Source organism: Dioscorea cayenensis, chromosome 9, assembly GCF_009730915.1.
Source record: "Dioscorea cayenensis subsp. rotundata cultivar TDr96_F1 chromosome 9, TDr96_F1_v2_PseudoChromosome.rev07_lg8_w22 25.fasta, whole genome shotgun sequence".
NCBI classification, from domain to species: domain Eukaryota; kingdom Viridiplantae; phylum Streptophyta; class Magnoliopsida; order Dioscoreales; family Dioscoreaceae; genus Dioscorea; species Dioscorea cayenensis.
In genome coordinates, this window is record NC_052479.1 from 30745304 (window position 1) to 30882565 (window position 137262).

The 137262-nt window shown below is 38.6% G+C and overlaps 20 protein-coding genes and 3 long non-coding RNA genes across 39 annotated transcripts in view; 4 read left to right on the plus strand and 19 right to left on the minus strand.

Moving 5' to 3' along the window:
* The first annotated feature begins 4117 nt into the window (after positions 1-4117).
* Positions 4118-11240, plus strand: LOC120268957 (pumilio homolog 5). 3 transcript variants are annotated; one of them, XM_039276234.1, is made up of 11 exons: positions 4118-4286; positions 5360-6069; positions 6289-6361; positions 6518-7730; positions 7819-7960; positions 8106-8213; positions 8471-8683; positions 8764-8874; positions 9958-10152; positions 10367-10538; positions 10797-11240. In XM_039276234.1, exons 2-11 carry the CDS (start codon positions 5422-5424, stop codon positions 10814-10816), a joined length of 2895 nt encoding a protein of 964 aa, XP_039132168.1. In that variant the 5' UTR covers positions 4118-4286; positions 5360-5421; the 3' UTR covers positions 10817-11240. The 3 variants fall into 3 exon arrangements, with proteins under 3 accessions (XP_039132168.1, XP_039132169.1, XP_039132167.1); XM_039276235.1 differs by having other exon boundaries at positions 6530-7730; XM_039276233.1 differs by having other exon boundaries at positions 6289-7730.
* A 908-nt stretch (positions 11241-12148) lies between these two features.
* On the minus strand, positions 12149-14630 carry LOC120268960 (transcription factor GTE7-like). The gene is made up of 3 exons (XM_039276236.1): positions 12989-14630; positions 12740-12908; positions 12149-12655 (listed from the first exon to the last, which is right to left on the minus strand). The coding sequence occupies exons 1-3, from the start codon at positions 14414-14416 to the stop codon at positions 12552-12554; spliced, it is 1701 nt and encodes a 566-aa protein (XP_039132170.1). The 5' UTR covers positions 14417-14630; the 3' UTR covers positions 12149-12551.
* A 1551-nt stretch (positions 14631-16181) lies between these two features.
* LOC120268737 (U3 small nucleolar RNA-associated protein 25) lies at positions 16182-24094 on the minus strand. Of its 3 annotated transcripts, none has more exons than XM_039276025.1 (24): positions 23863-24094; positions 23628-23745; positions 23275-23375; positions 22866-23010; positions 21795-21939; positions 21360-21483; positions 21168-21268; positions 20962-21093; positions 20709-20789; positions 20415-20593; positions 19459-19531; positions 19273-19332; positions 19115-19153; positions 18939-19027; positions 18723-18787; positions 18466-18512; positions 18320-18379; positions 18136-18207; positions 17457-17486; positions 17161-17255; positions 16838-16943; positions 16571-16633; positions 16418-16489; positions 16182-16288 (listed from the first exon to the last, which is right to left on the minus strand). In XM_039276025.1, the coding sequence occupies exons 1-24, from the start codon at positions 23993-23995 to the stop codon at positions 16214-16216; spliced, it is 2205 nt and encodes a 734-aa protein (XP_039131959.1). In that variant the 5' UTR covers positions 23996-24094; the 3' UTR covers positions 16182-16213. The 3 variants fall into 3 exon arrangements, with proteins under 3 accessions (XP_039131959.1, XP_039131958.1, XP_039131957.1); XM_039276024.1 differs by having other exon boundaries at positions 21360-21450; positions 22866-23046; XM_039276023.1 differs by having other exon boundaries at positions 22866-23046.
* A 74-nt stretch (positions 24095-24168) lies between these two features.
* On the plus strand, positions 24169-27582 carry LOC120268740 (reticulon-like protein B23). Of its 3 annotated transcripts, none has more exons than XM_039276029.1 (5): positions 24169-24497; positions 25400-25541; positions 25769-25838; positions 25918-26049; positions 27376-27582. In XM_039276029.1, exons 1-4 carry the CDS (start codon positions 24301-24303, stop codon positions 26025-26027), a joined length of 519 nt encoding a protein of 172 aa, XP_039131963.1. In that variant the 5' UTR covers positions 24169-24300; the 3' UTR covers positions 26028-26049; positions 27376-27582. The 3 variants fall into 3 exon arrangements, with proteins under 3 accessions (XP_039131963.1, XP_039131962.1, XP_039131961.1); XM_039276028.1 differs by having other exon boundaries at positions 27455-27582; XM_039276027.1 differs by lacking the exon at positions 27376-27582 and having other exon boundaries at positions 25918-26256.
* LOC120268739 (bZIP transcription factor RISBZ4-like) lies at positions 26094-28919 on the minus strand. Its single transcript, XM_039276026.1, has 5 exons — positions 28594-28919; positions 27834-27921; positions 27080-27239; positions 26917-26992; positions 26094-26827 (listed from the first exon to the last, which is right to left on the minus strand). The coding sequence occupies exons 1-5, from the start codon at positions 28708-28710 to the stop codon at positions 26402-26404; spliced, it is 867 nt and encodes a 288-aa protein (XP_039131960.1). The 5' UTR covers positions 28711-28919; the 3' UTR covers positions 26094-26401.
* Positions 28920-35481: 6562 nt separating this feature from the next.
* Positions 35482-37700, minus strand: LOC120269305 (cation transporter HKT2-like). Its single transcript, XM_039276637.1, has 4 exons — positions 36363-37700; positions 36239-36263; positions 35988-36184; positions 35482-35687 (listed from the first exon to the last, which is right to left on the minus strand). The coding sequence occupies exons 1-4, from the start codon at positions 37574-37576 to the stop codon at positions 35489-35491; spliced, it is 1635 nt and encodes a 544-aa protein (XP_039132571.1). The 5' UTR covers positions 37577-37700; the 3' UTR covers positions 35482-35488.
* Positions 37701-39519: 1819 nt separating this feature from the next.
* LOC120268742 (cation transporter HKT8-like) lies at positions 39520-41452 on the minus strand. 2 transcript variants are annotated; one of them, XM_039276031.1, is made up of 4 exons: positions 40582-41452; positions 40353-40491; positions 40027-40248; positions 39520-39893 (listed from the first exon to the last, which is right to left on the minus strand). In XM_039276031.1, the coding sequence occupies exons 1-4, from the start codon at positions 41411-41413 to the stop codon at positions 39695-39697; spliced, it is 1392 nt and encodes a 463-aa protein (XP_039131965.1). In that variant the 5' UTR covers positions 41414-41452; the 3' UTR covers positions 39520-39694. The 2 variants fall into 2 exon arrangements, with proteins under 2 accessions (XP_039131965.1, XP_039131964.1); XM_039276030.1 differs by having other exon boundaries at positions 40353-41451.
* A 523-nt stretch (positions 41453-41975) lies between these two features.
* LOC120268972 (galacturonokinase) lies at positions 41976-47979 on the minus strand. Its single transcript, XM_039276248.1, has 13 exons — positions 47822-47979; positions 47437-47550; positions 46758-46873; positions 46342-46486; positions 45604-45669; positions 45110-45189; positions 44243-44342; positions 43611-43786; positions 43296-43336; positions 43184-43212; positions 42800-42869; positions 42623-42712; positions 41976-42483 (listed from the first exon to the last, which is right to left on the minus strand). Exons 1-13 carry the CDS (start codon positions 47852-47854, stop codon positions 42239-42241), a joined length of 1305 nt encoding a protein of 434 aa, XP_039132182.1. The 5' UTR covers positions 47855-47979; the 3' UTR covers positions 41976-42238.
* A 928-nt stretch (positions 47980-48907) lies between these two features.
* LOC120268688 lies at positions 48908-59008 on the minus strand. The gene is made up of 2 exons (XM_039275979.1): positions 58838-59008; positions 48908-49498 (listed from the first exon to the last, which is right to left on the minus strand). The coding sequence occupies exons 1-2, from the start codon at positions 59006-59008 to the stop codon at positions 48908-48910; spliced, it is 762 nt and encodes a 253-aa protein (XP_039131913.1).
* LOC120268393 lies at positions 49658-51431 on the minus strand. The gene is made up of 3 exons (XR_005538932.1): positions 51405-51431; positions 50452-50513; positions 49658-49890 (listed from the first exon to the last, which is right to left on the minus strand). It is a non-coding gene; the product is annotated as an uncharacterized LOC120268393 (long non-coding RNA).
* On the minus strand, positions 56871-58554 carry LOC120268392. The gene is made up of 3 exons (XR_005538930.1): positions 58430-58554; positions 57485-57546; positions 56871-56925 (listed from the first exon to the last, which is right to left on the minus strand). It is a non-coding gene; the product is annotated as an uncharacterized LOC120268392 (long non-coding RNA).
* A 16815-nt stretch (positions 59009-75823) lies between the features above and the next one.
* On the plus strand, positions 75824-76915 carry LOC120268390 (auxin-responsive protein SAUR50-like). The gene has a single exon (XM_039275822.1). The coding sequence runs from the start codon at positions 75876-75878 to the stop codon at positions 76341-76343; it is 468 nt and encodes a 155-aa protein (XP_039131756.1). The 5' UTR covers positions 75824-75875; the 3' UTR covers positions 76344-76915.
* A 2242-nt stretch (positions 76916-79157) lies between these two features.
* Positions 79158-81539, plus strand: LOC120268388. Its single transcript, XM_039275821.1, has 3 exons — positions 79158-79351; positions 80352-80577; positions 80949-81539. The coding sequence occupies exons 1-3, from the start codon at positions 79289-79291 to the stop codon at positions 81344-81346; spliced, it is 687 nt and encodes a 228-aa protein (XP_039131755.1). The 5' UTR covers positions 79158-79288; the 3' UTR covers positions 81347-81539.
* Positions 81540-81649: 110 nt separating this feature from the next.
* Positions 81650-85887, minus strand: LOC120268387 (ethanolamine-phosphate cytidylyltransferase-like). 6 transcript variants are annotated; one of them, XR_005538928.1, is made up of 11 exons: positions 85819-85877; positions 85643-85740; positions 84827-85244; positions 84284-84519; positions 83777-83955; positions 83538-83609; positions 82996-83063; positions 82585-82702; positions 82423-82493; positions 82222-82344; positions 81650-82093 (listed from the first exon to the last, which is right to left on the minus strand). XR_005538928.1 is itself a non-coding variant. In XM_039275819.1 (11 exons), the coding sequence occupies exons 3-11, from the start codon at positions 85186-85188 to the stop codon at positions 82022-82024; spliced, it is 1290 nt and encodes a 429-aa protein (XP_039131753.1). In that variant the 5' UTR covers positions 85189-85244; positions 85414-85417; positions 85816-85880; the 3' UTR covers positions 81650-82021. The 6 variants fall into 6 exon arrangements, 5 of the variants coding, with proteins under 5 accessions (XP_039131753.1, XP_039131752.1, XP_039131750.1 ...); XM_039275819.1 differs by lacking the exon at positions 85643-85740 and adding an exon at positions 85414-85417 and having other exon boundaries at positions 82423-82482; positions 85816-85880; XM_039275818.1 differs by having other exon boundaries at positions 82423-82482; positions 85715-85740; positions 85819-85878.
* Positions 85888-87824: 1937 nt separating this feature from the next.
* LOC120268689 (agamous-like MADS-box protein AGL80) lies at positions 87825-88739 on the minus strand. Its single transcript, XM_039275980.1, has 2 exons — positions 88370-88739; positions 87825-88126 (listed from the first exon to the last, which is right to left on the minus strand). Exons 1-2 carry the CDS (start codon positions 88737-88739, stop codon positions 87825-87827), a joined length of 672 nt encoding a protein of 223 aa, XP_039131914.1.
* A 745-nt stretch (positions 88740-89484) lies between these two features.
* LOC120268386 (26S proteasome non-ATPase regulatory subunit 1 homolog A-like) lies at positions 89485-96836 on the minus strand. Its single transcript, XM_039275815.1, has 14 exons — positions 96578-96836; positions 96038-96101; positions 95782-95887; positions 95576-95687; positions 95327-95495; positions 93788-93925; positions 93363-93721; positions 93117-93252; positions 92730-92978; positions 92412-92632; positions 92048-92306; positions 91352-91584; positions 90721-91276; positions 89485-90358 (listed from the first exon to the last, which is right to left on the minus strand). The coding sequence occupies exons 1-14, from the start codon at positions 96718-96720 to the stop codon at positions 90032-90034; spliced, it is 3072 nt and encodes a 1023-aa protein (XP_039131749.1). The 5' UTR covers positions 96721-96836; the 3' UTR covers positions 89485-90031.
* A 1862-nt stretch (positions 96837-98698) lies between these two features.
* On the minus strand, positions 98699-100564 carry LOC120268391. The gene is made up of 3 exons (XR_005538929.1): positions 100424-100564; positions 99469-99530; positions 98699-98915 (listed from the first exon to the last, which is right to left on the minus strand). It is a non-coding gene; the product is annotated as an uncharacterized LOC120268391 (long non-coding RNA).
* A 1193-nt stretch (positions 100565-101757) lies between these two features.
* On the minus strand, positions 101758-104035 carry LOC120269507 (cytochrome P450 CYP73A100-like). Its single transcript, XM_039276843.1, has 2 exons — positions 102923-104035; positions 101758-102713 (listed from the first exon to the last, which is right to left on the minus strand). The coding sequence occupies exons 1-2, from the start codon at positions 103798-103800 to the stop codon at positions 101972-101974; spliced, it is 1620 nt and encodes a 539-aa protein (XP_039132777.1). The 5' UTR covers positions 103801-104035; the 3' UTR covers positions 101758-101971.
* Positions 104036-104612: 577 nt separating this feature from the next.
* LOC120268690 lies at positions 104613-116110 on the minus strand. The gene is given in 5 exon segments (XM_039275981.1): positions 104613-104961; positions 115178-115376; positions 115508-115655; positions 115728-115958; positions 116048-116110. Coding segments are annotated over 5 exon segments (990 nt in total).
* On the minus strand, positions 105248-115004 carry LOC120269508. 3 transcript variants are annotated; one of them, XM_039276844.1, is made up of 6 exons: positions 114798-115004; positions 113427-113488; positions 112777-112855; positions 111097-112376; positions 105866-105927; positions 105274-105298 (listed from the first exon to the last, which is right to left on the minus strand). In XM_039276844.1, exons 4-5 carry the CDS (start codon positions 112370-112372, stop codon positions 105908-105910), a joined length of 1296 nt encoding a protein of 431 aa, XP_039132778.1. In that variant the 5' UTR covers positions 112373-112376; positions 112777-112855; positions 113427-113488; positions 114798-115004; the 3' UTR covers positions 105274-105298; positions 105866-105907. The 3 variants fall into 3 exon arrangements, with proteins under 3 accessions (XP_039132780.1, XP_039132778.1, XP_039132779.1); XM_039276845.1 differs by lacking the exon at positions 105274-105298 and adding an exon at positions 105650-105706; XM_039276846.1 differs by lacking the exon at positions 105866-105927 and having other exon boundaries at positions 105248-105298.
* An 885-nt stretch (positions 116111-116995) lies between the features above and the next one.
* LOC120269506 (U-box domain-containing protein 52-like) lies at positions 116996-124576 on the minus strand. 3 transcript variants are annotated; one of them, XR_005539173.1, is made up of 11 exons: positions 123172-123800; positions 122531-123040; positions 121834-122416; positions 121252-121620; positions 120154-120349; positions 119800-120008; positions 119643-119700; positions 119244-119502; positions 117810-119111; positions 117534-117669; positions 116996-117420 (listed from the first exon to the last, which is right to left on the minus strand). XR_005539173.1 is itself a non-coding variant. In XM_039276839.1 (11 exons), exons 2-11 carry the CDS (start codon positions 123268-123270, stop codon positions 117586-117588), a joined length of 3669 nt encoding a protein of 1222 aa, XP_039132773.1. In that variant the 5' UTR covers positions 123271-123330; positions 124281-124576; the 3' UTR covers positions 117463-117585. The 3 variants fall into 3 exon arrangements, 2 of the variants coding, with proteins under 2 accessions (XP_039132773.1, XP_039132776.1); XM_039276839.1 differs by lacking the exon at positions 116996-117420 and adding an exon at positions 124281-124576 and having other exon boundaries at positions 117463-117669; positions 123172-123330; XM_039276842.1 differs by lacking the exon at positions 116996-117420 and having other exon boundaries at positions 117463-117669; positions 119244-119484.
* Positions 124577-132042: 7466 nt separating this feature from the next.
* Positions 132043-135301, minus strand: LOC120269218 (pollen receptor-like kinase 4). Its single transcript, XM_039276562.1, has 3 exons — positions 134606-135301; positions 133572-134243; positions 132043-133393 (listed from the first exon to the last, which is right to left on the minus strand). The coding sequence occupies exons 1-3, from the start codon at positions 135288-135290 to the stop codon at positions 132687-132689; spliced, it is 2064 nt and encodes a 687-aa protein (XP_039132496.1). The 5' UTR covers positions 135291-135301; the 3' UTR covers positions 132043-132686.
* Positions 135302-136421: 1120 nt separating this feature from the next.
* The window catches only part of LOC120268285 (tRNA pseudouridine synthase A), a 3878-nt gene continuing 3037 nt past the window's right edge, over positions 136422-137262 (minus strand). The window contains exons 8-9 of the mRNA XM_039275730.1: positions 137190-137249; positions 136422-136863 (exon numbers count right to left, since the gene is read on the minus strand). Of these exons, the coding sequence (XP_039131664.1) occupies positions 136678-136863; positions 137190-137249 (246 nt within the window). The 3' untranslated portion in view covers positions 136422-136677. The remainder of the gene's footprint in view (positions 136864-137189; positions 137250-137262) is intronic.

Here is a 137262-nt window from a genome sequence, read left to right on the forward strand (position 1 = left end):
TGCACATTAAATTGGTCAATCATAGATGTATTAGCACAATGATTAAACCTTATACAGAACAAAAATATACAAACTCAACAATTTTACCTTCTGTCTATCACTCATAAATAACCAGTGAAAACTGTTTGTGATTTCCACATCCTTTGCTAGCAACTCCAAAAACCATTTCCAATTTTCTTTGTTTTCTTTATTGACATTTGCCCATGCAACTGGGTAGATGCTGTCGTTTGCATCTATTCCCACTGCAGTCAAAAGTTGACCTCCATATAACCCCTTCAAGAAGCAACCATCAACTGAAATGGCCTGCCTGCAACCTGCCAAAAACCCTTCTCTAAGGGGTGCCAGACAAACATACATTGCTTCAAACACCCCTGCAAGTACATTTTGAACTTGATGGTGGAGCTTGGATGAGTCCTCATCGACTCTAACTCTGTAGTCAAATAGGCTCTCCATTTGGGTCTTCTCATCACCATCTATAATTCTAAAACAAGGTAATGGCAAATCAATGTAAATTCAAACCAATTAGACACTAGCAATAAAAATAAAACCTGCTAATGTGCTAAAAAATAAACAGTAGACAAATTACCTAAGTGCAATGCACTTAGCTCTATATGCCTTCGACCCATCGATGTTAATCTCTTGATTTGTCTTCACCTGCCTGGATAATCCCTTGAATCTTCCATGAAGGATCTGCCCTAAATTGCTCCAAATAAGCTTTTGCTATCCATTCAGCATTGACATGTCTGTTAGTGTGGTCTCTAGTGCATTCATGAAGCAACCTACCAGACTTTATTTGTACTGTCCTACTATCCTTGACCATGGGTGAAGCCCAAAGATAAAAAGGGCACCCTTTTTTACAAATTGCTTTGCACCTTTTCTTTGAATTTGGCTTAAACTTCATCACGTATCTATTTTTAATTCCATAATTTTTTACTGCCTCCTTGAATTGGGCAAAGCTTCTAAACTTCATCCCAATTTTAAGTTGTGGGTTCTTCATGTCACATTCCTCATTAAATTCAAAGTATTTGGGCTTGCCAGAGTCTAGCTCATCCTCATCAGTTGAAGAACAGGAATGTAACTCATCAGAAAATTCATACTCTGAGTCCAACCCAATATCATCACCTAGTCCTGCAGGTTCTCCACTAACAGGTATAATAGCCACATGGGGTTCACTAGTGTCACTACCTTCTCCATCTGGCTCATGACTAAAGCTATAGTCAGAGTCATGGAAGTCACTATCTTCCTCTCCATTTTTATGTTTATGATCACCCCCAATCTGAAGTAGTACACATTCCAAGTCACTGTCTTCTCCATGATTTTCTTCTGCATCATGTTCCTCATCTTGGTCATTTTCACCACTACCAAATCCAAGTGTAACTCCAAGTCCTAGGTCAGAATTAGCAAGCTTGAACCAAACACACACCTCTCTGCTAGAGTCCACATTCTCTGCCATTGTCAAAGCATCCATGTCAGTCTTTATTTCCCTCAAGCCTTTGCTTTCACTGTATCTATCTGACCACCAAATGCTACAACTTTCAACATCTAGATTAAATTCCCTAGCCATATTTATCAACTCAATTCTTGACATCTGATCAGCACAACAGAAATCCACAAGACCAGCTAATCCTTCTACATCACCATTGATGTAATGAACTCTTATTGCGAACAAATCAAAGCATTAGGTAATCGAAACAAAAAGATAGTCCAATGTTATTCATATGCCTACTTAACATAAATACCAAGGATGAGTAAATACAGCTAATAACTAAATTCCTGCAGAAATTGAGAACAACATTGCGTACTGAATAAATGAAGGATCATGCACTTTTATTTTGCTGCTAACTTAACATAAATAGCAAGATGAGAAAATACACTCCCACAAATTGAGAACTATCAGGGCACAGACAAAATAAATGAAAATCATGTACTCAACTTTAGTTCAGACTTACATATACAAAGAAACATACTTAAGCACTCTTAAATAGTAACAAGGTCCAAGCATATCATTGACTGCAAAATCCTACCATTAACCAAAGACATGAAAAAAATTGCAGCCATGTCATTGGCAAGACCATATCATTGACTGCAAAATGCTACATAGACAAATCCTACAGCTTTTCCTAATGGTTTAATATATCTAGCCATATATAACACAATAATGGTTTCCACATGCCATGATTCTTTCAGTAAAAAAAGGTTTCTGCAGATGTGGTCCACACATGTCAAAATGTCAACAAGATTGGATTACTATAATTTATTTTTGACTCATTTTACTATCAATCATGCAAGATACTTCACAATTCAAACAAATATCAGATCTTTCACCAACAAGATCCTTCACAACTACCTTCCCTAATTATTTTTCACAATTACATCAATAATTTTAAATGTCACTACGTACCATCTTTTATGAGTTTTGTGGTCTTCTGGTCACCAAAGTATATCATTCAAACAATCACATTTTACAATTATGAAATTATGTCAGTTAGGGACCACATTCGAAGCGGACAATTTAAAGTTAGCACTTTTTCCAAATTAGACAACACAACAATCATCAAGTACCAAAAATCACATACAAAAATTATCTCTTCGCATAAAAAAACCCCCAAAACCCTGACAACATTATTCTTCAATCTCAAAATTACTTTACTTAAAATGAAAATATTCTCCACATACACATCATTATACAGTACAATGCACAAAAAAACAAGACACATCTACATCCTAGTGTTATGGTTTACAAAGTTAGCCTTACGAGTACTCGGTGCTTCATCCCCAATCTAGCGTCTCTCCCAATTGATCGCCATCGATGATTGATTTGATCTTTTTACTAATTGCAAACGCCGGTGATCGCAAAAAGCGAATTCCTTCTTCTTGCTTCCACTGCGTTATAGATCTCTTGAGATTTGGTAATAGGGAAAGAGATGAGCATTTCCTTCTAGGGCTTTGCTTGCTAGCCTCGATAATGACAATGTGTGTGTTGATGTGGAACTCCCTGCGATGGCATGGCACATCTTGCATTATGTGGGTGACTTATCTGATGTGGACCTGCCACCTAGGATGTATGATATGGCGTTGGCATCGCGATTGGGCTTCTCCGTGCCACCTCAGAGAAAGGGGGTGGGAAACAAACCAGATGACTCACCGGGTGATATCAAATTGAAAGTAAGTGACTTATTTGACTCAAATTAAAATTGGGTGACCAATTTGATAAAAATCCATAGTTGAGTGACTCCTCAAAAAATTTATCCTGTGATTAGTACACTATCTATGAAGAAGGACGCACGTGCGGGAACAGGGGCAGCACGAGGCGCCAACAGGTGAGCCGCCAGCCGTCCATCTACCGGGAAGGACACATTCCCAGGATGACACCTGTCATCTATCCTAGCGGTTCTTTACGTTATCTGGGCCCCACACATAAGCCAACCTTTAATCTTAATTTAATCTCCATCGTTGACGATGGTGATGAGTCATGGGAATCGAATCCCGTCCGCTCATCCAACGGCTGTTATCTCTTCCTCACCCTTTACGTTTTTTTATTAATGCACGCCAACTCGGGGGGTATTACCGTCATTTGAAGTGTCTTAGCAGTTATTTGGTCACAAAAGCAAGGGTAAATAAGTCTTTATAGTTACTTCCGTCTTTATTTATTAGCAATAAAGAATTCGCCCGCGCTGCAGTGTCCGGAATTAGGTATTGACACCTTGCTTGAATTACGCCCTATATTTTGCCGGAATTGCGGTTATGCCACCAGCCAAGTTTGGAAGTTATGAATGCCGGAGAATCTATGCCGTCGAAACAGTGTGTTATCGGGGCCCACCGAATGGGCGGTCAGGATCGAGCTCGAGGACTCCGTTATCTGTTTCTGTCACGGATATCATGGACGGTGAGATTGAAGGTTGTGTTTGTGGTGTCAATCTCAAAGAGTTTATTTGACGGTCAGGATGGATGGAAGATTGATAACGCCGTTTTCGTTGGAACGGAGGAGGGTTGTGTCTCGGGGACGGAGAAGTAGAGGGATGATATAGGGGTTAATATGGGAATTTCGTAGGGGCAAAAATTAAAGAAAAAGGGATAAAATATTCGGGAGAAATTTCCAAAAGCCCGTAATTGAGGGTTTTAGAAGCCAATTTGGGGGTTTCCCAGCAGAGAAAGACAAAGAGGGCGAAGGAGGGGAAAGCTTCGTGATTTCTCTCTCTTCTGTGCAATTGGGAAGCGAAGAGGTTTTTTGTGGACTTTTGGAGGTGGATTTGGGGGGAGCTAGGGTTTCTTTGGGAGTCGTAGAGGTGAGGTTTTCTACTGTTTGTTTGTTGTTTTATTTTTCTTGATGTTTTCTTTTAATGTCTGAAATTTGGATTAGGGTTTGAGGGTATGATTGAACTATTTGGATTTTGATTGTTGTCTTTGTTTTTTTTTTTTTTGGTTGAAATGGATGTGAATGCGGGGTTTAGGGTTTATTTCGGGGTTTTGATTTGTGAGGGGTGTTGGAATTTGTCTTTTCGTCATCATTTCTTGTTTTTGTGTGGGAAGGATTAGTCTTTTTTGGGGTTTTATGTTCCGCTGGCATGGAAATTTAGTTTTTGATAACTTTGTTTCTCTGGAATTTGTGCACTGTTGTTCTTGTGTTTTTGCTAGTGAAAGCTGTGATTTTTTGTTAGATTGTTTTTTGAGTTTGATGAGGATCTGTTTAACCATGAGTTGAGTATAGCTCTGATAATTTGAGCTATTCTTGATATTCTTGATGTTTATGAGTGCTGTGCTGCTTGACCATGAAGTTCTAAACGTTTCTCTTAGATATTGTTCCACTTCCTTTTGTTCACTGCTTGGGCACTAGTTCATCAAAGAGGGAACTTGTACACTCACTGTTGAAGTGTACTTTCAATGGTTTAGGATTATTTTTTCTTTTTATTTTTCAATGTTTCTCTGTGGTGCCCATGCTGGCAAATCTAATACTTTTTATGTGTATTCTTTTAATGCTGTTGGAATTGGAATATTTCTCATTTTCATCATTTGATCAGTGAAGCATGATATTCTCTCCCTCCCTGATTTTTGAACAGTTTTTATTATTTATTACAGTGGACTTCCTGAGAGTAGATAATGGCAATGCTTGGTTTGGTGATCTTTCAAGTAGATAATTGATGCATATTCTTTACGCACGTACCATGTCATTGACTATCTCTTACTGTTTTTCCTGTGCAAAATTTCATGTGCTTCTCTTATGTTTAATTAATTATATCTGCTTGCCTTCATCCATAAGACTCTGCAATTGCGTCCTCATTATATGTTAACAACTATTAGACTTTCATTTTTTATTTTTTTGGCTTATGGAGAATCAATAACATATTTGTTTTGGTTTCAGAAAATTGTATGAGTAGCTGATGTTGCCCGAGATCACTGACTGAATAATATTTTTGAGACTAAATGGCAACAGAGAGCCCCGTGAGGTTAATAGGAAGCAGTGGAAGTACTAACTGGCCCATGAACAAGGATTCTTCAAATTTTCCTACATCTACAAGTAATATGGCAGCCCAGGAGCTGGGGTTACTTTTAAACGGGGACAGGTTCCAAGGTGGCAAGAAATTTAGTGTTCCAAGTCGTAGTGGAAGTGCACCACCTAGTGTGGATGGGTCTTTAGCATCGCTGAGAAATCTAATCAGCCAACAGAGTGCTGGTTCTGATCAGAGCTTGGAAAACTTGAGCAATGTAGTTGAAAGCTTCGAGTCTGAAGAACAACTCATTGCTGATCCAGCTTACCTTGCATACTACAGTTCGAATGTGAATCTTAATCCAAGGCTTCCTCCTCCTCTTATTTCACCAGAAACTCGACGGTTGGTTCACCACATTGGTGGATATGGGGAAAATTGGAGAACACTCTCCTTTGACGACAACAACAAGGGGCCATTGTTTGTCTCACGCCCAGCTCTCTCTACCCATAAGGAGGAACCTGAGGATGATAGCTCACCTAAGCAAGAACCTAGTGATCGCACAGACAGGAATTCAGGATTTGCATCAGCACGGTTCGCATCTCCATCAAAAGGTCGTCACAAAAGTCTGGTGGATCTGATTCAGGTACTGGATGGTAGTAGTACTGTTTCTGGCTAGTTATTGTAACCAAATTAAGTTAACAGATATATTGATTTCTACATCTTTCTACAATGCACTGCATTGCAAAGTGCTTATGTGAATGATAATATAATCAGATAAAACCCTCTTCTCTCATGGTTTTTCTCGTAAAACCAATTGCAATATACGTTTCTTACAATGTCTTCTTCTTTTATAATTTTTTAGGAAGATTTTCCTCGAACTCCATCGCCTGTTTATCATAACCAGTCTCGACCTACAAACCATGGTCCTGCAGAAGGTGCTGATTCAGATACCACTTCCAACTCTTTACATGATTCTTCTATTAAAATGGCTAAGATAGCAGAACGGAAAATTGCCTTTGGTAGTCATGCAAGAACAGCTATTCCAGGTTCGCTCTCAGTTGATTCCATTTCTAATACTGATAATTCTGCAGCATCAATAGCAGGTGTATCATCTGGTCATAGTGGTGCAAGTCCGCCCTCTTCCTTAAAGGGTGAATTGAAGAGTGGAAATGTAAATCTTGACAATGGTGGTCTAGTAGTAAGTGTCCCTGAGCCTGATATTGGGAGCCTCGAGTCGGACATGAAAAATTTAAGGATGTCAAATGATGGGCATAGAGGTCATAACACCCGGCAACATCCTCAGCAAAATGTCTCACATCCTCGAGCCCCTCCATCTCAAGGGCAGGTTGGTCAATCTCAGATGGCAGGAACGCGCCGTTCCCAGAATCTTGTTGATCCCATCCTTCATGGCCAGACAAAGTTAGCTTCAGTTGAAGCACAACCTGTGATTCAGTCTACTGGCCTTACTCCTCCCTTGTATGCAACTGCTGCTGCTTATGGAGGACCATACTACTCTAACCTGCAGCCATCTAGCTTGTTCCCTCCTCAGTACAACGTCGGTGGATATGCTTTAACTGCCCCCATCATGCAACCATTCATAACTGGCTATACTCATAATGCTATTCCCTTACCTGTAGATAATCCTTCTAGCCCAAACTTCAGCCCTAGAATTTCTGGAGTTGCCACTGGTGGGAACCTTCCTCCTGGGGTTGATCTGCAGCAATTTTACAAGTTCTATGGGCAACTTGGGATGGCGATGCAGCCTTCTTTCCCTGATCCTGTGTATATGTCTTACTTTCAGCCTTCACCTGTGGAAGCATATTCTGGTGCAAATCAATATGATGCTATAGCCTCAAGGGGAACTCCTGTTGGAGGCATGCCTGATACTTACGATCCACAGAAAGGGCTGATGCCCGCTTCATATTCATCTGATCAGAGACCTCAACTCATTAGAACAGGTGCCAATAATCCAAATCCTAGAAAAGGGGGTCCTGGAAGTCCAACTATCTATGGAAGCCCTCCAAACATGGGTGTATTCATGCAATATCCAACATCTCCTCTTGCCAGTCCGGTCTATCAGGGATCACCAGTTCATGGGGCTGGCTTTTCAGGAAGAAGAAATGAGACCATGAGGTTGCCTTTCAGTCCAGGAAGAAATGCTGCTAATTCTGCTGGTTGGCCTGGACAAAGGGGACGTGAGCGGGTAGAGGATATAAAATCACCCACTTTCCTTGAAGAGTTGAAGTCTAGTAAAGGCCGTAGATTTGAGTTATCTGAAATTGCTGGACGGATTGTTGAGTTCAGGCAAGTCTGCTTAAGCTCATCTTTTTGGATTCCCACCCACTAGGTGATATGATTCAAAAAGTAATTTATCCTACCTTCTTGTTCTCAGTTCTGACCAACATGGGAGTAGATTTATTCAGCAGAAGTTAGAGACCTGCAGTGCTGAAGAGAAGGCGTCTGTATTTGAAGAAGTTCTTCCCCATGCCTCTACATTAATGACTGATGTATTTGGGAATTACGTTATACAGAAGGTGGGGAAATGTCTGATGATCTTTATTTTTTTTATCAGTTAAAATTTTGAAATCTAACATCTTACAATATCGATTTGTTTTTGGATTCCATGTATACGAGAACTGTTCTTATGTATTATTTTAAAAAATTTTCTTGTTTCACTAGTTTTTTGAGCATGGAAGCCCCGAGCAGAGGAAGCAACTCGCGAATCAACTTGCAGGCCATGTCTTGCCACTAAGTCTTCAGATGTATGGGTGCCGTGTGATTCAGAAGGTTCTATCACTTTCTAACTAGTAGCCTTGCTTTCAGTATTAAATAAGATCTGCTGATATACTTAGTATGTTCTCGATATACAATTTAGAGTGGGAATTTAAAAAGCGTGTGTTTAATTTTAATTGTTTAAATTTATTAAAGCCTTTATAAACATAAGCAAAATAATTTTTTATTGTGTTAGGAGAGACACATAAATTGATAGTCACCAATGTAATGCTTTTATACTGATGGTATTTTTTCCTATATTGATTATCCAGGCACTCGAGGTTATTGAGCTTGATCAAAAAACAAGTCTTGTCCTAGAACTTGATGGGCATGTTATGCAATGTGTGCGTGATCAGAATGGAAACCATGTAATCCAGAAGTGCATTGAGTGTGTACCAACAGAAAGAATTGGTTTCATCATCTCTGCTTTTCGTGGTCAGGTTGCAACCCTTTCAACACATCCATATGGATGTCGGGTTATTCAGGTAAACCAAAGTATGACTGATGGCTTGTCATGTTTTCCTGCCATGCCCTGAAGCTGATTGGGTTTTGGTGATTAATGTAGAGGGTGCTGGAGCATTGTACAGATGAGATGCAAAGCCAATGCATTATTGATGAGATATTGCAATCCGCATTTCTTCTTGCCCAAGATCAGTATGGCAATTATGTTACCCAGGTGACTCTCTTTCCTACTTGTCTCATTACTACACTGTTCCTATACTCTCCCCGTTTGTGATTAAGTTTGATTTACTCATTTGTCATTTTTTATTCTGCTGGCAATTATAATTGATGTTTTTTTTTATCACTTTATGATTTTGGCATCATGGTACTGTACTATATGCTGGTTATTAAAGTTTGACAATGTCTTTGATATGATTACCTCAACTAGACCTGTCTAGCAGTTATATTTTCTTTGTGCAGCTATATTAACTGTTTGATTTTTATAATTATTGTTTTTGCATCAACTATTCACTATTTTATTTATTTCTATGCATGCATTGGTTTAGGTGGATACAATCCATCCTGTACTTCAGAGGGATGTGCTTGTTGTTCTTTGGATGGATGTATCAAGGGCATTGCCCCTTTTGTGCTAAACCCTCATGAGTCACACATTAGTCAACTTTAACTAGAAAAACTAAAGATTTCTAACATATATGTAATGTACTATTTTAGATACAGAAGACCGCCTGTTCACCTCCAATTGTTATAAAGTTCCAATCTTCCAGAAATTAATGTTATAAAAATTATGATCTGCTCATGTCATGTGCATTCAATCATATGCTTTTTGATATATGCTCGATTTAACATGATGTATTTTTGTGGTGGACTATGGAGCTGGTACTTGAGTAGATGATAGAAGTAGGTTGTTGTGGAGATAGAAGTTCAAGGTCATACTTACATAGACTAACTCATGGAAGTAGATCGCTGTGGAAGTTCAAGGTGCTTATAGATTGAGTAGGCAATAGAAATAGGACATTATTGAGAATAGAGTTAAAAGTTATACTTGATTTAGGACAATCTTTGTGGGTTCAGTTCTACGAGCTCAGGTAGATTTGATGGATAATACACTTATTTTTTGAAGAGTTAAATAACTGCTGTAAATGCTCTTTGAAATAAATTAGGAAGTTGCAAGTTTTATTAATGTATTTATTTGGTTCACATTTGAACTTGTCACGTCTTATTGTTTATATCTAATTAAGCAAATAATTTTTTGTTCCTTATATGGGACCATGGAGTCTGACAATCAAAATCCTTGCAGCATGTTTTAGAGAAGGGAAAGCCCCATGAAAGGAGCCTAATCATTAACAAATTGGCTGGGCAAGTTGTTCAAATGAGTCAACATAAATTTGCATCTAATGTAATTGAAAAATGTTTGGAATATGGTAATGCTACAGAAAAAGAGCTTCTGATTGAGGAAATTGTGGGGCAAACAGAAGGAAATGATAATTTACTGGTAAGCTAAATTCTTTTTATTCCTTTCTTTTTCCTTCCATTTTATTTGTATTGGAGGGGTTTTTTTAATCTGTATATAATGTTAGACAATCCCCCACCCTTGTCTGATTGCATTACTTCATGCAATAGGTCTAGAGCTTGTTCTAATTTGATTTCATGCTTTTTCCGTATTATGTTTTTTAATCAAATTTACCATCTTTTGCCTTTTCTCTTAGACAATGATGAAGGACCAGTTTGCAAACTATGTGGTTCAGAAAATTCTTGAAACGTGCTCTGATAAACAGCGAGAAAGTATACTTGAGCGCATCAGAATTCATCTGCCAGCTTTGAAGAAGTACACCTATGGGAAACATATAGTTGTTCGCGTTGAACAGCTGTCCGATGAAGGTATCTGGAAATCTAGATTTAATTTGAAGCTAACCATATACTGAATTCTCTTTGTTATGCTTAAAAATCTATTTTCATTTAGATGGATGGCAATGCAATATATAGTACTATAAATGCTTTTATCATTTCTTCTATGCATACATCTAAATGTTTACACTCTTTAGATTGAACAATTATTACAATTTTGTCACATTATTAGTCAAATGATGTGATACTGTCACTCTCTTATGAAGATATATATTCCTTTCCTATGTGCAGAAGGTCATCAGGAGATGTGAAAACGACAAGCAATGGTTGCTGATGGCTGGTGTGTTAGTTAGTTAACATGGCACACATTGAATTGAAAACATGCTGGTGATGACAATGAAGAGTCAAAAATTCATGGAAGCCCTTGGCTATATATGATAGATGTTCTCAGTTGCACAGCAGGGCTTCTTTTGTTTAGGTCCTAGTTTATTATAACTGTATATCATCGTAGATAAAGATAAATGTGTTTGTTTCCATCATATGTGCTGCTGATATATATTATTAAATCATATTTTATATATATATATATATATATTGTGTTGAGCAGTGATCATAACAACATATATATATATATATATTATATACGTATAGCATATCTGAATTTGTTAGGTGCAAATTGGGAGTCGACGCTTATTTATTTTATGAATATTCATGGCGCTTGGTGTTGCAAGGAAATGTCAATAGCAGCAACAGTATCATCATCAGTAGCACAATGAGCTAGTCGTTTTAGTGTTGGATGTGATGTTGGTTGTGCTTGTGAATTAGAGCAGCAGTATCAATTTGAGTTCTTTGTTTGATGCTGATGCGGTTGTTTTTTTATTTTACATTTTATCGTTTTTACTTAAGGTATCTGCTGAAGATCTCTCAAGTTTGTTTCACTGTGGATTGTATAACTAACAAGTTCTATCATCATGTTTGTTACTTTTGACTTGATATCAAGTAGAGCAGAGTGTCACAGGGGATTCAGTAAAACCATCATCAATTTATTGGACAATATATGGATCTTAAGAAGACTCATCACAATTTGAAAAATAATATAATAAATTGTTCAGTCTAGTGTTTTGCTAAAGGATATTGACCGTTGATGAAAGAAGGGGAAGTGATAACAATAATAACAATAAAATACTTAATATAGGTGGGGGCACCAAATGACACAACCAATGATCTATGAAAACAAAAGGACAGACTTGGGGCCATGTGGACAAACAAGATTACAAGAGCATAAGCAAGAAAAAGGAAAGGCTAAAAGGAGGGGACAAGAACAAGATTAATTGCTTTTTGACAAATCAATCAGTCAGTCAAACCAAAAAAAAAAGGGGATGATAAAGAAGAGCCATTGAAGGAGTGTGTTATATATACAGAAGAGAAGAGCAACAAAATGAATGATATGAATAGAGAAACAACAATCAACAGAGGACCATTTGCCTCTTTTCCTACTATATACTCTACACACTTATATTACTGCTAAAACAAACAAACCACCCTCTTTTGAATTTTGATCCCTCCCACCTTTCACTACTATTCACTCGATTTAACTCAAGTCAACACACACACACACACACAGAATGATCAAAACATCATAATGAAGAAAGAGAACAAAAGCTCATAGATGTTTCGCTTCTTTAAAGAAAATTAAAAAAAAAAAAAACCTTTTTTTCTCTTCTCCTTTTCCCACTTTTTACATATATAATACAAAGCAAACTCCTCCTGTGTAGCATTAGTCACCCAATCCCTTCTCCTATCACTCTTCTACTCTCTATCTACCACTACTACTACTACTACTCTCACTCTCGCTTGATCTCTGCTTAGAAAGAAGCTACCGCTACCATTCTCTAAAAATCACATTTTCATTACCCCCAACCACCCCTCCTTACTAACAAAACAAAAAACCCAAAAAAGAAAAAAGAAAAAAAAAATCATAATTCTAAAATCCTAGAGCAGAGCCCCAACCGTGAATGGAAACAAACGCAACACAACCTGCACGCTTTACGGGAGAGATGGCCTGGAGTCTGGTGCTGCTCCTCCTGGAGACTGCGCCTCATCTTCTCCCCCTCCAGAATCACTATCGGACGAGCTCCCTGAATCCGAGTCTTATATATCATCAACAAAACAAAAAGCTCAGTATCAAAAGGCCGCATCTTGCTTTTAAAAAAACACCAAATTTGTATGCATACCACTAGAAGAAGAGGACGAATCACTGCCAGAACTACTCGAGCTACTGGCATTGCCTGTATCTTTCTCAATCTCCACTGATGGGTAATGCAGGGATGGCATCTCATCACCAATGTCCACATCCTCATCACCAGTCTCTCCTTTCTTGCTCCTCTTGGCTGCCGTTGGTGACTGTTCAATCCAAGCATTATTGGTTAGTGCTGTTAGTATTATTAACATTGATGAGACACAACAGCTGAATTGTCAATTACCTTATCACCATCATCCGCATGCGCGGAGGCCGGTGCAGTGGAAGCTCCACCAGCTGCCGTAGCATTTGCTCCCGCCAAGGCCTCGAGCCTTCTCATCTTGCTCATCATCTTCTTGCAATTGCCAACGAACCGATCCAATTCCCAAAGAGTCTCATTATCCATTGTTTCAAAATCAAGTAAAATCTCATCCCCATGCTGCATTGGGTCCCCGTTCCGCCTTCTCACAATCTGGATCACATGCTCCATCTTCTCATCTGGCAAGCTCTGTAGACCAAGGCTCAGCTTCTGCTTCTCGTCCAGCGTCATCGCCCTCTTATTGGGGTCCTTCGCCTTGGGTTTAGGTTGCTTCACCGTGCTAACCCTCCCCAGTCCGCCCATTTGTTGCTGTTGCTGCTGCTGCTGTTGCTGCTGCTGCTGTTGCTGCAGGGGCGGTGGCTGCTGCAATTGCTTGCCATAAGCAGGGGCTATGGGGGCTGGATTTGGCGGAGGGGGCGCTGCTGAAGTGATAGGCTCGGCTCTCCTTGTGTAATCTGTCACTGGAGACCAGGAATTCCCAATTCCTCTCTTCAGCTCCTCTTCCTCTTCTACCCTGCAAATAGCATTCCATTGCTTCTCATACTTTTCATAAGAAGGGTAATAAAGCCCCTCAAAGATCTTCAGAAGCTGAGAAGCAACACGATGCACTTCATGCCCTTCCGGGTTATAGAGAAGGGCGTTCTCAAAGGTCAGCTTTAAATCAGCCGCAAACTCTGGCGGGCCTTGGTACATGCCCTTGTTAAGCTTTGTCTTCACAGTGCCGAGATCCATGGGGTTCTTAATGATCTGATGATAGTCGTGGAGGCCCATCCCCACCACATCGACGGGGGTATTGAACCAGATGGCGCCCTTGTGCTTCATCAACTTGCTCAGGATCTGGCCGCACTTCTTCATCATGCCCGACAAGAGCTTCTCCGCCTCCGATCCAGGAGCTGGCTTCTTCGCCTTCTTGGAATCCGATCCCGATATGGGTTCCCGCGTATGGTATCCGCCAGACCTAGCCGAAGCGTCGATCCGGCTAGCGACGCTCCGGACCCGCTCGAGCTCCGAGACGAGCCTTCTTTTCAGCTCCCTTAACTCTCTTCTGGAGTAGCTTGCTAGGTTGAAGGAGATATGACCAACAGAAGAGTCTCGATTCCGGCCAGGGCCGGCAGGGCGCCGGCTCAGCGATGACGAGTCATCAGAGACAGAGGCTGCTCCAGCAGCGATCTCATCCGGCTCCATCTGCCGAGTCTGATGGTGGTTCTCATGCCCACCGTCGAGCAAAAAACCAGGGTTGTTGTAATGGTTATGGATGCTAGGGTTAGGGTTAGGGTTAGGGTTTTTCCTCATGTACACTTTCGTCTCCCCCCAGTACGGCTCATTCCGACTCGCCAGCAGCGCCGACGCCATCCCAGTCCTCAGATCCGCAGCAATCCGGCCATCTCATCCGATCTAGGGTTTCCAACAACGCTGGGTAACATAGAAACACCACAACAGCTCACCGGACTGATCCAAGCTGAGGACGCCGCCGGCTATCGGAGAAAGAGGGAGGAGACGGCCGCGATAGAGCACCAGCGATCGGAAACCTAGAAAGAGAAAGAGAGAGATGAGAGAAACCCTCGATTTGGGCGAGCTTGAATGGCAGGGGAAGGCCGGTTCTTAAAGGCAACCAGATCTGCCCGTGCTTTTAACGGGCAAGATCCTGACCGTTGATTCAATCTCAGATATTGATCTGACGGTGGTCAAGGTTTCTTCCTGCCCCAAAGGATCTGCCCATCCAATCTGTCACGGACGGCGATGCCGACCTCTGATGTACACGTGTCAAGCATCGGAGTGGGGACCGCATTCGGGGAGCTTTTCCTTTTCGTTTGGGTTTCGCGTGAATTTGGGCCGCTTGACCCGTGCGTTTCCCGCCCCCCATCCAATTATCCCAAAAAGCCCGTAAAACCGACATGAAACCCGACATTGTCTACGTGGCACTAGCAAGACGAGGTCCCACTAAAAACGGACCATTTCATTCAAGCTTTTATCTGGACCGAGAAAAGGGACCCAGAATGTGGGGCCCTGCCCTGTGGGTTGGGAACGTTCCACTGGACTGGACAATATTAAAACTAAAGAAAAACTAAAATAAATGCATAAATATTAATAAATTATTTGTTGCAATAAGTGGTATGTACATCTCTGTCAATCCAGTTACAGTGGCATGGGGATGCGGGCATTTATAAACTATCTATAAAAATGTGGACAATATACATATATATATATATTTATAAACTATCTATAGTTCTTATGACATGATAAGCAGGCGAGAAGATGGTCGTTTTCGGGGGTTCACTGTTTGGGTCCACATAGGAGCGGGGTACTGAATCTTATAATTTTTCCCGCCAAATTTTTTGTTTTTGGGATCTGGGGAAGTTCAAAAAGGGAACAAATGTGTTTGACGGTGAGGTTACCGAGATAGGTGAGTTTACCCGACGGCGTTGGATGCTAATGATGCGCCTCCATGAGATGTTTGTGTTGATGATCTCGAGGCATCCGAGAGTACGTTTTTTACTTTCACCTAAAAAAGAATTCACCGAACGTTAAATTTGTTTTTCAGTTTTTTTGGGATCCAACTAAAAGGGCTTTTTTTTAATAAATTATTATTATTTTAAATGAAAATAAACACATCAGTTGTTGAGAATGAGATTATAAATTCCAACAACCAGACCAATTAATTGATTTGACAATAACTCTTTTGAGTATAACTCTTAACATGTAATATGTTCCATCTAACAAGCCATTCCACCTATCACGTATAGATCTTATCAGAGAATCCAAAAACAATGACATGGAATTACATCTAATTGGAGAAGAAAATATATATATATATAAATGTTGTGCTTGTGCATGCATATATATATATATATATATATATATAATATGTGATGGCATGATGTTAATGTGACATAAGAGGAGGCATTCCATGTGAAAAGCTGAGCAGCAACACAGCCAACATCACCAAAGTGTGGGGCCAAGTAACAGCCCTGATTCACAGAATCACAAGTATCAACTCTATTTGGAATTTGCTTTTCAAATCAAACTAATTAATTCATCAAAATTGGAACATAAATATAGAGAAAAGTAAGCATACATTACAGTGTAATTGATTGATAAATGACAGGTGTTTGTCTAGTAAGTGTGTTTTTTTTTTCAAAATTTAATTTTTCAGCAGAAAACAAACATATCTTTGTCGGAGGAGAGCATCCTTTTTGTTGCATGAGTTCCTACAATTCTCTCCAGCTGAAATATTATGAAAAAAATAAAGTAGTTTTCATTTTCTATTATAAGAGTAGTAGTTAGGAGAAAACTGTAGCATAATAAAGAAAAATAAGATTCTTTTACTAATAAAGAAGAGAGGTATAGACTTACTCTAAGATGATCAAACCGTGAGAAAAGCACACTGCAAGCAATGTTTTTCGAGGCTTCAAGCATGTTAATAATCTGAATACAGACATCACAACGAAAATCATATACTTGGAAGGATAGACGAAGACTTTAGAGGTTAATGTTGACCGTTGTTACCTCAGGGTAGAATTCCTTTCTCTCTGGAAGAGAGTAAACAATTAGATTCTGTACTCCACGAATCTGCAACAAGGTGGAGTCGGCATTTGTTAGAAGACTGTAAAGCTAAACATCATAGAATACAAATCACAAATTTTAAGGACATGAATGAATAGAAGGATTTCTCTAAGTTCACATGAAACAAGACAGGCTACAGAGTTATGGTTTATTGCTTTGCAAGGTGGCAACAATATCCTTGCTAACAAGAAATCAGACATGAACACAAACCTTGTATCTGTGATAGAAATGAGCTCTCTCAGTATAGAGCATGATCTTTCTCTTGCCCTCGAAAAACCAAACCCTTGCACGAGATATATCACTGGGCTTTGTGTACCTACACAATGGATTAACACGAGACTGAAATATTGAGCAGTTCTGTTGACATGTGAAGTTTTATTGCAAAATTTACAACTGCGAAGAGTTGTGTCTGTATGTCAACAAAAATAACAAAGAAAAGAAGGTATTTCAATCACAAAATGCTGGCAAAGTTGTCTAGTTTAAAGTTGAGCAATTAACTTTCATGATAAAAAGGAGTCAGAGTGTTGTCTTACTCTCCAAGCAAACAGAAAGAAGCATTCTGAGACTTCAAGAAATTTCGTATCCTGACGAATTCAAAATAGGAACTTATAAACAGCATAGTTCCACCCTGTGTAAACATATTTAAGGCATTACATACCTATAGAGTATAGTGCACATAAATGGAAACATGTAAATAATATATACCTAGCCATCTAAACCAATTTGGGATTTAATTGAACAAAGAATAGATAAGGAGAAGGATGATACAAAAAATAAAATTCATAAATAGTGGCAATATTATACACATCCACACAAAAGAATGTCATACCTCAAGTGAATCTTTTATCTTAGGGAACACCTGCACAACACAATCAACTCTATCAGGCATCAGTTGACCAGGACAAAATAAGAACCGGTGTTTAACAAACCAGAAATATATATAAGTCACAATCCACAATAATAAAGTCAGGGAGCAATCAACATAAAATTCTTCATATTACCCACCTCTATAGTCTATATAGTAAGAGTATAGTATGAAATATTACATTAACGAAAGCATAAATCATGAGCAATCATACTAAGACTATATTATGTGAAAGTGCCAGCATGCAAGAACATAAATTCGCATAATTTATAATATGGGATTACACAAGTTGGGCAGTCATATCAAGGCTTGTAGAAATTTTTTTGTAAGGCAGTTGAGGCCCCCTGTGTTCTATTTATGGGTCCTTCTTTAATTACACTTCAATGTCAAAAGGAATAATTGCTCAGGTAAAAAAATGAAATATAAGACTCGCCATACTAAATATTATTCACTAACCTTCCCACAACTCTTCCTAATCATCCTGTGCATATAACTTTAAGATCTGCCCTACTGGAGTACTTTCAGACTCGCATTCATGTTTTTCAAATTTCAACCACAGTGCTACATAAAATGTATTCATACACATAACAATCGCGTTTCTCAGCACATTTTAATAGTATGGGTGAAAAGTTGTAAGACTAACCCTTTTAGTGAAGTAATCTAGACGGGCATCATCAACTTCAGCAATTGAAGGAGCATCAAATTGTTCATACACCTGAGTAATTGCAGAGTCAAAAGACAAACATCTACACAACAATTCATATCACAACAATACACAAGTTTGATCCGTGCTCTAGATGTGGATGAGCAAAAATAGTTTTCACTACCTGCCTTACTTGAAGCAAAACTTTAGGTAGAACACCTTTATGCTCGGTTAACAGCTTGACCTTAAAAACAAAGCAACAGCTCTTGTCAGCGTAAAATCATATGAAAAACAAAATTGGGTATGACAAAGTTTTACAGATAAACAAACCTTCCCTTCATAATTAACACAAAGTCGGTTGAATAATGCATTCATTTCTACAAAGTAGAAAGCAGAGAGGTCAGAGTGCTAGGAAATAAAAAAAAAATTATAGAAATTTGTCATACACCATATACAACAAATAAACTGCCAGCTTTAGAGGGTAAAACACATGTCCCTGTGCAGCCAAGTAGCTCTCTGAATATATAGATAGTTAACAGTTTACAAATACTTCCAACATCAATAGTAATTAAACGTTAGTTCCATACCTGGATTAAGAAATGAGCTTAAGAGTATCGTTTGCCGATAAAAGCGTGCCTGGCCATCCAGATACCTAATTAAGAAGCATAAACAGAAGAATAAAATGCATTGATTGAGCATCATTGAAGAACCATTACATCTTCAAGCCACACAGGTAGATAACAAGAAAAATGTTTGCTCAGTCAAAATGGTGGAAGGTATAATATACATAATTTGGAACCTACCATGGTCTAATGCGCATGATGTCGGTGCCATGCTGCTTAGATGGTGTGCAGTTCAATTGTTCAACAACAGTATTCACATGAGACCAGTTCTGCAAGTTCCACAGCAAGCATAAATAGATGGTATTCATCATTACAAAGCAGAAGGAAAATCTTGTGTTTGAAGTCAAAATCCTTACCTGCATTGCTATAACATCTGCGTGATCAACAATAAGGACCTGGTTCAAATTACCACTTAAATTAAGACTATTAATTATTTCAAAAGAGAAGAAGAACATGCAGGTCATGAAGAAGCTGAGGACACGTAAATTCTGAAATGATAGACATAGCTATATACCTCTATTGAGGATAGGTAATCAACATCCTTATCCTTGTCAATCTCTGCCTCCCCAATTTTCTGACAGGAAATAACAACAAGACATGCAGACAATCAAACAGGTGCAAGCAACTTTGAAGAAATGCATGTAAATAAGTAGAGAAGTACACAAATTTAGGAAGCAGATGGCACATGTGAAAAACTTACAGTTACTAATCCAAGAGGAGATGCTACGATTATGTCAGAAGAATAAAAATCACTGTACAGCTTAATACTTTTCCTACAAAAATAAAACAAACAAACAAAATGAATAAAATAATTTAACACTAATTCTAATACAACTATACAAGAGCATTTGCTATTAGGAAAAGAAAAGAAAATTAATGAAAAACCTCATACACTCGAAGGTTAATTTAGTAATAGTTAGACTCAGCCACAAAAGAAGATAGTCTGGGTTGCGATGATGCAATGCTAGATAGCTAGTAGGCTTTTACCCCAGTTTTACAGGCCAAAAATTCTGTGGTTGGCAACAGAATGATGGATTGATGCAAATAATCTCTGATCAGTAAGCTTAATTCTCTAGTAACATTTTAATAGTTAGTTTCTTTCCCACATGCCAGCAAGAGAAAAGATAGGAGAACATGCAAAATTTCATGATTATTTACCATTTTACCCAATGGGCCTAGTACACCATATCATAATGCAAAATACAATAAAATGATTTCTTGTATAGTATGGAAATAAATTGAAGGGATGTAAAGCACCATCACCAAGAAGCCTAATATTGTCATGAAACCTGTCAGTATAGTTTAATTTGCTGCCATAAGAAATCACTTAAATGATCTTTTATCTAACTTAGCTTTTAAATATCACATCAGGGAAATTATGTCCTATATAGCCACATCAAGAACTTGATTACATTATAGCAAACACCTCTAAAACAGCAAAAACAAAATGAGATTGCTCTAAAATAATTGCTTCGAATAATCAACAAAGCGGGGTGCATGTCATAATGAAGTGCATGGTCAGAATATACAAAGGCAGATCATGGAAAAACTGTTCAGTAGATCCATATATTTATCCCTAATGAATACCAAGTATCAAGAACAAAAAATATAAAATCTGAACTAGTTTTCAGTAGTGAGAATCCTATAAATAGTTACTTTGTGAATTTGATGCCAACCACAAAGTGATCATCATGGTTGCCACCAAAAAGAAGTTGGAAATCAGTAGGTTTTACAGATTTTTGAGATTTGGAGCTGGCATCATTATTTGATACATCATCCTCAGCATCTTCAGCTCCAAATTCTTCCGAAAATCGATCAAAGTACTCCACATTAGCCTGCAAAATAAATTTATAAAGACGCCAATAATTAGAGTATCAAAGTATCTATTTACTCTAAATATTGAGACATAAAGGTCTCCAAGGTGAAGCTAGTTGCATACGCTTAACATACTTTATCTGATGAGGGAGTCAGTTGGATTAGCCTTTTGACAACACGTAGTGCTATGCTCCTAAGGGGTAATAGGAACATCACCTGTCAAAATACATTTTTCCTCGAATGAGCTTGATATGTAAACGGAAGCACAAAATAAATGGAGATTGTTTAATTTCTTAATGCCAAGTTTGTTTTTCGTTATTCTTAGCCACAAAATGACCGAAAAACAGTATGAAATTCAAAATATAAATTATGAGTCTTTTATCACCACCTTCGCACGGGTAAAGCCATGGTCAAGAAAGCTGCCACCATAGATAATATCTTCCTTTTTACCATCTTCATTCTTCTTCTGCTTTGCATCATTTTTAGTAACGAGATCCCTAGTTCTATATATATGATTTAACTGCAAAATAGGTTCAGTATCTCAAAAAACAAAGGAAAATAGTTATTAACTGTGCAGATAGGATGAGCACATACAGCATGCATAATATATGCATCCATAATACTTGAATCCTCTTCCCGGCCTTTGAGATAAAAAGGCTTCTTGTTGCAGTGCATTATATCTTGATAGCTATTGCCTTTGGTAGGAAGATAAAACAAAGTAAAACATATGTTCGCAGATAAATAAAAGCATCATTTCTTTCATTGAAATGTCAAAGAAATACTCACAAAGGGAAAAGAATAATCTCTGCTTTGACGAATGAAAATCACCAGATCCTTGTGTTCCAAAAATGTTCAGCCAGTGCTTAAACAGCTTCTCCTTCAATCCATAGCACAAGTCACTGCTAACCTCCTAAAGGGTATAAGCATCATGAATTTGGGGCAGGAATTTAATCGATGACAGGCAATACAAGTATCATATCTTAATACAACTCAAAAAACCACACAAGATATTGATGAACTTAACTGAATTCCCTATGTCAAATATCTAACTTTCGTGATAATTTGGTTATTACCAGTTATACATTTACTAGAAGCATTCCTTAATAAAACTATGACTAGTTAACAAAGTTGAACAAGCTTCCCTCAAATTCAACAAAGGAGAGATAATCAAGTTCATAAAGTAAAAATAAAGTTGTACCAAATTGCTTGGTGAAGACATACCTTCATAAAATGTTCACTTGTTCCTACCCACTTTGACACTGGTATGTTAGTTGCAGGCATCTCCCATTTAAACTTCCATTTCTTTTTGGTCAAGTCATCAACTTCTTCACTTTTTAGTGTATGAGTCAAGTGAAGTTGGAATGAGCTGCACAAAGGGAATCAGCAAAATTTTCACAATTGACCAGACAACCTTCTCAAAGGTCATGCATAACACTAGGGAAGAGGGATGGAAAAAGAGGGCCATGTCCCCGCTTTTTACAAATTAATGACTATAGTATTAAAAAAATTATGTTTTTATGAAAACACCTATAAAAATTTATAGTTTAGCCCTTCTAGCTTTTTACAAATTAGTATATACATAGTATAATTGTATAAAAAGAAAAATATTTGTAAAAATCTATAGTTTGGCACATAGCATTTTACAAATTAGTATATATAGCATAAAAAATTATATTTAAAAAAATTATAAAAATCTATAGTTTGGCATCTTGGGTTTTTACAAATTAGTATATGGTATAAAGAAAATTATATTTTCAAGAAAATATAAGTAAAAATCTATATTTTGGCCCAAAAGCTTTTTATTAATTAGTATATATGGTAAAAAAATTATATCCTTTGAAGAATATTTGAAAAAAAATCTATAGCCACTTGGATTTTTACAAATTAGTATGTATAATATAAAAAAAATTATATTTTCCGGAAAGTATTTATAAAAATCTATAATTGGGCCCCCTAGTTTTTTATGAATTAATATATTTAGTTAAAAAATTATATTCTTAGGAAAACATTTGTGAAAAATCTATAGTTTGTCCCTTTGTTTTTTACAAATTAGTATATATAATATAAAAAAATTATTTTCTTAAGAAAATATTTTTCCAAAAATTCTATAGTTTGGTCCCCAGCTTTTACAAATTAGCAAGGTCAATGCAAGCAATAATTTGAGAAGGGCAGAATCAGGATGCTTAATAGGCATTGATCCATCTAACTCTCTACTTACAAGTGATCTACATTGGAGATATTTTTGGAGATAATCAAGACTAAAAAAAAAAAAAATACGTATAATCATAAAACCTTGTATCATTTGTCTTATTAGCAGAATCACAGTTATGTTCATCATCATCTGCATCATCTCCATCATAAGATTCCTCTTCATCCTCGGATGCAGCTTCTTCACCATGATCTACATTAGCAGGCTCGGTGCCTGTGATTTCATACCTTGCAGCCTTTCCGAAGTTAAATTTACCAGGAGATCCTTTAAAAAAAATAATAATAAAAGGGGAAAAAAGAGAAGGAGAAATAATCAATTATTGATCACCAGAGACTACAAATCCAAAAGTTAAAAGTGAATTGATCTGAAAAACCTAAAATGAGGCCACAAATTTATTAACAGTTCAACACATACAGGTCTTTCATCAAATAGAATGAAGGAAAAGTTCAGGACTACCTAGAATAAAATAAAACAAAAGAAAATAAACCACACCTTCACGGTCATCTTCTTTATCAGAAACACCAGCAGAGTCTGAGCCCCCATCTTCATCTTCTTCTTCTTCTTCATCACTTAAGCCTTCTTGCTCTCTTTGCCTAACCAAAGAAACAAAAAGATAACAGTTGCCAAACACTCAAATGTCCACACACACACAAATAAAGCAAGCATAAACTCAAGTTCATACAAAGACCAAAAAAATTCATGACCAACAAGCCAAATTCCAAAGACAAGCAATGTGCATTTAACTTGCTCAATACCAGTTATGTTACTAAAAACTAAAAATTATCTTTTTGATCACACAACAAACATGAAAAAGCAAATATTTGCAGCAATAATAATGGACAAACCTCCTCATGTACAATTTAGCAAGCTTGTCACTACCAGACCCCAACGCCTTCAGCAAATTGTCATACATCGACGGTTCTCTATAAACACCGCCAATTTCTTCTTCCGAAACATCACTTGCTAAAAAGTCAATTCAACAAACAACAAACCTTCACATCAATAAATCCCACACACGTTTCAACTAAATATGCAAAAGTTTTTCCTCTAATGATACTCAATACTGAAGCAAAATCAAACCTGAGCTAGTTGGCATGGGGACATCAATGATCTTATCATCAGGCCGACGTCTTTTGGCTGAGAATGAACCCTTCTTCGCATTCTCAGCAACCTTCGTTGCTTTTGGCCTCTTTCTGCTCTCCTTTCTCGCCATCAGGGTTTAGGGTTTCCCTCAATTGAGAACTTGGAGGGAGAGAGGGGAGACGGGGGAAAGAGAGATTGATTTCGGATCGGATTATAAATAGAATCCGTAACCCGAAACCCGAAATCTTAATGAAGATGGGTTCCGGATCATAAACGGGCTCACCCGTTAACAGAGCCTCATACTTAACGGATCAGTTGGGCTTAGCGGAGCTTCATTTTGATAGACGGGATCCGAAGAAGATCTAACGAAGTCTTATAGAGCGGAACGCGAAGGAGGATCGGAGGATCACCGGAGTTAGTATTAGGGTTTGGAGCATGGAGAGGGAGAAGGCGGAGGAGGGCGAGCGGGAGGGGAGGGGAGGGACGTTGGTGGCGTTGGTGTGTGGTACTCTCGTGTACTACCACTGCGGATGGCGGGAATCGAGCGCTGTGTCCCTCGCTGCCGACGTTCTCATTGTCCTTCTCTGCTCCCTCGCCATCCTTGGCATGCTGTTCCGCCAGATGAATATCTCGTCAGTAATCTTCACGCCTCCACTCTTTTTTTATCTTTTTTTTTTCTCGATTTATATCATGCGGAGAGTCGATCTCGCGGTAGATCTGGCGCCAGATCAAGTCTTTGTGGTTGCCGTAAATGACTTTTAGGGCATAGATCCGGTTGGTGGAGCGGTGGCGGATCATCCGGATGGGAAAGGGGCGGAGAGGGGAGGAAGGGGAACGGCGAGGGAGGGGTTGCGTTGTGGGAGAGGGAGGGCTAGGTCCGGCCGCCGGCGAGACCGAGATGGTGTGGAGGCACCACCGCCGGGAGCTATGGGTTTCATCGAAGAAGAAGAAGAAGAAGAAGAAGAAGAAGAAGATAAAGGTGGGCTTTTTATTGGTTCTCTATTGAGATAGATAAGAAGAAGAAGATGAAGAGGAGGAGGAGGAGGAAAAAGCTTGTTTTTTTTATTACTGGTTTTCTCAATAGAGAGATAGATAAGAAGAAGAAGATGAAGAAGAGGAGGAGAAAAAAGCTTTTTTTTTTTTATGAGAAATATACGCTTTTGGGATTATTCGGATTAAAAGGAATGCCGTCAGTTTTCAGCATGGTGGGATTCTATGTTTCTATATCAATGTTGCACTCGTTGGTCAGACCAAAATTTCCCTGAGCTAAAAGATGTGATACAGATCAAATATGTTATGGAAAAGGATTTTGTATTTCACATGACTTGTCTCTTGAAGGAATGCCAGTTTCATAGGAACTTGTGCAAATTAATTGTTATTTTCATCAATTACTATTCCTGGGTTGTGATAATTAGGAATGCTAAAGTCTAGAGTTGTTATCACCCTTTAGATTCATTATCCTTACATATTATTATTTGTGTTAGACTTGGTGTTAGATCTGTTCTGATATTGATTTTTGTTGGTTAATATGCAGGGTACCTGTGGATCCTCTTGAATGGCAGATTTCTCAGGATACAGCCAATAGCATTTTTGCCTGCCTAGCTAATACAATCGGGGCAGCTGAATCTGTCTTGAGGGTCGCTGCAACAGGACATGACAAAAGGCTATTCTTTAAGGTTCTTACTTTTTCAAATTTTCTGGCCTAATTTCCCAATTTAATTAAATAATGAAAGGTCTGGTGAAGTGCATTTAGTGAAGAAAACACCATAAGGCAATCTTAGGATTTTTGGCCACAGTCTCATCCAATGCATTTGGAATACTCAACTCTTCTTTTGCTGTATCCATGCATGCATTTATAGTAATATTTGCACTAACCCTATAAGTAAAACTTATTATTGATCAGGTGATTGCTATTCTGTATCTCCTGGCATCATTGGGAAGATTGGCATCAGGAGCCACTGTTGCATATGCTGGTAAGTGCACATGATAACCCATTATTATCCACTGTTTCTTGAAATATTTCTTAGTTCTTCACTGAGCATTCTTGCACAGGATTATGCATATTCTGCTTGTACCTTTTGGTCGAAAGCTCCCAATTATTCCGTCACATCACTGCTCGGTTTTTCAGAACAAGAGACACCCTAAGCCAAGCTCAAGATTGAATATAGCAGTGTCAATGTTCTGGTAACCACATTTCCTGTATCTTCCGGCTAATGATTTTTGTAGCATTTTTTATATGAAGGTGAAAATAACACTAGTTCATCTTCATCCTGTAGTTGTTTGGCTTCTGAGTTGAAATCATTTTCAGCTCTTCAGTTTGTCCGTGAATTTAATAGTCTGTATATACTTGGTTCACTGTACAACATGCATATGATACTTTTAGATTCATAAGAATGGGGCTCAACTTGCCACAGTTAGGACAACAAACAAACAAACCTTATTGCAGTCACGAACAAAAGCCACAAGCAAATAACGTTGTTGTTTCACAACACCAAACAAAAGCTAAAACATAAACAAATGTTGGTTTGATGCTTATTTATGGCTCTGTTCTATCAGATGCCAGCTTGTCCCATGCCCGCACATCAGTTGCAGGCATATTTTCCAAGTTGAAACAGGTGCCCATTCCTGTACCCTGAAGCTGCATGTCTGTTTGCATGCTGCTGTTAAAAGCTTCTGCTTCCTCCCTGGTTAGTGGCAGGACTTGCTGCCCTTGTTGGAAGGGAAGGTGTGTGTTCATCATTGGAATTGACCCGTTATTGATGCCGATGTGGTTTTGAATTAGACTGTCTAAGCCGAATGTAAATGAACTCCGAACAACCAGATCTAGCATCTTTACCTTAATTCTCAGAGCTTCGACACCTGATCTGAGTTCGTGATTATCCATCACAGCCTCACTGAACTGTTGGTTAGCATCTACGAGTTGTTTATTCAGTGAGGTCTTCTGTTCTTGTAGTTGATCAACCTGATAAAACATCACTATTATATATATATATATATATATACATTATCGATCTGATATACAATATGGAAGAGTATAATCAGTTTTGTTACCAGCAACTGAAGATTGGCCAGGTGAGCCTGCTTCTTCTCCCGGGATTTCCTCGCAGATTCACGGTTCGATTCCATCCTTAAAAAACACAAATCGATTAGGACTTAAAATTAGGAGAAGGTAAATTATTAGAAAGGAAGGCTGAAATGTACATATGTAGTTTACCGTCTAATGCGTTTAGAATCATGCGTGAGTGTGCTCTGTTCAGAGGAAAAACCAAAACCAGTCTCAATTTCTATTGTTTCATCGTCTGATTGCTCTGAACCACTTGATCCTCCTATGCTACCTTTGTTATTTGGCTTCAAAATTGAAGCTGGACTTTCAACTATATATATATAGACAAAACCATCAGTGCAAATAATATAATATTAATATGCATGAACTAATAACAGCAATTTGTTAATTAAATTGGTCATCCTATGCTACCTTTGTTATTTGGTGTCACAATTTTTCTAATGCAGCAGTATGGATTAAAGGAGAGTATTGAGGGTGATTAATGTAATGTATTTACTATTTAGAGAGCCTTTAATGTATTCACAGGAAGGCAGGAGGGTAGTCTTTATTATAAAGAATGACAAGGATTGGCTTTTTCTGGTGGTGTATATTAGATTTGGTGAGCTTGTAATTTTTTAATCTTTCAACAGATGAAATACAGCAAGTTGTTTTTATGAGTACAGTAATCATTTGAACTGCAATACTGGTAGGTTTTTATTGTGTAGATGGATCATGGATGTAAGTACTATAATCATTTTACATTGCTTGTAATACTGATGTAATACTGGAGAATGGTACTAATATGTTGTGTGTTTTCTTGCTGTGGGCTTGACTAAAATGTACACACACACACACACACAAATATACAGACGTATGCATGTATGTATGATTATTAAATTAATTAAAGAGATAAGTATAGTATTACCATTTATGTACTGAGTCGGAGACCATGTTTCAGTTTTTGTCACTGTTGATGTATCAACAGTATCTTCTAAAAATATGTCCACTATGTCCTGTTTCACAAACATCACAAATCATTTTTCATAATTATTATTATTTTTTATTACAAAACTATATAAAAAAGCAACAAAATTATAATATTTAGGTCATGTAAACTATAATTATATAACTAAACATACATAAGCGGAACACGAATCTTAATTAATTAGTATGATTAGCATGCCTCATCTATAAGAATAATAATTAAAAACTTAAAATTATTTCTAATTAGAATAATCAAATATAAAACTACTAATATTTTATAATTTTAAATTCCTAAACTATTTAAAACTTTTGATATATATATTGCTACATAAAGATAAAGGGATATAATCTAATATAATACATTGAGATATGTTTTATAAGATGAAATAAATAATTAGGAGCATATTGAAAGGTATATAACTACAAATGAAAAAGACCAATCAATATATACTGATTAATTAATATATATTTAAAAAAAAACCCCAATATTACGTGTGCAGCAACCAGCAATGAAGGCTATGAAGCACAAGCACGGAAGCACCAAATCTAAACATGTTGTGCATGCAGCATGCACGTGGCGCATGTTCAGGAGTTAATAAATAAAACCAGAGATATATATATATATATATATATATTATATTATATTATGTAAAGCTGGATGGAGATGGAGATGGAGATGAACTACTACTAATACTACTCACCGTGTCGAAGTCGGCGAGGTCGAAAAGATCAGCTCCGGCGAGGTTCATCGCCGCCGGGAAGGACCTGAGAAACTCTTCCAACTCTTCCATGTCCCTTACTGATGAGCTTCTCTCCATTGCCTTGTTTTTCTTCTTCTTCTACAGTTGATGATGATAATAATAATAATAAGAACATGTATTTGTTTCTATATAATGTAGGTATCTTTATATTTTGGTGGGGATGGAGCTCAAGAGATGGAAAAGATAAAAAAAAGCAGGTGGAGGTGGGGGAAAAGGAATTCAAGTCTTTTCATCACCCCTTGTTTTCATTTTAATTACTGTATGACACTAGCTAGCCGCCACAGGGAATGAAGGGTATTTTGGTAAATGTAGTTGTATGGCAATGGATGTCTCTCTTGCAAGTTTTGCTTCTTTTTCTTTTTTTTCTTTGCTTTTCTTAGCGACTAATCAAGATAAATAAATAAACCAATTTACATATATATATTAATTAAAAGAAAGAGGTCCAAGAATGGTGCAACCTTTTCAACAATTTAAAGCTTAAAAAGTTGTAACTTTATGTAGAAAAGAAGACGCCAATTTTGAGGGGAGAACTGCTACATGATTTATTTTTTATTTTTATTTTTATTTTTTTTAATGAAAAGTGGATAAACCACTAATTTATTGAGAAAGAAAAAAATAGTACATGGATAAAATTCTCTCACCAGAAGTGAAGGAGAAAGGTACAATAAAACAGAGAAAGGAAAATAAAAAGAGGTAAAAGTTTGTTCAGGCGGAAGACACCGTCTGGCATCTCAGGCCTGGTCAGAAGATCTGGTGGTGCGACAACTCCTATGGGGTGTCTTGATCGAGTTCGCCAGGAGGATTTGATGCTTTTGCGCTGAGAAAGTCAAGAGAGCGCTTGATTTTCTGTGATGCTTCATTGAGTGTTTGTTGATGTCTATCCGCTGCTGATGAGAACCATGAAAGAAGCATATTAGAAGTTTTAAAGATTATGTTTAAATGTGGTAAAGCAGTCTGTTGAGTTCCTTTCAAGCCAAATATTCCATAAAATTGCACAGGAAATGAGGTCCCAGAGTGGTCGGAGTTGAGGTGCAAGGGACAGAATCCAGGAGGTCCACAAGAGCGGGATGGTTTGTAGGAGAGAAGATGAATCTAAGGATTGAGTAAAGAATGCCCAGATGCGTTTGGAGAATTCGCAATCGATGAAAAGATGTTGAATGTTCTCGGAACCGTTGTGACAGAGAACAGAGGTGTCAGTGGAATTTTGAAAATTACAATCTTTCTTGAATAAGCTAGAGAGAGTAAGGATCTTGTCTTCTCCAGCTAGCCAGCAGAACAGAGTGATTTTGCTAGGTTATGACTCTTCCAAAAAAGGGGGTACAGTGGGCTGCGGGTTTCACCATCAATAAGATATTTATAGAAGGATTTAACTGTGAAAGTGCCACTTTCTTCAAGGTTCCAATTAAGAGAGTCATTCTGTGTGTGGGAACATTCAGGGATAATATCAAGAAGGGGAGATAGCGTGCCTTGCGTGGCGGTATGAAATATGTGGTATGTGTTATTAATAAATTGTGAGAATTGCCTGATTGTTATCCAAGGAGCTTTACAATCATTGAAAAGGTCAGGCCAGCGGTCTCTTAGTAGGATTTCTACGTGCCAACGGTCAAACCAAAGATAGGTATTGGAGCCACTATTGATCTTTTTTGAAATACAAGATCAGAAGGAGGGAAGAGTAGAAGTCACACCCGCCCAGAAAAAAGATTTATTTCTAGGTGGGTTATGGAAAAGGATTCCGTTTATATCTCTAAAAGAGTAATTGGCATGAATAATTTTGGCCCAACCACAATTTGGGTTGCAAGAAAGTTTCCACCACCATTTTCCAAGTAAAGCATTGTTGAAGGTCTGAAGGTTAACTATACCCCAACCACCCATATCTCGCGGTCTAGTAATCCTATTCCAGGCAATTAATCTGATTCTTTTGGGACCCAAGTCAGGGCCTCTCCAGAGAAAATCTCTCCGAATTTTGTCAATTTCCTTGATTACCCATGCGGGAAACTTGAAAACCGACATCCAGTACACAGACATAGAGGAGATGACAGAGTTTACAAGAGTTAAATGTCCACCAAGCGATAAATAGTTTGCTTTCCAGGAAGTAAGCCTCGAGCGTAATATGCCTGTGATAATAGCCCAGTCATTCCGTCTAGGTCGTCGACCAGAGAGAGGAATACCTAAGTAAGGATTGGAAGGCTGCTACGGGAACAATTAAGGATTCTAGCAGAGGAGTGATGGGGTTGGAAGCTGTAGTTAGAGGAAAAGAGGCAGCTTTTAGAATAATTAATTGTCAAGCCAGAAGACCCCTCGTAAAGATACAATATAAGTTTAATGATTTTTAGGTCTTCATATCCTCCAGTAGAAAAGATTAGGAGGTCTTCAGCATATTGGAAGTGACAAATGCTATCAGCATGATTCAGAGGAACCCCAATCAAGACTTTGGATTTGAGCGCATGGAAGAACATAAGGCTTAAAACATCAGTGACCAGGGCAAAGAGTAAATGAGAAAGGGGATCATCTTGCCTTAGACCTCTTTTACAACGAATGTAACCCTGGGTAGTTCCATTGATAATGAATTGAGCCTTTGCAGTGCTGAGAATAGAGTTGACCCAGGAGAGCCATTTAGGTCTAAAGCCTCTTGCAGCTAGGATTTCAAGTAGGAAGTTCCAGTCTACTGAGTCAAAAGCTTTTGCGAAATCAGCTTTAAAAATGTGACCAAGGCGTTTTCTTTTTTGAAGATTGAAAATGACTTCTTGAGCGCCAACAATATTGTCTGCAATACATCTGCCCTTAATGAAACCAGATTGTGCATCGTCAACCAGTAAACTGATTACTGTACTAAGACGATTAGCAAGTATTTTAGAGATGATTTTACAGGTGGAATTGATAAGGCTGATGGGACGAAAATTCGCAACATTGATAGGCGTATTATTTTTAGCAATAAGAGCGATATGAATCCAATTAATACGCTCAAGATTAATGGTACCCTCGTAGAAGTCTTCGCAAAGTTTGACAATTGAGGGTTGGAGTATGGTCCAGTGTTTTTGAAAAAAGAACATGGGGAAGCCATCCGGACCTGGTGATTTGTCGGGGTTGAGACCAAAAACTGCAAGTTTAATTTCTTCAAGAGTGAAAGGAATTTCAAGCTGTGAGAGATCAATTCTTTCCTTATGATTAAAAAGGAAGTTCCAGTCAATGAGGAATCTGTTTGGTAACGAGGTGCCAAAGGCTGAGCGGTAGTGGTTTGTGAAGATTCTACCAATATGCTCGTTGCCAGTTATCCAATGATCCTCCTGAAGAATACGAGGGATAAGGTTTCTATTTCTTCTTCCGTTAGCGACGTGGTGAAAGAATTTTGTGTTAGAGTCCCCTTCTCTAAGCCAAGTAATGCTACACGATTGGGTATATATAACTTTCTAGCTCGTCTATATATATATATATATATATATATATATATATACTTTTTATTAAGGTTTAATTCACATTCAGAAATTTAAAATTAGATAAAATTAAAACTCGTCCTACTTTCATATTCGATATTCCTAGTTAAGTTAATTATTCTATCTTAGTTTCTTGGGTTTGGCAATAGAAAAATGATTTTCACGTTTGATTATCTTCTGAGAGTTTTTTTTTATCAATTTTGTTTTATTTATTTATTTGTTCTTTTGGTGACCTTTCAAGACAAACCTATTTATTCAATGAATGGAATAGCTTTTGTTATTTTTTGTTATTTTTTGTTATTTTCATTAGTGCTAATGGAGCCATGGTTTATTTTCTTTTCTTAGCGACTAATCAAAAGGAAAACAACATCATTGAATTGAATGATAAAAAGATTTTTTTTTTTTATTGCATAGCACTATCACTTTTTTTTTTGTTTTACAAAATTTATCACATGCTTATTATCTGGACAAAAGCAACTTTAGATGTTAAAAAAGCCAAGTTGGAGGGCTATTCTGGTGATAAATAAAAAAAAATCTTAATTTTGTAAGAATTTTGTTGTCCATTCTAAAGGGTCTTAGCAACCTCCAAAACAACCCTAGTGATTCTGACGTCTAATAGGAATCTACTGTTTCAAATATCGTGTTTACCTTCTCAATTTTTCTTTTTATTTATTACATGTTATTTGTCTTTTAGTTGTTGTCTCGTTTGATATCTTTAATGTTTTATTTCTCCACTTCTCGTGGACTTGTAGTTGTTTTGTTTATTTCTTTTCATAGTTTGTCCTTTAGTTTAATTGTAAGTTTTGCTTTTAGTTTTATAGTCTATTATTATGTTTTCCGCTTAATAAATATAGTTTATGCACCTTCTTTAAGAATAAAATAAATAAATAAATAAAATAATTCAATTTATAATGCTTTAGAAAAAGCTCAAACCACAATGTTAACTTTTAAAATATTGAAGCTTAAAAGTTGTTACTTTGAGGAGACAAAAAGACAAATTTGTAAGGAAACACAATTAATTAACTTAACAAGCTCATCATCTTTGTGCTTAAATCCCTAGTTTGACAAATGGCTTGACCCAAATGTGCCTTTTCTTGCTCTTATCTTCTCAGTCCTAATGGACGTAATTAATTTCATACTTTATTTTAATTAATTCAGCAAACCTTTTCTTTTCTTTTTTTTTAATATAAAAAAATAGTTTATGAAGTTGTAACTAGATTTTAATATATATAACCATTCTGCCAAAATAAATTAAAGCCAATATGTATATATATATATATAATATTCATCTGATTCAAACTAGTAGCATCATGCATGTTTGTTGAAGTATAATAAAACAAAACAGAATAACAATAGCATATACTCTCAAATTCCTAAGCCAATAATGCATTCAAGATGCTATTCTTAATTATGTGAAAGACTTCATCTTTATTGGTTAAGGAATCAATATATATATATATGATTATAATTTTGAATCACTCACTGGAATATTACTGCATTGCTTTGGTAATTAAGTTTCTATATTTAGACCAAGTAGAATCATTAGTCTTAAAATTACTGCATTAATTTTTTTTAATTTAATTCATATTTAAATCTTAATCCAGAGACCTAAGATCTGGCCTCATTATAATTAAGAAGTCGATGTCGCCATACCGTGCTTGACCAGCTCGCCATTATTGCCACTTTTTAATCTTCAATAATGCTTTAGTTTAATCAACAAACTTAATTAATCTTCCTTATTTTAGTACAATTATACAATGCAATGAAGTTAGTAGGTCATTAGTAATAATTGAGTAAAATAATCAGATTAGCAACTAATAATGGAATTGAATAATCAAGTTAGCAGAAAAAAAAAATTATAGAAATGTCATAGGATCTCAAGGAATAGTTTAATGTACATGAGATTCCTCTTAAGATCAAATGATTTCAATATCATAAGGTCTTAATAAGCCATGCAAACAGTGGCTCTTCATGTGTGTGTATGTGTATATATATATATATATATATGCACACAAACACATCCTATTAGTTCATTAAGGTACACTGAAATGCTGCTCTGTTCTTGTGTACATTTTGCCTTAATTCTTGGAATTCATGTGCATCATCATCATGATCAACTCACTTGAGCTTCTTCTCCATTTATATCAAAGAGTGAGTGATTTTTATTAGTTTGTTTCATTATTTGTTTGTTTGTTTCATCTTGATTTATGAATTTGTATATTTAGTTTAGAACTCCAGAATGGACAATTACAGAAAAAATTGAAGCTTGTTAAGTAGTTATGTTTTTTTTTTATCAGAATTACATTAATGTCTGAGAATTTAGATTGTGAGAGGAGATGAAGAGTAGTTTGATGTCTGAGCATCAATTAAATCTGAAGAAGAAGAAGAAGATGACCATATATATATATATATATATATTTTTTTTTTTTTAAATGTGAGAATTCAAAATTTTGGTGAAGAAATCTTGTTTTAGATACACATATTTATGCAGAACATGCTCATTTGTCTTTGAAATAGATTTAGTTTTTTTCTAGGCAAAAACACATGAGTGTCGATCACTTAAGTCATGAACATTGACCCTTTTCTGAAGAAAAACTATTGTTTACAGCAGAAATCTTGGGTGTTTATATGTTACTAGCATCATCTTTTATGGAACAATAGTCCTCTTTTATAGATATAACAATCCATTTTCATCGATTTGATTTTTAGTGCAAATTAGGTGCTAAGAGATTCAAGTCATATAAGTCAAGTGATTGGCATAAGCACTATATAGCAGTGGTTGATGATTGCTTGTTATTATCATCAAGTAAAAGTTTTTGATTACTTGTAATTGTTTAACTCTCAAATACAGTAATTAGATTGTTGTAAATTTTAAATACGAAATTTGAACTTCGACGATATTCTTTTAAATTTATGTTAGTAAGGCCGAGTCTGTTTATACAGTGGCAAATGTAGCAAACCTTAGGCCATTAAACTTATTAAGATGATGCCTAATTCTGCCACTGAGATGTTAAAGATAGATAGTTTTTATAACAAAAGTGAACATGCAGGACATGCACTTCTGATTGATATATTAGCTTTACTTGAAAAAAAATAACAATTAGAGCTTAAACATTATAGACAAATAGATAGCAGTAATAATTTGGTGAAAAAAGCAGTCTATTTTCTTTTCTTTTTCTTTTTCTTTTTCTTTTTTTATAACTGCATGTTCAATTTGGTGATTGAGTTACATTACTGTTTTTTTCATCGCTTTGTTTTGTTGTCTCATTTGAACACTTGAGACATACAAGCATAGATATGTACACACTTACTTACAAGACTACAAATCACAACATTGTATATTTGCATGCATAACAACAGATATGATCCATTTGGTAAATAATAAAATTTAATCAAACAGTAAACTAAGATAAAATCCAAGCTCTGCCAGCTTCCATGGAGAACTTCTTAAGCCTTCCAAACAAGAGAACAAAAACCAAAATCAGCTTCCCTTTGTCACTCCACTTGCCTGACAGACTGATCCATTTGTCTTCACATGTTTGATCAGGAACTAGTTGTCTTTCACAGCTATAACCAGTTGAGAACCCAACATTTCCATATGCACTGCATTCATTCATTTCAAGCTTAACAAAATTAATCACAAAACATTTTACCATTAATTCAGTATAAATATTCTTAGTCAATGTTTCCCTTTCATGCATGGTTGGTACTTTCATGAACACTACTATATATATATATATATTGGTGAGTCAATGGCTTTATTATTTATTGGTACTTTTGTCAATGGTCCTACTTTTAAAGTCTTAATTATGATTTGTGATTGATGAGAAGAATTTAAGCAGACAAAAGGAAAAGAAAAGAGAAGAAAAGAAAGGAGGATTAGTTGATGATGAATCAACTTGCCTTACTACTTCAAGAAGAATGTTTAAGACAGGGAAATTGAGTGGGTCTTTGGATAGTTTCTTCCTCTCAGTGATGCAGATGGCCATCACAAATATTGCAAGGCATGTGATATGTGAAAACACATATTTATGCACAAATGATTTTCTTGTACTCATTCTTTTTCTCTTCTTGTTCTCTGTTTCATCTTTTTCTGAAATCTTGTCAACTTCTTCTTCTTCTTCTTTGTCTTCTTCTTTTAAGTCAAAAGGTACATATGCAGTTGATCCTGGAAGATACCTGAAAAGGAAAAAAAAAAAGTAAAAAACAGTAAAATGCTACCAAGTTATACATAAAATGATCATGAAGCAGTGGTGCAAAATTAAGTAAGGAACTCACATCACTATGATGAATAGAATAAGAACAGAAGGAGCAGTGATGGAGAGATCAAGAGTGCCTTCACCAGCATGCCTCGAGTTCACTGCCATGAACAATGCGTTGACGATCTTCTGGTAAGAAGTCAGTCCATCAAACACTGCTGAATTCCAATCCATTGCCCAGTAGAGTGTCACTTGCGCGACGATGAGCGAGATCACAGTCATAGCAAGGCAAACAGTGAGCTTGTTTGACATTAATCCAGAGTAGTTAACTCTTTTAGAGTTTCTCATAATGTAAGAAAATTGTTCTCTTCTTGTTATCTTTTTCAATGCCCAGAGGATCAGTCTTAGGAATACGGGAAACAACGTGTTTCCGGCGAGGATTTGGGGGATAATAATGAGTAGAAGACCGGGGTTTTTCTTAAAGATGACCATGTTTTCATTAGTAGGAATAAGGCCAGCATTAGCAAAGGATGAAACAGTAACAGAGATGGAGAACAAGATCTTGGGAATACCTCTCCCATTCAGCACATCTCTGGCACTTGAAACAAGGCTCACATAGAGTAGAATGAAGATAGAACCACTCACATGAATCAAAAAGATGTAACTGAAAACTATGAAGAGAAGATACCGTATCGAGTTGTACTTCTTGTCCTTGTCAATGGAAGAAGATGAAGAAGAAGAGTTGTCTGAAGAAACAATAACAGCGATGTTTTGGCCAGCTTCAACATGAGTTATTGTATTCATGGGAATATCTCTAGGCTCAAGTTCGATGTCATTGGCATCGATGCGAGATTCAGTGTTCTCTGGTTTATTGTATTTGAGCTTCCTGAATAGAAGGCTAAGCATGGAAGTGAAAGCTTCACCTCCCAAGAGCATCAAGAGAGTCAAGACCACAATTTGGGAGCTTGAGAAGTTCTCTAGTTCGACGCTGTTGAGTCCAGACACTGTCAATGCCGATGCTGACATATACAACATATCGACGTATCTAGGACTAAAGGAAGGTTTGCTTGGTTTCAGTGTCATCATGGCCAGAGAGCCTAACAAGCACAGGGAGACAAAGTAGCATAGTTGAATCCAAAAAGGACTCACATGAAAGGCAAAAAAACGATAGAGCAACGACAAGACACTCCAAAGGTACTTAACGATGCGGGCGAAGCTAAATGTTCTTGTCGCAAGAATGTTTTCTGCGTCATTCTTCACACGAGCCATGGATGAACTACTGAAGATTGCCATTCCTTCAGAGAATGGAGATATAGCTTGTTATTGCACTGTGCAAGGAGAATGGATCTGAATGTATATTTATAAATAGGAATAGAGGTCTTGGTTTAAGTTTATATATTATTCAGAGATTTAGATTAAAAATGAAGACAAGTTTACAATGTAAGAACTTTGTACAGTGATTAGGCGTGCATGCACACATCAACAGATCGATTAATCTTTGAACTGTTAATTTGTTATTTCTGCAGCATGACATAGATGAATTTGTCTGATACTTTATATAGTATTTCAATGTTTCAATTGGAACATTTAGCAGTAACTCCATTGACTATGGCTGAAGCATCGCAATATGGCATGGATTAACCTGATATGCTATTTTTAGTAATATGATGTTTCAGTTGAAGGTTATACTAAATTTAATAGTGGTTTCAGTAGAATGATTGCATTAATTTAAGGAAAAATTAGGGGGAAAAAAAAGCAATTCTTCAGTGCATTTAGCTGTTGTTGCAATCTATGGTTACTCTACTTAATTTGCTGTTGTATGTTGAACAACCAACAGGAGACAATTTTGTGCCGACCATTTATTTTTTAATGCTCATTTGCTTGTCTATTGGTTTGTCATGGGATCTCACACTTAAACAAAGAATACTTTTCCTTAATGTGATGAAAAGAGGGCATATTCAGTTATAACTTTGTACTCGTTGTCCTTTTTCATCCTATTTTTAGTGATTTGAGTACTATAACTCCTTTGTCTATAACATTGATCTTCAGATTCAGTTTTCTGTTATCTTATATGTGCTGCAAACATTCAAATCTGCAGGAAAAAAGAAAAAAGAAAAGAAAAAGAGCAACAACAGCTGAAAAATTCACCAAAAGAATGGAATAGTAGTCAATTAGCGAAGTTCCTGATTTTCGACTATCACTTCCATAAAAAAGTTGATGTCATCTCTGCTCTATAAAAATTGTGAGAAAACTGTTTTATTAGCGTTGAGTTGTTTTGGTGCAACACTGCAGAAAAAGCAAGTCAGAGGATGGAGGAAAGCACAGTATGTCCTTCACAACTGAGACAAAACTTGAATTTTTTTTTTCACTATGTTTTTAGTTGATTTATGTAGTTTTCTGATGCTACTGAATGATGATACATCCACATTTACTCACCAAACAATTAAAAAATAAAAAAAAAGGAGTTTGTATTGTACCTAGCATGTCCTTATTTTGTTTCAACTGAATTCTAGGAATTGTGAAGTTGATATTATAATTGAAAAGAGCATGATAGGTCTGACTTAAAAAACAAAAAGAAGGTACTATTAGTAAGTTCAGAGCCTTATCCTTAAATTTATATCCATTTGTTATATATATATATATATATATATATACTTTCTGCAGTTCATGTCACAGCACATGAATTTAAATTATCTTCTTAAGACTTTGTCCTCCCTTTGCCTCTCTTAAAAACTTCATATTCTGAGAAGAGCCATAAATGGTTTGCTTGTTGATGTTGACCTTAGAATTCCACTCTTTCAATCTTACAAACAAAAAAACAATGTAAATGATAACATGTTGACAAAATGCTTCCTTTGTTTCTCCTTCAACCCTTCCAATCAAACCGATTTATCGGCCTTTTTTTAAGATGAAAGGTTTATTTTTTGCCTTTTTATTTGATTGATTATAATTTTAATTTTTTTTTAACAAAGTTGATTGAATTGATTATGATGTTGCAGTGTCCAATAATGCAGTTATTCTAACAACAGAGCTGACTTTAATATTTCCAAGATCAATAATGCTACTTGTTTAAAGTTGTGGACCATTCCAAGCCTCAATTATGCAGGTTTTTTAGTTCTTCTCATGCCAATGCAGACCATACTGCCATTAAACTAGTCATATTTCTGAATTTTACTGCATTCATCTCTGCCAGCAAATATATTTCTTATATGTGTATACATATATAAATCCATGGAATAAAATTCACTCAATTAAGACAATTTATCTCAAATTAATGCGACAAATGTGATTGATTAACTTTAATTGTTCTCTGAATTCACCTGCCCCTTTAAGCACCAGAGGGACACTAAATCATCAATATCTCAACTTAAGTACATTCATTAGTTTATACATATGTATATGTATATAAGATTAGCAAAGTTTCCAAGCTTTACCAGCATGCATGCTGAACTTCTTGAGCCTGCCAAAGAACATGATAAAGATGAGGATGAGCTTTCCTTTGGTGCTCCATCTGCCTGAGAATCCAACCCATGAATCCTTACAATTTGGATCAGGTTTCAGTTGCCTTTCACAGCTATAACCAGTGGAGAATCCCACATTCCCATATGCACTGATCATGAATTCAAATTCATTAATTACCATGAAAATCATATTAACATTCCAAGACATGCATTAATATGTTACTGATTTGTTATGCTATTATTGCTAATTATATATATATATATATATATATATATACATACCTGATGATTTCAGTGGCTATGTTTAGGACATTGAAGTTGAGAGGATCATGAGAGATGCTTTTCCTCTCAGTGATGCAGATCATGATGGTGAAGATGGAGAGATTGGCTACTTGTGAGAACATCAAATTCTCAATCAAATTTAATTTTCCTTTATTTGCATCATCATCTTCTCCATCTACCTCTCTTTCAGCCGGGAGAAAACATGTATATGGAGGAAGATACCTGAAATAATAAACCAACAAACAAACAATTTCAATATATATATATATATATATATATATTGATGGCCATGCATACATGGTTATATAACTTGTATATAAACACACATCATCACTAGATAGAGGACCAAGATGGCAGGGGAGATGGTAGAGAGGTCCACAATGGATTCTCCGGCATGTCGGGAATTCACTGACTGAAACAGAGCTCCGACGAGCTTTTGATAAGCATTCAGTCCTTCCAAACCCTCTGAACTCCACTCCATGCAACAAAAGAGTATCATTTGTATTACAATAAAGCCAGCCACAGTTAGAGCTAACATTAGCACTGAATGCAAACCAGGAAACAAGTGAGCGAAAACCCCATTAGTTTTATCCTTCAAAATATAACCAAACTCTTCTCTTCTAGTGATTCTCTCAAGTATCCAAATCAAGAAGCTCAAACATGCAGGGAAGAGAGTGTTTCCAGTGAGAACAAGAGTGATGATCATGAGGAGAAATCCAGAGTATTTCTTGAAAACAATCATGTTCTCATTGGTTGGAATGAATCCACAGTTTGTGAAGGATGAAACCACAGAGAAGATGGTGAATGTGTGCACATTGAGTCCCTTGCCATGCAACACTCGTCTTGCACTTGGAATCAAGCTCACATAAGCAATGATCATTGCATAACCACTTGCATGGATCAGTATAAAATAAGCCAAGATAACATGGAGTAAATATCTCATGTATTTGGACTTCAAGTACTCTGAATTGGTTGTGAGACTAATAATATTGTTTGTTTTCTGAGATTGTTTCAAGAAATACTTGTTATTGACATGTAAAGTGAGCATAGAGACAAAAACCTCTCCACCAAGTAGCATCAAGAGAGTGAGAACTAAGAGTTGGACATTGGAAAAGACTTCCATTTCAATGGTGCTCATGCTTGAGACAGTGCTGGCAGAGACAGCCATGAAGAAGACATCTAAGTTGCTTAGCTTAAGAGATGAGTGTTTGTTTGGCAGGAGTTTGAGAAACAGAAAGCCAATTGAGGAAATAAGTATGAAGTAGAAGAGTTGAATCCAAAATGGATGAAGTTTGACAAATATATAGTAACAGAGGAATGAAATATTAATGGAGAGATTTCTGTGGAGAGATGTAATTCTCTTATGAAGAGAAACAAAGAAGTTCATTGTTAAAAGAGTTTTTAAGCTGAAATTAATGTAAACTAGCTACAAGCTATTTATATATATATTATGAATGTGTAATAGCGGAAATTTTTTGGATGTATGTAAATATATGATAAAAGAACCTAACATTTGTTGATGAGAAAACCAATCACAAATCTGCATGCTGCAAACATAAGTGCAAAATCATATGCTTTCAATATTTATTTATTTATTTATTTTTTGGTAAAAAGTTTCAAATTGCAAGTGCCATTTCCTTTGTGATAGATAGATAGATAGATATGCTAAAGAAAGACGGAACAAGATGAGCACTCACTAAAGCTAGTTTTGCCACTAAATATGTACCAAGCTGATAATAGCGCACTATATTACTGGACGTGTGTGGTACTGGTTTTTCAACGTAATAAATAGCCACCCCCATAAAATTTTTTTTTAAAAAAAAAAAATTTACAATGAGGAATGAATGTGATATGTGCAAGTCGGTAATGGTGCTTGCAAAATGCTAATAGAATTTATTCGGAGTGCCCAGGAAAGATATGGATTGCCCACTTGACAGATCATTGGAATGTGAATCATATAAACATACATGATTTGATTTATTTGATCATATGACAAAAAGTTTTTGCTTAAAGAATGCAGCAACAACTGAATCCTATTTGCTTGAGTATCAAGCACAGGAATAAAATACAATGTGACCTAATTTGACCTTGATAATGGTGGATTTATTTGATCAGAAAATAATAATAAAAAATAATAATAATAAGGAATTGAGATTACAAAATGCACTAAATCATGAGGCTTCCTTCCTCAAATGAAGGGCTTTGAGAGGAATCACAATATCTGGGCACAATCTCCAGCTTCACAAATCAATACAATCTTGTCTTGTTTAAGCTGGTTCGCTAGCTTGGGCTGAACTTTTGGGTATTCAAGTTTCACAAAAGATGCTGCTTCCTCGGCACGATCAGCATCCACCAATGCTAGGCAGCAGCCTCTAAATCCAGCTCCACTGAAGCGTGCTCCATAAACTCCGGGAGCCCTTACGAGGATTTGGTACAGTTGTATCATTGGCTCACAGCCTGAGAATAACAAACAAACAGACAATGCTTGCTTCTTAAAGAACAATTTCAGTGGGATGACACATTGATTCACTACTTCAGGAGATGGAATTGAAACATAGATGATGGGTGATAGAAACTACTATAAACAAAAGATTACCACATTCATAATTCTCTATGGAACTGAGGCCGGAAGCAGATATGAGCTTTCCAAAAGTTTCAAGTTCCCCAGATGCCCATGCTTTTAGTCCTAAGAAAAGGCAAAAAATCCAAGTTTAAATGTGAACCCAATCAAGGAATAATATCATAAAATCAAAGTTGAAATATAGTTGTGTACCTTCCTTAACCCGAAAATTTTCTGTGAAGTAATGCTTTGCTCTTTTTGCTAGATTTGGCTCTAATCCACCCTGAAACCAGAGGAAATAAGAATAAGAAGTAGATAATATGATGATCCTCTGATCATTTTATGCTAAAGAGACAGATTATCTTCAGCGGTTTTTATACTTTCACACATCTAGATTCAGAAACATAATGCACAAGTTATTTTAAATGAAAGAAGTAAGAGAATCAGAATGATGATACAAAAAAACAATATATGAAATCCAATGGAGATGCAATGCACACAGAATTGGAGCTCGCCAATTATCAAAATGTAGCATAATCTTAAAGATGCTACCACTAGCCATGGGATGAGCATAATGAAGCATGATAGAACACCTACCTTATGAGCTTCATATGTGCTTGGATCAACTGCCAAGATGATAATAGAAGTGGTCAGATTGACAATTACAAAGCATTTCTTAAAAAGTTAAGTTAAAAATTTTCTTGATTACCATTGCAAAGAAGAGGTTCAACATCCTCATCACCTGAAGCACTGAATGAAACACAAGGAGAACACATTGCAAGCTACATGAATTGTCAAAATAAATAAAAATAGACAAGTAATAATATGCAGTAGTTCACCATCCAATAAGGGGAGCACTGATCACACTAACATCAAGTTTGTTAGATAAAATTATGAAATTGAGTCGATAAGTTTGTTTGTTAATCCAGGCTTAGTCGATAAGTTTGTGAGATGAAATTATCTACTTAATGCATTCTCTAAGTTAAATACTCTATTGTCCTGTGACAAAAGCAAAGAATGTTACCATAAAAGAAGTCGAGCGGCCTCTTGGCATTCAGAAACTCGAGAATTATATCCAGGGTTATTTGCTAAAGCATGCTTCAACCCTGAAAATGCCAATAAAATCTTGTAGGCTCCGTGACCATTTAATCGTTGGTTTCCTTCCATCTCGAAAAGGCGCACAAGGTTGTGTTCCTTCGTCTATGCAAACAAAATTTAGCAATTCTCACAATCAACAAAGTGTTATAACATCAAATTAAGTCAAGAAACTTTTCTTGCATGCAGTGGCAGCTAACACTTGGTCAAGTAATAAACGCTTAAATAGTCATTAATGGCCATTTTTCTCTCATGGATCCATCACCACTGCCACTAACATGGCTCAAATATAGCATTTTGGATATCTTGCGGGACTACAATATAAATGAATGAGAAAGGCACCGCCTAAGTTAAAAGAACAGATGGTTTTGCTGCGTGTGAATGCCTTTATTTCAAAAAACATCAATATAGGTTTGGAGTTAGAACATAAATTGTTGGCTTTCTTATACATGCTGTATGATGTAGAAGTGTGGCCCAATCGGATTTTTAGGATTACAGACTATACCACTGCCACACATAAGAACTGAAATGGCAATCTCGCCTTGCAGATGGGGAGCTCACCTTGCAGTTCATGCGCATGAGACAACCGTATTTAGAAAGCAGTACCGCTGACTGATCAAGAATACCATTTCTCAGACCCAAGTATTCGTTTTCAATCAGTCTGCATGAACAAAAAGTCTTCATACCGTAAGCATGAAAATGTGTACCTTCTGCAAATAAAGAGGCTTTATTCTGTGCAATTGAAAGTGAAAAACCTCAAGTAACAGAGAGAGCATTAAGCTTAACCACGGTAACCTAAATAGTAGAAAATACATGCATGTGACCAAGTTTGTTCGCATACACATGAATGACAGAATTATATTGTGAGATCAAGGATCTATTTACTACCAGCTGAATCTTCTAGATAACGTCCCACAGAAGTGAAAGTCATATCATATAATTTTTGCAAAATTTAAGATGTTACCTGGCTGACAAAAGAAGAACACAGTATAAAACAACATTTTATCAAAGCCGCCACAGGTTAATGTAGTGGACAAAGAACATTATTTTGACTATTATAAAAAGATCAAGAAAGAAACTTTATGGTAAAATTTTCTTCAAGATATAAAGTGACAACATTGGAATTCAATCTGTTTGCAACATATGCACCAATGGCTACACAATAATAATCTCGGACCCAAAAAAAAAGTGGTTCTAATGTACGTTAGCCAAGCTTATGTTTAAATTTTAAACAGCAAGAAGGTGTATTGGAAAGTCAAGTATCAAAAGAAACCAGTCAGAAACCATAGCCATAAAATGTGCTCAGTGTCATTCAGGTATAGCAGAAACAAGCATGGAAAAGCATTAAATGGCCAGAATGTACTGAACTAGTACAAACAACAGTTCCATCAAGTTGTACATGATTGTTAATACTTCTGAAAATATTACCTGTCCAGCTCAATATTATCTGTTTGGGATACAATTAGACTGTTTGCATTTTCTAAAGCCAAAAGGTAAGCAACCCCAACCTGTTCATCAAGAAGTTAGACAGAATCAATTCCAGATATTATTCATAAGCATGCAAGTATGCAACAATAAAGGGAAAAGCTATACATAATTTGATTTCTATTGTTCTTTCTTTAAACTTCTAGATACACACACTCAATTCATATCTGAGTGATCACTTATCATTCATAAACAAAAAAATGATGCAAGAGAATCTTAGAGGCCAAGGCAACAAAAATAAATAAATAAGTAGATAAATAAGCTTCACAGATCCTTCATAGTAGACCAAAAGATAGGTCCATACTTATCGATTAAAAAATTCTAGTAAATAAATCAGTATATAAAGAAGAGAATTGCTTCTTTGAGACAATATTTTTAAATTCTTTTTAATAGGTTCCAATGAATCTTTAGTGCGATGTATATGAAGATAAACTTACAGCTGCAGAAGAGCTAAGCCCAGAACTATCAAGCCCATCTGAGCCACAAATGAACCCAATAATACCCTGTAACATTTACAGTAAAAAGAATTAAAGATGGGTAGGAATAGGCGTTTCTTCCATGATAAAAACTGTAAGAAAAGAAAACCATTTTTTTTTAATGTGGATGCATTTAATTGTATTTATAAGATATGAATAACCACAAAATAAAAAGCATTTTTAATTGCTTTCAAATAGAATATTGTTATAGAAGTTTGCACCAACGTATTCTGAATTTGCTAAATGAAGTGATGTAAATTAAGCCTGCAAATACCGGCTCTCAATATATGGGACTCACTAGATTTCATAAAATAGTGTGAAGTCTAATATATGGTCTTCAATGCCTCATAGACAAACTGCATTCAACGGTAAGTGGAGTTATTTCAGTTTTAATAAATCCATCTGCTTTGTTTCAACAATTCTAAGCCTTCCTTGTGCCTATTCTTAGATGCTGAGCAAGATGTGTTTGGCCCAATGCTCAATGCTCAACATTGATATGCTATAGTTTTTAATTGCAGAATGACAGCAGCAACAAACTATTATGGTATAACCAACTTTAATCTTACTTACCCCAATGAGTCTACCAATCACTTCTCTTGGAACATAGCAAAAACAAAAGGAAACACATACACAAGTGCCTTAAAGGAGATGATAATTGTAGCTCAGATACAAAAACAGCAATAAAATATCTTGTCAAACCTTGTCTAGGTGAAACCCTCTCCTTTGCAATGCATAAACAGCACCTCTAGCATAACACCCCCAATCCAACTCTTTGTTGCAACTTTTAGATGCACCATTCTCTTGGGCAGCTGTTGAACTCCTTGGTAGTTGTGAAACATCAACTCTGCAATTCCCAATACAAAAGATGGCACAATTAAATTATTTTTTTTATGGTTGATGATTTGGTTAAAACACATCACAATATGATGCTATAAAGATGGCACAATTAAAATTTTTTTCTTTATGGTTGATGATTTGGTTCAATGAGATAATAAGTTGCAAATTATTTCATTTTTATTAGTTGGTTCTCATGGTTTGTTAACCCATTCTCCACATCTGTATATGTCTTTTCAATAAGTTGATCATCCTTAGAGTTGTAGTAAAAAACATCTTACTTGAATCTCACATCTCCATCAAACTGACCAGACTGCAAAATAATCTGACCATCATCAGAAGGAATAAAGCCAAGAATTATCCCCTTGTTGATAGTCATAGCTGAAACAATCCCACCCTGTAACAAATTGAAGAAATTAAGGAGGCGCTTGATGCTTGTGATTCTAGACAGACAGGAGAGAAGATTCTTACGTCTACTAGATTTGACCAATAATCATGAAAAAGCATTGCACTAAATAAGATAAAACAGAAGATGCCACTTGTAGATAATGGACATTGTGCAGGGATCAACTGACTACTCTCAAAATTGGAGGGCACTGCAGCAATGACATGATACCGATATAGCTACAGTAATGACAAATCTCACCAGGAAAAATAAATAAATAAATATTTACCAGAGCCTTAAAATTGTTGGTGATTAATTATAAAACATGATGATAGCATCGGAGTTACATAAATGCAACTTAGACTGAAAATGGTGAACACACACAAAGTAAACAAAACAGAGTTTTTCAAAACTACATAGAACATTTATTTGGTTATGGAAAGCAAGGGGAATCACACTCCAATGGAAAATGTACACTCAAAATCTCATCTGCACACGCCAAATTAGAATAAACAGAACAAAGTAAGTAAATAAATAAATAAATAAAAACAATATGGCAAGTGACACTTTGAAACCTGGTGATCAATGTGGGCTCCCAGTGGGCAAATTCTGTATGGAGAGACAACAATCCTCACATCGCCAATGTTTCCTCCACTCATTTGGACTACCCTCTCTTTCACAGCATTTACCTGGCAATCCCACACAACACACCGTATCACTCCAACAAAATCACCACAGAACTATAAACGAAATCAATCAAATCACCATTAAAGACACGAAACTCAGCAAAAAACAACAAGTCATACGCCCGATTTACCATTTTTTACCTACTTTTCTAAAACCAAAAATTTGAAGAAGCATCATATATAATACGCTCATTGATCATAAAACAAGTATTAATCACAAGTAAATAACATTACAACAAGATCAAGATGGAGTTTTGGATCAACGATTAGTTACCTCCACTGTTGATGGCCATGAAGAAACCCGCATTCTTCTCCTTCTTCTTCACCAGAGAAAGAAAGAGCTCGTCGATCGCCGCCGGGGATCTCTGAGATTTCGGGGCTTTTATACGAGGAGTGGAGCACGATAGGTTTAGTTATCCCCGCAGGACACTGGATCGCACAAATGAGGTGGCACCGGCACGTCACGTAAATAATAGGATGCACCAAATCAAAAAGTTGTATTTCCAAGCTGTCGCTGTGATGGCCAGCTGCAAAGATGGCGAAAGCTTGCCAATGGATTTATGCCACGTGTCCTTACACCAAATCATTTTCTTTTCTTTTTTTTTTTTCTCTCTCTGATATGCTTTCTCTTTCACTTGCAATAAAAGCAAACATTACATTGATTTAATTTTTTAAATTTATATATAAATATATATATATTGAATTCCCTGATTTTTTTTTTGGTGAAGTGGATTGGTTGAGGTATTAATTATTTATATTAATTCATATTTACATTTAAGAAATATGTATTTTTGTGGTCAAAAATTCTAGCTGACTGTTGGAATGAACCCCTCAATTAGTTAGTGCTTGTTCAAGCAGCCCAGTACTGCATTACATAATTTTGAAAAAAATAAAGTACCCTGTTTCTGTCTATACCTGTTTTTTTTTTTAATAAATTAATAATTTATCTATTTTATTAAAAATAAAAAAAAATTACAAAAGTTGTAATGAATCGAACACGTACCACCATGCAAGACTCGCTAGCTAGATAGTATATATTAATATGCAATTATGCATTGCATGCATGGCCTTCAGTAATTAAGAAATTACAACAGTAAATGTTATATATCTTTGAACTTGAGTTTGATTGCAGTTGCAGTATATATATATTCTGTGTATGCATGGCTAATTGCATGTCAGAATTAAAAACTTCTTAATTTACATGTGAATTCCTCTGGTCGTTGAACATAATTAAAACACAGCACGCAAACATTAATTGCACTAGCTAATTATTAACCATGCGTTCATGCATATATATATATATATATATATATGCATGGTTAATTATAAATATATATATATATATATATAATTAATTTTATCATAGTACTACTACACGTACGTGATTACTGCAGCTAATTATTTGTTCATCTCCTACGACGTCAACAGCTCTTAATTTTCCAGTTGGTTCCCCAGGAACAATGTCAAGCTTGTAGAGAATAAAAACCATGGAGATAGAACACAAGAACACCAAGAGTGGACCAAAGATCCACAAGAGAAGAGGGACAGCAGTGTAGAAGAGCCTATTCCCCAGTGTGCTCAAAACAAACCCTCTGTCCATCATGTCTAAGATGTACCACTCCTGCATCTCCGGCGACACACCGACATCATCGAGGAAGGTCACTGGAATGTTTATGAGGAAGTTAACTTGGTTGATGAGCCTAATAGAGAGAGTATAGAACAGGAATGCCAACAGGAAGATGATGAGTATCATCACATATTTGAGGGCCATCATCAGCTCTCCATGAGCGCCAAAGACGATGTCATCGACCGCTTTCTTGACGGAATATGTGCTGCTGATGATGGCTGCCAAGCCGGAGCAAAAGAGGATGGATGTGGTTGCCATTAGCGTTGATCCCATGATGGCATTCCTTAAAGTTTGCACAGCCAATATGTTATTCTTCTCATTATCCTATATATATATATATATTATACACAAACATATATATATATATATATAGTGTCACGTCCCAGCCCCACAGCCGGGCCCGCGGACAGATCGGCCGCATCCAATGGGACTGGGCCCCACTGGGTGCAAGGCCTCAGCTAAAAACCTGGTCAGAGTCAACCCTAACAAGCAAATATGAATAGAACATAAAAGCACAAATAGGGTACTGAAAACTGACATACTACAAGTACGGGCTTTAGCAGCCCTACAGAATACAAATACAATCCAACAGTTTGCATAGTACAAATACAGTCAGAAAACAAGTCTTACACTCTCAAGCAGGTAATAACAAGATACTGATAACGCAGACAATACGACTCTCTGACACCCTCCCCAGACCTAAACTTGATCTTCTCCTGCGAAAACAGAATACATAGAGTGCATGAGCCACAAGGGCCCAGTAGGATCGCAGATAAACAACATGTATAGCAGATATTGCAGAATAATAGTTCATGCTTCAAACAGAATACAGAAAATACGCAGAATACTGGAATAATCCAAAAACACGAAAAAATACGCAAATACATCTCCCTCGGCTAATAGCAAATCAACAAAGACGAGGTCGGATCTTCGACTATGAAGTCGGAACGAGCAAGCGAGTAACGAATATCAGCAGTAGTAGCCGGGATCTTCGACCGCGATCGGGGGTAGCGCTACTACGAAAAACATGTGCACATGGCTAGGGACTTACTCCTCCCTAGTCTGGGCGAGCAGAAATGGAGATGTACTAAAAACCGCAGAAAAATACTGGAATACAAATAGAGGAATTACTGAATAAATAATACAAATAAGAAAATAAATAAATAAACATAAATACCACGCAAATAAATAAATAAATAAATAAAATTATTAAACAATGCAATAATTAAATAATAATTATTGCCAGAAATACGGAATTATACAGTGCGAGAGCCTACCTGGCTCCGAGCTACCAAGTTGGGTTCACCAAGTCCCGCGAGCTAAGACTCGCTACAATAATCTAACCCAACAAAAATAAACTACACTCAGGGAATAATTCTCGATCTGGGCCTAACTTAACTATTGCCCAAACTTTACATAATAGGAATTAAACAACAATCTCCTAATCACCAAGGGATAAATAATAACCATATTTCAAGCCATGATCGAACAACCATGAGTATAAAAAGTATTCACATGAAAAATAACAATAACATGAATGATTAAAGACAATACCATGCTTATATAACAAAAATGTTAATAAATAACAATTAACTTATAACATGGTCTGCACACTCACACTTTCAAGTTTATTAACATGAAAACGTATCTCTAAAATAATTTAGAGCATGAATGTTAGTTTACAGGTCCAAGTTTACATGATGCATATAAAAATATCATAACTAAACTAAAGAAATTCTTTGGTTTCATATAAATTAATAGCAAGAAAAAATATACTGAGATAATGCATTCTAAAGAAATTCATTATCCACTAAACCAAACATGCTTACACAGGTTGTATGTAAAAAAACTAAATCCGAAGTCATGATGATATAAAAATAAGAACATGATAAAGCAATTAAAGTGTGGAAAATTTTTAGAAAAATCAGATCTTAAAATTATTAAGCTCTTAGCACACTTCTAAAAAAATCTCATGCTTACGAGGCTTATAATTCCAATACAACATGATTTAAAAAAATCTGAAAATGTATGCATGCTTTCATAAATATGTATATACATGTAACATCAACTAAAAAAACCCAATTAAAGCTTTTAACCATCATAAGATTCAAGCAACCAAGATACTACATGCGAGCACAATCACACTTGCAAAAAAACAAAAGATTCATTTACAAGCTATAATATAACCAATAATAACCCGACCAAAGAGAACCATAATAAGGATGAAAACCTTGAATCTTGGAGAAGAAATAAGTCCCAGTAAAACTCCGATTCTCTAGCGACCCTAAGAGTTCAAGGTGATGCAACCAATCCCTCTTCACAAATAAACTCCTTAGCCAAGAAAAACCAAGGTTTGGGTCGCTGAACAAGATGAAGAAGAAGGAGTTTATTCAAGAAGCTACACACACACTCACTGCCCAGACTTAACAACTCAATAATTGAGCAAACAGTAACCCCGACCAGATCCGCTAATCAAGGGATTAAGAAAAGTTGTGGGCTCCCAAACAAGCACAGTCAAAGTCAAAGATGAAGAAAAAAGGAATTTTACAAACCTTACAATCTTCCCCCCTTGAAAAGAGTTTAGTCCTCTAAACTCGCATCAAGAGTCGGGGAACAACTCGGGATAATGATCTCTCAAGTCGGCCTCTCGCTCCCAAGTAGCTTCATCCTTCGAGTGGTTACTCCATCTGACCTGGATTAATGGAATCACTCGGTTCCCTCGCTGTTGCTCTTTGTAGGCCAGAAACTCCGCTGGTTGCTCCACATAAGACAGGTTCTTCTGAAGCTCCACTGGTTCATGCTGAATGACGTGCGATGGATCTGACAGATACTTCCTCAGCATAGAGACATGAAAGACATTGTGGACTCGAGCTAGATCGATGGTAGGGCCAACCGATGGCGGCGACTGACTCGCTCCACAATCTCAAAAGGTCCGATATAACGCGGGTTGAGCTTCCCACGTTTTCCAAATCTCACAACACCCTTCATTGGAGATATCCTCAAGAAGACTGAATCGCCCATCTGGAACTCTATGTCGGCGACGCTTATGCGCATAACTCTTACGTCGGCTACGGAGCGGTCTTCAATCGTTCCACGATCGGTTTCACTTTCTCTTCTGCAATTTGCAACAATTCTGGACCCAACAGCTTCCGTTCTCCCACATCGCTCCAACATACAGGAGATCGACACTTCCGCCCGTAAAGAGCCTCATACGGTGCCATCTGAATACTACGCTCGAGCCCGCTGTTGTTAGCAAACTCCGCCAAAGGCGGATAAGCGGTCCCACGAATCAGAAAAATCGAGGGCACATGCCCGAAGCATGTCCTCCAGAATCTGAATAGTCCTCTCAGACTGGCCATCCGTCTGTGGATGAAATGCTGTACTGAAAGTCAATCTGGTACCCAAAGCTGACTGTAGACTCCTCCAAAATCTTGAGATGAATCTCGAATCACGATCAGATGTGATAGACACAGGAATCCCGTGCAGTCGAACAATCTCTCCAAGGTACAACTCGGCTAGCTTTTCAAGACCCAAACCAGGTTTCAAAGGCAAAAAGTGCGCTGACTTAGTTAGGCGATCTACAATCACCCACACAGACTCATACTTCCGCCGAGTACGGGGCAAACCTGTCACAAAGTCCATCGTGATGTGCTCCCACTTCCACTCTGGTATCGGTAACGGCTGAAGGTAACCTGCCGGTCTCTGATGCTCTGCTTTAACCTGCTGGCAAGTAAGACAGTGGGCAACAAAAGTAGCTATCTCTCGCTTCATGTTGTTCCACCAGAAATGTTCCTTGAGTCCCCTATACATCTTTGTACCTCCAGGGTGGATCGTATAGCTTGAATAATGGGCTTCCTCCAGAATATCTCTCTTCAAATCAGGATCATCAGGGACGCAAATTCGATCTCCAAATCTGATAGTACCATCCTCATGCACTCGGAACTGAGACAACTCTCCTTCCTGAAGTTTAGCACATAACTCTTGCAATTTGGGGTCCTGCATCTGAGCCTCTTTAATCCTCTGCAACAAATTCGGTCGAATGTGCATGTTGGCCAGACTAATCTCAGAGCTTGGCGGAACAATCTCCAACTCAAACCTTCTCATCTCCTCCAGAAGTGGTTTCTGCTCAGTCAAATCTGCGGCGGTTCCATAATTGTACTTCCTGCTTAGTGCATCAGCCACCACATTGGCTTTGCCTGGATGATAGTGAACACTGAGGTCATAGTCCTTGATCAGCTCCAGCCACCGCCTTTGCCTCATGTTCAACTCTTTCTGAGTAAAGATGTACTTTAGACTCTTATGGTCTGTGTACACTTCACAGGGCTCTCCATACAGAAAATGCCTCCAGATCTTCAGTGCAAAAACAACTGCTGCCAACTCCAGATCATGGGTAGGGTAATTCTCCTCATGAGGTTTCAATTGCCTTGAAGCATAAGCAATGACTCTACCATTCTGCATCAGAACACACCCCAAACCTGTCCCACAAGCATCACTGTAGATCACATATCCACAACCACTTTCTGGCAAGGCAAGAATTGGTGCAGATATGAGCCTACGCTTCAACTCCAGGAAACTCTGCTCACAAGCTTCAGTCCAGGTAAAACGCGCACCCTTTCGGGTCAGTCTCGTCAACGGTGCTGCTAGTCGAGAGAAGTCTTGTACAAACCTTCGGTAGTAGCCAGCTAAGCCAAGAAAGCTCCGAATCTCTCTAACTGTACTCGGTCTCTTCCAGTCCACGACTGCTTCCACCTTCTTGGGATCCACAGAAACTCCATCCTTGCTGATGACATGCCCCAAGAAAGCCACACAATCAAGCCAGAAGTCACACTTGGAAAATTTGGCATACAACTCATGTTGTCTCAAGGTCTCTAGTACTATTGTCAAGTGCTTCGCGTGCAGTTGCTTGCTTCGTGAGTATATCAGAATGTCATCAATGAAGACAACTACAAATCGATCCAAGTAGCGCCGGAATACCCGGTTCATCAAATCCATGAACACTGCTGGGGCATTCGTCAGACCAAACGGCATCACCAGAAACTCATAGTGACCATACCGGGTACGGAAAGCACTCTTCGGGATATCCTCACCCTTGATTCGAACCTGATGATATCCAGATCGCAGATCAATCTTGGAGAAGACTTGAGCTCCCTGCAACTGGTCCAAGAGATCATCGATCCTCGGCAAAGGATACTTATTCTTAACCGTCACCTTGTTTAACTCACGGTAGTCGATGCACAATCTCAAAGATCCATCCTTCTTTTTGACAAATAGCACTGGAGCTCCCCAAGGTGACATGCTCGGTCGAATAAACCCTTTCTCCAACAGTTCCTCCAGTTGCTTCTTCAGTTCCTTCAGTTCAGTGGGTGCCATCCGGTACGGTGCTTTGGATAAAGGATCTGTGCCTGGAGCCAGATCAATGGCAAACTCTACCTCTCTCGTAGGAGGTAACCCGGGAAGATCCTCAGGGAAAACATCAAGGGAACTCGTGACGGCAGCAGTGCGTGCGCTCACGTGCATCCGGTGCGAGTAACCTCAGAGGCGAAGCCGGGAAAAGCCAGCGCAACCACTCTCGATCGACCACGAGCTTGCAAAGAAGAGATCTCTCGAACTAGGGTGTACCCCTTACTGCCACTGAAGGTGAAATCTTCCTGGTCAGGAAAACAGAAGTGAACCTTCTTTCTGCGACAATCCACTACAGCGAACACCGAAGGCGACCCGGTCCATGCCGAGAATGACATCGTAGTCTCGCAGCTCCATAAGATGTAAATCAGCGAAAAGTTCGCGCCCTTCAATGACAACGAGCAGTGGTGCTAACGATTACTCGGTTCTTACCGCCAAGCTGGAGTGGCAACACGACGATGATGCAACAAATCCACAACATACGAGAGAATTCTTGCGAGCAAGCGAAGATGACACAAAGCGAGATGTGTAGCACCAGGATCAAACAATGCACAAGCATAGCAGGAATGCACTGAAATAATACCTGCAACAACGTCGTGGGATGCCTCAGCGTCCTCCCGTGTCAAAGCAAATACTCGCCCACGAGTAGCGGTGTACCACGGTACGGTGGTCGGGAATAGGAAGAAGATCTGATGCATCGTAGGCGCCTTCCCCTCCTACCCTCGAGGTACTCTGCTGGGATCGGCTCGAGGCGCCCGTGTGTCGTGACCGTCGGGGCGATGCAGGGGTGCGCTCGGCAGGGTGCACTACGAGTCTGTCACCTCCCACGAGGCCAAGGCGGACTCTGCGGACCTGAGCAATAAAGTGGTCCCCTCTTGCCACACCGATAACATGCTCTGCGCTGCCTGAGCACTCTGCACGGGTATGGCGTCCTCCACATGTGGGACACTGAGCGTCCCGAGCCACGCTGCTAGGGAAGATCCTCCGCCACCGGAACGATGATGAGCACGGGGGGGTGCTGGCATGCAGGTCGTGATCGGTACTCTCCTCTAGTATTCCCTGAGCTACTCCCGGGAAGATTGACTCTTCGGGGGTTATGAGTGGTGCAGCGGGTGCTCATGTCTCGCCCCGATCCTGCGTCTCCTTCCGGATGATCTCCGGGTTCTTAGCAATATCGACAATCTCAATATCGTCTTGTCCGGGGAATGGTGCGATGGCCCGCCTGATGTGGGCCCTCAAGCCATCTATGAAACGCCTAGATCCGGTGCTCTCATCGACACTAAGGTCGAAAGCAAGCTGCGATAGCACTGTCGAACTCGGACTCATAATCTCCGACACTCAAGGATCCTGTTTTGATTCGAGAATTGCCTTTTCCATACGTGCTCGTTGGCTCATCGGAAAAATACTTGGTGTTGAAAGCTTCCTTGAATTGCTTCCAAAGTCCCTGAAAGAACTCTCCCCTTTGAGGCGTAGTTCGTTCTCATACCACCAGTAGCTGCATGTCTCGTAACATGATAGTGGCCAACGACCTTGTCCACAGTCGGGCATTGTATAGATCGGAAGGTCCTCTCCATCCGGCTAATCCAATAGTCGACTCTTGTCGGATCGAGTAGCCCCGAGGCTCGTGGTGGTGCACATCGTTCAAACTCGGTCGGTGAAGTCTCGACCACCTCACGAAATATCTTCTGGCGCGAGCACGCAACAACAACATCACCTCCCTCATGATGCCGGTCATGGAAACAGGGTCTGGTTCCCCCTCTTGCTGCACTTCCTCATCTGACTGATAAGGAGCCTCTTGTTCTTCCTGCATGGGTTCCGGGGGTGGGCTTGCAGGCCCTCTGCGAGGTCGCCCTCTACCCCTAAGCATACTCCTGCAGTTTAAAAGACAGACGACGCTTTAGAACAGGTTACACTACCCAGACCCACTCTCAGAAAGAACACTCAAAGATTGACAGAATTTAAATCAGTAGGGTGACATCTAACAATTGCTCTGATACCACTTCATTCTGTCACGTCCCAGCCCCACAGCCGGGCCCGCGGACAGATCGGCCGCATCCAATGGGACTGGGCCCCACTGGGTGCAAGGCCTCAGCTAAAAACCTGGTCAGAGTCAACCCTAACAAGCAAATATGAATAGAACATAAAAGCACAAATAGGGTCTTGGACGACATACTACAAGTGCGGGACTTTAGCGACCCCTACTGAATACAAATACTGATCCAGCGGTTTGCATAGTACAAATACGATCGAGAAAACAAGTCTTACACTCTCAAGCGGTAATAACGAGATCTCGATACTTGCGAGACAATACGACTCTCCGACACCCTCCCGGACCTAAACTTGATCTTCTCCTGCGAGCAGAATACATAGAGTGCATGAGCCACAAGGGCCCGAGTGGGATCGCGGATAAACAACATGTATAGCGGATATTGCGAATAATAGTTCATGCTTCAAAGCGAATACGAGAAAAATACGCGAGAATCTTGGAATAATCCAAAAAAACACGAAAAAAATACGCGAAATACATCTCCACGGCTAATAGCGAAATCAACGACCGCAGTGTGGATCTTCGACTATGAAGTCGGAGCGAGCGAGCGAGCGGAATATCATGACGCGTAGCCGGATCTTGACCCGCGATCGGGGGGTAGCGCTACTACAGAAAACATGTGCACATGGCTAGGACTTACTCCTCCTAGCTGGGCGAGCCAGAAATGGAGATGTACTAAAAACCGCAGAAAATACGGAATACAAATAGAGGAATTACTGAATAAATAATACAAATAAGAAAATAAATAAATAAACATAAATACCACGCAAATAAATAAATAAATAAATAAAATTATTAAACAATGCAATAATTAAATAATAATTATTGCCAGAAATACGGAATTATACAGTGCGAGAGCCTACCTGGCTCCGAGCTACCAAGTTGGGTTCACCAAGTCCCGCGAGCTAAGACTCGCTACAATAATCTAACCCAACAAAATAAACTACACTCAGGAATAATTCTCGGGCTGGGCCTAACTTAACTATTGCCCAAACTTTACATAATAGGAATTAAACAACAATCTCCTAATCACCAAGGGATAAATAATAACCATATTTCAAGCCATGATCAGAACAACCATGAGTATAAAAGTATTCACATGAAAATAACAATAACATGAATGATTAAAGACAATACCATGCTTATATAACAAAATGTTAATAAATAACAATTAACTTATAACATGGCTGCACACTCACACTTTCAAGTTTATTAACATGAAAACGTATCTCTAAAATAATTTAGAGCATGAATGTTAGTTTACAGGTCCAAGTTTACATGATGCATATAAAATATCATAACTAAACTAAAGAAATTCTTTGGTTTCAAATAAATTAATAGCAAGAAAAAAATATACAGATAATGCATTCTAAAGAAATTCATTATCCACTAAACCAAACATGCTTACACAGTTGTATGTAAAAACTAAATCCAGAAGTCATGATGATATAAAAAAATAAGAACATGATAAAAGCAATTAAAAGTGTGGAAAAATTTTTAGAAAAATCAGATCTTAAAATTATTAAGCTCTTAGCACACTTCTAAAAAATCTCATGCTTACAGGCTTATAATTCCAATACAACATGATTTAAAAAATCTGAAATGTATGCATGCTTTTCATAAATATGTATATACATGTAACATCAACTAAAAAAACCCAATTAAAGCTTTTAACCATCATAAGATTCAAGCAACCAAGATACTACATGCAAGCACAATCACACTTGCAAAAAAACAAAAGATTCATTTACAAGCTATAATATAACCAATAATAACCAGCCAAAGAGAACCATAATAAGGATGAAAACCTTGAATCTTGGAGAAGAAATAAGTCCGGTAAAACTCCGATTCTCTAGCAGCCTAAGAGTTCAAGGTGATGCAACCAATCCCCTCTTCACAAATAAACTCCTTAGCCAAGAAAACCAAGGTTTGGGCTGCCGAACAAGATGAAGAAGAAGGAGTTTATTCAAGAAGCACACACACACTCACTCGCCACTTAACAACTCAATAATTGAGCAAACGAGTAACTCCCGACCAGATCCGCTAATCAAGGGATTAAGAAAAGTTGTGGGCTCCCAAACAAGCACAGTCAAAGTCAAAGATGAAGAAAAAAGGAATTTTACAAACCTTACATATAGCATATTAATTAATTGCATTCACGCGCATGATAAGTACTTATATTAATTTATAAAAAGTTAATGTATATATATATATACCTTGATGATAGAAAGAGCCCATTGCCTTCTTGCAGCTGAATTGATGCCAATGATGGTTTGAAATGGTTGTGATCTAACCTTGTGCCATAGCCATCCATGGTACAAGACTGAGCATACAATTCCCATGGGAACTAGCATCATATCCATGTACCCCTGCTTCCAATACTCCATATATATATATATATATATATATATCTTCCTATATTTATGTCTCGATCTCTTTGATGGAATGCAGACATATCTATCGGCAAGATGAACATATATTTATAGAGGAAAATTATAGTCATTGGGCATGCAGGGAAGTACATGCATGTACAATACAAGAAGTGAAGAAGTTAAGGGAGAGTGTTGGATTAAGTAAAGATTAATTGGCTAAATTTGTCAAATGAGATTGAGAAATAAAGCATTACTAGGCTAGGCTTACAATTAAAGTCCAAACTAATGTTAATATTGTTTAGTTAATTAGAACTCCACATCACAAAATCAAGACTTAATTGAGATTTTACCAAACATATAACTAACTTGATTTTCATTCCTCTAGATACCCTGACTCATGCCTAACCGGCCAGCCTAACCATGAATCAATTTGAACGTATGTTTTGAGAGGCACCAACCTCAACAGCACCATATTATCCAAACAATTAATTATATACATATTTGATCTCAATGAATTTACACTTACGTACATATATAGATTTACCTTGTCTTAATTTGTAATGTCCAAAATTTTCTTGATCTACTTGGTTTAATTTGTGCATGTCTTTCTCTATTTAACTTTTATTATTATTATTATTAGGGAAAATTACTGTTCACCCCTTGTAATTTTCAAAACTTCCCAAAAACCCCCTCCAACTTTTACACACCCCGGACAGCCCTCCGTTATATTTTACATTCCTTTTAACCCCCCGCCGGTAAGTTGAAGTGGGTCCACGATATGAAATTCCTTTTTTGCCCTTGCAAAAGGTGGGAAAAATGGCGCCCAATCATAACTTTCTTTATGCATAGTTTTTCAATTTTTTTTTTGCCTCCTGCTTGCTTTTTCTCAAACAAAGTTTAGAAGGCTCATATCTTGTTCTTCTTGTTCTTGTTCTTGTTCTTCTTCTTCTTCTTCTTCTTCTTCTTCTTCTTCTTTTTTTCTTCTTCTCATTTGGTGTATTCAATTTTAGCTCTTCCGATTAAATTATGGAGAGTTTTTGTGCTATTGCTAGATACAACGGGGAGGGACGAGTGCTAATGTTCACGTGACCGACTTCTTGGGAATCGATGTTAGTGAAATATGTGAGCGATGGGGTCTCGATATTTCCCGTGTCGAGGGTGAAGTTTATCACACCCGATGGACATAAAACAGTATGTCTCATATAAAAGCGAGGTTGACTTCCGCAGCATGTGTCACGTGCACTCCATCTTCAAATGTTACATTGTTGATCTTGTTGTTGAGAGCGAGATGATGTGGCATCGTATCCTCATCGAAAAGCGAGTTCTTCTCGTTGTAAGTTTCTTCTCGTTTATGTTTATATAGTTGTAGAAGTTAATTATTGTTTATTATCCCTGTCACTGTTTACATTTATCAAGTTTCCATTTAAACACTATTGTCTCCGATTAACTTATTAACTTATTATTTAACTTTTTGTTTTAACGTTTAAGATTTATGTTTATCGTTTAAATATTTTGTGTCTCTGTTTAAATATTGATCTTGTTCATTTAAACTAAAGTGTTGGCAGGAATTCAGAATCTGGCAGCGCTTCTGTTCCACATCATGGCGAGCCTGAGGGTGTGGCATGCCTTCCTTCCTCATCCGATCAAGCTGAAGTGTTGTCGTTGGATATTGGACAATGTTTTGAAGGCGTTGAACATTTCAGAGACGCACTTAGGAATTTTGCAATCAAAAGGAATTTTATTCTCTGTTTAACTGTTATTTTTATCGTTTAAAATAAATTTGTATCCGCTTAAAATGTACAACGGGATGGTGCTAGCGGTTCCCCAAGCGTAATTAATACACGCTCGGTTCCCCAAGCGTTTCCACTCCCGTCACACATAAAAATCGGAACATTACATTACATTCTATAAGAGATTATTAAGTAATAAGGATATTTTAAACAGAAAATATTAAGTATATTTTTGTTGTAATTACATTGATATTATTAAATAATAAGGATATTTTTAAGCAGAAAAATATTAAATTTAAAGCAGAGAAACCTAAACTTAAATAGAAAAACGAAAGTTAAAGGGCAAAAGTTATCATTATACGGATTAAAATGAATGTTGATATTAGCCGATAATGAAAATGAAAAATGAAATGCAGAACCCTACCCGATAATGTACCCTGCGGACTACAATATCATCCAACAAGAACGAGAACCTCAAAAGCGAAAGCAGAATGAATTTAATTGAATTTAGATACATGTACATTTACATTGACAAAATTTGTCATGTTCTTCGGAAAAAAATGAATTGAATTTAAAACCGGTTTACATTTGAAAACTATTACACCTATACAATGACTATGACCCCGCTTGCGTACACTCCCTCTCGGTTCGTTTTACAGGTAAAAGCGGAGTTTAAACAATTACATTGATATTTACACAATGAACTATATACTTAAACACCGAAAGTGTATGTTAAACAATGAATCTGGATTATTAAAAGAAAGGATCGTGTATACAAATATAGAAAAAAATGACTAAGAACCCGCTTGCGAAGACTCCTCCGCTTTGTGATGCCTGGGTGCCCTCCCTCCCTAAGTATCCGGGAAACATACCTGTAATCGCGAGATAAGGGGACGTCGGTCTGCTGTACCGTAGCTTCTCACCGGCGAGTAGTCGCTCGATAAACCGCATGACATAGACGCACTGCGATCGACACTTCCTTTTTACGTCGTCGGGGCTTCGAGTGTCGTGAACAAGCGGGTACTTTTTTCGCTGCCGACTCGCCCAACTCCATGTCGATCATGAGGTCGAATAGGTTCCATTGTCGAGATATACAAGTTCATATTAGAATGCCGATTATTTACCGAACACTATTACACAAACACAAATTATTAAAGCACTTACCATTTCTAGCGCGTTTTTATCGTATTCTTCGCTTTGGCATGAAGAATAATGCATGTATTCTTGTTTTTCATTGTCGAGGGACTGACGACATGGAAGTGGCCACTCATAATTATCGGGAGGATGACGATGTCCACTTCATGCAAGTTCGTGTGCAGCATCTCCAATCATAGCCATCGTGGATTCGTATGCGTCGTCGCCCTGCTTTGACATGAACAAGGCCAGTGACCGTGTGATGGAGGCGCGCCTCTTATAACGATATGACACTACGCTCATCGTCTTTTGCAAGATATATACGAATGCGTCCATCACATCATGCGCTGACCATCTCCTTCCCTCGAGCGGGTCGAATAGATTGGCCCGCGTGTGGTGCTGACGAGTCATTCTTCCACACGACGATCTGTGTGGTTGAACGGAACAAAGACATGTAAACAATGTTGTAAGTATAAAATTAAACGTTAAAGTATAAACTTTAAATTCTATATTGAATGTTTAAACGATAACGGTAATATTTAAAGGGTATCACTTATAAGTTAAATGTTATCTGTAAATTTTAAACGTTAACGCTCCTACTTAAATGGTAACTAAAACAGTTTAAACAATATCATAAAAACTTCAAACTTACTTGTCCATAGGGCAGTTGAGGAAGATCCTTATCAACTCCTGCTCGTACTTATTGAGGCGCGATTGGCCAACGTATTTTTTTTTCTTCGGAATGAAGACTTTCCGAAGTTCTTCTACTTTTTTATTGGCTTCCTTTAATGGGGGCACGACGGCAGCATCAACGGGAGACACTTCCTTACATGCTTCTTGTTCTTGTGGGATTGTATGCGCCCGATGCGAGCGACGGTCGACCGTTGGTTCCACCGTGAATTCCACTTCGTTGAGGATAGACTCAACGACCTTCTCAACCGTGAGTTCCACGGCAGCAGCATCAATGGGAGACACAGCGTTGTGCGGTTGTTCTTCTTCATGGATTGTGTCCATCTTTGATGCCTTGACTGTCGGCGCCGGTTCCACCGTATGCATGATGTCGTCAACAGCGAGTCGACGATCTTTTTCCACCGCGACAAACTCGGTGCCATCTTCAATCTCCTCCACCGTGATGGGCATGTCATCAACGTTAACAACATCGGCCAGCCGATGGTCGTCGCTGCCGATGGTGCTACTATTATTTCATCGTCGACCCGCAAGACGGGTGGAGACGGAGGCATTATTGTTTTTCCTCTTTTTGCAAGCTTCTTGAATGAGGCCGTCTTTGAAGGGCCACCCGATGATGTCCTCGTCGTCGAACTCCGACGGCGTATCCGTCCCGGTGTTTCATTTGTTTGAAGGGAAGGCGCGATCGACTGATCGTGACCGCCTTCCAAACGCCTCCACTCGAGCGGCAAGCCCTAGGGAACTCGGTCATCAAAAATCGGCAAGCTCAGCATGAGAGTTGCGGTGACATCCTCGCTTAGTGCGTGGGAGCCGCCACGCTCGGGGGCCGACACGGTCGGGGGAAGCCACGGTCGGGCGGGGTGGGGAGGGCTTCTCCGGCCTCGACGAATACGTTTTGGCTTGGAAGCAGGAGAACGGCGTCCAGCGCGCAAGGAAGAGGTTGCCCTCTCATCTTGCCTTTGAGCAAGCGGTTTTCGAGCAATAGCATCCGAATCGACGGTTGGCTCGAACAAATACTTCTTCATCAAGATTCGTACGGAACCATTTCGAGGAAACTAGCATGTGTAAAGCAAACAATCTTAGCGAAATTATTTAGTTTAAACAATTAAAACTATATTTACACATGTAACTCAGTATATTTAAACGTTATAACCTATTGTGTTAAACAGTAGAACAAACAAATTAAACATTAAACTAAAAAGTTTAAGCGGTAGTTGAACAAAGTTAAGCGGTAAGTTATAATGTTAAGCGATAGATGAATAAAGTTAAAGCGGTAAATGATATGGTTAAAGCGTTAACGTCTACGATTAAACAAAATATTTTTGAATTATTACCTCTTTTCCTTCGAGAGATGACAAACTCGTCTCTATCAGTCAGCTTGCTTCGGTAAAGTATTTTCACCGTAGTACAGACGATCCTTGGGATCTTGCAGAAAGCGGACTTTCTTTCCGGTTCCGGTCGACTCAGTAAAACCGGATGTTAAGCGCCACTGCAACCCTTAACATACCCGGTGTTGGTCTTCTTCCCCGCGCATCTAGATTGACACTCGGGTAGCGGCTTGTGGTATGTCCTCCATAAGCCACTTGTGCGTCGCTTGCGCCCATGCGTGGCGCCCCCATTCCAGGTAGATCATCGACATAATCAGCGATCCGATTAGGGAACCGAGCAGGGAGGTATTTGGGAAGAGGATTGTACCTGTGAGGTACACCATCGATGGTTTGGCAAAAAATTCTCCTCTTCTCCCTCCGTCCAACGAGTTCTTTGAATAGTGCTCTCGATGGAGTCTCCGTGCTCTCGTGACGTCTTCGATAAATACCTCTCTTGAAAAGTCGACCGTGTTTTCTTCTTCGAAACACGATCGCCTCCCCATCGCAACGCAGGCCAAGAACGATTGCCACATCTTGAGGGCCCGAAAGTCGACATGCTTTCCCGATCCCGAATTTATTGATGCGGTTATCGTATCTACGCAACGGAGAGTCAAGAAGGGCCCGCTCTTGGTATACTGACTTCCAACTCAAGAAATGCTCGTGAACGGTGTCCCTTCGGATGATCTCCCAGTGTCGAGGGATCATGTGAACTTTCAATTCAGCCACGGTCTCCACTCACCGGGTGTCAAGTAGCATCGCCCATTAACTAGATTGACCGCCATAATCACAAGCTCGCGACAATAACGACACATTGTTAAGCGGAAATGTAATTTGTTAAGCAGTAAACACTCGGTTCTTAAACACCGATATCATTTTTAAGCGATGACGTATACTATTAAACAGTAGATACAAATAATTAAACGGAGACGAACTAACTTAAAGCAGTAAAAGCTCATTGTTTTAAAAGCGGAGACCTCATTTTTACAAGCTGCAACCATATCAGTCGAAAGGGTAAAGCGTAGATTATAAACATTACACAAAAGCACAACAATCGGAAAAACCATTTCGATCAGTATACATGCGATCGAAAATGTAAAACAAAACAAAAAAACCCTAGACGAGACATCTCCCTCGGGACTAACAAAACCCCGTACCCGATTAATCCCACGAAAGCTTCGATGTCTTCCAACAAAAAAATAAATCACAAACCAAAACCGAAAAAAATGTCTCTTCGTAATGTGAATAGTTAACAAAAAACCATAATGAATACCTTTAGACGCAAAGTGACGAAATGTCGAATACTTGCACGGGACTTCTTCTTGAGACGCCGGTGGAAAGGGAAGAGTCGCGGTGGGAAGAGAAGAGCTGGAGACGCGAGTTGAGCTGGAGTCGCGAGTTGAGAGAAGTCAAGCAATTTGTAATGCCTAAGAAAAAAACCCACCCACTTCCTCTCACACTGCCGAAATGGGTGCAGCCCACGACTTCCGTGCAAGGGCATTTTCGTCCATAAAATTTTAAATACACTCCGTTTAATGCCGTTACGTACTTTGGGGGTTTCAAAATCATGGAGTTGAAAAGGAAGGGGTTTTTGGGTATTCCGAAACTATGGGGGTTTGTTTGGCAATTTGGCAAAGTTGTAGGGTTTTTTTGGCAATTTCCACTTATTATTATTATTATTATTATTATTATTATTATTACTGTTGCTATGTGTGTGTGTATTAGTGTATATGTATATACGTGAGCGCAAACAAAAGTCAAGCGTACGTGATCAAAACATTAAAAATGTGGAGTTTATGTTACTTATATGACACGCTAGCTTGACATGCATTGCATGTAAAGTGTATAAAATTTTTCATAATATAAAATATTATATATATATATATATATATAGGTATAATACCCTAGTTGGTCCCTCTACTTTTCTCTTTCTTCCCTTTTGGTCCGTCTACTCAGAAATGCTCCCGACTAGTCCCTCTACTTTTTGAAAAATGTGCTCACTTTAGTTAAAAATGCTTCCAGGTCCCTCTACTTTTTAGAAATGTGCCCACTTGGTCCCTCTAGGGTGGGCACATTTCAAAAGTAGAGGGACTCATTGAGCATTTATGAACTATGGGACATTTTCAAAAAGTAGAGGGACTAGTCGAGCATTTCTTTAGCAGAGGGGCCAAAAAGGGAAAGAGAGAAAAAGATGGGGGACTATTTTGGTGATTATACCTATATATATATATATATGAGTGAAATGGGCAATGATTACGTACGTAAAGGCACAGAGCGCACCAAGCAAGGGCAATTAAGTTCAATGGGTGAACCTTAAGTCACTTTCTCATATCATGTCGGCATTTTTAATTACTTGCCTGTCGAACTTCATCTTAATTAGGCCAATTGAAACAAAGTAATTAATACAAAAGAAAAATGTTTGAAATAGTGAGAATTACATAGTAGCAACTTCAAAAAGTTAATTGGATGATTTAGTTTTTTTTAGGTGGATAAATCACAATATATTTACAACTAGAGGTACAAAGATGTTAGAGTTTTAAAATCAACAACAAAACATAGACACTAATAGAAAATACAACTTTAAAGAAAAGAGAAAAAAGACAATGAGTAACAGAACCAACGAATAAAGAAAGACTCCAATTAGTAATAAAAGGATAAATCAAAGGTTTTGCTTCTATATCCAAATGCATTGTATGTTCTTCAGGATTGCTCGCCTCTCTTGTGCCGGGATTTTTTTTCCCAAAATATAGATAATAAAAATCGTAATTAAATAGATTTAGTGACAATGAACACTAAAAGAGTTTTTTTAAAAAAATAATAATAACATATTTAAAATGTATTAAATGAAGGAAAGTGATAATAGGGGTAGATCCAGGAATGTAACATGCTAAGACAATGGCGTATAGTACATTTATTATACATCTCCCCCTCCTCTGAGATAGCTCTTTTCCGGCTATGAACTTAAATATATGAACTTTCTCGGCTAGTGTTTGAAAGAAAACGTCTCCCCCTCCTCTGAGATAGCTCTTTTCAGGTTGCTGGACCCCCCTGCCATGGCAAGTGGGGGTCAACCCCCATTTAGTACAAACAGGAGAAAGTCCTGGGCGGACGTCGCCGCATGAGCTCAAAGAAAACCAGTGGCTTCTCCACTGGTGGACGGCCCCGTCCTGAGTAAGCTGAAGGCGAATACAACGGAGTTCCTCCGGATGGATCATGATACTGTTAGTAGAGCGCACCAGCGTTTCCAGACGTCGCTCTATGGGAAGTTTTTCGGAAAATCGCCGCCATTCGAGCAAGTCAAACAAATATTGAGTGCAAAGTGAGATGATATAGGTGCATTCCAACTTTCTGACCTCCCAAATGGGTATCTACTGATTCGATGTGAGAATCAGGAGACAATGCAGTGCTTGATGTTTAAAGGACCTTGGGCGGTTAACGGGATCATTCTGCAACTGGCTCCATGGCAGCCATATTTCGAACCAGCATTCACCAAGCTCTCTACAGCGGCTGTCTGGATTCAGCTGCACAACCTCCCCGTCCAGTTCTGGGAGGGGGAATCACTTGAAACTGTTTCTAGTTTATTCGGTAAATTGTTGAAAATTGATGATCTTACTTCTTCATTGTCCAGGTCCAGGTTTGCTAGGATTTGTGTAGAAATAGATCTTGCTAAGCCTTTGAAACAAGGTTTTTGGATTGGAGATGATGAGCATCGTGTTTTTGTTGTTGTCCTCTACGAGCGTCTCCCTACATTTTGCTACAAGTGTGGGATAGTAGGCCATGGAACCAACAATTGCAGCCACCAAAGCTTGGGAAACTCGGAACCCACCTCTCCACCCCATTGCACTGACTCGAGGGGTCAGCAACGGCAGGGGATCAGGGAGGGATCTGAATCCCTAAGCGATGGTATGGAGGCAGAGCTGGCACCCAGGTCGGAGATCCCAGCGGAAGAGATAAAGGGAACAGAAGAGCTTCATAAAATGGATTACGGGCCTTGGATGATGGTGACGAGACGCCGGGGTTGTGGTGGAGGCCGTGGTGGCACTGGTGGTTCCGGAGGTCAGGGATCACATGCAGCGCATACGATTTCACGTGACTTAAGCTCTCCATCCCAACGACTCGAATTCCATACCCATTGGCGCATGCGAGACACGTGGCACTATTTCCTGGCGTGGCAGAGGAGGCTCGTCTTCGGCAAGGGTTCGTGGCTCTAGGGTGGCAGACTCTAGAACGGTCACTTCTTCCGAAAAAGAGCTCTCCACTCCCCCAGAATTGACCCCTGACCATGTTGTTCTTTTGGAATCTGGTCCGGAGAGAAGCACACCTCCTGAGGCTTGTCAGGGGTTGGTTCCCAAGGGGTCGGTGGCTTTGGAACCATCGTTGAGACATAAGGGAACAGAGCCGTCTGACAAGTCTACTTTGCCTTTTACCCAAGTCTCAATCAAAGGCAAAGAAATTACGATCTCTGAGACTTTGGACTCTACTGGACCTCTTCCCATTCTCCGAACTTCAAAGCAAGCCTTCAACGAGCGTGAGGATGAGGGTACTCTGGGAGCTCACCAAATGATAGTAGAGAGAGTTTCGTCAACTCTACAACCCTCTTTGACTGTGTCTAGTGAGCCTGATCAAGTCATGAGCGACTCAGACGAGGAAGATGGAGATTCCATGGAGAGTGAGGATCCTATGGAACCGGAGGATTCGATGGCTCTGGTCCAATACCAAAGCAACCACCGTAAGGAAGCTCTAGCCCGCAAGATCTCTTCAGCTCAGTTGACTTCCCACAAGAAGGGAAGGGTGTTTACTGAAAGGGAAGTCTCCTGATTCTTGTTGTTTACCTGTTTTCCTCATCTGTTTGCTGAATGTGCTTGATTATTCTGGGTTTCTTAGTTTCTGGGGTTCTATTAAGTTTTTTCATGTTCATAGACTGCACTAAGATTATTTGCTGGAACTGCAGGGGTGTCTCAAGTCGCGACACTTCATCTAGGGTTTTTCATCTCGTGAAGAAGTTTAAGCCGGTTCTCATCTATTTAGTTAACACTCGGGCAAATGATGATAGACTTCAACGGTTTTGTTCTAAACTCCCAGCTGTCTGGAACTGGGCTGCTATTTTAGCTGAAGGGATTTCAGGTGGTATTCTTACTATTTGGAACCAAAATATTGGGTATGTTACCCCTCTGGTAAGGTCTAGGTATGCTCTCCACCTGGTGGTTACCTCTAAACAGTCTAAGAACTGGATTATTTCGACGGTTTATAATGCTAACTCTATTCAAGGTCAACGTATTTTATGGAAGGAGCTTACTGGTATGAATTCTCTTAACATTCCTTGGTTAATTATGGGGGATTTTAACGCGGTGATTTCTCAGGAGGAGCACAGAGGCGGTTCTCATTATTATTATAGGAATAAAGCTTCGGCTTTTGCAGAATTCATTGCGGTTAATAACTTGGTGAATGTTAATTTCGTAGGCTCTCAATATACTTGGTGCAATAATCATAGTGGTTTGGCAAGACGTTGGGCTCGACTTGATCGGTGTCTTGTAAATCTGGTTTGGTCTAATAATTTTGATTCCTGTGTTGTTAAACATCTTTCTAGATTTCTTTCTGATCATTCTCCCATGTTGCTTTCTATTATGCCTAGTGATTTTAGTGATAAGAAGACTTTTCGTTTTGAGAATATGTGCTTAGAATATGTGGGCTGTCATGAGATAGTTAAGAAAGCATGGAATTTTACCCCTCATTCTAACCCAATGCATGCAGTTTCTCACCTTTTTTCTCATACCAGACATCTGCTTCTAGATTGGAAGGGCAATGGCCTCCAGCCTATTGACGCAGCTATTAAAAATTTGGAAAACCTGATTATGGAAACAGAGATTAAGGATGGCCTTGGACCTGGTAATGATTTGTCCCCCTCTTCTCTCACTATTCTTTATAATAATCTCTCTGCTCTTCATAGACAGAACAACACAAAATGGGCTCAAAGGGCCAGACTCCAATGGGTTCAGAACGGTGACAATAATACTTCTTTCTTCCATAATGCAGATCATTTTTGTAATCATTATAATGTAATTTCTAATATTATGGATCCAAATGGAGAAGTGTTTTATGATCATGCTAATTTTTCTAGGATTTTTAGTAATTTTTTCTCAGAGATTTGGAAGGACCAGTCTGGGATGCATTTCTAGCAGAGCTATGATATGCTCCCGGATGAGCTTCCTCGTGTTTCTATTGGTGAAGCAGAAGATCTTCTTAAAGAGGTGTCTAAGAAAGAGGTATTTGAAGCTCTCCAAGCACTTCCTTCAGGTAAGAGTCCAGGTCTAGATGGTTTCAATGTGGAATTCTATCGTTTTTACTGGAATGAGATTGGGGATTCCATCAATCTAGCGGTCAGGTACTTTTTCTCTCACAATGTTATGCCTAAGAATTGGGGTAGAACCTACATTGCATTGATCCCTAAGAACTCTAATCCTAAATGCCCTGCTGATTATCGTCCTATATCCCTGTGCAATGTCTGTTACAAAATTATCTTGAAAATTTTGGCTAATCGTCTGAAAGGTATTCTTCCTAATCTTATCGGGAAAGAACAATGTGGCTTTGTTCATGGTAGTACTCCTTTCGATAATATTATTACCCTTCAAGAAGTGGCCCATTCTATTGACAACAACGCAAACCTCCCTAGGATGTTGATTAAATTGGATATAGCTAAAGCTTATAACACTTTGAGCTGGTCTGCAATTCTTACTACGTTGACCAAAATGGGGTTCCCTGGCAAATGGGTTGAATGGATTAAAACTATTATTAGTAGTGTTTCCTATGCCCTCCTAATTAATAAATCACCTACTGATTAGTTTTCAGCTAGTAGAGGTATACATCAAGGAGATCCTCTCTCTCCCTATCTGTTTATTTTGGTTGCTCAAAATCTCACCACTATGCTCAATTATGCTCTTCAGATTAATATGATTCCTGGTTTCATGAATAGTCTTCACAACAATTTCAACCATTTGATGTATGTTGATGATATTATTCTAATTATAGAGGCTTCTAGGAAATCTGCTAGGAATATCAAAAAGTGTCTCAATTTTTATGGTCTCATCACTGGGCAAAGAGTTAATAATGCTAAGTCTGAAATCATTTTCCTTACCCGATTTAACAAACATCTATCTAACAGAATTGCTAAGATTTTGGAGTACAAGATTGGCTCTTTTCCATTTAGATACCTGGGGATTCTGATTTCTCTGAGAAGATTGGCACTCTCTTGTTTTACGTCTATGGTAGATAAGATTGAGAAGTCAATCTCTTTCTGGAAGAAATCCAGGCTATCCCCAGTAGGGAAGACCATTCTTATTAACTCCTCTATCATGACAGTCCCTCTGTATTACCTTTCAGTGTATCCAATGCCTAAGTTTGTTTTGGACCGTGTCTCCAAAGCTGCCAGGACCCTGTTTTGGGCCAAAGATAGCAATAGAAATGGCATCAGTTCGGTTAGTTAGGATGATATCACTCTTAATCAATCTGAGGGTGGAGGGGTTGTCAATTAGGAACTTGGGTCTTTCTAAGACTTCTCTGATGGCAAAAAATGTTCTCAACAAACTTAATAATCATAATGTTTGGTGGATCTCCATTATGGATCAAAAATATGGCAAATTTGATATTTGGAAAGGTAATATTCCTGCGAAATGCTCTTGGTTTTATAGAGGTATGGTTCACAATGCTTTGATCATTCGGTCTTTTCTTTGGATGAACTCTTTTAATCCAAATATGACCTCTTTTTTAAATGACCCCTGGTATTTTGAGATCCCTATTGCTTATAAGCCAACTTTTTTAAATATGGATATTGATTATTCTATTTTTCAGATCTCTGAATTATTAGTTAATATTCATTGGGATATTGATCAGATGCATTTTATTTTTGGCTTACATATCAATGATAATGTTCTAGGCCAAAGTTCCATTAGTTATAATCAAAGCAATCACTGGGTCTGGTTCCCCAACAGTAAAGGCACTAAATTATCAGCCAAGATCTACTCATTCTTCAATCACAGAAGGTTTTTTGGTAATCATTGGAATGGTTGGGGTAAGATTTGGAAGCTCAAAGTTGCTCCAAGAGTTAAGCATTTCATATGGTTGTTGATGCATAATGCTGTCAAAACCTCAGATTATCTGTATAGCCTGAAGCTGGGTCCCTTAAATATGTGCCCTTTTTGCAAATTGTTCCCTGAGACGGCAGAGCACTTGTTCCTTAACTGTTCAAAGACCCAACTGATCTATAATAATACTTGCTATATTATCCGCAAGCCTATTAATTTAGGACAGGGGCTTTCATCGGGTATTTGGTTGGATCATGAAGTATCAGGTAATGACAATTATATACAGTCGGTGATTGCAGCTAATGTGTGGTTTATTTGGAAAGCCAGATGTAACAATATTTTCAAATCGGAAGAAGTTGATTATCACACAGTTTCACTCAGGGCTACCGGGCATGTCAGGGAGTACCTCTGTGCCTCTAATTTTTGTTTAAAGAACAATTTTATTATGAACAATTACACATTTGCTGACAGTCCTATATTGATGATTGCTTATGCCTACAATGAAGAATTTTCTTTAGTAGGTCTTGGATTTATAGTAGCAAATTTCGATGCCAAAATCATGTATTCTGGCTACTGTGGTTGTCCGGCTTTCTCTGATCAGGATGCGGCTGTCAAAGTTTCCAGTTTTGCTTTGCAGGTTGCTCTCCAAAGGGGGCAGAACTTCAAGGTCATGACTGTGATATCCTCTAGTGCTGAAATTGTGAAGGCATGTCGGCATGAGGAGTCTTTTGCAGATTAGAGGCTGAAGCAGCAAATTCTACAAGTTCACAGCTTTTTAGATGAGCTGGGAAATCCTGTCATTCAGTTCATTCCTTTAAGCTGGAACAGGGCCCCCTATTCATTAGCTATTTATGGTCTAACACATCATGAAGTGACTTTGTTTCACAGTGGAAGAGATCTCCCTAAGTGTCTGATGAAGAACCTCAAGTCTAATGGTTTTGTGTTTCACTGATTATTTATTTTGTGTAGCTAGTCTTTCTTTTGTCTTTATTTTGTTCTTGTAATTTTGTTTCTTTTGTTTTGTTGGTTTGTAATTAACTCTGTGTAAACTTTATTTTCTGATATTAATAAATTAGCTCATCGAGCTCTTTCCCTAGTCAACATAAACAAATTTAGGTATAGAATGCAATACAATAATAGAATTGTCAATGGTATAGAATGCAATACAATCACAGAATATGACCGCAGGGTTTTCAAGAAATAACCTTCTAAAAAGACTATCCATCCTTTGACTGCTCTGTCAAAGCAGAGTGCTGTAGATCATGGATCTGATCTTCAATTGAGGAAGAGCTCTCATTACTACTAAGACAAGTGCACAAAATGGCAAAGTTATGTTTGATAGTCATTCCAAAATCTCTCACTTTTAAGTCTTCCATGAGTTGTAGATGAAAAGTAAGCAAATTTTAATGATTTGTGTTTAAACTCAAATTCAAATTCAAATAAAAATAAAAAAATATATAGTAATACAGTTCTGCATGGTGACTAGTATCTGAGCCATTCATGACTAGACGTTTATTGCAAATAATTGGAGTGAGTAGGAATATCCAAAGTATGACTTAATTTGCCAAGCCAAAGTGAGAGTGCAAACAAAGAATGCCTCTCCAACTCCCAATCAGAAACCATCTTCATCAGAACAACACACTTGATAAAAATCTTCAGTACTGTACTGTACCTTAATATTGCTGGAGATTAGACCACCCTCTGTCACAAACGTTATCCTGAATCTTATACATACACACAGTACTATATATTCATTCATTCAACCTCTCCTTGCAGCATCTGTATCTAGACTTGTTTTCAGAGAGTTGTATATAGTCCTCCATCAGTGCATGCTTGCAGAGCCATTAATGGACATATGTATATATGATCATGATGTGTCTTGTTAATTTCTTGGGAAAAAGAAGGAGGAGACAATAACAATAACAATAACATTATTGGAAGAAAATAATATTGTAGTCTATGTTTCTTGAAGATGGGATGGAGAGTGGAGTTGTTATTTAAATTCTACCAGGCAGGCATGTGGATGTAGGCATCTACTTGAAACTTTTCTTCTTTATGTTGGCATGCAAGCAATTGTATTAATTGTCATGTTGATTGGGAGTGGGTGAGGAGAAGATTGCAGCTAGCTTATGATTGGAAGAGATCATCATTCATGCATTATTGGCTATTTAATTTTCAGACTTGACCAAACTCATGAACTTAATTGCATGTATATATTTCCTTTTTTTTTTCCTGCAATCTATTGATGGTAGGTGATGGATGATGATGATGTTTCATTTGCCTTGTTCCTCTGTTAATTTTAAAATTAGAAAATTTTATTTGATTACTGTATGAGCAATGATACATGTTGAAGTTTTATAGTTATTTTTGTGAGAGATTTGGAGGGAGATATGGTTAACATGGTGGAGAGTTTTCAATCTCATGTGACTATACATGTGCTTCACATCACTCTCTCAACTTGACCATTTTTTTTTTTCAATCACCAAGTTGGTCATGTGCATACCTTGAACCATTAAAAACACTGAACATTTTTCAGAAAAAAATAAATAAATAAAAATGAAACTCAGTCATCAGTCAAATTATCAGAATTGGCAGTGTTTCATTAACTTAAAGTGCCCATAACTGTAATAACTGACATGTTCAAGATCAGCAACAAGTAAAGCAGTTTTAATTAAGAACCAAGACATCAAGTTAATCAGAGTTCTCATTGACTTGTCAGCGAAACAAACATTAATAATAACAATTGTAATAACTGATTCCTTTGTGAAATCAAGGAGGTAAATAAAGAATTAAATATATTTCAGTGAGTGTCCTCTGTTGTACCTGATGATAATCAAACAACTCCAAATATAGATGGAGCACAGATATTCACATGACTAGCATCAGACACCTCTCACTTGCAGCTGGATTAAATAACATTGTTATGTTAAGCATGCGATAAAGTACAGATATCGATATAGGTAATCCAACTACTAACACTATTAAAAACTCGGCTCGATGTATTGTACAATGCTCTGCTCTGGAGAAACTTGACGTTTGACCAAACATGTGTTCTTGGATTATTCTTCTGGTTTTTTTCACTCCCTCAATTAGTAGTAATCTCTGCAGAATGTAATGCAAGTTCAGAACATTTGATTAATAGCTTTTATCTGACAAGATCTTTAGATTAATTTAAAGAGGTGAAAACAGTTTTCAACTCATGGATCGAAAACACGGAGATCTAACATCTGATCCTTGAAGTTTGAATATTAGTAAAAATATTAATAATAATATGAAGTTGGCTCAACTGTCAAATGATTGGCAGAAATCAATGTGTAGTGGTTTAGTAAATCAGGCAAACAAAATACAAGACTTGATCACATGCAAGTCATCTCTCTGCAGCCAACTGCCATGTTCTCTCAAGGACCAAGATCTAATTAAAAACAAGTTGCATAAACAAAACATGGTTAGATTAATAAGAAGATAATATAATATATATATATATATATATGTTGATGAACAGGGTGCAAAACCTCTGTTTTTATGAGATCAAATGGTTTTGTGCAAACATTGTCAGTAAAATGTAGAAGAATCACAAGCTGCATTTCCCCATAAAATCCACAGAAACCAAGAATCTGAGTGACTGCTATACACACCCAATTGATCTTGTTATTTTGATTACTGAGGCAATTATAGCTGCAGAGAAACAAAAAGTTCAAGTGAATGGATGACCGACCGACTCACTGAATTAATTATGAAAAAATACATTAAAGAATGAATTGGATTAGAAAAAATATATAACAAACAGAAAAAATAAATAAATAAACAAATCATTAAGCAAATGATTCCAGCAGGGCCTTTAAATTCTGCAGAACAAGAGTCACAGACCATCACAAGCACATATACATTGATGGATAGTGATAACAAAGGAAACAACAAGATCACAGAAATAGTTAGGCTGCAGCAAATGCTGAAGAAGTGGAAGAAGCTTGCAGTTTCGCCAAAGAACAACAGCAAGAAGAGCATCAAGTTCCTAAAGAAGACACTTTCCTTCTCGGAAACCTCTTCGTCGTCTTCATCATCTTCACTCTCTGCTGATGTGCCCAAGGGATTCCTTGCTGTGTGTGTGGGAGAAGAGATGAGGAGGTTTGTGATTCCGACTGATTACTTGAGCCACAGAGCCTTTGGAGTGCTGCTGAGAGAAGCAGAGGAGGAGTTTGGTTTCCAACAAGAAGGTGTTTTGAGGATACCCTGTGAAGTCTCTGTGTTTGAGAGAATACTGAAGGTGGTGGAGAAGAACAAGGAAGGCTTTTTCTATTGCTCTGGAGAGGCAGACTTTGCTTATGCACATCGCCCTCCAAAACCAATCTGCAGATAAATATATTTATATATATAATATATTAATGATATTTTTCACCAAGCCCTCAAATCAAATATCTTCTTGTTGTTGTTGTAGTTCTTCTTCTTCTTCTTCTTCTTCTTCTTCTTCTTCTTCTTCTTCTTTGTGAGGACTGATGAGATTAAGTTAATGAGCTTTTTTGTATAAGTAGCAGTAGATGATGGTGATCCTGATCCGTGTTTATGTTATGGATCCTAAATTCCTAATCTACAATGTATAAACTTTTTTCTTTTACTTCTTTTCAATTCTGTGGTTACTCTGTCACTTGTTTGAATCAACTATACATCAATGAATCCATAAGCCCAAAATAAAACACATTCAGGAGTTCCAGAGTACTTTAAATATATAAATATATATACTTACAACATATATATAATATCCATGAATGAAGAATCTTGAGAGTGCATTACATGTATGATGGCATCAGAAATGCAATTTGGCTAAGATAATTAATAGCAGTTAAAGTAGCCAGAGAGATTGTTGTGGTTCTGGTTGTGGATTGAATGGTGTTCTATCTCCTCTGAATGCTCAACGGATTGTTAGACTCTCAATGCATTGTGTTAGATAGGATTGACAAGACGAAGCAGTAAAAGTTGGCCACTTTTATAAAACATGCATCTCTACTCGTCTCATCACGCTCATCAACGGATATGAATTTGTGGACCACTTTGTGACTTCACTGTCGTTTGTTCTTTTTATTTTTGGCAATCTCTCTCGTTATATGGAGCCAACCACGCTTCATCTCTAACTTTCCAATCAGTCTTAATCTCAGAGAATGTCTTTTTGAACACAATCTCTTTGATAGCTTTAATTTGCCAACACTTGGCAGCACAACTCACCATCAAACCCAGCCTTGATTTTTCTACTTGCAGCACTACAACCCCCTTATCAATAATGGAGAATCCCTCCACGGTCAATTTTTTCTTTCTTTTATTAGGTCTTTAAGTAGTTTATTTTTATGTTCTACTTCATATGTCTGATTTGATTTTTTATTTATTTTTTTTTTTTTGAAAAAATAAGCAATAAGCACTACCAAAGTGTGTGCATCAGCCAAGAATTGAATATTCGCCCTCACCTGAAGATGCGCGTTCAAATTACAAACCCAAACACACAATTAAAGATATGTTACTATCACTACATCCAATGAGACTTGAACTACTAAGAACTTTTTGAATGCCTCACACTAATACCTTTTATAAAGAGTTAATATAGCTAGGTTATGAACTCTTTGGCTCAATTTTATTTTATTTTTTTATTTTTTTATTTTTTTATTTTTACGAAAGCAGCAAGCACCGGGCCATAAGAGGGTGTCAAGAGATATACAGGTATGGTGGTGCACCAGATACAGTAGTTAAATGACCCCTTAGAAATTTATTTAGTCGGTCCGACGTCACAGGGACAATTAAAGTCCTACCATATGCACGTCCAAAAGATATTTCAAGAACCAAACTGAGTTAATAAATACCCTCTGTTATACAATCCTGGAAGGGAGAAATAACAATCTCATAAACAGTATTGCTACAGTATTCATACAGTATACTATAAAAATTTGATCCTGGGTCTGTCCATACACAATACTTCAACAGTATTAACAACCCAGGAATTCGACCCTAGGAATTTATTCAATCAATTGATCATTGTTATCTTATCTTTTTTATATGCCTTATATTAGTTCTTCTCATTGGTAAAATAAGTGAATAAAAAAAAAAAATCAATCTCATAAACATACGAAACTGTAGTTTAGCAATTATACATACCACAATATTTATAAATATCTATAGATGGGAAAAAAATATAGTTTAGATAACCAAATGGCCTTTAATCTAGTAGTATAAGTATTGGCCCTACTCATGCCAAGAATTCCAATATGTGGGAGCAAGTTGGTAGCTTAGTGAAAGCATATGGGTGGATTATTATTGCCCCTGTGACTATTATTGCATTTGTCATATATATATATATATGAGGATATGTCAACTCTGGAACGTCCCGTGTGAGAAAAAGTTGAGATAAAAAGATACAGGGATAAACTGGTATATAAATAGTGCCCAAAATATGCTCTTGTTCAGCAGTTGAGTCATTGAGGTATGTTTGTTTTTTTTTTATATAAATTTTCACTATTATCATACTTTTTACTATTCATTACACTGTATAAGCTACAATGGTTCAACATTGTAACATTGTTGTAAAAAAGATGGTCGTTCGATTTCGATCTAATGACTGAAAAAAGAACGTTCGTAAATGCACCTTCTCTATGTATATAATTTAGATTTTTCAAATAAAATAATCAATACATCAAAACTAATTTGTTCAAGTGGTTATTAACTAAAAACATTAATATATGTCCTTTATATGACATGTGGAGTGGTGAGGGTTTGAATCCTCCACTCACGTGTGCCTCACGAATTAAGGATACATTCGAAACAATGACTCACACATGGTGGAGTGTGGCTTTTGTAAAAAAAAACAAATAAAAAAATAAAAAAAATCAATAATAAATTTTAACAAACTTGCCCAACACATCCAAATAAACATATGTAAATTATATCTTACTATACTAAATTATATCTATTATCCTATCTAATATATATTTTCTTGGTTTATCTTTTTTTTAAAAAAAAAATCCAAGTAAAAAAATATTTTCCAAAAATTAAAATAAATAAATAAACAGTGGGTTTCATTACAGCCATAAAATTTCAATTAATCAGTCCTTAATTACGTATTTAGAATCAGGATTTCCATAATTTGAGATATTTAAATCAGGATTTCCATAATTTAAATTTTCCCGTCGGTTCCGATTTTTGTCTTTTTTTTCCTTCTTTCTCTGCTGGTTCGCGCGCTCGAGCTCCTCCGTCAACGAGTGTGTTCCCGCTAAGGATTGATTAGGGTTAGGGTTAGGGTTAGGGTTTTCGGTCGATTGGGTGTGAATGGAGGGGAAGAGGAAGTACTCTGAAGGAATCCCCGATTGCCCCAAAAGAATCAGGCTGCTGGTGAACATCTCTTTTCTTTTCTTTCCTATCTCTCTTTTTGTATCTATATTTATTTGACGAAAATTATCTCGTATTTCTTAGAAGTTAGATCACATTATTTTTGTACAATTTGGTTGTTCTTTGGTGTTGGATGGGTAACCCTAGTTTCACCTTTCATTCCTTCTTTGATTCATCGTCTGAATAATATTTTTTTGGCTAGCCCTAGCTTAATATGTCAGTTTTTCATGATCTATTTTTCTCAATTAGTGTTTTTGTTTTTTTAAAACTAAATTTGGAATTGAAAGAGGAAGCCACTGTCTACAATGACCGGAAAATCAGAAAGTGGTTGAATTATAGAATGAGGCTGATGTTGTTTTGTTTACTGAATTGTGTTAGATTAGGGCAACTTGAAACAAGTTGAATTTTGTCTCCTGGTTGGCATGTTAAAACTAGTTTTGAGCTTCATAATCTCTTTTTGTATGTTTGGCTCTCGTTACAACAATGGGAAAAATAATAAGTAGAAATTTTTTTGAGAGAAAAGAAATGTCGGAACTTTCTAAGACTAACATACACTGATCATGGCATCAGCATAACAAAAATTTAGTGCATAATAAGAAATCTTGTCTGCATCATCAGATACCCTTTTATATATATATATATATATATATTTTGGTTGCTTTGCATCAGTCTTTTGCTTCCATGTGGCATCATGCTGATTAAAGAAACTATTTTGGAGATATTTATGTTTCTTTGTGATTAGAATCTTGAATGTGATCTCCCTTTAATCAGTATTACTCTTTCTGGCTTGATTGCCCTGGATGGGCTGTTCTCCCTTTAATCAGTATTACTCTTTCTGGCTTGATTGCCCTGGATGGGCTGTTCTCCCTTTAATCAGTATTACTCTTTCTGGCTTGATTGCCCTGGATGGGCTGTTCTTTAACTTATGTTTTGTTCTGCTGTTACTGGTGGTAATGCTTGTGTTTTAATGGTGAATTGTCTTCAACTAATCTATGCTTGACAGCGGTCATGGCTACCTTCCATCATAGAAGAAGAAGAAGGACTTAGAATGAATGCAGACTCTCAAGAAGCAGTTTCTGGGAAGACTGAAACAATTCTTGCTGCCCCATCAAATGAAGATAAAGAACTTGTTCTGTATGAAGCAGTAGAGGAGCCGCTACTTCAGCCTTCAACAAATTTATCAAATATCTCTCTGATAGTCAGCCCTGAACTGATAGCCAGTCTCAAAAGTAAGCAATTGTTTGTTTATTTTTAACCTCTTCCAGAACCAGGTTTTTTTTATATATTTTTTAATTCTTGTGCAAATGCTTCTTTTTTTTTTTCTGCTGACCATGGGTCTTATCTGTAGTTATTGTGCATGTTCCTTCCAAGTTTTTGCATGCATAAACACCACCTTCAAATGTTTGATTTCTTCATTCTATCCATTCGTGAGGACACTCGTCAACTTCTATTTATTTCTAATTATCAAATAAATGAGACCACTGTTTGATCACTGAGGTTTCCGCTGCGACATTTCACAATTTTCATGAACAAATATTACTAGTTTTCTTTTCAAGATTTTAGCAGTCAAAGCTTTTCTGATAATATAGATTGTTCTCAGGTCGACCGTTTTGGCCCCAAAATCCATACCCAACGGTTGTGTCAGGAGTGCAAATTGGTAATACATCATATAGTGATAAAACATGTGGAGCCATCATTCCTTGGATGCCATCAAATGCTCTTGCCATCAAACCTCCTATAACTATGAGTGAGGAGAGCAGCAAGGTGCAGTTACCTGGGTCTATTGTCAGCCCTGAATCAAGGGGTGAGGCATTGGAAGACCCGATGGAGACTGAAGAAGGGGAAGATGCAACAATGGAAGTCGAAGAAGATAGAGAGCAATTGGCTTCTCTTGACTTAGATGGCAAAGGTTTGCAGCAGCAATGGCAGCAACAACAATGTATGCCACCTCAGCTCCAACAAACCACATTACCTGCCATCTTGTGGTCACATCAATGACAATGCTGCTGCGCAGTCCTTACAGTTTAGTGTGGTTTTTATAGAAATTGTATAAAAACTAACAATTGCAAGCTTAGTCCTTTTCATAAATGTTTCAGTGCAAGCGGTTTTTCCAGGATAAGGACATGGTAGGCTACTGATGTTTGTAAATTCAAGATTTACGGCAAAACTTTTAGCTAGTAATGTTTTGGCTACGTTTCTCTTAATGGATTGTAGTTTGCAACTAATAAAATTGAAATGGTGATTGCTGGAAACCTTCCAAAGATAAATCAAGAGCTAGGACAAGCTCACACGCTTCTGATGTTGGATATAAATGAACATTTATATCAATCTAGGAAGGTAGCCCTGTTACATTTAAGTGTACAACAACTAACATTTCAGGATGCATCCTCGTCGAGGGAACTATTTCATTGTTACGCATTTTCACTCACATACGTGAGCGCGCGCACATACACAAAAGGGAAAAAAATTATGAAGGTTTGGTTTCTCTGTATAGTGGTTACAGGCTAGAAGAATCAAATCCGTATAAGCAACTTCTTCGGCAAAATGCATATTCAACTACTTCCGAGAAGAGGGAAACAGCGTCTTGAAGGGAAGCACAGAACAGATTATTTTTCAGTTCCCACTCAAATCTACACTAAATTGCACTTGCTTTCATACTTTGTGATTGTATACTCAGTCTCCTGTCACAAATTTCTTCTCTGCATAGTATCTGTCTTCACTTTCTTTCTTTTTCAGGTTCCGTTTCTGCATAGATTGACATGAGCAAGGTTCATAACAATGACATTTAACACAAGAACATGCCTGATAAGTTTGATCATGAAGAGAAAACAAATTTAATATAAAGTAAAGGTGTGGGCCAATATGGTATGCACCTCGTAAGCCTCATAGTTGTCGATGATCCTGCTCTCTACTGATGTAGAAGTTATATTACTTGGACTTGTAATCATCTGGAAAATCCCCATGCTTCTAGCGATGGCATAAGGATCAAATTCACACTGTCATAGGCCCAATTAACTTCTTAAATACAATGATATAATCATTCAATAAAATTAGATAAATCAAAAGGTGCTCACACGACGATTGTTTTCAGCGATTGTCCCATGAACAACCAATGATATGTTGAAGGTAGCAATCTGCTCAAAATCTGACATGAATAAGATCTATGTTGATAGACATGCGCAGTAAGTTCTTATCAAATGGAATGAAACAGAACTATAGTTACAAGTTAGACCCACCATGTCTTTTGTAACTTCCCAAGGTGCACCAATAATGACTTCATCAACATATCGGCAACCAAGCACACTAAGACTACGCTCATGAAGGTGCATGATAGGATGAGATCCTCTGCGCTCACTAAAGGCAAACAAAATACAATGCCTGTTTGTTATAGTTTGAAACTGCCATAGAACTCATATATATATATATATATCTATTGATATTACCCTAGATTCCGTAAATCTTAGTTTGTTTTCTCCGGCTATTCTTTCTTATTTGGATAAAAGTTTACATCAAGGGAAGATAGGAATCAACAGAGATTAAATATCAATTCTATCATTTAATGCAAGAAAGAAATAATCGGCAAATAATGGTGGGGCAATGTCGTTCATCATTCAAGCACCACGAAGGACAAATGTCAACTTAAATACCTCACTGTTTGATCACTGTATATTCCTACAAGCAGAAAATCTCCAAGCTGTCTAGCACTTCTTAGGATCTGCAAACACATAGTAGTCCAAGTCATTACTCATCATGAAAATTTATGAAGAATCAAAATAGAGGCAGAATTAGTTCAAGCAATAAAAGAGAGATAATAGATCCTAAAGAGATAATTATTAAGATGTCAAAAGTATCTTCTAGTTATATGAAAAGACCGTGAAATAATACTTGAGCATTACCAGATTGAGGAGGGTAAAATACATGTAAAATTTGAAGAGATTTTGTTCCAGGACAGTGTCATTTTCACCACTTATACTAAATCAGAGAAATCATGTGCTTGACAATAATAGACATAAAATAGGACCAAACATAAACCAAGATAATGCATTAATATAATAACTAAAAGCAGATGGTGCAGGCTTCTTACATCAAATTTATGTAGAAACCTATTTTAGAGTCAAGGGAAAGGAAATTATCATCCCATATTAAACATGATGTAATTAATGAGTTTAAAACATTTAAAAGGATGTACCTCAACATGGCCAGCATGAAAGAGATCAAACGCACCATCAATGTATACTACACGAGCACCTGGTTCAGGCCCCTGAATATAAATGGAAGTGTTCAAAATATTCATAATAATAGTGAGCAATATACGCAGCAGTTAATGAGAGTAAAATACCCAAGTCATCTGATTAAGAACACTTCAATATATGATGCCAATATCTTCTTAAGAAAATATCATGGCCATCACAAACTGAGAATAAGTACCTTCCCATTTGAAAATTGAACTATTCTCCGGGATGTAGGTAAGAAGTGAGAAAGCTGGGGACCAATAGGAAGATTCTTTCCTGCCTGCAATTTATCTGTATTATTATGATGTTGATGAATGGCCGTAGTATTTTGACTCATATTCGCATCTGCAGCTCTCAATGAAGATAAAATCCTGCCTAAAAGAAGGGGATCACATAGTTAGTTTGCTTAATGGATCAACAGGATGTGTTATCATGCATGATCCAGGAAGGTAATATATCAACAGGCAGATAGGAGTTCCTGACAACTGAAGTAAAAGACATTCATTTGGCAACTTAAAAAATGAAGGTAGATTACATATTACGATGTGAGAACTCCAATCAGGCAGTACTTCTAAAAAGAAAAGGAGAGAAAATACAGTGAATATTAATTACATGCACTGCATTCCAATAAGGTTCTAGCAAATAAAGGATGAATCAATTGGTGATAATAAAAGTTTCAACGTGAAGGGGTGAACAGCACTACCTACAATGTCGGTGCTGGAGACACCTTCTGTTCTCTTGATTTGCTTGTAACGTCCTGCCCTCTTTGCTAGTCCATAAGCATCAGTTCCATCGGGAAGTAAGCATGGATCATCCCCGTGAATAATGTAATCGATTTTGTATTCATTAAAGAGAGTGTTCAAAAAATTTTCATTGATGTCATAAGGGGTATTGACAATAACCTCATCCACCCACTTGAGCCCACGAACAAGAATCAGCCTAAAAAAGTCTTGTAACATATCAGATATTGCACAATCTTTGAGAAAATCATAAACAACAAAAGACACACTCATGTCACCTATTACAATCACCACTTCTTTCTAAGGCAGCAGGTGATACATCATCATGCAGATAAATCAACTGAACTCTTCAGTCAGTTACAAGCACAAACATGATTTAAATCTTCAAGGTTGGAAAAAAAAAAATAAATAAGACTCAAAATGAAGCATATATTTTATGAGCATCAAGAGAATATATATATATATATATATATATGATGCTTATTTGACAGGAATTGTTTCATTACCTCTCCTCCATGGACAATACAGGAGGGCCCTTGTTTGCCACAATCTCTTCATCACTTGCAACTCCAACAACCAGAACATCTCCCAAAGACTTAGCCTGTCGCAATGCATTTGCATGGCCATAATGCATAAGATCAAAGCAGCCATCCATATAAACCCTTACAGGTCTCTTCCTTCTCTTGTATAAAATCCCCAGATCAGGCCAATGGTATGGGGAGGAACAAGGTATGCCAATTCCACCAAAATAGCCAGTTGATAGTCCAATAATGGCAGCGGCAATCATAATACCACCAAGCCCGAACAATTGAGGATACAAAATCCCATCCCATATCCAATGAACAGTCTCAAATTCTACAGAATTCATTCTTAAACCGTCCAGGACTAGGAGTATTAACAACAGGATAAAAGCTTTCTGTACATCTGTCCACAAAAAGGTACACTGAGTGACTACCATTATTCTATTCTGACCAGGAGAAAAATCAATGATAAAGGAACAACATCTAAATGATCCCAGAACGAACAAACAAACCCTGATCTAAACAAGAGATGCAGTTATATCATGGGGGAAAAAAACATGAGGATCACAAACAGAACAACCAAACAAAACCCCGCAAAATGAATCCAAATTGCATTAAACTCAATCAATTAAAGAAAAGTTTTCAAAAGATTCTAATAATTTAAAACAAAAAATGTTAGTTTGTGAACTAAAAAAAAAACTACAAGGAGGACAACAAAGATGGAGGAGAATGATCCCAAGTTCAGCAAAGAGAATCCACATTGAGACTTGTAAACAAAGAAAAGTTATGATGAAAACAAACCAGGAAGCATAACTGCAGAGAAAAAAAAGAAATCACAAACTTTTGGATCTGAACAATAGAAATCACCCGTACTGATTCAATCCAATTTGGCACAAAACCTAACAAGCAGATCAGCATGGAATGAGAAGAGTAGAAAAACAGAGCAAGGATTGAGAGAAAGGATGCGTTGGGCTTACAGAGACAGAGATGGAATCAAAACTCCACCTTTGCTTTGCTTTGCTTTGCTTTGGTTTCTGGAAGAGAGAGAGAGAGAAAATTAATAAATTAAAAAAAAGGCAAAAAGGAAGCTCCTCTTTGTAATTAATCGTCATCAACAACGTTTCACGGGGAAGGCGGGACCCGCTGGATTTTTGAAGTAGACAAAAATGTAGGTCCCACATTTTAAAAAAAAAGAGGGAATTGGATCTAGACCGTTGGATGGAGATCGAGTGGTTAATACAAAACCCGGGGATTTTGGAATGAGGACATGGCAGAGTTTTATTGGATAATGTTTAAATGCCAAAAATATATCAATCTAGAATGAATGTAGAGTAGCATTCTCAAGGTTGGATCACTCACCAAAGACCAACCAAACTGTATGACATGCTCACTTAGCCTAGTGTAGGTCACTCTTACTATCAGCTTAAGCAGTCTGTGTTTATTTATTTATTTATTTTTCTTGATTTTTCAGTGCCTCATCCCTCCCAATTCTTGTAATTTCTGAAGAGAAATTTATCTCAAATGAAATAATTACAATTAGAATTGCATATTTTTACTATAACATAATGACTTACAATAGAGAAATAAAAATTAATTTACATTAAATTGAGAATCAAATTAATTTATTTAAATTCCTTCACCATTTGCCTTTACATGGCTTGCCTCATTGTAAATATGACATGAAAAAACAATTGCAAGTTTCTTTTCTGAAGCCTCTCAAAATTTTTTGAGAATTTTTTTTTAAAAAAATCACACTGATATCCAAATAATGCATAAAAAAATTCATTCAAAAAAATACGCAAAATCTAAAAAAAAAAGTGATACTTCAACAATTAATTATCTTTTGACACTCATTTGTGTCTTTAAACCAAATAAAAACATAATGTAAAAATAAGCGATCTAACTTCAATTAAGTTAAGAATTTATTTAGTGTTTTAATTGACTTTAACACCTCTAGTGAGACTCAAAATTAAAATAATAGATGAATTGAATTACCAATTTACATTGTCGAGTAATAAATCAAATTGCCATAATAATTACGGTAAAGATAAAACAAAAACAATTGTTTTAATAGGAATGTAAAGATGTGGTTTTATATGTGCTTGACCGTTAAATCTATTAATTCTTACAGCATAAAAAGAGAATAAACAAGATCTATTTTACTTCTCATCGACACTATCATTATGCTACCTATTACATATTTATAATTTCTTCTTAAAGTCAATAAATTTTCACTAATTAAGTAACCACTTGACTTGATGTTATGAGGTGCAACTCGGTTAATTCAATAAAGTGAAGTAAAGATTTTATGGCTCCTGTAGAGGAGATGTGAGCGATCCCGGAGAGTCAGGAACCTATTAGGGATCTGGCTAATCATATCACTTCAGTTTGCACTATGCTAATTTTAGAAGAAAAAAAATGTTTTTTTCTATTTCTAAAGATCGTTGTTTGATGTTAACGATTTGCAGTTTTAAGTCTTTTTGAATTTACCGTTACTAGTGAATATTCGTTTTTTTTAAATTTACCGTTACTAGTGGATATTCGTTTTTTCATTAAAAAAAAAAAAGTAATCACTAAGTTTTTCAATCCGAAAATTTTTATCATGCACGGAAAAATAAGAAGAGGAACAATTAAAATAATACCCTTTTTATTTTAATTAATCTGTTCTTTTAAAAACAGTATGACCAATACTTCTGCAATGTTGATATATAATATCAAGTTGCGTTACAACATATAGAATAGCTTGAAAAAGCCATTTTTATGAAAAAAAAAAAAACAGGGGTAAAGAGACCATACCAGACCGAATGGTTTGAAGAAACCATTTTTATGAAAAAAGAAAAAAGTTAAAGAAACCATACCATACCGAATGGCTTGAAGAAGCCATCTTTATGAGAAAAAAAAAGAAGTAAAAAGACCAGACTAGAACGAATGGCTTGAAGAAGCCATTTTTATGAGAAAAAAGAAATAAAGAGACTAGACTAGACTATGGAGAGAAGAAGGAGTCGAGGAAGGGGTCAACATACTGGTCCTCATCATGACCAGCGTACTGGTTGTGTTGCATGGGGGCTGCAACGTTGGCTACATTCTCTTGAGCAACTTGATGACGATGAGGAGCAGGAGGAAGTAGAGGAGGAGGATTGATCATGTCATTAGGATGGTTGTTGTTCATGGTCATCATCATCATCATCGGGTTCACGTTCATGTACCAATCTGCAGGTGTTTGAACCATCTCTTGTTGTCCCATGACAGCAGAAGAAGCAGCAGCAGCAGCAGCAGGAAGAGGAGCTTGTAGTAGTAGTTGTTGTTGTTGATGATGATGATTATTATTATTATTATTGTTATTAACAGCAACAAGGGCAGCAGCAGCAGCATTAGCTTCAGCATCAGCATCAGCATCAGCATCAGCATGAATCATGGTAAGATGATTAAGCCTGTCCTCCATAAGCTTGGCTTTCTTTTCTAGCAGGCATGAAAGGGAGGTAACGTCTTCAATGGTGAGAGCATGCATGATCCTGCTGCCGTTGTTACCATCCAAGCCTTGCAGCATCAATAGCTTTGTCCTGGACTCCCTGTTGTCCTTCTCCAGCTTCTGCAACTGTTCTTGAGTCTTGCTGATGCGTTGACGCAGGAACCCTTCTTGATTCAGCATCTTCTTGCTCTTTTCCATCTCAGGGAGGCTCTTGAAGCTTGACAGCACACGCATGACCCTTTCAGGCTCTGGTGGCCAAACCTCCGGCCTGTACTCGTCTGGACTGTAGACGATGGCACAGGCCTTGACGTCACAGAGGACGCTCAGCTCTTTGGTCTTCTTCAGCATCCCCTTTCTTCTCTTCTTCAAGGTGGCTTTCCTTGCAGAGTCATTGGATATCCATGACAGCTTCACCTTCTTCCTCGCCATATATATATATATATATATCTTGCTATAGTATATACATACATATGTATATATACATACTAGCTTATTTATATTGATGATGATTTCACACCAATTGGGATGTCATTTAATAGGATGAAATTCAGAATTGGCAAGATATACTGGGCAATAATTGCCTCATAAAGGTACGTATGATTGCCTGATACTAAACAACCAATGCGCGGATGAACCTTTGGATAAATACAGTGTTCCGGTGTATCATCTAAAATGGTAGCCATTAATTAGCAAGATAATGATTATAACTTGGTCCTCTTTTCCTTCTTACCATTCTTCAGCTTAATTGCAAGGTAATTAATTAATAATTTAATATCGTCGGGGAGGATTTCTGATTTCAGCGTTTTTGTCAACCATTTATTGCATGTTTTTATTTTTCCATATTTGACACAAGAACACATGAATCTCTCCACATTGCTTCTTATATGGAAAAGAGTCATTTAATAATAATAACTCCCTGACAGCTAAATTCCTAATTAAATCTAAGACAGCTTACCATATCTTGAATGATACTCGATTCATGAATTTTCTCAACCAACAAAAAACAAAAAAAAACGATCCATGAACTTTTCATAGAAGATATTTTCGCTTGAAAATATGATAACATAATATTATCCTAGCAACAAAAATTTTATTAAAAAAAAAAAAGCAGATTAAATGAAAATGACTGTGAGAGCCGATGAGAGCGAGTTGTAAGAGGGAACAAATTTGAAGATTTGCTTGATCAGAATCTTCTAACTAAAGTGTAAGTGGAACTCCCAGTCCAGCATACAAGAATAACAAATATCAGAAACAGAGCAGTTACAACTCAGTTTTGCACTCCAAAAAAAGTACATAAAGAAAGTCTTCAATAAAACCACGACCCTTTTAACAAAAGTCTTTAAAACATCAGCAAGTCCTGTTTTTGAATGTAATAATGTGCTGCTGATTGATGACTACAGAAAGGAAACAAATGTTCAGAGCAGGCATGGCTGGCGGTTCACATTTGATGCAGCCATCACTTGTATCATTTTGCCACACTCAGAGACAGAGAGAGAAAGAGAACCATGCACGCCCCATTGAACCAATTGAAAGTTCCCCGGGTGGTCCAACCGTCTTCTTCGTGTACATTTCTTTCCCCCAATAAAAATTAAACTACCTATGGAAATAATAATAAAAAAACAAAGAACTTATGGGTAAAGAGCCCGGACTTGAATGTCTTGTCTCTATATGAAGCACTGAACCACATCAGACCCTCCCAAGCAAATGGTCCTCTGGTCAATTCACGCAGTATACTCAAATGGTTGTGGAGGTTGGGGCTCATCGTCCACAGCCAATGCTGGTGCTGCTGCTCCCTGTTGAGCTGTCGTAGACCCAGTGCCCGCTGCGGGGGTTGTTGAAGGTGTATCAGTGAGAGCAAGTACTTCCGCTTCAGTGGGCTGGAGATCCCTAAGAAGCACAAACCCAGAAGGTGCTAGCTTAACTGGCACATATCTGCTACCATCTAAAAATCGGACGTACTTTTCTTGTGCTGGAACCACCCTGGCTGGATTTGTCAGAATTTCAAAAGGTTGCTCCGTTCCTGCCTTCTTTTCCGTTGCACCATCAACCTGAAATTTAGAAATATTTAGTTTGCCTTAATTCTACAAGAAATAAAAAACTTCCACAAAAACAATGAAAGAAATAGACTAAACTGTATAAAAGAAAAAGGAAAGACTCGAATAAGCAACACATTCATGGGGCAGAAGCAATAACAGTCAAACTCTAAAAAGCACAACCCTGTACATGAGATCAACTGACACATATAATAAAAATAGCACTCTCTCGACCAGGGAATTCCCATAATCAAGATTTCTCACCACAAAACAAAATGAGAAATAAACTTACTACCAAGAATGCAATTTCCTTCAAGCAAGACATTGGTGATATCTGTGCTATAATTATAAAGACAACAGTTCAAGGTGCAACTTACCTGCATTGAATCTGCATCTTTCTCAGAAGGTTTTTGTCCCTTCCCTGAACTGGAACCAGTAGAACCATCTTCACCAGTGCCTTTCTCGGTTGACTTCTCTCCACTTGTTTTTTCACTGGCTTTGTCAGCAATAGCTTTCTGCTCAGCATCTCTCTTGGCTCTTGATTTTGCCTTAGCAGTTGTTGATAGCACAGCAGTAGGCAACTTAACTGTTGAAGTTGATGTGGGCGGTGTGGTTGAACGAGGGTATTCAAACAGAGAAGGCTTGGCATTGGACAAGAACTCAAATTTTGGGACTTTCAGGTCATAATTGAGTCCAATAAATGCGGTGGAGGAGAATGAAAGACTAATGAAATAAATGAGAGGATACCAGTACCAGAACTGGCTGAAAACTGCAAGACCAACCACAGCTGTTATCTTATCATGCTTAGTTTTAGAAAGCAGTCTGATTGTCACATTGCGCCCACCAGCATCAAGAATACCAGAAGCCAAAATAGCGCCCATCTTGCTCATTGTATCTTCATGTTTATCAAGGATTATTTTCTCCAACTGTCGCCTATATTCCAAAACAGAAGATAGCATTTAGTCAAGCAGAAAGTAAGGAAACCAGAGAATAAATCAAGGGATCTACCTGAATGTTCCCACACGAGAGTCACACGATTCATTTGTTTGAATCATAACCATAGCCATAGCTATAAGGGCACCCTGACGAACGAAATCAACAACATCTGATGTGAGGGGCTCAAGCAGAGAAATGGCTTCACTCAACCCTGTTCCTGCACAAGAAATGCCTACTGCAAGTGCCGCACCATAACGCACATGAGGGTTATATGATTCAGATAGGAGAGAGACAATCCTTGGAGTCTGCAAGGTTTAAACAATTAACGTTATCCATTCAGAAGGTTTGTAATATAAATACAAATATCAAGAAGAATTAATTTCACATGCAGTCTAATTTGTTTCGAGACTTTCCATTAAGTTCTAGCATAGGTTAATAAAAAAAGGAAAAGCTGAAAGACCAATGGACAAAAGAAATTTTTTAAAATTGGTTAGAAAGCTAAACTAAGAAGATTGTTTCAAATAAGGTTCGAATAACAGCCTCTCAGTTCCACTATGGCAAACTGGAAAGCTTAGCCAAATGTATAAAAAAACTTATCAAGGTAAAACCTGGTCTCTTAAAATAATTTTATACAGAATACAAGAGCCAGGCGAAAGAAAGCTGGTGTGTGACAATTTTCATTCCATAATGTTCCGAAAGACAAAACTCGCCATATGAGAAGAATTAAAAATCAATAAACATAAGAAACTTCAAGAAAAGAAAACTTACCTGCTCAGGTTCAGAGTACATCACAAACCCAAGGGCTAGAACTGCAGTCCGGCGTACATCATCACTGACATCCGACACCGCAAAATGTAGCAACTGGTGAATGGCCTTGTTGTTTGCTGTTCCTCTGTAGGCCAAGGCTAAGGCATACATACCACCGTACCGAAGTATTGGGTCTTGATCTCTCGTCATTTGTTCGATCAAGGTATCAGCTTCTTCTTCTCTTCCATAAACCGTTAAGGCAATTCCAAGTGCTAATCCCCTGACATAAAAGACCACAAAGAATAAGAGCAGGGAGATATTATCTAACCTAACATTGTAAAAAGAAAGCTCCAAGATCTCATCAATCTTTCAAGACGATACAGACCTAATGATCTTCTCATGTTGTGTCTCATGTGCATAGGCAAGCATTTCACTTGCCTTCTCACTAGCAGTACCGACCATAAGTAATCCCATGCTAATACCAGCAGCCTCACTAGCCACAGCACTGTCAGTATAGAGGACATTCTTGACATCCTCATATATCTCTTCATCAGCTGTTCCCAGAGCTGCAAGGCCCAGGCCTAAGCACGCTCCATGCTTGATAACCTAGCATACAGAGAATCAAGTAAAAAAAAAACCCTGAAAAAACTCAAGCCTTTCAGAAACTATACGATAATAATTGGAAGTTGGAGAGAAAATCGACCTCATCACTAGTATTCCGAAGGCTATCACGAAGGAATTGTTTGATGCCCTCGCCATGATTAGCATGAATTAAACCTAAAGCATAGAGAGCACCACCTTCAGAGTACGGACTTCCACCACCCACAGCACCACTTTGAGGCAGGTATGGTGCCATCAGAGACCTCCCTTGTTGAAGATGGCCTCTGTGAATAACTCCCAACCCAGCAGTAGCACTGAACTTTGCCCAATTAGTTGCTCTACTCAGCCACTCCTACCAAATGGACACACGAGATGGGTAACACAAAATCCTAAACACTAAACACCAACTTCTGGAAGTTTTCAAAATGCCTGCAGAGCTATACATTTCCCCTTGCTCAAATTAGGAGAGAAAAAAAAAAGAAAAATATACCAGGTTTTCTCTGAGAAATGTGTCCACAGTTGTTCCTGCATGCATTAAAGCATTGGCACATATGGTAGCACTGTGACAGACACTGTTCCTCATTTCCACAGACTGCTTTATTGTCTTTAGTATTAGAAGATCCGATCTAGATAGATGAATTTAACATTAGCAATATGCATCATAAATAAATCTTCGAAAATAAAGTATGTTAAGGATGCATTGCTCTTTAAATGATGGATAAACCATAAGGCTTACTTGTTGTGGCTGAACAGAAATTGTAATGTCAGCTTTATTGATGTCTCCCCTGATAAAATCCCTTTGAGTTTGGTGAGCTTTTCAGCATATGAAACCTCATTTGGATCTGCAATATGAGTGTTAGAGCTTGTAGCAATAGAAGCATCTGACATGTGGACATCCCCCGGCTCTGCATTTCTATTTTCATTCTGGGAACTAGTTTCACTAGTCCCCTGATCAATTGTTTCTGCGGGTTGAGCAGCACGATTTACAGCAAGAGTCTTAGGGTCTGGGAGGCGGTTTCGCACACTGAGGAGAAATGCTTGATGCTCATTCTCTACTAGATCAAAAGCAATCTGATAAGCTAGGAGAGCTTCATCCTGAAAAAAAAGTTCAAGTCAATTTTAGTTCTGAACTCCCTAGGAAATAATGTCAAATTGGATTACCTTGTTTCCAGACACCAAGAGCTTCTCTAATATGTTTGCAACAGCTTCAGGCTCATTAAGAAACATGAGACATTGGCAAATGCTCAAGATATCAGGAGAAGGCAACCTCTGATAAATTTTAACAATAAGGCGAAGAACCTGTCACCAAAAGAGCTGCAATGTTAAAGCATGTCTCAATTCTAATTCCTATTCCCATCGTCAGACAAACATCAAAAACAAGAAATGCTAATAAGAAGATATAAAAGAATGAAGTGTGTGTATATATATCATTTACGAGATCACATGGTTCGCCACCTTTCTCTCAAAAGCGTTATATTCCACATTCCAGTAAAGGATGAGAAGGGCCAAAAGTATTATCTATGAGGGAAGGGACAATCCCCTGAATGAGTAAAAAACAGGTGTTATATAAGTAGGATAGATTTCTCTATGATGCAGAATGATAACAAGTCATGCCATCTAGGTCCATTACAATCCCCTCATGACTACCTACCAATGCCCATTCTTTCCCTCAGAAAATAATATCAAATTCCCAAACCAAAAAATGCAGAATGTTGAGCCAATCCATACTTTCAAGGTTATCATCATGACCTTCAGGAAAGTTTAAATAAAAATTTTTGCAAAGTTTAAAATCAACACAGAGAAGGATCCAAATTTCACATAATGTTCTTATAATTTCTCAAAAAAGGTGTCACTGCTCTTTTTTTCTGGTCAAGAGTCCAAGTCTAGTAACAGCCTTCACAAGGAAGGGTGCTTTGTCTTTTTTTGTGTATGATGAGTGCATAGGCCTACAATATGTCACACTTCTCAAATCTTGACCAGGGAAGAGCCCATCAATCATCATCACACTTCTCAAATCTTGACCAGGGAAGAGCCTATCACTTCCATAATAACCATCACTATCTATGGCAGCCAGCATTTGCAACAGGTGCAGAAACCATTACTTGGCTGGGTTTCAATATGAGTTAAGTTTGAAGCAAAGATATAGAACCCAAAAATGACATGCACTTTCTTTCTTTTTTTTTTAACCTCTGCAACTTATACTGACACACCAAGTACCTGCTCGTTAACTTATCATTGTCCTACTGCTACTAGAATTTTGTTTATCCACTATTCTTGTATACTTTTTCAAGAACCCTTAGGCGCACACTTATAGCATGGACAGATTAACATATTGGTCCCTCTCACGCCCAAAAGGAAATAAATTCACCTATAAAGACAAATTGAATGCCTTAAACAGAAATAATTAATGAGCATACATGAAACTATTTTCTACATTGAAACTCTTGCCTCCTGAGTTAAGAGTAAAATACATCCATGTCAACATTTATAGGTGTCATTAAAATCTGTTATTATCCATAACAAATAGTTTTTATTTGTTGAATGTCAAGAGCAATTTTCCCCTTGATTATTTGATACATTTGCAAAACATAAACCAGCTACTTGCATGATGCTTGCTTAGCTACTCCAAACAAGCGCAAACTATGTCCACAAGACAAGAAGAAGGAAGACTAGATCTCAATCACAATTAGATATCCTTACCTCACAGCGGTACTCTCTATGATTGACGAAAGAGTGAGAAAGGTTGATGCAGTAAGAAAGTGCTGCATGAACATTGTCACTGCTCGTAATTGCTTCCTCTAGCTTATCCAATCTTCTGCATTCCACAGCCATTCCCATAGCCTGTTGATACTTCCCGTCCAAAATACACCTAATCCAAACAGGAGAAACTCAGTTCCCACCATATAAATCAACTGCTTCCATATTGCGTAAAGATACAAATATACATACTTATCCAGCATTCTTTCCACAATTGCCTCCAATCTAGGATCCACCATAGCTTCATCATCACTAGGTTTGACAGATTTTGATTTTAGGCTTGCATATTCGTCTATTGCTTTGGCTGTTATAAGTACAAACCAACTTAAATGAATATAACATATGAAAAGTTACCAAAAACAAAATAAAAATAATGACGGCGAGAATATAATGCTCACCAAGGAGAGTATGAGCATAATCTGAATCTTCAGATACATCAAACAAGGGACCAGCACCAAGTGCATATGACAATGAGTCATTGAGTTCACCAAGGTAGTAGAAGACCTGCCCGAGAAGAAAATGACCAGAATCTTGATGACAGTAGGCAAAGAAAAAGAAACAAGACATCACGAGTCGCATGACTTCAGCCAGTAGTGCACTTTTTCCTATAAGTTAAAAGGCGCATTAATCCAAACAGAGGTAGCGAGGTATTACCTTTGAAACGACTAGAGCAGCTAGTTGCCTCTGATCAAACTCCTCATCTTCGTAAAGACTTTCACTGTGGAGGAAGGAAAAGCACAAAAAAAAAATATAAATAATAAATAATAAAAAACACTTTCTCACTGTAAAAAATCGAAATTTGATGAATTTCTCAATCAGCAAAAATGTCGAGATAACAGCTTAAGTCACAAGGATCAGTTAATTAACCAAATTTCGGATCTTTTTCTCATTCGAATCAAAAACACGAATAAGGTCAACCAAATAATAATCTTACTCCTCTAAACTTAAAAAATAAAATATATATATATATATATATATCTAGGGTTTACTACAGTGGTCGAATCCCCAACAAAAGATTCGATCTTTAGCGGTTTACCATCTCAATAAATGGGATCCCGATCAAATCATCCAAAATTTCCAAAATCCCCAAAACCCTAATTTTAAGAAGAGCAATGAAACCAACGAGCCGGCAAAAGAAAAGCCCAAGGCAACGGAATTGATACACAAGCTAGGTCAAAGGGAAAGCAAACTCACATGGTAGGCACGCTGGTAGAGATCTCAGGCCAGAAGAGATGCACGAGAGAATTGAGCTGGTGAAGGGCGTGGAGCTTGAGCGCAGGGTGCTGTTCCCCAAGCATGGCCAGCAAGCCGCTCGCCGAGCTCACCATGGCTGCCATCCTCTCAGTTTCCTTCGAAGGCTTCGCTGTTCCCGATCGAAGAGCGGAGAAGGAGAGGGAGAGAGAGAGAAAGAAAAGAAGAAGTCGGAGAAGCGGAGAGAGAGAGAGAGAGAGAGGGTTTACTTGGGGAATCGGCAAAGCGTATAATAAGAAAGGGAGGCGGTGAGCATAGGCGGTGATCTTAAACAAAATCCTGGTTCGATCGAACCGCTGGTTTAAACCGGATCTGGACTCCATTCAATTTGGTACGGTGAGCCTGAAGGACAGCTCGATTGTAATCCGGAATCCGGATATAATTATAATTTTGAACTTAAAGATAACAGGCAAACTCTCGTTAGCCTTTTTTTTTCTTCTTTTTTTCTTTTTTTTTTAACTGATTGGGAGTTTGGAATCTATTGTGGTAATTAATAAAACTTTTTTTTATATACTTTGGGATAACTCTTCCATTTAAAAAAAAAAAAATACCTAAGCTTATTAAATGTGTAAGTCATTTTTTTTTTAAATATGAAAAATCATAACTTTATTTTTTTATTTTTTGAAAAAAGGGATAAACCACGTTCATAATCATAACTTTATTAAAAGAAATAACAAAAATTAGCAAATAAAAGAACCAGAAGATACAAAAAAAAAACACACAGACAAATAACTAAAAGACTAATATTTACCATAGATGAAGTCAGCTTAATTAAACAACAAAAACAAAAACAACAATTGAAAACTTTAATCATTATATTATCCTAGAGTTTGATAATTATACTATAAAAGAGAACCACAATCATTTCATTCATTTTTTTAATTATTTACATTATATATTTCATTATAACATATTTATTTAATAGAATTTTAAATATAATTAATAAATTAATTAACTAATATATTTAAAAATAAATATTGAAAATAATAAAAAAATATGAATAATAATTTAATGAATGCAGTTTATGCAATTTTTTTTTTTTGAAAAGTGTATAAACTACATTCATTAGATTAAAAATATAAACATATATTAGAGAAATGCAAAAACATGAGACAATACATACTACTAACCGCAAAAGATCAACAATAAAATAACCTAACAACAACAGAAATAAAAATACAACAACACCCCTAGTAGAATAAGGAGGTGGTTCCAATGATGGACTAAGAAACTCAACAATATCCAAAGTTTGGGAAGGCCGCCAAATATCCAGGTTCATTAGCTTCTTTTCCATGAGACACGAGGAACTCTAAGTTACGCTTGATCGATGTGATTGAGTATTCCACCTTTATCTTTTCTGCTTTTAGCACTGCATTCCACCACAAGAGGAGTATATGGTCAATTTTCCGCAATATAGAATTTAATGGGGAGCAATTTAGAATTATTCACGCATTCTGCTCAAGCTATGTGCACCAAATTTTTGCAAGCGAAATGAAATCCTAGGTTTGTTTTCTTGGAGAGTTGTTCTACCTTACATCATCTCAGAGAACTAGTCTGCATTTCATCCTGGGAGATTGATCACAAATAATATAATGATGTACATGAAGCTTGCCATTACTTGAGAGGAAAATCAAGAGCCCTCGTTGGTTTGGCAAAATTAAAACTAGCTATGTCCAAAGTGTACGATAGAATTGAATGGCCAATTCTGTCTCATATATATGTTATAGTAGTTGGGGTTTGATGAAGCATGATCCAAGCTCATTTTATCGTGTGTGACTTCAGTGGGATATTGTATTATTACTTTAAACCCTTTAGAGGGCTAGTGTAAGGTGACCCATTATTGATCACCATACTTGTTTTTTTTGTGTGTTGAAGGTCTTTTAGGTTTGTTGGGTCAAGCTGAAGGAAAATGTTGACTTTATGGTTATCGAGTGACCTTCTTGTCACGTCCCAGCCCCACCGTCGGGCCCGCGAACAGATCGGCCGCATCCAATGGGACTTGGGCCCACTGGGTGCAAGGCCTCAGCTAAAAACATGGTCAGAGTCAACCCTAACAAGCAGATATGAATCGAACACAAAAGCACAAATAGGATACTGGAAACTGAAATACTACAAGTATGGACTTTAGCAGCCCTGCAGAATACAGATACAACCCAACAGTTCGCAAATTACAAATACAGTCAGAATACAAGTCTTACACTCACAAGAAGGTAATAACAAGATACTGATAACGCAGACAATACGACTCTCTGACACCCCCAGTCCTAAACTTGATCTTCTCCTGCGAAAACAGAATACACAGAGTGTATAAGCCACAAGGGCCCAGTAGGATCGCAGAAAATAACAGATATAGCAGATATTGCAGAATAATAGCTCATGCTTCATACAGAATACAGAAAATACGCAGAATACTGGAATAATCCAAAAACACGGAAAACACGCAGAAATACATCTCCCCGGCTAATAGAAATCAACAAAGACGAGTTCGGATCTTCGACTATAAAGTCGGAACGAACGTAAACGGAATATCAACAGTAGTAGCCGGGATCTTCGACCACGATCGGGGGTAGCGCTACTACGTGAAAAACATGTGCACATGGCTAGGGACTTACTCCTCCCTAGTCGGGCGAGCTAGAAATGGAGATGTACTAAAAACCGCAGTAAAAATACTGAATACGGATAGAGGAATTCATCGAATAAATAATGCAAATAAGAAAATAAATAAATAAACATAAATACCACGCAAATAAATAAATAAATAAAATTATTAAACAATGCAATAATTAAATAATAATTATTGCCAGAAATACGGAATACACAGTGCTAGAGCCTACCTGGCTCCGAGCTACAGAGTTGGGTTCACCAAGTCCCGCGAACTAAGACTCGCTACGATAATCTAACCCAACAAAATAAACTACACTCAGGAATAATTCTCGGGATGGGCCTAACTTATAACTATTGCCCAAGCTTTACATAACAGGAATTTAAACAACAAACTTTCTAATCACCAAGGGATAAATAATTCCAAGATTCCACAGCCAAAGTCAGAACAATCAAGCACATAAATATATACACACATGTGAATAATAACTAATATAAATGATTTAAGAAGATCCATGCTTTAATATTTAATTGCTACCACACAAAAGACATACTAAAGTTGTAGGATAAGTATGCATAATTAAATATATGTATATATATAAACCTATATAATTAACAAATCCCCTGAACAAAGCATGCTTACAAGGGTGTTTGCATAAGCTAAATCTAGCTATCATGATGATACAAATAATAATATAGTAAAGTAATTATACTAGAAACAAAACAAAACATGTTTACAGGTGCCCATGCATGTTTACAAAAGTATAAATATACATATTTATACGATTATATACACCAAGCTTATAACTATTTATATAAATGTATATAACTAAACAATAAGATCAAAAGGGCAAGCTTACATGTTCATGCTTACAAACCTACATATAAAACCAAATTCTCATGCTTACAAGGAGGATAGGTTAAGCTTAGATGATGAACACAATTATCATTAACCAAAACGAGACACACAAAATTCACAAGACTCAAGCTATTAATAAAACTCAACCAGACATTCTGAAATCTCACTAATTAAACCAACTCCACAATCAAACAATCATGCAAAGATCTAGTTAATTAAAAATCACCAGGCAGCTTAAACACTTAAACAAACAATACAAGAAGAACTCCAACCAAGCAAGAAGCATGTTGTTCTCCATCAAGCTTTAATCACGAGCAAGAATCACCTACCTCTAATCTCTCCGAGGATCCGCCGGTGAAGAGAATCTCCCTCCAACTCCAAGCTTCAAGAGAAGAAAAAAAAAACTGGAAATTCAGCCTCCTGAAGATGCCAACAACAAGCAAGCTTGAGCTGCTCCCCTTAAAACTAAACAAAAACACCACATACCAATAATTCACTCATCAAGATCCGGTTTTTAAGGGCAAAGAGACAAACAATGGGGCCCGCTCACCAAAAGCTCAGTCAAACCAGTCAAAGTTAATTAAACAAACATTACACTTCTGCACTCCAGTGGTCTCGCATTTACTTTTTACACATTAGGTCTTGTTGCATGTGCTATTTAGTTATAGGTGCGCTCGGATTGATGCATTCCACGGAGTCATACTTTCTTTGTTGGCAGTCATCGTTCAATGAACAATCACCCCTTTCAGTTTGTTGTCAAGTTGTTGTTCTTCTATGGAGTGTCTGAAATAATCGCAATGCCCCTTCTTTAGGAACACAGTAGCACTTTTGTTGTCCATGTTTCTTAACAAATGCAGTCATTTTTATACCAATGGCAAGGTCTACAACACTTTGGCCATCAGCAAAGCCATGGCATGGCAATAATTAATGCCCATGCTGAAAATTGTCATTATTCCACACCTTCCTCCCAACCAAGTGAAGTGCAACGTTAATAATGTAGCTTTAAATACTAGGATTCCCTCGTCCAGCTTAATTTGGAGCTCTTGTTTGCGACTCTCAAGGGGATTTTATGGAGCAATTGCGGGTCCTCTTTCGGTATCATCTAATTTTACTATGCTTGGAGGCACTGGCTTGTTTCGCTGCATTGTGCTGGCCTCGAGCATATATAATTTTGATTGGGTGGATGTTGAATATATAATTTGACTCCATGTTATTAGTGTGAGGGTTCACTCTAGCAATTCCTCTCCTGGTTCTATGTTAAATATTATATTTGAGAATTGCCTAAAGTTACTGTCTCATTTTCAAGATATTAGGGTTCAGTTTATTTAGAGATCGACCAATCAGTCAGCTAATCCATTAGCTAGCGTGATTGGTTCTCTTCTAGATCTTCAGGAGAGGTTTGAAGTTCGATCTATCTTGCTTTTGGATGGTTTATATATATAGGGCATGATTTGCAATAAATGAAGTCATATTTATTTATTTTTAAAAAAAAAAGAAGAAAAAAGATCTTGTCATCTTGACAAGATCTCTTGGTCCATATACGACATACACGATAGAGAGCTAAAGTAACTAGCACCGATGAATATTTTTGACCTTTCTCAAAACTTTGTTTATTTTTATTATTTTTTTATGGGTGGTTACACCAACCCACTTACATATATTTTTTTTACTGGCAGTTAATTGTTCCCCCGTTAATCTAGGAATTTAAACAATCATGTGTCTTATTCTCATTAATTCGATCTCAACAATCAACTATTATCGGTACACGAATAAAAATGTATTTGTATATATATATATAGCTAGGACAACAACGCACATGCATGCATGCGCATGCATGGTATAAACTGAGCATGCCGATCAGGTCACATAGTGATCGATTAGTTGACAGGTCGGAAGGCCACAAGGGAGTGCTTGGCAATGTGAAGGCTAAACTGCCCACCTTTCTCACTAACATCAACCTTGTCCACCCCCGGTGGTGTGATCATCTCAAAGTTCCTGACCAGCTTTCCCAAAATTAGCCCAAGTATGGGTAAGGCCAGTATGATCCCCGGGCAGCTGCGCCGTCCCATGCCAAAGGGCACGAACCTGAAGTCCACTTTCCCTCCAACAGTGGCATCCACTCCACATTCCTCTTCTAAGAACCTCTCTGGCCTGAACTCGGCAGGCTTATTCCACCACTCAGGGTTGTTTGCTAACCACCATGCATTCACCACCACCTTGGACCCTCTGGGAACAGTGCAACCCCCTAGCCTGGCCTCCTCTAGGTTCATGTGAGGCACTAGGAGTGGTATGGGACTGTGAAGCCTTAGGGTTTCCTTTACCACCGCTTGCAAGTAGGGTAGCTTCTCTAGGTTAGACTCACTTATCTCTTCATCTTGGAGAACTTCTGTCATCTCCTTTCTCACCCTGTCTTGCACTTGAGGGTGGTTCACAAGCTCTGCGATTGCCCACTCCATCGACCATAATGTAGTTTCTATAGCTGCAACGTTGATGTTCTCCACAATGTAAATCACATTCTGTGAACTTATTTCTCCGTTCTTCTCTGCTTCCAGTATGTGATCTATGGCACATGCAAGTTTCTTGTTGTTTCTATTGCTGCCACTCTCGGACAACACCTTCCTACATGCATGCAAATAATTAATTAATTAATTAAGCGAATAATATTATATTATAAAAACTAGCTATCTTGGTGATTAATTCTTAGCTAGATAGCTAGTAATTAATTGGTACTTGCGCCAGCCATATCATATACAAATTAAACAAATTAACACTGTACAAACATTATAGGTATAGGTATAGGTATAGGTATAGGTATAGGTATAGTATACCTTCTCTTTTCAACAAAGTAATTGTTGAAGAATGCAAGTCTTCTGCCCTGCAGATCCTTGCACTTGTTGAGATAACCTCTGAGGAGAGGCCTGAGGATGGGGATGAAATCACCATAGTTGTATTCAAAGCTTTGGGCCAACCGGCTTCTCTCTGAGTTGAACTTGGTGGCTTGCAAGAACATTGGATCATTCTCAGACTCAAACCGGCAGTCAAACATCATCCGGTACATGATGTTGTAGAGCATGAGCTGGAGTCTCCTCCTGATCAGCATTCCCTGTTGCATGGCCACCTTGTTGCTGCGTAGGTCCTTGAGCACCAAGTCCATCTCCTCGCACCACATATCCTTGTACTGTTGCACTACTTTGTTGGTGAAGAAGGGGAGGGTCATTATGCGACGCATCTTGCGCCAGTGGTCTCCGTATGAGGTGAACACCATGTCTTGCCCATTGCCAGTGAAGATGTCGAAGACAACATTGCGTGGGCGGGAGCCAAACTCGACTCCTTGTGTGTGGAGGACCTCAGTGGCCAGCTTCGGATCAGATATCACCACTAAGTTTCGAGCCCCCAGTTTAAGGAGAAAGACATTGCCATACTTGAGGGCTAGCTTGGCTAGAAACCTGTGGTTCAAGTCATTGCCAACCTGAAGCCAGTTGCCAAAGATTGGCAAGGAGAAAGGGCCCGGAGGTGTGTTGATTTTCTTTTGTCTGGGCTTCAGGTAAAAAAAAAGTACTGCTGAGATGATGAATAATGGGTAGATAAGAGGGATGACTGGATGTTGTAATTGATTGTTGTAAGGGAGGAGGTAATTGGTAACCAGTTGCCTGCAGGCTAAGAGGAGAAGAGCATAAGAGAAGACATGCTTGAGAGTGAATGCCATTGATGGAGGTGGTTGATCTGTGAACAAAAGAATGCTAGGTTGCCGGTGATTGAGTTTAAGTTTGAGTTGAGGTTATATATATATATTAATGGAGTTGATTACTGGTTAGGAAAGGAAGCATGCCATGCATGAACCCATGGGCGCGCTAGCTGGTTGGTGATATTGAAAACTAGAAACCATTGGTGGAGTACTTACAAAGGAAAGGTTGGTTGGTATGTAATGGGAACGAGTAGGAAGAGTCAAAGGCGTAAGAATCTACTACATATATACATCTCATTTATATGTAGTCACACGGTCACACCAAATGATATTAATCATTTAATGACAAGACAAAAAGTTACCTGAATGTCCACTGGCAAGTTATTGATGAGTTATTTATTTAATGCGCCCATGGTTTTGGTTGGTGGCTTGGGAGAAGGTGATCAATCTATTGCGAAGATTAGTTGTGGATGCATAGTACAACAGGGCATCTATATATCCGCCCAAGCTTAGCTGAACGTGTCGTACAAGTGTTGGAAGAGAACCAGTCTAATATGGCAGTCAAAAACTTGGTGCTGCGATGCTCGAGGAGGTTGGCGAAAAGCAGGGACAACAACCTAATATGCCTGATGTGACATACAATAACCTAACCAGTTGATCAAGTAATTAGCACGTTACAAATCAATTGTAAACACAACATCTTAGCTAGATTACTTACTGACGTATACACCAATATATACATACATGTATATATACGCACACACCCACGTACACGGTACACCCACACATAAGTGCCAAAAACGTTAAAGATGCTTGCATTGCATGCACATCTTTCAGTCCCACGTCCCAGTGAGAAGCGGCTTAAGAGGTGTAGTCACGTCGTCGTCACCAAACATGTTGATCAAGCCTGAGCACGTCCCCTCCGACGGGTCCTCAGCTCTGAGCTCCACTCCCAGCTCTCGATCTACGTCATCGGAAGCCGATATAAGTAAAAGCTCACAACCTTCATAGTTCAACAAGTCCGGTGGATCAGCTGGAGCGAACCTCCTGTGGCCCAGTTGAGCTTGAAGCTGAGCAGGGAAAGCTGCACGGCGCTTGCTCTGGAGTCCTTGAAATTGAGTGTGACCAGCTGCCTGATCCGGGTTCTTGATCTGCAACACATATTGTCACGCCCCAACCCCACTGTCGGGCCCGTAGACAGATCGGCCGCATCCACTGGGACTGGGTCCCACTGGGTGCCAGGCCTCAGATTTAACCTGGTCAGAGTCAACCCTAACAAGTAGAATATAAATAGTAACACAGAAGCACAAATAGGGTACTAGAAACTGAAATATCACAAGTACAGGGCCTTAGCGACTCCCTCTGAGCAGAAAAGATGAACCCATGCAGTTCTCAATACATAAATACTGGTCATAATACAAGCCTTACACTCACGGAAAAAGTGTACTACGGAGATCATCGATAGATGGAAAAATACACTCCCAGACACCCGCCCCCCGATCCTAGACTTGATCTTCTCCTGCGAGAACGAGTTCACGAGTGTATGAGCCACAAGGGCCCAGTAGGGTCGCAGAAACAACAGATAAAGCAGATATTGCAGAATACTATAACATACTTCATACAGAATACAGAAAACACACTCGAATACAGAAATAATCCGAAAATACAGAAAACACGCAGATTCAGTCATGTACATCTCCACGGCTAATAGCAAATCGATGACGACGAGTTTGGATCATCGATCGTGAAGTCGGGGACGAGCGAAACAGAACATCAGCAGTAGTCGGATCTTCGACCGCGATCGGGGTAGCGCTACTACGGAACACATGTGCACATGGCTAGGGACTTACTCCTCCCTAGTCGGGCGAGCCAGGAATGGAGATGTACTAAAAACCCGCAGAAATACGAAGTACAGGCAGAGAAAATACTGAATAAATAGAACAATTAAATAAATAAATAAAAACAATAAATAAATAGATGGCAAGTAAGTAAATAAATAATTAAATAAACTTACAAAAAATTGGTGAAATAACTTAAATACAAAATAATTATCAGAAATACGGAATTTGCGGGTGCGAGAGCCTACCTGGCTCCAAGCTACAGAGTTAGGTCCACCCAGTCCCGCGAACTAGGGCTCGCTACCAAAATCTAACCAACAAAAGCTATACTTAGAATTTAGCCTTGGGTCGGGCCTATCTACAACTAAGGCCCGAAGAAAGAATTTACAATTATTGCAAGACAAGACAAACACAGATCAAACACCTATGTCTATAAATAATAACTCTGATATACGTAGTTCAAGGGGTGGCAATTAAAAATCCCAACTATCAAAAAAATACAACATATATGACTATGTAAATATTCACATAAATGAGATGATTAATCATGCTTCTAGAAGCCACAAACAAGTGCACAGAACCTACAGTGGAAGATAATTAAGCAAATAGAAATTCCAGAAACATGCTTACAAGTGCTTGTAAAAACTAGGTTTAGATGACAAGTTAATACCAACAATGGCCTATAACATAGCACTTAGGGTCTAGAAGGTCTTAGAGGATTAAATAATACAAATCAAAGTCTCATGCAAAACCAACCTCACATAATGACCAGCTTTAAACACCATTAAAGTTAAATTAAGGACATCCTATCAATGAATAAATTAACACAAATCCAAACAAACCCCAAGTTTAGACACAAAAATTCCAAATAAACTAAAGCATCAGGCTGCTACCATCACAATTAAATACATAACAAAACTAATGAACTATTAAGATAAGATTACAAGAAGTCAAGCTTAAAACCAAGGTGTGAATAAAAATCGAGAACTTTCGAATCTAATGGTCTGCACACTCAAAGCTCCAAATTACAAGCATGAAAGATGTCCTTAAAAAAAATAGCTAAGCAAGGATCTAACAACAACAACCAAGGTTTACACTCACTTACAACATTAACAAAGCTAAAACAAGGATTTAGAAGACACGTGAACAGTAACCCGAGAACTCAACTTAGTTTGCAGCTTAACACCACCACATGCTTACAACCCTCTACTAAATTAAGGGGGGTTTAAAACTAACAAAACAATAAAACAGTCAAGCTTTTTAATAGAATAAAATCATCACAAGGTTAAGGTCCCATGTAATACCATTTACACATACAAGATACAAATAAACACATACCCTCACAAAGCATGATTATCAAATGAAACCCTCCAAAGTTTAAGCATGTTACAAAAAGATTAACCAAACTGAACACAAACAACAACAGTTAAGCTTCAAGGATGCAAGAACTAAGCTTTAAGCTTACAAGAATTCAAACAAGATTAGTATTCTTCTAAACAAAAAGGTTAGGGTGCGAGGCCACAACAAGGCATGGAAGCAACACAACAACCCACAAGAACACTCACAAACCAAGCATAGAAGGGGGATCTAACAAGAAGCTTCAACCACAAACACCCTAGATGCTAACCTCGAAGCTTGATGAAGAAAGAAACGGTGAATCTTCACCTCCTTCGCTTGCCGAACCCAAGCAATGCGACTCCGAGCTCCTCCTCACGGCTGGCTTCTTCAGATCCAAGTTCAAAGGAAGCTTGCCACCTCTTCGATCCGAACTCAAAGAAAGGTCGCTAATTAGAGGAAGAAGGAGAAGAAGATAAGGAAGAGGAAGAGTGCTCTCTCACCAACCTTGACAAGACCCGAAGCTTCACGGGGAGAAGGAGCCAGTGGGTGAGAATCCGGTTCGCGAGCAACAGATGTCGGGAATCCCCATAACTAGTCAAAGCAGTCAAAGGGAAGTGGGAATGTCTGCAGTCGACACTGGGTCAACATGACCAAGGTTGCGAACATTACAATCTCCCTCCTTAAAAAGGAGTTTAGTCCTCTAAACTCACCTTACGAGTCGGGGAACAACTCGGGATAACGCTCCCTCAGATCGGCCTCTCGCTCCCAAGTAGCTTCATCACTGGAGTGGTTGCTCCACCTGACTTTGATCAATGGAACCACACGATTTCCCCGTTGTTGCTCTTTATATGCAAGAAACTCCACTGGTTGCTCTTCATACGATAAATTCTTCTGAAGCTCCACTGGTTCCTGCTGAATAACATGCGATGGGTCTGACAGATATTTCCTCAACATAGAGATATGGAACACATTGTGAACCTGCGCTAGGTCTGGTGGTAAGGCCAAGCGATAAGCAACAACTCCAACTCGCTCCACAATCTCAAAAGGTCCGATGTAACGGGGGTTGAGCTTCCCACGCTTTCCAAATCTCACAACACCCTTCATAGGAGATATCCTCAGGAAAACTGAATCGCCAACACGAAACTCTAGGTCCGAGCGGGCGCATGCCGCATAGCTCTTCCGCCGGGCTCGGCAGGGTCTTTCAATCGCTCCCTAATTAGATTCACCTTCTCTTACGCAATCGTAACATCTCGACCCAACAACTTCCGCTCTCCCACATCACTCCAACACACCGGAGATCGACACTTCCGCCCATAAAGAGCCTCGTACGGTGCCATCTGAATGCTCGCCTGGAAGCTGTTATTATAAGCAAACTCCGCCAAAGGCAAATAGCGATCCCAAGAATCGGAAAAAGTCAAGGGGCACATGCCCGAAGCATGTCCTCCAGTACTGAATAGTCCTCTCGGGATCGCCATCCGTCATGCATGGATGAAATCTTGTCATCGAATGTCAATCGGTTCCCGAGTGATCGTAGACTTCTCCAGAACCTTGAAATGAACCTCGAATCACGATCGGATGTGATCGACACAGGAATGCCATGCAGCCGCACAATCTCTCCAAGGTACAACTCGACTAGTTTCTCAAGACCCAAACCGAGGTTTTAGAGGCGTAAAGTGTGTTGACTTGGTTAGGCGATCCACAATCACCCACACAGACTCATGCTTCCGCCGAGTGCACGGGGCAACCCAGATCACAAAAATCCATCGTGATGTGTTCCCACTTCCACTCGGTATCGAGTAATTGGTGAAGGTAGCACGGTCGGTCTCGATGCTCTCGCCTTTACCTGGCGGCAGGGTAAGGCAGATGGGCGACGAAAGTAGCTATTTCTCGCTTCATGTTGTTCCACCAGTAATGTTCCTTAAGTCCTCTGTACATCTTCGTACCTCCAGGATGGATCGTGTAGCTCGAGTAATGGGCCTCCTCCAGAATATCTCTCTTCAAACTAGGATCATCGGGTACGCATAAACCTCGGGTCTCCAAATCGATGGTACCATCCTCATGCACTCGGGAACCCGAGATATCTCTCCTTCTTGAAGTTTAGCATGGATTTCTTGCAATTTGGGGTCCTCCATCTGAGTCTCTTTGATCCTCTGCAGTAAATTCGGTCGAATGTGCATGTTGGCCAGACTAACCCCGGAGTTTGGCGTGACAACCTCCAACTCAAACCTTCTCATCTCTTCCAGAAGTGGTTTCTGCTCAGTCAAATCCGCGGCGGTTCCATAATTATGTCTCCTCGCTCGAGTAGCATCGCCCACTACGTTGGCTTTGCCTGGATGATAGTGAACACTAAGGTCATAGTCCTTGATCAGCTCCAACCACCGCCTTTGCCTCATGTTCGACTCTTTTCAGAGTGAAGATGTACTTTTAGACTCTTATGAGTCGCATGTACACTTCACAAGACTCTCCGTCACGAAATGCCTCCGGATCTTGAGCAAGAAAAACAACTGCCGCCAACTCTAGATCATGAGTGGGGTAATTCTCCTCATGGGGCTTCAAATCGCCTTTGAAGCATAGGCAATAACTTCGACCATTCCGCATCGAACACACCCCAAGCACTGTCTTACAAGCATCATCATGAGATCACATATCCACAACCACTCTCCGGCAAGGCAAGGATTGGTGCGGATACGAGCCTACGCTTCAACTCCATGAAACACTGCTCATGAAGCTTGATCCAAGTAAAAGCGGGTACCCTTTCCGGTCGGGTCTCAGTCAAAGGTCTTTGCTAGAGCGAGAAAAAGTCCTACGCACAAACCTCCGATAGTAGCCCGACTAAACCGAGAAAAACTCCGAATCTCCCCGACCGTGCTCGGGTCTCTTCCGATCCACGATCGCTTCCACCTTCTTGGGATCCACGGAAACACCATCTTTCGTCGATGACGTGGCCCGGGAAAGCCACACTATCGAGCCGTAGTCGCACTTGGAAAAATTTGGCATACTGACTCATGATGTCTCGGTGTCTCCGAGTACCAACCTCAAGTGCTCCACGTCTCTGCTTGCTCTGCGAGTAAATCAGTATGTCATCAATGAATACAACCACAAATCGATCTAAGTGGTGTCGAAACACCCTGTTCATCAAATCCATGAATACTGCTGGGGCGTTCGTCAGACCAAACGGCATCACCAGAAACTCATAGTGACCATACCGTGTGCGGAAAGCACTCTTCGGGACGTCCTCGCCCCTGATTCGAACCTGATGATATCCAGATCGCAGATCAATCTTGGAGAAGACTTGAGCTCCTTGCAACCGGTCCAGGAGATCATCAATCCTCAAGCAAAGGGTATTTATTCTTGACCGTCACCTTGTTTAACTCACGATAGTCAATACTACGACCTCGGAGATCCATCCTTCTTCTTGACGAACAGCACTGGGGCTCCCCAAGGTGACATGCTTGGCCGAATAAACCCTTTCTCCAACAGTTCCTCCAGTTGCTTCTTCAGTTCCTTCAACTCAGCTGGTGCCATCCGGTATGGTGCCTTAGATAAAGGAGCTGTGCCTGGAGCCAGATCGATGGCAAACTCCACCTCTCTCACGGGGAGGTAACCCGGGAAGATCCTCGGGGAAAAACATCGGGAGAACTCGGCGACAACGGTACATCACGCTATCGTGCATCCGGTCAGAGTGACTTCGAGACAGAGGCCCGAAAAAGCCAACGCAGACCATCACCGAGCGACTCGAGCTTGCAAAGAAGAGATCTCTCGAGCTAGGGTGTACCCCTTACTGCCATTAAAGGTGAATTCCTCACAGTCGGGAAAAAGCAATGCACCTTCTTTTGCTGCGACGATCCCACTACAGATGAACACCGAGGAAAGCCGGTCCATACCGAAAATGATGTCGTAGTCTCGCAGCTCCATCAGTGCAAATCGGTCGAAAGCTCACGCCCTTCAATGACACGGAACAAGTCGGGTGCTAACCGATTAACGGTCCTCACCGCGCCAACAGGAGTGGCAACACATAGAACATGCAACAAATCCACAACATGCAGAGAATTCTTGCGAGCAAAAGAAGACGATACAAAAGAATGCGTAGCACCAGGATCAAACAAAGCACAAGCATAGCAGGAATGTACTGAAATGATACCTGCAACAACGTCGTGGGATGCCTCAGCATCCTCCTGTGTCAAAGCAAATACTCGCCCCTGAGTAACTGGCCTACCACGGCCTGCTGGACGGGAAGAGGAAGAAGGTCGGTGCATCATAGGCGCCTTTCCCGGCCTACCCCTCGAGGCACTCTGTTGGGATCGGCCTGGAGCGCCAGTGTGTCGCGACCCGTCAGACGATCTGGGCTGCTCGACAGGTGCACTACGAGTCCTATCTCCTCCCTGGGGCCAAGGCGGGCTCTGCGGGCATTGAGCAACAAAGTGGTCCCTGCTGCCACACCGATAACATGCGCCTACTGCGCGCCGGCACTCTGCTTGAGAATGGCCCCCTCCACAAGTAGGACACTGAACGGCCTGAGCCACACTACCAAAAGATCTCCTGCCTCCAGAACCTGATGATGAGCTCGGGGGTCTGCTATAAGGCTGTGACCGGTGCTCTCCCCTGGAATGCCCTGAGCTGCTCCCGGAAGACTGGCTCTTCCGAGGGTTCTGGCGGTGCCGCGGGTGCTCGTGTCTCCCCTGGTCCTGCGTCTCCTGCCAGGTGATCTCTAGATTCTTAGCAATATCGACAATCTCAGCATACGTCTGGTTCAGGAATGGTACAATGGCCCGCCGGATGTGGGTCTTCAAGCCATCTACGAAGCGCCTAGATCTGCTGCTCTCATCTGACACTAAGGTCGTAGCAAACTGTGACAGCCTATCAAACTCAGCCTCATACTCCTCCACACTCAAAGACCCCTGTCTCAGGCTAAGGAACTGCCTCTCCATCTGTGCTCGTCTGCTCATAGAAAAATACTTGGCGTAGAAGGCTTCCTTGAACTGCTTCCAGGTCCTGAAGGAACTCTCCCCCTTGAGGCGCAGTTCGTTCTCAAACCACTGTGCTGCACTGTCCTGCAGCATGAAAGTAGCCAACCGGACCTTGTCCCTGTCTGGGCACTGCATAGCTCGGAAGGTCCTCTCTATCTGACTAACCCAATAACCGGCCACCGTCGGGTCAGTGGTCCCTGAGAACAGCGGTGGCGCGTGTCGTCTGAACTCGGCTGATAAGTCTCGGCCACCTCCAGGAGTATGCTGCTGACGTTGAGCACGCAGCAACAACACCACCTCCCTCATGATGTCGGTCATGGAAGCTGGATCCGGTAGCTCTTCCTGCTGTACTTCCTCATCCGACTGATCAGGAGCCTCCTGCTCCTCCTGCATGGGCTCCGGGGGTGGGTTTGCGGGCCCTCTGCGTGGACGCCCTCTACCCCTTGGCATGCTGCTGCAGTTTAAAAGACATACAGGACTTTAGAACAAGTTACACTAGCCAACCCACTCTCAGAAGAACTCTCAAAGATAGACAGAACTTAAATCAGTAGGGTAACATCTAACAACAGGCTCTGATACCACTTTAATCTGTCACGCCCCAACCCCACTGTCGGGCCCGTAGACAGATCGGCCGCATCCACTGGGACTGGGTCCCACTGGGTGCCAGGCCTCAGATTTAACCTGGTCAGAGTCAACCCTAACAAGTAGAATATAAATAGTAACACAGAAGCACAAATAGGGTACTAGAAACTGAAATATCACAAGTACGGGCCTTAGCAGCCCTACAGAACAGAAAGATGAACCCAACAGTTCTCAATACATAAATACGGTCATAATACAAGCCTTACACTCACAGAAAAGTGTACTACAGAGATACTGATAACAGCGGAAAATACACTCCCAGACACCCCCGATCCTAGACTTGATCTTCTCCCTGCGAGAGCAGAGTTCACGAGTGTATGAGCCACAAGGGCCCGATGAGGGTCGCGAAACAACAGATAAAGCGGATATTGCGGAATACTATAACATACTTCATACGTAATACGAAAAACACCGAATACGTAAATAATCCGAAAAATGACGAAAACACGCAGATTCGATCATGTACATCTCCACGGCTAATAGAAATCGGCAAAGACGAGTCGGATCATCGATCGTGAAGTCGGGGACGAACGAAACGTAACATCAACGGACGAGCTCGGATCTTCGACCTGCATCGGGGGTAGCGCTACTACTGGAACACATGTGCACATGGCTAGGGACTTACTCCTCCTAGTCGGGCGAGCCGAGAATGGAGATGTACTAAAAACCCAGCAAATACTGAAGTCAGGCAGGAGAAAAATCTTGAATAAATAGAACAATTAAATAAATAAATAAAAACAATAAATAAATAGATGGCAAGTAAGTAAATAAATAATTAAATAAACTTACAAAAAATTGGTGAAATAACTTAAATACAAAAATAATTATCGAAAATCACGAATTTGCGGGTGCGAGAGCCTACCTGGCTCCAAGCTACAGAGTTAGGTCCACCCAGTCCCGCGAACTAGGGCTCGCTACCAAAATCTAACCAACAAAAGCTATACTTAGAATTTAGCCTTGGGTCGGGCCTATCTACAACTAAGGCCCGAAGAAAGAATTTACAATTATTGCAAGACAAGACAAACACAGTCAAACACCTATGTCTATAAATAATAACCTGATATGCGTAGTTCAAGGGTGGCAATTAAAATCCCAACTATCAAAAATACAACATATATGACTATGTAAATATTCACATAAATGAGATGATTAATCATGCTTCTAGAAGCCACAAACAAGTGCACTGGAACCTACAGTGGAAGATAATTAAGCAAATAGAAATTCGGAAACATGCTTACAAGTGCTTGTAAAAAAACTAGGTTTAGATGACAAGTTAATACCAACAATGGCCTATAACATAGCACTTAGGGTCTAGAAGGTCTTAGAGGATTAAATAATACAAATCAAAGTCTCATGCAAAAACCAACCTCACATAATGACCAGCTTTTAAACACCATTAAAGTTAAATTAAGGACATCCTATCAATGAATAAATTAACACAAATCCAAACAAACCCCAAGTTTAGACACAAAAATTCCAAATAAACTAAAGCATCAGGCTGCTACCATCACAATTAAATACATAACAAAACTAATGAACTATTAAGATAAGATTACAAGAAGTCAAGCTTAAACCAAGGTGTGAATAAAATCAGCAACCTGAATCTAATGGCTGCACACTCAAAGCTCCAAATTACAAGCATGAAAGATGTCCTTAAAAAAAATAGCTAAGCAAGGATCTAACAACAACAACCAAGGTTTACACTCACTTACAACATTAACAAAGCTAAAACAAGGATTTAGAAGACACGTGAACAGTAACCCGAGAACTCAACTTAGTTTGCAGCTTAACACCACCACATGCTTACAACCCTCTACTAAATTAAGGGGGGTTTAAAACTAACAAAACAATAAAACAGTCAAGCTTTTTAATAGAATAAAATCATCACAAGGTTAAGGTCCCATGTAATACCATTTACACATACAAGATACAAATAAACACATACCCTCACAAAGCATGATTATCAAATGAAACCCTCCAAAGTTTAAGCATGTTACAAAAAGATTAACCAAACTGAACACAAACAACAACAGTTAAGCTTCAAGGATGCAAGAACTAAGCTTTAAGCTTACAAGAATTCAAACAAGATTAGTATTCTTCTAAACAAAAAGGTTAGGGTGCAGGCCACAACAAGGCATGGAAGCAACACAACAACCCACAAGAACACTCACAAACCAAGCATAGAAGGGGGATCTAACAAGAAGCTTCAACCACAAACACCCTAGATGCTAACCTGAAGCTTGATGAAGAAAGAAACGGTGAATCTTCAGCCTCCTTCGCCGCTGCCGAACCCAAGCAATGCGACTCCGAGCTCCTCCTCACGGCTGGCTTCTTCAGTCCGAAGTTCAAAGGAAGCTTGCCACCTCTTCAGTCCGAACTCAAAGAAAGGCTGCTAATTAGAGGAAGAAGGAGAAGAAGATAAGGAAGAGGAAGAGTGCCTCTCTCACCAACCTTGACAAGACCGAAGCTTCACGGGGAGAAGGAGCCAGCTGGGTGAGAATCCAGTTTGCAGAGCAACAGTGTCAGGAATCCCCATAACTAGTCAAACAGTCAAAGGGAAGTGGGAATGTCTCTGGTCAACCTGGTCAACATGACCAAGGTTGCGAACATTACACATATGATCCTTCGCGTTCAATGTTGAGTGCCTCCTGTGGCTCATTCTTTTTGTCCGCTGAAGGCAATCCCATCTTGTAAATTAGATGGGTGTGTGTTTTCCTCCCTGACTCGTGCTTTAGAATACGGTACACGCCTTCTCCAGCTGCTCTTGAAGCAGGTTTGTGCCTCTGTCCTCGGGTGGCCGTCTCATATTCCTCTGCGTGATTGAATGTACATATATATATATATATATATATATATATTGGGGTAAGCATGCCGCGCAAAAGAGCAACTAAAATATACGATCGACTACCGATCGATCAAGTATATATATATATATATATATACCTCCTTTCAAAGATGTCTTGATGTCTTTAACGTCAGTAGTGATCAGCTCAACATAACCCCAGTATGGTGTGCTTCTCTGGCTTGGATCTGGTAAACTCTTCTTCCCCATTACTATGAGTCTGAGCAATGCCTGCTTCTCTATATTCACCTGTTGATAAATTTATCAACCTCAATCTTTTCATTTTGCATGCAGATGGATGTATTTAATTTATATATGTACCTCAGTGGTGCCATGGCCACCTTGGTTTTGGTCTTGGTCTTGGTTGCTTGAGTATTGTTTGCTAGCTTTCATCTGACCTTCTTTACCGGAATCCGAAGCTTGTTTGATCTCCACTTGCTTCTCGCCAGACTCAGGGCGCAGCACAATGTACAACCTCTGAACGTCATTCGGACCGTGTGCTTCCTCCTTGTTAACCTTTACTCTGTAGAAGAAGAAAATCTCTCCTCTCTCCTGCACCAATATATATATATATATATATATATTTTCATAGTTTGGTTTCAATGAATTCGATCAATTCAAGCTAACAAGTAATAATTAACCTGAATGTCCACTTTTGGATCTTCTCTGGTCTTAACCTCCTCACCCTGCCGGGCCTGCCCCATCACCCATGTCGAACAGAGCATTTCAAAAACGCAAGATAAATAATTTAAAATCTCTTCAGTGCTTTTTATAAACTTTAATAGATTTATGTCGTGGCCATAGGATCTGACAAATGGCAGGACATGGGGGTTGATCATGGATACGTGTCATTACGAAACAAAACCATTCTTCTTTTCTGCCACCTCCTGCACTGCATCTATATATGTGCCAGGTGCAAGCACGCCACTCGCACTGATCACCGATAAATTGCAGGTGCTACTGTACGTTATTGCTCATCATCAATCCAATTCCCACGGTTTTTTTTTTTCTTTCGTCTTTGATGCTTTGATTATCATATATAAACCATTGGATAGTCCAATGGTATGACATCAAAGTGTAAGGGGGAGGTCATGGGTTCAAATCTCTCCCCACAGTGATCGTTTCTCCATATCTGTTCATACACTATTCATCCGAATTTTTTTATATTATACGTATATTAGTACATCCCAGGGTCTAATCTTTGCTTTAGATCTTTTTTTATATTCATAAAAAAAGTGACATTGTCGTCTATTATTCAAAAAATTATCATATATATATATATATATATTCAACAGTGAACCAGATCACTTCATGACTTCAGTCAACGATTCAATTAATGCACTACTATAAAGTATAAAGTTTCACCTCTAATTAGCAGACCTGGGAGACATAGTGTTTTGATTTGTACAATTAATTAGTTAATTTGCCTGGTGATATAATACTTCTCTTTCAACGTACTAAAATTATTTAGTCTGGCAAAATGACAACTTATTCTTAGGTTAATACATTTTCATTGTTTAATTTCTTCTGTTTGCTTTAAATTTAAACTCTAAAATGATATTTAAATAGTTTTTAAAAGGTTATATAATATAACTTATATAAATTTGGGTGAAGATATGAAGTATTTGTGTTGTGAAATAATGGTTAATTTTGGACTTATATAATGATTTACAGATCAAATCGTCAGGTCATACGTACCTATGATCCCTATATGATAATCAAATTGTTACATGAGCATTAGTTTAAAATTTACATATGGAAACAGAGTATACTTTTATGCTTATGGCCCGGGTTCATCCTATCTGTTATTTCTTAGATCATAAAGTAAGAACCAAAATGTTATATTGAACAGTACTGCATGTGCATGTATAGATGGTGCCAGAAAGTGATGTTTAACAAAGGGACAAAGGGACTTTCGCTTCCTAGCAAAATGAAGTGAGATTAATGGGGTACAAGGTCAACAACAAGCATTAATATATGGCCACCGCTCCAACAGAGCAGCAGCATGCCAAGCCTGCAAAAGAACAATAACAAAATCAGAAGAGAAGCTAAAAGTTTCTTAATTTCTCTGCCAAATGTCGATCAGCTAGCGTATATTAATTATTCGAACACGACTAGTACGTTTACCAGTTGATGAGTACGTGTATATATAAATTTAGTTATAGATCATGCTGGGCTTTCATCGTCCAATTGCTGATGAAATGCTTGGTCGACTTCTGGAGCTATCATATCCAGATCGTAGCAGCGGACTGCTGATGGAATCCTGAAAGATCCATATATATATATATATATATATATGGATGTATCCATATATTGTAAATTTGTCAATTATTAGATCTGATACACACGTACGTACGTACGTACACAATGATGAGTGAGTGTCTGTGATAGACTTAACATTACCTGCATTGAAACTTGGCTTTGCACCGGCGGCGATGTGCTAATGTTGGGGGAGCTTGTGGGCATAGCATGGAGCATATTCATGTTGGCCTCGGCAAGATTGCGTAGCTTGTCGAGCTCGGGCAAGACAACGTTGGCGAGGTCAGGGCGGTCCTTGCGTCGCAGTTCAGCGCACTTGAGAGCAAGTTTGCAGAGGTTCATAGCCTCGTCAACGGGCCAGTCCTTCACTGTAGGGTCGAGCATCTCCTCGAAGGTGCCCTTCTCAATGGCCCTATCCACGTAATGCGTCAGGCCCATGGGTGACTTGGCTGTCACGATCTGTAGCAGCATCACGCCCAGTGAGTAAATGTCAGACTTGATCCCCAGCATGCCCGTTTGCTGGTACTCTGGATCGATGTAACAGAAGGTGCCAGCGGTAGACGTCATCCGGTATTGTGTGACCGAGTTGGCGACGGAAGGAGGGACCAGTCTCGCCAGCCCCACGTCGCTGATCTTGCTCACGTAGTTCCTGTCGAGCAGGATGTTGGCAGGTTTCAGGTCCCGGTGAACCAGAGGCTCTGGTTTTGTCTGGTGGAGAAACAAGAGTCCGGTGCCGATCTCAGCGGCGATGCGGAACCTATGCTGCCATGGTATGGGAGGTGTCCCTCCCCGCCTGAAGAGCCGGTCCTCTAGACTCCCATTGGCCATGTACTCGTACACAAGGCAGCCGAATTCGGGGCATGCTCCCAGTAGCAGCACCATGTTGGGATGCCTTATGCAACTCAAGATCTCAACCTCTTGCTGGAACTGTGACCTCCCCTGAGCCGCATCCGGCCGGAGAACCTTGACGGCGACTGGAGTGTGATCCAGGTTGCATTTGTAGACAGGGCCATAGCCACCCTCGCCGATCTTGCGATCTTCAGAGAAGTTCTCCGTGGCTGCTTCGATCTCTTCGATGGTGTATTTCCTGTACCTGATGTCCGTATTTGAGAGTGCGTTCATTGCTCTTTGTCGCTCGTCAGCCTCCTGTTGGGCTTTCCTCTCGGCTACAATTCTTTTCTGAGCTTCTAGCTGTGCGATCCTCTGTGATGCCTCGGCCGCTTCAATGGCTGCTTTGCACTTGACCCTCTCCTTTTCAGCCAATGACAATGCTACTTCCTCGGCTACCCGAGCTTCTTCTAGTCTCTGCTCTTCTTCCTTCTTCAATCGCTGGAGCTCCATTGCCTTTTGCTTGGCCGTCAGCGCTTCTTTGCAGGCAGTGCTGTACATATCCATGGTCTGCTTTAGTTCAAGTCTCAGCCTCTTCATCTCTGCTTCTATATCTTCCTACATGCATCCATCATTCATTCATTCATTTATTGTAAAACAAACAAACAAGCTTGTATATATGATGATGATGATGATGATGATCATATCTCAAGACATTCATTATATTCATTCTGATCACTAATTAATTACCATAGATTGGGTGGGAGAGTTATCATGGGAAATGGAGGAAAAATCATTCCCACTAGAGAAGCTATCCATGAAGCGATTTCTAACATCAGTCATATTAAAGCCTTCTGATACATTGGACAACCTTCCTGGAAACAAACGATCAACGCTGGATCTGCCATCGCTGCTGCTCACGAATGATATGTCGCTCTCTGTAATTGAGAACTCTCCTGATGATCTTGAGCTGCTTGACTGCACTCCCCTGCTGAATGGTGACCTCGTCCTGCATGCCCTCACCACATTACGTACAACAAGACTTGCTACTTTGTTAATTAATACTCTTTTTAACTAAGGATCAAATTAACAAAAAGTAAGAATTAATTTAATTTTGAGTCTTCTATATATATATATATAGATCTTCACCTATTTCTTCCCTCCCTCTCTTCAGTCAAGTTCCTGCTTTGATCAAGAGCAACATTGGCTGGGTTGATCACAAAATTCACAATGAGTGTGAAATATATAAAATTTTAATTTTAAAGTAATAATATTATATTTATTGAACGCGAAACAAGGAAACCACCTCGGGAGCGGGGTTGAGGAACGATGTCTGACTTGACGCTTGTTGGTGGCCTCTGCGGCTGCGGAGATGGTGCTGCACGGGAAGTGATGTTTGGAGCTGGACGGATGGCATTGCGCGTAGACGACAACTTCCCTTTGGAAACCACATATACGCTGCAGAAATCAGGCACGCTCTTGGAAATATTGGCTGGCAGGTCCGTGCTCTTGAATCTTGATTTATTTAATTTAATTTAATTTATTTTATTATACACAAAATTAAAAAAAAAAAATCAAAGTTATTAACAACAAGTAAGAGATCATGTCATGTATGTATATATAGAATGGAATGGAAAGGAAGCATGAATGGATGACGTACCTGACAAATCCACCGCGGGAGGTTGCACCGATGACGAGCTTCTCAATGGCGTGATGTGCTACAAACTCAGCAATGGCCTTGACCACGTCCGTGTCCTCCAGCACTACATCCTTGCACTGCACATCCTTTCTTGTGCAGAAGCAGCGAAAGGGAAGAAACAATTCTTTAGCCACGGTTGCTACTGCATCTTCTTGATCTGCATTTTTAAATTGATTAGTTTACAATTTGAGATAACAATACATACATACATATATAAAGGATTATTTATACTTTGGGCTTAATTTGCTTTTGACATGGATGAGGGTGATGGTTTGACCAGACTTGCAAAGATTGTCAACTGCCCATTTGAGGGCGTTTGCACTGTTTTTATCCTTGTCCACGGCCACTGCTATGGATAATAACCCTGATTGTACCACCATTCTATATATAAGATGCGTGTATATATATATATATATATATGTTATCTGATATCCTTAGCTTTAGTATCAATGAAGCAGGCCTGATCAAAGAGTTAAGCTCAATCACCAGAAATCCTCCATCTCAATCTCCTTCCTCTCCTCCTCTCTATCTCTATCTCTGTCTCTGTCTCTCAAGAAGCCAATTCAAGAGATAGAAAGAGAGAGAGAGAGAGAGAGAGAGAGAGGTGAGGATTGAATTGCAAGTGGTATTAGATTCTTATTTGTGGGTGATTGTGATTGGAGAAATACGTGCACGAGGAGGAGGAAGAGTTTTAATATGGTTATTATTTATTTTTTTTATTCACTGAATCACTATTTTTAATGCGTGCTTCTCTGTGGCCCAAGCAATTAATCAGAGGCAATGAGGCCAACATTTTTTCCAACAGAAAACAACTACATATATACAACCTCATGGCTCAGCCTTACAATTAATTTAACTCAACATTCAACCTCCCCTGTTCTTACATTCTCTACTATTCATTCATCTTCATTTGCATTTGGTTCTTCACACCGTCTAAACCGTTTTTAAGGATAAATAATAATAATATGAATATTATTATTTCTACCTTAATAATTAAAGAACATGAAAAAAAAAAAAAAATTAATGAAAAAGGAATGGAGAGATGAATTAATTACTTACTTGAGATGGGCTTGGTGAGAACATGCAACAAAGTGACTGTCTGACCCCTTCTGAGAAGGTTATCCACAGCCCATTTTAGAGCATTCTGGCTGTTCTTGTCTTTATCAATGGCCACTGCCACATGGTAGTGGTTACCATAAACTTCATCTCTCGGAAGCATCTCTTTTTTTCCTTCTCTTTTCCTCAGATGTCTATCCCTTTTTCTTTTCCCTTCTCTTTCCTCCTCTCTTCTCTCCAACTCTGATAGAGATTCAGATGATGGAGAGAAGAGAGAGAGAGAGAGAGTGGAGCCGAGAGAGGAGAGATGAAAAGAGGGTTTGCCTATTCTAATTAGGAGGATCCGAGGATGTAGCGCCTTCTTTGTAGGACCTGTCATATTTTCCCAAAAATTAACCAGCAACTACTATTTTTTTGAATGTAAATGTTCTAATCTCATTGACTATGTCAAACAATTCTACATACAAGTCAGCCTTACTCATGTGCACTTTATATTGATATATGTGTACATTAATTCAAGAATCACATATATAATAATTCATTCATTCATTCATTCAATTAATTCGATAGTTTTTGGTAAATTACGTGTGTTCTCTTCCGCACAAGCTGGATGAAGGTCAAAGTCACACTGATAACAAGAGAAGACACAATTCCTTCCTCTTTGTCCACACCCATCACAAACATAAGCCACGGCCATGTCCAGCTTCAGTACATGCTCATGTCTCCAATCCTTCATCTCAGGTACCAGGCCTTCTCTCTCTTTTCTTATGCCCATCTCCAACTCTGCAATTCTGGTTGCAGTGAAAGGGAACGTCATGGCTCCATAACAAGTGACTGCAGCTCTTCCATCAGTGCTGACCACCTTACCATCAGGTCCTAGAATGATCAGGCTTGGTATCTTTTTCACTTGATAGATCCTACTGAGATCATGTCTGCTTCTCTCATGGTATGGCACTGCTAACCATGCCATCTCACTCCTGCTCTTCTTGTATCCATCTTCATCCTTATCACTAGATATGAAAACAATCTCAAATTTTGCTTGCCTACTAGCCATGAGCTCATTGTATGCCTCCATGAGGTGAATGCTTGTGAATTCACGGCATGGTGGACACCAGTGAGCTCCAAAGTAGAGGCCAATGGTCTTTCCAACAAGATCACTGATAGGCACCTGTATATATATATATATATGCATGCATGTTCATACCTTTAATTATAGATCAAGTATATATATATATATATATAATAAATTTAATTAATAGCAATTGTAAATAAATTAGATAACCTTTGAGTCATCTTTGGAGATGAGATAATTCCTGACTTTAGAACCTAACAGGTCTTGCACCCTCCCTTCTTCACGCTTGCTCTTGTCCATGGCTATTAACTGATCAATTGATCTTGTCTTGACATTATGATCAAAAGGGAAGGCATCCACACCATAGTCCTTGATCAGCTGCACCACATCTTCTTCGCTATCTGTTGCTGTTGCTATTGTTGTTGTTGTTGTTTTAGACAAAGGAACGAGTGAAGGGATCTGCTTTATGTGGTACCAGCTGCAAAGCCATCTCCGGGCATGGGTGTTCATGAAAGGAATTGCAAGCCAAGGCATGTGTTTAAAATTGTCCATGAAAGCAGATTCATCTCTATCAAATGACACAAAGATGATCTCCATCTGTTTGTTGAGGTTGTTGTAAAGTTGCAGTAGATGAGGCATGAAGTTCCTGCAGGGCTTGCTCCAGTTTGCTGAGAAGAAGAGCCATACCGTCTTTCCTTCAATACATGACAGTGCCGGCACCTGTTTGATATGATACATGAATCATTTATTTATGATTGATATATATATCGGAATAACATGACTATATATGAGATCATATATGCATGAAAATTCATAAATTATATATAATACGGATCGATGATCATGATCACCTTGTTTTCACCACAGAGGAGGAACTCTATACCCTGAGATTGCAGAGCTGATGTATGATCATGATGATGATCATCATCATTATTGTTGTTGCTGGCCATCTATAACAAGATGTATTGTATTTTTGGTTTCTGCTATGTACAAGCTATACCAAATCAAACCTGTCAATGTTACTATGTATGTGTCACAATAGGTAAGGAAAAAGAATCATTAGTCAACTTGCCCAAGGATCATTCCTGACATTATTCCTTTGCTAATTAGGAGAACAATTTGATTCCTTCAAGCAACCTTGCTTAATATGTGTACTGAGTGTAACTTTATATATTCCATTTCATGGTATCAGCTCAATGAGGTGGTCCTCTAATAGCAACAGGATTTATATGAAATGTGATACGTTTTTAAACAAAGACAACTTTCTTGTAAATTATGAAAGTTCTGTTTCTTGGCATATTTTCATATAAAAGTATCAATTTAAATATAGATACTTTAAGGAGAAATTGATTTGAAGACAACAATATTGCAGATTTGCTTGCCCCGCTTCTCACCCTCTATTGCCAGGGTCTCGATCGTCCATAATGGCTTGAAGAATTATGCGCTCAATACTATAGTCACTGGACTTCAACCTTTTTTTCTTAGTAAAAAAAAGAGATCCTGGGCCTTTTGTGCCTAGCCTGTTGATTGTTAATCTTGTTTGCAACCTATTGATTGTTCCAGATCGTTGTATTGTTTATCTTGTTTCAACATATTGATCTATTCCTCTTCTTGAGCTAGGCGTGCAAGAATTTTATCCAATTTTTCAGAGAGATCATCTAGAATGCTATCCAATATTTCATCCATGATGTAAGTGAGGAGAGATATATCTCAATGAAAGCAAAAAAAAAAAAAGTAATGAATTACTGAAAAAAATGAGGAAATCAATGGAATAGTGAATTTGATACCAGATCATCATCTTCAAACTGTCTTCACATATGAATTGTAAATCTAATTCTCCAGAAATTTAGTAATCAAACTATCTATCAACCAAACAATAATCCATACTCAAATTCTCAATTAAGCAATAGAATAAGAGATTAAACTTCATACAATCACCAAATGAAAATAACAAGCTCACAGAATTGTAGATCCATGGAAAATAAACTGGAAAACCAGAAAATAATGGGAATCATTTCTCTCTCGCCGGATTGCCGGAGAAGATTGCTGGAGAAATCAGTCAGGCCTAGGAATTCTTTTTTTTTTTTTCCGCTTCTCTTCTTCACTTTTCTTCCTCTTTATATCCCTTTTTGCCTTGGAATAAGTTTTCGTAATCATATCTACATGAGTCCTAACATATCTTTATGCTTCAGGATCCTCTCTCGTGATTCTATCCCCATAAGTCATAAACAGAAGCACTTGTTGTGAAAAAATAAATATTTTTATCGTCCAAGTTGGAATAGCTCAAGAGCAGCAGAGTCTATTAATTGCATTTTCTATGGACATGTGTGATAGGATCAATTACATATATGTATTTAATAGAAACACTCAGACACTCAGCTGTATTAACTCTCCAATTGTATTAGAAGAAGAACTGATGATAATAGCAACTGGAAAAACTCTCATATTTCATTCATTGATAGACTGGGCATTTATACAAACATCTAATGTGCATGCCAGTAAAGCATCACAATTAGCACAACCAGAACATCCACACACTTAGTACAAACATACATCAAAAACATAACAAAAGTAATACAGACATTCATGTAAGACATATGCAGCAATAACAGAGCTTGTTACTGCATATTAGTCCAGCTTCACAGTTCTAACCACTAGGAGCTGCATTCGAGGTTCTCCAGGTTTTCCACAGTCACCTAGTATCTTCAGAGCCCTCTGATCAAACCTTAGACCTCAACACCTTCCCCTTGATCAGAGACATCTCCCATATGTAGCATGGTTCTCAGTGTCTCAAACTTAAGTCTGGGTAGTGCCTTAGTGAAAATGTCAGCGACTTGAACATCAGTCTTGCATTGCTTGACTTCAATTGCATCATCCTTTATAAGATCACGGATAAAGTGAAACTTCGTATCAATATGTTCTGTCTGGCCATGAAGAATCGGATTTTTAGCAATAGCGATCGCAGATCGATTATCACAAACGATAACACTTGGAGTGCTCTGTTTTCACCAAAGTCTTCCAGCAAGAGCCTCAACCATACAACTTCACATGCTGCTGCAGTCAGAGATATATACTCTGCTTCAGTACTTGACAAGGCAGTGATAGCTTGCTTTTTAGAGCTCCAAGCAATGACTCCTGATTCAATGAGAACACCAATCCAGTGGTGCTTTTCCGGTCATCCTACGATCCACTCCAGTCACTGTCAGAATAGCCGAGCAGCTTGAATTCTTCATTTCTTTTGTAATGAATCCCATAATTAATTGTCCCACTAATATAGCGCAGGATTCTCTTCACAGCTCCCAAATGATGCATACTAGGTGACTGCATAAAACTAGATGCTATAGAAACAACATAAGTTATATCAGGACGGGTGTGAGATAAATAGAGCAACCCCTCAACAATCCTCCGATATCTCAATGGATCTGTTTCACTAGAATTGTCAAGTAGATGGAGCTTCTCATTTGAGTTCATAGGTGTATCAATTGCATTACAATTCATCATCCCTGTTCTGTGGAGGAGGTCAGCTGCATATCTCTGTTGTGAAACAAAGATTGACCCTTTCTTCTGTACTACCTCCAGACCAAGGAAATACCTCATTGGTCCAAGATCAGTCATTTCAAAAGTGTTCATCATTGATCTTCTGAATTCCTTCAATTTCTTCTCAGATGATCCCATATATAGTATATCGTCAACATATAAGCATAACAAGATAACACAGCCATCTCCCTCCTTCTTACTGTAAATTGTGGGTTCATTCAAGCTGCGAACGAACCCCAATTGAATAAAATGAGTGTTAATTCGACTGTACCAGGCTCTAGGCGCTTGACGGAGACTGTACAGAGCTTTGTGCAATTGATATACATAGTCTTCTTTGCCTCTGATAATAAAACCCTCTGGTTGCGAGACAAAAACCTCCTCAGTGAGCTCTCCATTAAGGAAGGCGGACTTAACATCGAGTTGATAAATAATCCACTCCTTCTGAGCACCAATAGGTAGAAAAATCCTTACAGTTTCCATCCGTGCAACTGGAGAGAAAATTTCTCCGAAATCTATCCCTTCTTGCTGTGAGTATCCTTTGGCCACAATGCGAGCTTTCTTCTTCAGTAATGTACCATCAGGCTTAAACTTTGATTTGAAAACCCATTTCAAACCAATTTCTTTCTTTCCTTCTGGCAGTGTGGTCAAGCTCCATGTTTGATTTCGGTTAATTGCTTCCATTTCTTCTTTCATAGCTGCGATCCATTCACTGCTCTTTGCGGCGTCTTCATAGAAGATAGGATCTCCAGCTGTAAGCGCAAAAGAACAAGAATTGTAAATATCGGTGAATTTTCGATACCTTGTCGGAGCACCACCATCTTCTCCGGCGACCATTTCTTCATTTGAAGAAGATGAATGATTAAGAAGATGATCATCTTGCCGTTCATAAATCTGATCAAACGGTGTGGATTGAACAAGATCATTGTTAACTTGAGTCACGCCTTTATCACGTGCTGGCTCATAATTTGATGCATCCGAGTCACCTCGCTTCAGCCAATCCCATTTCTTTTCTTCGAAAAAGCGCACGTTCCTGCTGACGTGTACGCGCTTAGAATCTGGGTCCATGATTTTATAGGCTCTTGAATTCCAGCTGTAGCCAATAAACACTCCCGCCCGTGACCTGGAATCAAATTTAGTTCTCTGTTGTGAGTTAACGAGCATGTATGCGAGACATCCGAAGACCCTGAAATGCTCTACATTTGGTTTTTCTCCAGTCAGTGCTTCCAATGGCGTCGGAAGCTTCACGGCTGAAGTCGGTGAGAGATTGAGGACGTAGACGGTGGTAGCAATTGCTTCAGCCAAATATTCTGGTGGCATCTTCATCTGCTTTAACAGAGTGCGTGCTGTCTCCGTGACAGTCCAATTCTTGTGCTCGGCGACGCCATTCTGCTGCGGCGTCCGAGGAGCGGACAATTGACGGTGAATCCCAGCATTAATGCAGTATTCTTCAAACTCCTTAGACATGAACTCTCCCCCCACGGGCGGTTCGCAACACCTTAATTGGAAGAGAGACTTGTTTCTCCACTAACAACCTGAATTGCTTTAATTTATGAAAGGTTTCCAGCTTCCTCTGTATAAAATAGACCCAGCTGTACCTTGAGTAGTCGTCAGTTAATAATAGAAAGTACACATTACCTCCTATGGACGGAGTTTTAATTGGTCCGACGAGATCTGCATGATCAAGTTCCAAGGGAACTACAGCTCTCCTTGCTGGACCTTTTGGAAATGCAGTCTGAGTTTGCTTCCCTTGTAAACAAGCTTCACATGGTTGGACATTTGTGATACTTGGTAAGCCCTCCACCAATTGTAAATTTGATAGTTGTTTTAATTTCTTTGGATTGATATGCCCGTATCTCTTATGCCAGAGATCAGACATGTCTCCATCTTGTGCCAGATAGGCAGAGAGAACATCATCTGCTTCTAGGGAAAGAGTCTGTGAGTTGTCATACACACTTGAGCCACTTTTGTCTTGGATTCGGCATCTTTGATGTAGCACACACCCTTAGTGAATTCAACATCGTATCCAGAATCCATCATTTGTCCAACGCTCAGCAAATTGTGAGCAAGATTTGGGACATATTGTACATTATTTAAAGTGGTAACCTTCCCTCTGCTTGAACAGAGAAATACACTCCCTGTTCCTTCAATTTTGAGAGCTTTTCCATCTCCGACTGTGATTGATAGACTTGGAGTAGCTTCAATGTGCTGAAATAAATTCTTTTCACCTGACATGTGATGAGGACAACCGCTGTCAATAAGCCAGGTACCACCTGTCTTCTTTGATTCTTCATCAATTGCCATAAATGCAACTTCTTCTTCTTCCTTTCCTTTTTTCTTTCTCTTCCTTTACAACATTGGCTTCTTTATTCCTATACCAACATTGAGATTTAACATGACCGAACTTCTTACAAATGAAACATTGCACATTCTTGTAGTGTTTGCTGGGCTCTCCTCCTCGATTTGGCTCCATACGGCCAGCTTCAAAGCTTCTGTCGCGCCCACGTCCCCTTCCTCTGGAGAAGGAACGACCTCGTCCTCTTCCACCTATGTTGGGACCATCGATGTCACACCCACTCCTTCCACCGAGGTAAATGTGGCACCCATCAGTTAAAAATCCTTTTAACTGGAAACTGACGCCTCTCAAAAACCAAATCAAACTTACAAATCACAATTTACAACTTTACACCAACTACAGGTTCAAATACATAAATACCATGAATACAATAACTCAAATTTGCGGGTACGACCGCTACAAGATCACAACAACAATAAATAAAAAGAAAGGAAGAAGGACCCACTGCAATCCTGGACTCAACCTGACTAGCTCTATACTCGATCAGGCAATCTAGGGTCCTGCTCCTGCAGCTACAGCACATTCAGTTGGTCGGTAGTGGCTTAATAATTTCAAATACTTAAATACAGTATATATCAAGTATATAAGTACCAACTCGCTCAAATAATTTTTCCAACTTTTCCAAAAATACCGTAATTCTAGCAAAAATACAATCTTAAAGAACTCTTGAAATATAAACTCAACATAAATCAACATCAATTTGATTTTCTCAGAAAACACAAATTTTGTGAGAGTCTGGTCTCATCACAATTCAAAAAAATATAACATAAATCTCAAATTCAAAAATAAAAGCAATACCCAACACTCACCCAAAGATAACATGGTCTCAGAAAACTCTCTAAACCCTCGCCGTGGCAGCGGCTAGGTTCGAGCCGTCAAGGAACTCATGTCCCTAATCGTTGACCCATCGGTTCACCGGTCGCTGACCCCCGGCCACCCGATGAATATCCAGCAGTGGGCTCTACGCCTCCCACCCCGAACCGGCCCTCGTAGAAATCAACACCCTGGGTCCACCACGCCACCTCTAAAGGTCGGGCCCGTAGGGGACCCACTCATCGCAGATAGTCGGGCCTCAGCCCGTCACCATCAAAACCATCAAGTAAATACAGTAATAATACCATCGATATAAATCATATCACGGGATCATTTTCCGGGACAAGTATTCACATCACTGAAATAAACATTATTTTCCACGAGCCCAATGCCAAAAAGTATAACAATGCATAATACCAAGAAAGATCCATGATACCATTCCTATACCGAGAATGAAAACCAATTCCACAAATATTGTCGGTAAAAAAACATTTTAATACGCGCATACGATTTCCCAAATCATTCCAAATCAAAAGCAAAGATATGTACCCATCCAAAAAAATAAATACATGAATTGAATAATTAAATCACGTATACATGTATTTCTACTATTCACAAATATGTATAATTATACAAAAACCCGATGTATCAATACTGGGTTATCATGGCACATCGTAGGGAAAAATAAATATAAGTATATTTCTGACTTTTATACGCAATTAAACATGATAAAATGAAATACTTAAACATTTATTCCCAAAATACTAGCCATTAAACAATTATTTCAAAATAATAATAATAATTTATTTATTTAAAATAATAGCCACTACCAACTCACCTGGTGTCCTTGGGTTCCTTGCTAGACCTGGAACTCCCTCCCAAGACTGAACAACACCTGATAGAATAATATAATAAAAATAAATAACATATTTAAACTCAAAAGAAAATACAAAAAAATAATAATCAACTCTCTATTGGGCCCACTCACTCCAATCGGTTAAAATCCGACCTTGCATAATCCAACTGGCTTTCAATTGCACTTAAACCAACTCAATTTAGACTAAACACAGTTAAACCAATCTGAACCAATCTCAATTCCATTGAACCAAGCTCAATTGCACTGAACCAAGCTTAATCAAACTGAACCAGCTTGAACCAACTCAATTCTTATTCAAAATCCTTTGAACCAACTTGGTTCAGTCCAAAACCCTTAACCCAAACCAACTGAACCAAACCCAAACCATCTCAACTTGATTTGATCAAGCCCAACTCAACCAAATTGATTCAACTCAATCAATTCAATCCAACTTGGTTAGATCCAACCAATTCAACTTGGCTAACTCAACCCATTTCAATCTAACCATTATCATTAACCTCCTAATCATCATAATCAATTTAATTAACCAAACAAAACCCTAATCTCGATGCTACAAGAATTCCTAAGAACTCATCTCCATTTCAAATGAATTTCCATCACAAATACTAGGTTTTCAACACAAAAAAATAATTTCACAACAACACCCTCATCAACTCCATCATGATTTCCTCAAAACAAATTCATTATTTCCTCCAAAATCACCCAAAATATATACATGCATACATACATGAAAATACAACACCAAGAAATCCTTACCAAGCAAACAAACACTCCTGAACTTTCTCCCAAGATTCTCCAAGCTCCAAACTCCTTCAAGCTCTCCCATTTTCCTTTTTCAATTTCATTTTTATTTTATTTTTTTCTCACTTGCCATCAGAAGCATAGGAAGGATGAAGAGAAGAAGATGAACAAATTCTAGATTTTTCTCCAATCTTATGATTCAGCCGAAATTTACATTTAGTCCCTCAAAATATAATTTCTTACAAAACAGTTCCTGAAAAACTCACAAATGGTCCTTGAATTATGAAATATTATTCTCAAAAGGTCCTTTCAAATTACCCAACGGTCCCTGGATTATAACACAACATTTTAAAAAGATCCCTTCCATCTTACCTTTCAGTCCTCGGATTCCATAAACATTTCATGTCCATCCTTTTCATTTATTCTTTAACCCAAAATCTTTTAAAAACTTTTACATTTAAGTCCTTGTTCTTTCCACTCGGGTTTCTCACCAAAATTACTCTGTACAAAAATCTTACTGCAACTGTAGTAATACCCTAAATATATTTTTCCATTAATTATCCAAAGGTTCAGGGTATTACAATCGAAGTGGTGCACAGAGCCACGACCAGCATGCAATGCCTTTTCTCCTTCAAGGTGAGTACCCTCTATATTGAGTATGGCTTCATAGTTCTTTAGTGAGCCACTTAGTTGCTCAATAGTAAGAGAGTTCAGATCCTTAGCTTCAATAATTGAGTGAACTGCTTGTGAAAATCTGGGGGTTAAGCTTCTGAGTATTTTAGAGACCACTGCCTTTTGAGGAAGATCTTGCTTCAGCACTCTAATTTGATACACAATATCCAAAACCCTACTTACAAAGTCTTGGATACTTTCTCCTTGCTTCATCTTAACGGCATCAAATTCTCTTTGAAGTGCATGAAGTTGTATGTTGGAATTGTCTGAGTCTCCTTGAAATTCTATTTTTATAATGTCCCATGCCTCCTTTGTTGTCTTTGCTTCAGAGATCCTCACCAGAATTCTAGCATCAAGGGCAAGCTGGATCAAATACATGGCCTTGGCATCCTTCTTAAGACTTTCATTAATTCTGGTTGCATCTCCTTCTTCACTGAAGCCTTTTTCTACTAGCTTCCATAGATCTTTTGATCTGAACATAGTCTTCATCATCAATGCCCAAAGATTATAATTTTCACCTTTGAAATAAGGTACATCAGTGTCCTTTGCTGAAGAGGAGGAAGACATTCTCAACTAAGAATTTCAATAAGCTATCTCTGATACCACTGATAGGATCAAGTACATATATGTATTTAATAGAAACACTCAGACACTCAGCTGTATTAACTCTCCAATTGTATTAGAATAAGAACTGATGATAATAGCAAGTGGAAAAACTCTCATATTTCATTCAATGATAGACTAGGCATTTATACAAACATCTAATGTGCATGCCAGTAAAGCATCACAATTAGCACAACCAGAACATCCACACACTTAGTACAAACATACATCAAAAAATAACAAAAGTAATACAACATTCATATAAGACATATGCAACAATAATAGAGCTTGTTACTGCATATTAGTCCAGCTTCACAGTTCTAACCACTAGGAGCTGCATTCGAGGTTCTCCAGGTTTTCCACAGTCGCCTAGTATCTTCAGAGCCCTCTGATCAAACCTTAGACCTCAACAATGTGCTCTCATATTTTATCTTTGCATCTATATGTATTTATAGTTACATTGGGAATAAAGCAATCGGGAATAAAATGAAAGTATCTTTGAGAGGCACCAGAAAAGCCTTATGAAAAAACTCAATAAAGTCTCATTCAAATCCTAACAACATTGAAAACTTGGAACATATATGGAGAAAAAAAAAAACTGTATTTTGAATGGAAATTCAGATGGTGCTTTATGTCCTAAGACACATTTTTGAGTAGAATAACACTACTTAGGTGGTTTTATACAATCATAAGAAAGAATGAATGAAAAGCAGGGAAGAATCAGTTAGTTCCCTTGAGCGAGTGATTTCTTGTAAATAGCCAATGATATCTTAGTTGTCCTTGGACAAGGAGAATTGATCCTCAATGATGTCTTTTGAGGACATCATCTCCCCCTCACTGCTTGCATAGGAAGAGGAGTCAGGCTCACCATCACCATCACCCTCACTCTCATTTTCATCATCTCCTTTCATCACCTTCAGCTCCTCAATCTTCTCCACTGCTTGCTTCAATTCCCACCTCTTCTCCTCATCCCTCTCACAACAACATAGTCCTATATGCAATAACTTTAGCATATCCTGCTCGCAATTCTTTGTTCCTTTCATCTCCTTATCAAAAACCTCCTTTGAAGACTCTTCTTTCATTACCTTATTCACCCAGCTTGCTAAATCATCTCCAGCTTTCCCAGTTCCCAGAGAGTTGGCAGGAAAGTTTCCAGTTAGTATCTCTAAGATCAAAATGCCAAAGCTCCAAACATCACCCTTCTTGGATGTCTTGCCATGCTGTGTAAATTCTGGAGATTTGTAGGCCATCATTACCTGTGTGGCATGAGTCTTGTTCACTACTGGAACCAGTGCATAGTCTGTGAGCAGTGGCTCAAAGGAGTCATCAAGGAGCACATTAGAGGATTTCAAGTGACCATGAGGTAGCGCTAACATTGGGAGACCATCATAGAGATAAGTGAGTCCTCTGCCAACTCCCTTGATGATCTTCAACCTAGTGGACCAGTCCAACGATGGTTGATTTGAACCATGGGTACCTGCCATGCATGCAAATTAATTAGATTCATGATGAAATAACGTACTAGCTTAATTAATAGGTACCTTCCATGCATGCAAATTAATTAGATTCATCATCATCATCATCATGCATCTCCATGAAATAACGTACACATGACTATATATATAACTACTTAATTTAGCTTAATTAATGATTACCATGAAGTAGATGAGCTAAGCTTCCATTGTGGTAGTACTGAGTCACCAAAAGCTTCTCTTCCTTCCTGTAGTAGTAGGCCTGCAGAGGCAGCAGATTGGGGTGAGATAACCTCCCAAGCCTCCTCATGTGTTCTTGGAAGTCTTCTCTTCCCACTCTGTTCATCTCTTTGAATCTCTTGACCACTACTGCATGGCCACTCACAAGTACTGCCTTGTAGGAGGCTCCAAAATTCCCACTTCCGAGCACTTCAGCTGAAGCCTTGAGCAGATCCTGGAGCTCAAACCTCACACCACCTTCCTTAACAAACACAAGTTTTCCATGCTCCACCTCCTTTGGAGCTTTCATAGCTACAGATTTTGGTTCAGAAAATCCCTGCTCAAGCTTGTCCGCATGGTATTGGTGGGGGTGGGGCTCATGAATCTTACTGGATTGGTTCTTCCCCATGTGTATTTCTGCAACAGTCCTTTTTCGGCGGCGCCTAATGCATGCAATGGCTATGAGTATGATCACAAGAGATAGGCCAATGATGGCCACTAGAGCTGGAGCTGACAATTTATTGGAATTGGATGAATTGGGCAGCAGCTGCTGCTGGCTAGAGGCTGTTGAATCTGTTGATGATACAATATCAGGGCATGACACTTGGAGCGGTGCGCCACATAAATCCTTGTTTCCTGCCCATAATTAATTAATTAATTAATTAATTAAAGTTGTTCAAATTAATATATATATATATATATATATATTTAATAAAAATGAATAAATCACGGATTTATTGTAAAAAAAAAAATACATGGAAACACGATGGGGAAAAGACAGCAAACAAACAACTCAAAATATATATATAACTAATATATAAAAACTAAACGTTACGTCAACAAATTAATTCTATCTATATATATTATATTATATTATATTATGAAAGTTGTTATAACCTAGCTAGCTAGTATTTGAGATTAATTTGTGATGAGTCGTCAAATATTGCATGCATGCATGTGAAGAATTGAATTGAATTGAATTGAATTAGGCTTGTCACCTGCAAACAAGCTCGGGTTCATCTTGGAAAAAACCTTAGGTATGGGGCCTTCAAGATTGTTATTAGTTACATTAACAAGCTTCAATACGGATGATGACTTGAGATCAGGGATGGTACCACTGAACTTGTTGCCGTCCAACCTCAAATCCATGAGCCTTGGGATGCTTGTGAGGGAGCTTGGTATTGGACCCGAGAAATCATTCTGAGACAAGTAGACCTTCTTGAGTGATTTCATTTGTGTAAACACATCAGTAGGGATCATCCCAGAGAATTGGTTCCTTGAGAGGTACACAGACTTCAAGGCCCCAAGTTTATTAAGGTTTGGCATCAGACCCACAAAGTCATTACCCATGAAGCTAAGGGCACGCAAGCCGGGTAGGGCCTCTAAAGGATCAAGATCCAAAGCACCTGAGAGCTTCATGTTCTCCAGTTGCAAGCCAAACACACTATTTGCGTAACAGATGACACCGGTCCAGTTGGAATGATCATGTACGCAAGGGCTTGACCCTGACACCCAATCCGGTAATGCTTCCTCTGCACCAGATACCGTGGCTTTAAATTGGAGAAGGACGTCGGCATCGGATGAGTGTGTGACAGGGATTGTAGACACCAAAGACAGGAAGACAAGCACAAAAGCTGCTGTAAGGAGCCGAAGAAGGCTCGATGATGAGCCCTCTCCGGCCATGGGAAATGGCCTCTTTTTCTTCTTGATAGTAGTAGCTAGAGAAGTTGTTGATAATAAACTATTAACAGCAACAGCATTGATTAATGCTTAATTTTATTTGGAAGGATGGTGTATAGTGAAACAACAAATCAATAGTAATAACCTCCTAACCTAATAGGGAAGAAGGGAATGTAAGGATGATGATTCATGTCATGAGAAGGTTGTTTAGGAGTAGAACGTGCTAGTGCTACCTAAGAATAGGAGAAAGGTATGATGGGGGTAGTAGGGTTGTTTTTGACGGGGTCTCACTATTAGGATGGTCGATGGTCTTCAGCGTACACAAGGGCCTCCCTCTCATGGCTATAATATCTTGTTTGTTTTAAGTAAATTGCTTGTTATTAGTCATCATAATAATAGAAATTCAATCCATCTATCTCTGGCAATGTCTTAATTCATCTATGCATTAACCCTAACAAACACATCACATGTCCCTCCCTCCTCTAACAAATCAACTATTCTACTATTCTTGGGTATGGGATGGTAAGGGATGGGATGGGATGGGGTGGGTTGGGATGGGTTGGGTGCTAATAAAAACAAACTTGGTATTTATTTCACAACGTTAGTGCAACCTGACTCTCTGTAAGTTGGAAAACCTATTCATGACTGACTACTGACTGACCGACTGACCATGGTATGAATGATACTACACCAGCATTTAAAGAAAGCAGTGATGCAGAGATAACTCCAATTGACAGATAAGAGTACAATGAATATATGGTATAAACAACAACATAAGAGGATGGTGCAATCATGCGTAACCTTGATGATTTATTACATCACAAATTGACCATGTGAATGTCTTGCGCATATCTCAATCAATTCTCAATTTAAAATGTTAAATCAAATCGTAAGACAAACAGAAACCTGGTCTTGGAACATCCTTATCAATCTTATGATATTGGAAGTGATCCAATTTGCAGCTAAAACCCACAAAGATGAAGTGACAGACGAAATAAATGAGTCAGATGCCAAAATTGGTCACAGATATGTAAAAGTAAGTAATTGCTGATATATACATTTCTACAAAACACTTTTAATTGCGCATATATATATATATATATATATATATATATATATAATATACCCCTATAATTAAAAGTGAAATTAAAAAACATTCTATAAATGGATAGGTTTATCCTTGATCTTTATCTTGGTTTCACCCTTTTTCAAGATGGACGAAAAGAAGATGAAGGGCATACAAGCAAATATGATTTCTACAGAAGCATATCAGCAATTCCACCTTGTGCAGGGATATGCAACCAAAACAACCCAATAAACATCAGGAAGGAGATACAATACAAGCCAAAGGTGACACGCGGTTGAAAATATGAAGTCCATTTTTACCACATTATATTATCAGGCAAGTATCTTGATTAAATCCACTGTAACCAACATCAACTAAACAAAGGCCAACTGGAGGGGCTGGTGGTGCTGTGGCTCGCCTGCAAGTGGCATCCACCAGCTTCAATAAAGCATCGTCATCTGCACCTGCCGCTGCTTCCCTTATGGCTGTTGCAACAAGAACCCGGACCATCTGCAGAACAGCATGCAAATTTGAGCAACCCATTTCCCAAACTCGTAAACAATAGAGTAGCCCATGGCTTCATCTTATCATTTTCATTCCATTTCTATGTCAGTAATAACCCAAATTCTTCGAAGCACTTGCATATTGCAAATAAATGGGATAGTCACATGGAACCAAAAAGTTAGTTTATGAATCACAACAGCCTAAACATCCCTTGTCATAACAGCTATTGAAAGAGTATATACATGAGGAATGAATCATTTAATGGTTGCAGGTGGCAAACCATGGATTGAGATTGTATAGTTGTGTGAGTAATTAACCACATGTACTAGTACCTTCCGTAAGAAGCGATTTGCCACCAGTTCAACACACATCACTCTTTGTCCTTTACATGCCTACAGCAATAAA

Coding starts and splice junctions, on each gene's coding strand:
- LOC120269508 (XM_039276844.1), bottom strand. CDS start 112,372: ATGCCAAGGGGTAGAGGGCGTCCACGCAGAGGGCCCGCAAACCCACCC. Junction 105,928..111,096: donor ATCCCACGACGTTGTTGCAG/GTATCATTTCAG, acceptor TTTGTTGGTTAG/ATTTTGGTAGCGAGCCCTAG.
- LOC120269507 (XM_039276843.1), bottom strand. CDS start 103,800: ATGGCATTCACTCTCAAGCATGTCTTCTCTTATGCTCTTCTCCTCTTA. Junction 102,714..102,922: donor TACTTTGTTGAAAAGAGAAG/GTATACTATACC, acceptor GCATGCATGTAG/GAAGGTGTTGTCCGAGAGTG.
- LOC120268688 (XM_039275979.1), bottom strand. CDS start 59,008: ATGGAGTATTGGAAGCAGGGGTACATGGATATGATGCTAGTTCCCATG. Junction 49,499..58,837: donor GGGCTCTTTCTATCATCAAG/GTATATATATAT, acceptor ATATATATATAG/GATAATGAGAAGAATAACAT.
- LOC120269305 (XM_039276637.1), bottom strand. CDS start 37,576: ATGGCAATCTTCAGTAGTTCATCCATGGCTCGTGTGAAGAATGACGCA. Junction 36,264..36,362: donor ATTCTATTCATCATAGTGAT/GTGAGTTCCTTA, acceptor TTTCCTTTTCAG/GTATCTTCCAGGATCAACTG. Junction 36,185..36,238: donor TTCCAGGATCAACTGCATAT/GTACCTTTTGAC, acceptor GAAGTTGACAAG/ATTTCAGAAAAAGATGAAAC.
- LOC120268972 (XM_039276248.1), bottom strand. CDS start 47,854: ATGCGGGTTTCTTCATGGCCATCAACAGTGGAG. Junction 47,551..47,821: donor CATGGCCATCAACAGTGGAG/GTAACTAATCGT, acceptor TGGGATTGCCAG/GTAAATGCTGTGAAAGAGAG. Junction 46,874..47,436: donor GAGCCCACATTGATCACCAG/GTTTCAAAGTGT, acceptor AATTTGTTACAG/GGTGGGATTGTTTCAGCTAT.
- LOC120268960 (XM_039276236.1), bottom strand. CDS start 14,416: ATGGCGTCGGCGCTGCTGGCGAGTCGGAATGAGCCGTACTGGGGGGAG. Junction 12,909..12,988: donor ATGCGGATGATGGTGATAAG/GTAATTGACAAT, acceptor TGGATTGAACAG/TCACCAACGGCAGCCAAGAG. Junction 12,656..12,739: donor TTCGTCCTCTTCTTCTAGTG/GTATGCATACAA, acceptor ATGATATATAAG/ACTCGGATTCAGGGAGCTCG.
- LOC120268739 (XM_039276026.1), bottom strand. CDS start 28,710: ATGGAGAGAAGCTCATCAGTAAGGGACATGGAAGAGTTGGAAGAGTTT. Junction 26,993..27,079: donor GATTCTAAACGCATTAGACG/GTAAACTACATA, acceptor GTGTTTTTTAAG/GATGGAATCGAACCGTGAAT. Junction 26,828..26,916: donor TGGCCAATCTTCAGTTGCTG/GTAACAAAACTG, acceptor ATGTTTTATCAG/GTTGATCAACTACAAGAACA.
- LOC120268737 (XM_039276023.1), bottom strand. CDS start 23,995: ATGGCGAGAAAGGAGAGCAGAAAGAGGCCAAAAGCAACGAAGGTTGCT. Junction 20,594..20,708: donor TGACTCCCTCATCAGATAAA/GTATGTTAAGCG, acceptor TTTATTTTGCAG/GCTAATGTGGAGTACTTTGA. Junction 18,380..18,465: donor GTGTTAATTATGAAGGGAAG/GTTTGTTTATCT, acceptor TTTGTTTTTAAG/GTCAAGCTGTTAACCGAGCA.
- LOC120268388 (XM_039275821.1), top strand. CDS start 79,289: ATGGAGGGGAAGAGGAAGTACTCTGAAGGAATCCCCGATTGCCCCAAA. Junction 79,352..80,351: donor CCAAAAGAATCAGGCTGCTG/GTGAACATCTCT, acceptor TATGCTTGACAG/CGGTCATGGCTACCTTCCAT. Junction 80,578..80,948: donor ACTGATAGCCAGTCTCAAAA/GTAAGCAATTGT, acceptor GATTGTTCTCAG/GTCGACCGTTTTGGCCCCAA.
- LOC120268740 (XM_039276029.1), top strand. CDS start 24,301: ATGGAGAGGGAGAAGGCGGAGGAGGGCGAGCGGGAGGGGAGGGGAGGG. Junction 25,542..25,768: donor ACAAAAGGCTATTCTTTAAG/GTTCTTACTTTT, acceptor ATTATTGATCAG/GTGATTGCTATTCTGTATCT. Junction 25,839..25,917: donor AGCCACTGTTGCATATGCTG/GTAAGTGCACAT, acceptor ATTCTTGCACAG/GATTATGCATATTCTGCTTG.
- LOC120268386 (XM_039275815.1), bottom strand. CDS start 96,720: ATGGCAGCCATGGTGAGCTCGGCGAGCGGCTTGCTGGCCATGCTTGGG. Junction 95,688..95,781: donor TTATGCTCATACTCTCCTTG/GTGAGCATTATA, acceptor TACTTATAACAG/CCAAAGCAATAGACGAATAT. Junction 93,926..95,326: donor ATAGAGAGTACCGCTGTGAG/GTAAGGATATCT, acceptor TTTTGGTGACAG/GTTCTTCGCCTTATTGTTAA.
- LOC120268689 (XM_039275980.1), bottom strand. CDS start 88,739: ATGGCGAGGAAGAAGGTGAAGCTGTCATGGATATCCAATGACTCTGCA. Junction 88,127..88,369: donor GATGCTGCAAGGCTTGGATG/GTAACAACGGCA, acceptor TACTACTACAAG/CTCCTCTTCCTGCTGCTGCT.
- LOC120268390 (XM_039275822.1), top strand. CDS start 75,876: ATGGATAGTGATAACAAAGGAAACAACAAGATCACAGAAATAGTTAGG.
- LOC120269218 (XM_039276562.1), bottom strand. CDS start 135,290: ATGGCCGGAGAGGGCTCATCATCGAGCCTTCTTCGGCTCCTTACAGCA. Junction 134,244..134,605: donor GAACCCGAGCTTGTTTGCAG/GTGACAAGCCTA, acceptor AATTATGGGCAG/GAAACAAGGATTTATGTGGC. Junction 133,394..133,571: donor CTTAGCTCATCTACTTCATG/GTAATCATTAAT, acceptor CATGCATGGCAG/GTACCCATGGTTCAAATCAA.
- LOC120268742 (XM_039276030.1), bottom strand. CDS start 41,413: ATGAACTTCTTTGTTTCTCTTCATAAGAGAATTACATCTCTCCACAGA. Junction 40,249..40,352: donor GTCCTCTATCTAGTGATGAT/GTGTGTTTATAT, acceptor TTATTATTTCAG/GTATCTTCCTCCATATACAT. Junction 39,894..40,026: donor ATAGCCACTGAAATCATCAG/GTATGTATATAT, acceptor ATTCATGATCAG/TGCATATGGGAATGTGGGAT.
- LOC120268387 (XM_039275816.1), bottom strand. Junction 83,610..83,776: donor TTCAATTTTCAAATGGGAAG/GTACTTATTCTC, acceptor ATTTATATTCAG/GGGCCTGAACCAGGTGCTCG. Junction 82,094..82,221: donor ACAACTATGAGGCTTACGAG/GTGCATACCATA, acceptor CAATCTATGCAG/AAACGGAACCTGAAAAAGAA.
- LOC120268957 (XM_039276233.1), top strand. CDS start 5,422: ATGGCAACAGAGAGCCCCGTGAGGTTAATAGGAAGCAGTGGAAGTACT. Junction 8,684..8,763: donor ATGGATGTCGGGTTATTCAG/GTAAACCAAAGT, acceptor TGATTAATGTAG/AGGGTGCTGGAGCATTGTAC. Junction 10,539..10,796: donor TGAACAGCTGTCCGATGAAG/GTATCTGGAAAT, acceptor TCCTATGTGCAG/AAGGTCATCAGGAGATGTGA.
- LOC120269506 (XM_039276839.1), bottom strand. CDS start 123,270: ATGGCCAGCAACAACAATAATGATGATGATCATCATCATGATCATACA. Junction 123,041..123,171: donor TCCTCTGTGGTGAAAACAAG/GTGATCATGATC, acceptor CATATCAAACAG/GTGCCGGCACTGTCATGTAT. Junction 122,417..122,530: donor TCTCCAAAGATGACTCAAAG/GTTATCTAATTT, acceptor ATATATATACAG/GTGCCTATCAGTGATCTTGT.